The sequence below is a fragment of the Ceratotherium simum genome, chromosome 25 (genome assembly GCF_057802395.1).
Source record: "Ceratotherium simum simum isolate JZ-2026a chromosome 25, ASM5780239v1, whole genome shotgun sequence".
Lineage (NCBI taxonomy): Eukaryota > Metazoa > Chordata > Mammalia > Perissodactyla > Rhinocerotidae > Ceratotherium > Ceratotherium simum.
Genome location: NC_141924.1, coordinates 28,502,629 through 28,646,807, shown reverse-complemented (window position 1 = coordinate 28,646,807; position 144,179 = coordinate 28,502,629). Strand labels below are relative to the sequence as shown.

Here is a 144,179-nt window from a genome sequence, read left to right as displayed (position 1 = left end):
TATATAACTCTAAACTCTATATAACACACACACCCTCTCTCTATATATATATACATATAGATAGATATATACACACATATATAAAACTACATATATTCTATATGTATAGAATATGTATTACTAGAACTATACATTTATATAAATATATGTATATTTATTATATTTTTTTTTCACTGTCCTAACCTACATCATTTGGACTTGGACTGATGAGGTATGTAAGATATAGATGACTTACTATAGTTGCTCAGCTCCTCCCAACTAGATTTAATTGTTTTAATAGGGAACAATCCTTTGAGCCAAAAGAAACTTCAACATCAATGACAAGCTAGTGGTGACATCTGAAGCTCTTTTGCCACATTCCAAACAGACTCCGCCACCCACCTTCTCCCATGCCACAAAACAGTACCACTTGTCTGTGAAAGCTTCAGAGTTCCACCCATATACCCCTGAGGTGATGGGACACCTGGGGCAGAGCTCACCACCTGCCGGTCCTCTTTCTGGAGACGATGTAGTATGGCAGGAAGAGCACTGGTCTTTAGAGTCAGACACACCTGGAATCCAATCCACTTGCTAACATTGAGTCTTGTGCTAGTTGCTTTATATCTCTCTGAGCTTCAGGTGTCCTTATCTATAAAACAGGGAAAATAAAAGCAGCCTCCAAGGTTGTGGTGAAGATAACACGTGTACAGCTTCAGGCAGAACATGTGACAGAGAAAGGTAGGCAGAAGGGAACCCTCCCGGTGGGGGAAGTAGGACAGGTTCCAAAGTTTGAAGGTGTGAAAGGAAGTATTTGTGAGATCTCTGAGAACTTTGTCTTGGGCCAGTGCTGAACATCACTGTTAAGGATGGGAATTGTTTCATTCGTGCATTCATTTATCTGTCAGGTACACCTTTACCAAGCTTCTTATCCAGGCCAGCAAAGGAGACAGACTCACACATAACCAACCACAACTATAAGACACAGGTGCTATCGCTCTGGTGAAAGAGTGAAGGGAGGGCTGGAGATGACAGTCAGCCAAGTCCCAAAAACAAGAGGGAACATTTCAGGTTGAGTCACATATGGTCAGAGAGGGATTAGTAGAAGGACACTGCAGGGGCGTTTCAGGGCCACATCCGAGTGGTTCATACAGGTCTCTCTAGGAATATGTAGGGGGAAGCAGTTGCACCCCCTCTGGAGCCCTGCAGGGTGGTCTCTCCATGTCATTGTGGTAGGGATTCAGAAGGGGAGTGGTCTGGTAAGTGGGTGCATTCAGGCCACAAAAGATTCTAGGCCTTCTTCCAGACCAGCTGGACCATCACAATGCGAATGGCCCTAAATACCACCAACTTGAGCCAGCAGTTTAGTTAGAAAGGAGAATCTGGCAGGGAGTAGAGAAAGTTTTCTGTTAATATATCCTTCCAGACAGGATGAGGGAATCAGATTCCTTCTATATTTGATAAAATGAATAACCGGTTTAAAAGTTTCAAATATAAATTAGAGCAAATTGATGAATAATAAAGTGATGGCTTCTTCTGTTTGATTCTATAGATTCCTGATTGTGTTGGTGATAATAACAATAATAATAACAGCAGCTGCCATATCCTGTGTATTTCCTATGTGTCAGACAGTGACTCAAGTGCTTAATATTTGTCTTTTTATAACAACCCATGAGATAGACTGTATTATTACCCTCACCTTACAAATGAGCAAACTGAGAAACTGAGAAGTAACCAGCTGAAGGCTACACAGTAAGTGGTGAGCTGGGTTTCAGACCCAGAACCGCCTACTACTCTAGAACCTACATTCTCTCCTACTCCTTATGTGCTGATTGACTTTCTAAATGGCTCTGTGAACATTCCAAAAATAAGAATTTATCAAAGTGCTATTTATTTATTAATCTCATTATCATAAAAATATTACTGACATTATTACAAATTTCTATATCTTAAGAGTTTTAGGTCTCAAAAGGACCTTCGAGGTAAATTAAATCAACTCCTTCAATTCTACAAGTAAGAAACTGAGCTATAACAAGTTTAATTCAGCTATAATGAAAACACCAATGTTTCTCTTAAAAATGTTAGACAAAATGGACCTCTTCGTATACATTTGTTGATAATGATGATAATTACAGTTTAAAATAAAATGACAATGTACTAACAAAACAGTATCAGCCTACCCTGGGATTTGACATAAAAGGTTGTAATGTTTTCAAACAGACACACAGATCAATGGAACAGAATTGAAAGCCCAGAAATAAACCCACACATCTACAGACAGCTAATTTTAGACAAAGGAGCCAAGAATACACAATGGAGAAAGTGAAGTCTCTTCAATAAATGGTGTTGGGAACACTGGACAGCCACATGCAAAAGAATGAAAGTAGACCAGTATCTTATACCATACACAAAAATTAACTCAAAATGGGTTAAAGATTTGAATGTAAGACCTGAAACCATAAAACTCCTAGAAGAAAACACAGGCAGTATGCTCTTTGACATGGGTCTTAGCAGTATCTTTTTGAATATGCCTCCTCAGGCAAGGGAAATAAAGGAAAAAATAAACAAATGGGACTACAACAAACTAAAAAGCTTCTTCATGGCAAAGGAAGCCATCAGCAAAACAAAAAGACAACCTACCAATTGGGACAAGATATTTCCAAATAGTACATCTAACAAGGGGTTAATATCCACAATATATAAAGAACTCATATAACTCAACAATAAAAAACCAAAAACCCAATCAAAAAATGGGCAGAGGATCCAAACAGACATTTTTCTGAGGAAGATATACAGATGGCCAAGAGACACATGAAAAGAGGTTCAGTATCACTAATCATTAGTGAAATGCAAACCAGAACTACAGTGAGATATCACCTCATGCCCTTCAGAATGGCTATTATTAAAAAGGCAAGAAATAAGTGTTTGGAGAGAATGTAGAGAAAAAGGAACCCTCCTACACTATGTGGGATTGTAAAGTGGTACAGCCACTATGGAAAACAGTATGGAGATTCCTCAAAAAAATTAAAATAGAACTACCATATGATCCAGCTATTCCACTCCTGGATATTTATCCAAAGAACATGAAAACACTAATTTGAAAAGATACATGCACCCCTGTGTTCATTGCAGCATTATTCATAATAGCCAAGACGTGGAAGCAACGTAAGTGCCCATCAATGGATGAATGGATAAAGAAGATGTGGCATGTGTATATATATACATATACATACATATATATATATACACACACACAATGGAATACTACTCAGCCATAAATAAAGATGAAATCTTGCCATTTGCAACAACATGAACAGTCCTTGAGAGTATTATGCTAAGCAAAATAAGTCAGATGGAGAAAAACAATTACCATATGATTTCACTAACATGTAGAAGATAAACAAAAACATAGATACAGAGAACAGATTGGTGGTTACCAGAGGGGAAGGGGATGGGGGGAGGGTGAAAGGGGTAAAGGGGAACACTTGTACGGTGATGGATGGCAACTAGACTTTTGGTGGTGAAGATGATGCAGTCTATACAGAAGTTGAAATATAATGATGTACACTTGAAATTTATATAATGTTATAAACCAATGTTACCTCAAAAAAAAGGGGGGATGTAATGTTTTCAAACCTCACTAACTTTGTTGCTGGACAATAAGGCAAAAAGCAAGTGGCTTCCTGGACACTGGCTATTTGGCTCTCCTTTAATCATTCTTAAAATATCAAAGGTATGTCCTGGTTTAAATGTATCCTTAGTGGATTAATTTTTATTTAAAAACCTGGTCATCCAAAACTGAACTTATTTTTCTCCTTAAGCAGAAGCAAAACCTTTCTAAAAGTAATTGAAAATAAAAGCATTGCCCAAAAAGCAAGAACTAGTCAAAACCAATTACAGAATAAAGCTAATGTCAATCATTATAAAATAAGGCCATTGGCTAAAAGTAACAGACAGAAAGTTTGGCTTGTGGCTTTTTTCATTGGTTTACTTTTATCCTCTCATCCTTAGTAGGATCATTTCTTCCATAACCTGTTTATTGATCATTTAGAAAATTTATTTTATTTTAGAAAGACTATTTATTTCCACTGTAAAATGATAAAATGAAGTCTTCCTCAGAAGAAAAAGTCCTCAACCTCATGAATAATAAAAAATACAAGGGCCGGTCTGGTGGTATAGTGGTTAAGTTCGTGCGCTCCCCTTTGGTGGCCCGGGGTTCACAGGTTCGGATCCTGGGCGCGGACATACGCACCGCTCATCAAGCCATGCTATGGCGGTATCCCATATACAAAATAGAGGAAGATGGGCACAGATGTTAGCTCAGGGCTAATCTTCCTCAGCAAACAGAGGAAGATTGGCAACAGATGTTAGCTCAGGGCCAATCTTTCTCACACCCACACACACAAAATACAGATTAAAATGAGATACCATGTTGATACTATGAAACTGACTAAGATCAAAGACTTTTTCCCCCAATTCTCAGTGTTGGTGGGGATGTGAGAAAAAAAAGCTTATATGATATTTTGACAATACTAAGAAATAAACCAAGCTAGGCTTTCTGGAGTCCATTTGGCAATAGCCCTTACAACGAGCATTTTTTTAAATGTGCGTTTATTGGACACAGCAATTCCACTTGTAGGAATGTAATCTCATGTTGCCTCATAAGCAAAGACTTAACTATAATGCTAATTGGTAACAGGGATGTTTTATCACAGCAAGGAAGGAAGGAAAGAAGGAAGGAAGAGAGGAAGGGAGGGAATTAAAGAAATCAAAATATCCACCAATAGGAACTGATTAAATAAATAAATATAGTGCAGTGCATTCATAAAAAGCAATATTATTTTTCCATTAAAAGTGATGGTCTGGATAAATATTACTGAAATGAAAATCATTCACATATGTACTAAGTTGTCTAAAAAGTAACAATACAAAACTCTTTGTAACTGTGCTTCCATTTATACGAAGTTCAAGAACAGGCAAAACCAATCTGTAGTGATAGAAATTAGAACAGTGGTTGCCTGGGAGGGTGGAGAGCAGACAAAGAGAGTAGAGACTGATTTGAAAGAGATAAGGGAACTTTCTGGAGTGATGGAACCATTGCAATCTTGGGAGGTTTTTTGGGTTTTTTTGTTTTCTTTTTTGGGGAGGAAGATTAGCCCTGAACTAACATCTGCTGCCAATCCTCCTCTTTTTTGCTGAGGAAGATTGGCCCTCTTCTCACATCCATGCCCGTCTTCCTGTATTTTATATGTGGGACGCTGCCACAGCATGGCTTGATAAGCAGTGCATAGGTCCCCGCCTGGGATCCTAACCGTGAACCCCTGGGCCACTGAAGCAGAGCAAGCAAACTTAACCTCTATGCCACCAGGCTGGCCCCTCTAATCTTGGAATATGGCTTGAGGGGGAGGAGGAGAAACAGGGTGGGTATACATTTATCAAAACTCATCAAGGGCCGGCCCCGTGGCTTAGCGGTTAAGTGCGCGCGCTCCGCTGCTGGCAGCCCAGGTTCAGATCCTGGGCCGCACCGACGCGCCACTTCTCTGGCCATGCTGAGACCGCGTCCCACATACAGCAACTAGAAGGTTGTGCAACTATGACATGCAACTATCTACTGGGGCTTTGGGGGGAAAATAAATAAATAAATATTTAAAAAAAAAAAACATCAAAATGAACACCTAACACCTATACATTCCACTTTCTGTAGATTATACCTCAATTTAAATAAGGAACAAAACCCCTAAATGGTACAAGATGATCTCAATTTTATAATAAAAATAGTGTTTGCATATTTACATGAAGAAAAGGATTTGGAGAGGATGGGTGGTGGGATTATGGGTTTTTGTTTTTTTTTTTTACTTTTTTTTATGTTGTCAACTAGCATTGTAACAATTCAAATAAACACAAATATACAAATGTATCCAAATATGCTTCAGTGAGCCTCGCTTGCCCTTAATCTGGATATTCCCTCCCACTACCTCAAAAGGTAGCGCGCAGATTGCCCGCAACGTCACAGAGCCACTCTGGGGTTCAGAGTGCCCTACATTCCGATGGAGAGACACCACTGGGGTCCCACACCTTGTGGAGGTCCTTATGGTATGCACCCACTGGTCCTTTGTTTCAACTTTCAGACAGCTTCAAATGCCCAAGTTACACCAAGAATTTGGTCATTTGAGGCATGATTTAAGTCGATTTTATTTTTAGAATGCAAACTCCTCTCAGGTCTAGAGGAGAAAGCTTCAAATTACTGCAGGCAATGCAAATGCTTTATGGCCCGAGAAGTGGCTGTTCTTTTGCAGGTGTCCTGCCAAGCTTCTAAGAATGGTTTTGCCATTAGTTCCAACCCCATAAGCAGCCCAGCCTGAGCCCCACTCCCTACAGCAGGCCTACTACAGAGAAGTCAGCCGGATTTCATGGGACGGGGAAGCCTTCTGTGCCAGGTGTGCTCACGGCCAAGGCCTGGTGTCTGCCACCTCTTCCTGATGGCAGCTCACGTTCACACGCAGCCCACGAATTTCAGCATGGGCTGCTAGGTGGTTAACCATGCGGGCACAATTATCTAATAACAATAACAATACAACCAACAATGCAGTTAGTTGATGGGTGGGAGAGGAAGGGAATAGTCACTACAAGATGAAACATAATTACATTCCTCCTCCTTAAAACCTCTGCAAAACAGATACAAATTGAGAACTGAGGTAGATGGGAACAAGTGAAAAGAGAGATCCAGCTTCTCCTTGGGATACAGCCAAAGGAGCTGGCGAACAACAGTGCTAAGAGAAACTCAGACCCAACAACTTGACTTGGATCTGGAGCAGGGGTGAAGCCAAATGGCCACGGGATCCGTATCTCTAGCCCACTGGACAGCTTGCCAAAAACGTCCAGTCTCAAATTGAATATCCCAACCCTGCTACTTCTCAGCAAAGCCCCCACTGTGAACGACACCCCAATCTACTCCTTTACCAGAGCAAGAACCCAGAAGCCATTTTAGACCTCTTCCTTCTTCATCCTCCATATACGATCAGTTTCCAGGTCCTGTAGATTCTATCATCTAAATATCTTTCTGATATTTAGCCCTTTCCTCCATCCAGTTCATGCTGCCAACTGTCACAAAACCTGTCCTCCACTTTACTGCCTGAACAAACTTCCTAAATTGCAAATCTGATCATGCCATTGACCTATTGCGGTCCTTCCATGGCTCTCCATCGTCCACCCAGAGGTTTCTTCAAACAATCTCAAATGCCTTCACTACTAGGCATTTAAATATGTGAAGTCACGGGGTTTAATATAGCAGTCGGAGGCAGTATGGACCCAGAAAAGACTTGTCCCACTTAAAGACATTCAAATCTAAAACTATCTGAAAACAGCTGTGCCAGCCTGGTGAAACCCTGTCTGAGGTCACTTTGATACTCCTGGTCCACACAATAGAGTCCAAACTCTGCAGCCTGCATCTAAGTCTGCGATGTAGCTGATGTCTGCTTCTCTGCCCTCGTCTTCACTGTTCTCAGGAAGTAGCTCTCACTTTCCCACAGACTCTCTTTCACACAGCAGTGCCTTTGAATATGATCTTCCTTTAGCCTGGGGCCCTCTTCTTGTTTCCCTTTCTTGCCTGGAAACTCTCATTTCAAGCTCTCCGCTGCCAGCCTTCCCGGAGCCCCCGGGAGAGTTGTATCCTGGACTTACATCTGTTATTGTTCTTCTTTCCCAGCTTGCAGATATTTATTTTTCTTCCCCACTAGATAGTACTTAGGAGACTTGTCTTGTAATTGCACAAATTATATGTTACAAAATAAACAGCAACGGCAAAATTTCCTAGAGATGGTTTGCCTCCTCAACATTTTAAATGAGATTGAGAAAATACTGTTTGCATCCCAGAATACAATTTTTTTTAAGTTTTGGGTGTCCTTGGGGAGTTAATGGAGACCTTCGGGGGCCTCCAAATATGCACTACTTACTCTATGTCCGTAGAGAGTCTTTGCCCAGTAAACCTTCACTGAATATGATATTGCAGCAATCTTATGCCAGAAAAGCTGCTTTAGGCCTTGATCAATTTCACAAAAGCTAATGGTGTAATATTAATCATTATCATGAATTTTCAGTGTTCAGAAGAAAGAAAGGAAAAAAGAAACTGTTACATGCTCCAGTGCCTTTTAAAAAGTCACTCTAAGAAATAAAAGGGAACTCAACTCCACTCTCACAACTGGGTCACAAGCTCCATTGGCTGAAGTAGTTGAGTGCTTAGTCACATGAAATAGTTCTATTTCTCAGAACTTGCCCAAAGGGACCTCTCCTGCCTGCAGAGATAGAAGTAAGGAAAAAAGAATCTTTCCTGTACCTTTAAGTTTGACCTGCCCATTTTTTCCTCCCTTCCTGTCCATTGATTTAAGCCTTCAGGGAGATATGGAAATAAAATGGGAAGTTGGAAAGGGAAGAGCTAGTGAAGGATGAAGGGGAGGACAGTAATGGGAACTTTCGAGGTATCTAAGCCTGTAGCAGCTGAGGTTAAATGAAGTTAACCACAAAGCTACAGTGACTTCATCACTTCCTACTTTGCACACTAACAGGCTGAGCTCTAGGCTGGACTTAAAATTGGGTGGTCTGGAGTGAATTCACTTGTTATATAGCAGTTCCTCCTAGAATATTATATTTTTTAACCATTATTGTTGGGATTATAAGTGCTTTTATTCTTATTAACCAATGTGAAAGCAATTTACTTAATATTTGGCTGGGGAAAAAACACAAAGAGACTCTATTCTAATATAAAAATGAACACGCTCATGACAAAAAATTGGAAAAATACAGGAAACTGTAAAAAAACAAAGACACCCCATCTATACTCAAGGGTCTTTATATAATTGTGACTGTACTGTATTTCTTTTTTTCCTGAGGAAGACTGGCCCTGAGCTAACATCGTTGCCAATCTTCCTCCTTTCTTTGCTTGAGGAAGATTAGCCCTGAGCTAACATCCATGCCAATCTTCCTCTATTTTTTGTATGTGGGTCACCGCCACAGCATAGCTGACAAGTGGTGTAGGTCTGTGCCTGAGATCTGAACCCGTGAACCTAGGCCAGCGAAGCAAAGCATGCCAAACTTTAACCACTATGCCACGAGGCCGGCCCCTGTATTTATTTTTTATACTTAAAAAACTAACTTTGTAACACACTCTTGCCTTGTTTTTAGTAACCACTTAGGCATTGAAGTGGATATATTGTAATTTCTATAATCATTTCTCTACCACTAGGCATTTAGTTTTTATCAAACATACTTTAGAATAATAATACAGATTTAAACCTTTTAAAAGCTCTCAGTAGCAGCAATGAATAAATGAGAACTCTCCAAAGAAGGTGTAGGCAGCAGGAGAAAAGTTTAGGATGCATTTTAGTCATTGGTTTCCTTTAGCCAAGAAAAACAGGTACAATACCACTGAATTATGGACAAAAGAAGGAAATACTCTAAAATTTCCTCAAGAATAATGTATTTCTTAAGTTTCTGTTGCCTTGGAGGTGGGACCAGTTCTAGGAAGGCTTTGGGGGAAGAGAAGAGTGTTGAATAAGGACCACAAATATATGAGAGGTGGTATAAAAACACGACCTTGGAAAAAGAAAACCTAAGTTCTTAATGTGACAACAGCAGAGTTTTCTACCCATCACAGCCTTTGCTGATGACTAGACTCTGTCTGATAAGCTTGCTACAAGTCCTTAAATCTCAGAGTAACACTTTCTTAAACAAAGAACTTTAACAACCATTTGTTAACAGTAATCTCCTACCTCCCCTAAGTGTCTTTTCACCAAATCATTCATCTTTTCCCAGGGTCTTCAGACTTTACCAGCAACAGAGTAAGTGGCCAGATGTTCTTTCACAGAATCCACATGGCTGGACTCACCACTGTGGGAATGCTTTTAAAGTGATATAGAATTTAGAGTCTTCCTAAAACCCAGTTTCCCTGGACTTTCGGGCAATCTGGGGATAACAAAATGCAATGTACTGTTATACTTTCATTTGATTTTCACTTAAATGAATTTTTTTCTTAGAAAGTTAGGTTTAAAATTTTTATTTGTTCTACATGCTTTGCCCAAAGTGTTTCCAATCATTTATTAACACAGCTTGTCTTCACAAAACCCTGAGAGATAGGCAGGGCAGGTGTTTTTACTTTCATTTCAGAGACGAGAAAACAGATGAAGAGAGTTAAGGTGTTGCCACTAGAACCCAGAGGTCTCATCTGTTGGCCCAGTGGGTCTTCTCCTACCAGACTAGACTGTCACAGTGGATTTGGCAGATGACATTGTGAGAGTCTGTGGAGACATGGCTTGTGCTTCCATGATCAGATATCTCAAAACAATTTTGTGCTTGTTTCAAACATGACATATAAACCTGAATACTTTCCTCAAGCATATATAGACATCTTCTGTCTTAAAGCATCTCCAATTTTCTTCAAATATGCATTTAAAAAATTTCTTATCTAATTAACCCACATAGAAGTAGGGAACAAAAATAATTTTAGCATTCATTTTTCTAAATTGTTAAAGGGATAAAGATGTATCTTTGCACATAGTAACATATTTGAAAAACTATGAGTGAGATTTAAATGGCAAACAAAACTAGGAAATGCAGTGTATCTCTTAAACGCAGAAATATCTACACTATGCGTGGTTTAAATTAAATAAGTGAAATATTTATCTTAAACATTACCAAACTCGGCCAAATAAGGTAGAACAGTACTTTTTAATGACTAGATATATAAAAGCTCAGCCTGAAAAATTCATCAATAGAAAAATGCATCTGTGTATGGATGTTTGCCTTTTTATATAATGTGACTTTCCCATAAAGCTGGAATGTAGAAGACTCTTGGAGAACCTACAACTGAAATAGGATACTGTCTTCCATATATCATAGTTTAACGCGTTATTGGTTTTCTTTTTAAAAATGGAAGGAGGGGCCAGCCCAGTGGCATAGTGGTTAAGTTCCCACACTCGGCTTCAGGAGCCCAGTGTTCGTGGGTTCAGATCCCGGGTGCAGACCTACACACTGCTTATCAAGCCATGCTGTGGAGGCATCCCACATACAAAATAGAGGGATATTGGCACAGATGTTAGCTCAGCAACAATCTTCCTCAAGCAAAAAGAGGAAGATTGGCAACAGATGTTAGCTCAGGGCCAATCGTCCTCATCAAAAAAATTTTTAAAAAGGAAAAAAAAGAAAGGAAAAGTGATATTGAAAGCTACTTTCATTAGGGATGAGGGGTGGTCTGTGTGTGTATGTACGTATGCACATGTGTGTTATCGTTGTTGAAAAACAGCTTCCAAGAGTCCTCAGCTAGCCTCCAAACGTGGTTACACTTTGGCACTTGACCATATTGAGTTTAACATTTTACTCTACACTGCTATACTGCCTTGTATTGTTTCATGTTTACTGAAAAGACTGCCAATATCTTGTGGTTAAAAACCCTGTCTTCTATTTCTCTTGTATCCCCACAGTGCCTGCCACAATGTTTGTATTGAATTTAAAGAAATAAATTCATCCGATGTTCCACGAAAATCAGTCCCACTAACCATCCAATCTTTGAAATAGCTCTGACTGCAAATTCACCTGCCAGTATCTTCATCAATTCACAGCATGGACTCTAGCTGAAGGCAAGGCATCCATTGGAGATTGCTATTGTGTCTTCTGGTTGTTAGCTCTGCCATTAATACTTGTTACAGTGATGTGAATTATAGTTCTGGAATACAACTGCCTGAGTTCAACTCTTGCCTCCACTGCCACCTTCTAGTTTTGTGAACCAGACAAGTTACTCAACTCATCTGTGCCTCAATATTCTCATCTGTAAAATGGGAATGATGATGGAGAAAAAATAAGTACCTGTAAAGTATGTAGACAGGTAAGCACCTAAGAAGCACTGAATAGATACTAGCTATAATTATTATTGTTTATAATGTTGTTGTTATTATTCCCCATGATGTTTTCTGCTTTGCTAGTTCTGCTGTCACTGTTGGTGCCTGTCAGTCACCTAGTCCATTATATTCTAGCAAATTGTCCTTAGATTTAAATGATTCTGCTTCAGATCTTTTCAAGTGCATTCCTTTATCCTGTTTATATTTTTTGACAATGACTGTGCAGGCCCTACACTTGGGCCTGGAAACAGCAGAGCCCTCTGTCCTCAAGTATTTGAAGTCTCTTGGGAGCAATAGACAAAAAATAAAATGGAAAGATTATATGCAATACCGAACGATAAGTGTAACCATGGAGTAAGTACAGGGTACCTAAACAGGGGACCCAGACCCAGACTTTGCAGAAAGAGGGAGGTAAGGCCTCCTAGCGGAAAAGTCTCTAAATTGAATCCTGAAGCAGGAGTTAGCCAAAGAGGGATGAGAGCCAGAGAGAGATGTTATGTTTGTAAAACAACGGATTTGACTATGATCTCTAAGATCCCTTCCAGTTCACACGTTGTAGGACTCGGCTGTCTATCTGATTTGTGAAATCCACCTGACCCTTCCCGCCATGTCCATCCTTGGCCTAAGACCCTGCCAAATGTGATTTAGCAGGAGGCAGCAAAAGCAGTAGTTTTGGAGGGAGCATAAGCTGCCACTAATGCTCACTAAAGCAGCCACACTGCTTTCCTTCATATGCACAGTTATTTTCTCAATATTATGTAAAATGCTATAAAAACTGTGATTCTAAAAAGTCCCCTCTTCCAAGCAGATCACCAGCCCTAAGTCCCACCTAAAGAGAAATTCTAGAGTCCTTTCTGTAGCTACCTGCTATATAGACTGAATGTTTGTGTCCCCCTCAAATTCATATGTTGAAATCCTAACCCCCAATGTGATGGTATTAGGAGGTGGGCCTCTAGGAAGTGACTGGGTCACAAGGGCAGAACCCTCCTGAATCAGATTAGTGCCCTTATAAGAGACTGGAGGGAGCTCTCTGGCCCTTTCTACCACGTGAGGACACAGGGAACCAGGAAGTGTTTATGAACCAGCAAGCAAGTTCTCACCAGACACTGAATCTGCAGGCACCTTGATCTTGGACTTCCAACCTCCCAAACTGTGAGAAATAAACGTCTGTTGTTTATAAGCCATCTAGTTTACGGCATTCTGTTATAGTAGCCCAAACAGACTGACAGCTACATTTTCGTCATTGGTCCTCAAGAGGCCCCATTTATTTATGTCCCTTTGTCCACATAGTCCACTCCAAACTCCCTGCCCACCCAATAGCAGCCTTTCTTCTGAGTAAATGTATATATTTTTTTGTTCTTACATCTTATTGCAAACTATACATTGTTTTATGTGGATGTATTTTTAATTTATGCAAATAATTATATATCTTAGTCTCCTTCTTAGGTTTTTCAAAGGGATTCTGTCTTTCAGATCTATCCATGTTGCTTTTTATCTTTTTTATCCATGTTGCTTTGTGTACTTCTAATTGGTTGCTTCTAATGCTGCCTAGACCTCAGCAGTGAGCACCCACCTTGCTGACCTCTGTACAAGGGCCCATTTCACTTCTGAACGTAGAAGCAAAAGTCCCCCCAAGCCACATCTGAAAAAACCAAAGGTTGATGCAAATCCCTTTTCTAACTCTGAACAAGTGGTGCTTTGAGTAATGTCACACTGCTGCTGCAAAGAAGGTAGGTTGCTTGTAATATTTCAATGGCAACTTAAGCAATTAGGAACAGTTAAGTAATATTCCTTTTTTATTTGGATATGTATCGCTTTTTTTCCTTTTATTTAGGAATTCTTCACTCAGGAGACGGAAAGCCAATTTAATTAGCTAGGAAACAAAATCTACAGGAAATAGCCAAACTCCTTTTAGTCATTGGATGATGAGACTAAGATATATAATTGTCATTTTGCAAAATTAAAAATATATCCACATAAATATAAACCAACACATGGACAGAGAAAACTGTAGTGTGGTTAGCAGGGGCAATGGGGGTAGGGGGTGGGCACAAGGGGTGAAGGGAGACATGTATATGGTGATGGACAAACAAAAATGTACAACCAAAAATTTCACAATGTTATAAACTATTAAAACATCAATAAAAAAATATAAAATAATAAAATAAAATAAAAACTATATCCACATAAAACAATACATAGTTTGGGGCCAGCCCCAGTGGCCTAGTGGATAAGTTCAGCTCCACTTTGGCAGCCCGGGTTTGGTTCCTGGGCACGGACCTATACCACTTGTCAGTGGCCATGCTGTGGCAGTGGCCCACATACAAAATAGAGGAAGACTGGCAACAGATGTTAGCTCAGGGTGAATCTTCCTCAGCAAAACAAAATAAAAAAACAATACGCAGTTTGCAATAATACATACGAACAAAAAATTTATATGTTTGCACTGAAGAATAAGATCAACTCAATCCTTGCGACCTGAAGTCCCCAAACCGAAAACAAAACAATAAGCAAAAATGAAGGAGAAATTTATTTATTTATTTATTCATTTTTGTGAGGAAGATCAGCCCTGAGCTAACATCCATGCTAATCCTACTCTTTTTGCTGAGGAAGACCAGCTCTGAGCTAACATCTATTGCCAATCCTCCTCTTTTTTTCTCCCCCAAAGCCCCAGTAGACAGTGGTATGTCATAGTTGCACATCCTTCTAGTTGCTGTATGTGGGACGCGGCCTCAGCATGGCCGGAGAAGTGCTGCCTCGGTGCGCGCCCGGGATCCAAACCCAGGCCGCCAGTAGCGGAGCGCGCACACTTAACCGCTAAGCCACGAGGCCGGCCCAAGAAATTTAAAACTTAGCATAAATAGTAAAAAAAAAAGAAAGGGGAGAGAGAGAGTAATTGTGTTTGAATTGTGTTTGCATTTGCTTTAAAGGAATGTGATACATGATATAGTTACTATGTCAGGAGAAGAAATCAGCAACAAGTATCTACGGACTGCCTCACAGCCTGTAACTCAGTGGGCACAAAAAAGTCCCTGGACCACCCAGGCTCTCTGCCCTCTTGGGGCTCAAAGTCTAGTGACAAGAATGAAATTTTGCTTCACCAGGCAAGTGCGAATGCTGATAAGCAAATCAATTACCATTAAATTTTCACATAGAAATGACTGTTAAGAAATTTTCAAGGGCCGACCTGGTGGCGCAAGTGGTTAAGTGCCCGCGCTCCGCTTCAGCAGCCCAAGGCTCACAGGTTCAGATCCTGGGCACGCACGACACACCACTTGTCAAGCCATGCTGTGGGAGTGTTGCATATAAAGTACAGGAAGATGGGCACGGATGTTAGCTCAGGGCCAATCTTCCTCAGTAAAAAAAAAGGGGGGGGGGAAGAGGATGATTGCCATCAGATGTTAGCTCAGGGCGGATCTTTCTCACACACACAAAAAAAAAGGTGCCGCCTCATGCTGTAGCAGTTAAGTGCTCATGCTCCGCTGTTGGCGGCCCAGGTTCGGATCCCGGGCTCAACCCGACACACCGCTTGTCAAGCCATGCTGGGGTGGCGTCCCATGTAAAGTGGAGGAAGATAGGCACGGATAGCTAGCCCAGGGCCAGTCTTCCTCAGCAAAAAGAGGAGGATTGGCATGGATGTTAGCCCAGGGCTGATCTTCCTCACAAAAAAAAAAAATAGAAATTTTCAATTCTTGGAATATCAGTTAAAACTTTATGCATGGGAGAATAATTTTTACATGTCATATTTTTATATTTTATAAAGACATTGTCTAATTTGCAAACTGTAGTTTTGGTTATTCCAACCATTCTAGATTCTAATACTTATATCATGAGAGTGTACAACTTATATTCTAACAGTGGGGAGATTCATTTCCACGTCCCATGAAATATGGAACATTTCTCTTCTCCTTTCCCTCTCCTTCCTCTCTCTAAATTTCCTAACGGCTTACAACTTCAACAACAATCAACTCATGGCCTATCTAGCTTCCTCCACACTCCCACCCATCTTCCCTGTTCCAACAACTGAGGTTATTTTGCAAGAAATCTCAGATATATCACTTCAGCTCTGAATATTTTATTATATATCTCTCAGAGGCAAGGACTTCCCTTTTTAAACATCATCGCAGCTCCCCAAAGTAACAATAGTTGCTTAATATCATAAAATACACAGTGTTCTTCACATTCCCTAACTGACCTATAAATGCCCTTTGTGTGTGTGTGTGTGTGTGTGTGTGTGTGTTTGAATCTAGATCAAGACAAGGTACATAAATTGCAACTGATTAACATGACTCTCATGGGCAAATATTCTTTTTTTAGCTTTATCCTCAAACAAAAATGCAGAATTGTTATGTGGCAAAAACAACCATCTCTGAATAAAGTGGGAGTTCAAAATGCTATCCTGAAGAAGTCAGTAAAAGTGTCAAGTCATTGCCCTTGCTGAGGAGATAACCACTTGGCATGTATCTTTGCCTGAATGATAAAGAAGAAAAGGAGGGACTGTATCTCCTGGTAAACATTTTTATTAGCCACCAAGAACTGCATATAAACGTGAAGCTTATGAAACAAAGCGCTCTGCAGTAATTAGGAATTGAGGAAATAAAAAATGAGTTGTAATTCTGAAAATCATCTCTTTATTTCAATGAAGGAGAAGTTTATAAACAGCCAAACCAGTCTGCTTTGAAAGTTTTGCAAATGCTGATTGGATGGATTAATCCTTTTTAGTATTTTTAATCCTAAAGCTTTAATTTAATTTAAGGCTTTTTCATTTTCAAACTTTGCTTACTCCTGTGCCATAGGTAAAAGAAACAAAATTCACTGTAGATGACATGAAATTAATCGACTTCCACTTCCATTTCTCACCATAAGAGAGCCTCTCTTCCAGATCTCACCTTAAAGCTCCTTTTTCATTTTAAAATTGAAAGAAACCCCAGTGTCAGAATACAACACGTACGAAATAATAATTACCATGTAATAGAAGATGCAGGACAAGCACACAGTAACACGGTGCAGGAGTTAAGAATGTGGGTTGCAAAGACACACTGCTGTCCCCTGTTTCTTTGCCTGCAGAATGGGGACAATAAATAGTAGCTGCCTCATAGGGCTGCTGGTGGGATCATTCAAATGAGATCATGAAAAGCACCCAGCACTGGCTAACACTCAGTAAAGACTAGCTGTTACTATCATTAGAAAGACATAGGAAGGGATCCTTTGTCCCTGATCAGTTTTACCATGAGAGAAAGCACCAACTTCATGGTAACATTGTGAGTCAGTTGTAAGAGAAGGCAGCTAGCTCCCTGGCTTCACCCCTATCACACCACCTCCAAGATACTCTGCTACATTGTTAAAAGGACCCAGGGAAAAGAAGTACCTTACACAGGCAATGCTAAAATGTTTCCCTCTGTGATGGTTCCAAATTTTTGAAAATAGTACAAGAAATAGCTCTGTGTATAGTAAGTTCTAGGTAAGACAATACAGTGGTAAGTGAACTAAGAGATTAACCTGAAATTGGACTCTGATCCCCAAGGGAACCGGCCAGTGCAGCCCAGTCCTTACTGTCCCCGCAGAGGAAAAACAAGCTTCCGTCTATCTCAACCGTGATCTGGCTGGATATGATCTAAGCTTTGAACAGTGTTTAAGTGCATTTCAGATCAGACGCATAATACAGGTTAGACCATACTAAGCAGGGAGCTTTGGGCTGCGGTGTGCACCTGAATACTGAGGAACTGACACAGGAAAATGAAGACCTAGCATTTGTAATTCGGCCTTTCTCTATTCTCTCACTTTAGACAAGTTTCCTTTTCTGTTAGGTCCCCCTGAAATAATTCCAAAAACTAATAAATTAACAAAAAATTGCGGGTGGTGGTTATTCACAGTATCAAAACATTCTTCAGTTTAAATTATTTGTTGCAGAATTCCTTTTAAATTAAGACCCCTCCCTCACAGTGTGAAAATTCAAAGCACCTGGTCTTCTCCATTACTCTGCTACTCCCTTAGAAAAGGGAGGAGAAAGAGGAGAGATCGCCAATGAAAATTTCCTTGTTAATAACATCCTATGTTTCTTTAAATGCTTTATAGTTTTAAAGCACTTTCAAACACACTGTGGTCTCCTTGTATGAGATGGTATAAATCATATTATACCTACTTGATAGGTGAGAAAAGCTACATATAGTAATTGGTACATGTGAGAACTGAACTCAAGAGTAATCAACCAAATCCAATGGTCTGGAACCCGAAGCAAGTGGCCCCATGCTCACTGGTTTTCTGCTGCTGTTTTTTCTCCCTTCAGTGAGTTGATTCCAGGCACCTTCCTTTTTCCTCCTCAGTTAATTCTGATCCATGCCTCACCTCATATAATTACTCAAGACTTGAGTGAACCAACATTCAATCAACCAGTAATTATTGAACACCAACTAGAAGTCAGACCTTTGAAGAGTTTTAAGCAGAGGGAAGCTTAATCTTCGTCATTTAAAAAGACTACAGTGAGATTACTCACTTTATCAATTTAAACCAATTATTTAAAAATAATACTGGCATATTAGCCATACTAGAGTTCCTAGCTAGATGTGTTCCAGCCCTGTTTGTGAATCTGGAAATAAACTTCAAGTGGCTTCTATGAGAAAGCTAAGGCTTAGAAAATATCTCTGCACAGACTTGATAAGACTTCCCATTGTGGCGTGGTAAAGCCTCATTTCTTAAATCACTTACTCAACATTAACTCATTGTACAAACTTGCCTCTGCTAGGCTCTGGGGTGAGAAGATGAGTTAGATGCAGCAGTCCTGAACCTAAAGGAGGTCAGGGTTAGAAGAGGAAAACAAGTGCCTGGCTCTGAGCTCTCCAAGGGTCCCCAGGCTGTGAAAGCTCAGGCCCCATAGCCCTCCCAGCGAGGGGGGAACCCGGCTCCCCCACACCCGGTCTGAAGCCACACTGACCTCTTTCTTTCATTTCTTGGAACTCTTCTGGCTCCCTCCCCTCACTAGACTTTGCATAAGTCCCAGTTCCCTCAGCCTTGAAAGTTCAGAGCTCTTGGTCTACTTAGCTCCTCCTCCTCCTTCAGCCCTCAGCTCCACCCTGCTGCCTCAGAAAGCCTTTTCCGACTTGCAGATCTGGTCAAGTCTCCCTGTGAAACCCTCTACCACCTTAGACCTTATGTCATTTGTAGTTTTACGTATACTTGTGTGGTGGTTTAATATTTGACTGTCTGCTCTCAGGTGCCTAAGATGCCGGAAGGGCAGGGGCTGGTTTTAGATGCCAGTGCCTGGCACACAGTAGGCCCTCCAGAAATGAAGCACAAACAGTCAGGTGTGCCGAGATCTAAGCAGCCTGGGCCTCTGCGGAGGGGGCAGGATGGAGGGTTAGCTTCCTTAACACCAGGCCTCCTGGCTCCTATCTTAGCCCTTGTATGACACTCTGCAACATAAAGGTTGTTCGCCCCAAGTCCCCAGGAGACGGTAAGCTCCCAGGTAGCAGAAATTCCATTTTATTTAGTGTTGTGGCCCCAGCATCCAGCTGGGCCTGTTACTTAGCGTGAGACACACAAGGAAAACAGTAAATATTAGCCATTGCCAGTACTAATCAATGCATTCTGGAGGGTGGGAGAAAGTGGGAGATGTTATCCACAGCCTCAAAGAAATATTTAACCTTGAACTGACTCTTGAAAGAATGCAAGCGACCCCCCAACCTAAAGATTTGAAATTAAAAATAAAAGGAAATTTTGTCTTCTCCCTTTCCTCTGGAACACAAACAAAAATAATAAAACCTCTTAACCAACGTCTTCACCTTTCTAGGCCTTCACTTTCCTCTCTCCTTGTACTTCACGAGCGACTTCTGGACGTGTCTACACAGTCACTGCGGAGACTGCAATGGCTGCGAAGCCTGCCGGCATTTCCTGACCAGGGAGCAACTTTGCGGAGGCTGTACAGCGTAGTCAGATCCCCTCTCGTGGAGATGCTATTTAAGGTCCTGATGGGGAAAGTCACGGGATTCATAACCCAGGAGGGAGGGCTCTTTGCTTCTTTCCATTCACCCGCACTTCAGCGGGGCAGAGTCACGGGGCGCTCGACTGCCGCGCGAGCCCTCGAGCCCCGCCAAACCCGAGCCGCCCTGCTGGAGGCCCCGCCCCCGCTCCCCTCCCCCGCCGCAACTGCCGGGGCACGCAGGCGCGGTGGCGCGCGCACCCGGCGCGCGCGGGGGCGGGGCTTGCGCGGCCAGCTTAAATAGGGGCGGATGGGGGCGGTGCGAAGCCGCCGCGGCGCTGCTGGCTAGTCGGCGTGTGTGCTCGCAACTGTCTGCGCGTGGCGCGAGCCTCGAGCCGCGAGCCTCGCTTTTCCCCCGGCGGCGGCGGCGGCGGCGGCGGCGGCGGCGGCGGCGGGGGCGGCGGCGGCGGCAGGAGGCAGCCGAGGCGAGCGGGCGGCGGGCTCCATGGAGAGCGGCGGACGCCCGGGCAGAGGCGGCGCTTCCTCCCCGGCTCCCGGGCTCCAGTGACCCGCGCTCGCGCCCTGCCCCGCGTCGGAGCAGCCGCCGGCTCCGGGACTGACCGGCCTCGCTGCTCCTCCCCGCGCCGCCGCCTCACCTCCCTGCGCCCCGACTCGCTCTTGCCCCCTCTCTCCGGGGTGGCGGCGGCCAGGCCCTCGCGGCGGTGGCCGGAGCAGCAGCGGCAGCAAGAGCGCGCCTCTATGATGAAGTTCAAGCCCAACCAGACGCGGACCTACGACCGCGAGGGCTTCAAGAAGCGGGCGGCGTGCCTGTGCTTCCGGAGCGAGCAGGAGGACGAGGTGAGGGCGGCGGGGGCGCCGTTCCGGCGGGGTGCGGGCCGGGGGCCGGGGAGGGGGTCTCCCCCTTCCCCGCCCGACCCTGCATCTGGGCCCGGGGCTGGGAGGGATGAGCCCCCTCCCTGCCTCCTTCCCCCCGCCCTCTCTCCCTCCTTCCTTCCTTTCTCTGGGCTGATAGAGGAGACAAAGGGGCTCGCCCAGCCCGGCGCTCTCCGCTCGGCCGGCGTGAGCGCGGGAGGCCGAGACGCCTCCTGGCCCCGGGGCGGATAGGTCGCGCCTAGCGGGAGTCACCATCTTAACATGCGAATTGAGCGCAAAGCCAGATAAACCTTGAGTGTTATCAGAGGAGATAGAAATGGCGTGAGTGTTGCAGCCCAAGCCCTTCTGCCTCTGTTCCAGTTTCCTTCCATGTTACAGCAGTTTGCGGTTTCGGATTAAATCGGGCGTGTTTATGAAATGGCCAAACAGCCCCCGTGCTTTAAAATAAAAACCCATTTAGTGTAGTTCGGTCAGTTCCACTTAAGCCATAAGCGCTTGGCATAATTATACGCGATTTTTACTTTAAAAAAAAGGCCTCTTCTTTTAAAGTTTTCTGACTGCAGAAAGATGGTTAGTAAAAAATGTGGAATAACGCCAGAAAGGAGGAGATGGACTGGAGGTGGGCGAAGTTGCCATTTTCAGACAGTAATCTCTAGCTCTCAGCATATTTATCAAAGCTTCTTTACTTTGCTGTTTGGCTTGACATCTGGAGAGCAGTCTTTCTTGTTCTAAGAGTAAGCAATCTTCTGTAATTTACCCATCTGCGTTGGGTTGATATTGAGGCCCTTGAGGTTTCCTTGGAGAGCAATTTTTACTTATTTCAGTTACATTTATTTAATTTGAAAAGGGCTCACTCGTTTAAATTTGCTTAGGGCAATAACGATTGGTAGCCGATGAAAATCTTTTAGCATCGCCACTCCTAAAATGATTAGACAGGGAGAAAATTAAGATTCTGAGTTCTGCTTCTCTCACCGTGTCCAATAAAATACCGACCTAAAGCTGGAGGTGGCAGTTGAATGGCTTCCTTACTGCTGGTCCCTGTAGTTAGCATGTGTAGGACATAGTGTACACTCAGTGGCTTAGTTGTTCTTACTGTGCTAACAGAAATCAAAGTGTTTCAAAATGGTGCTCTTCAAACTCTTGTTTATTTTTTAAAAAGAAACCAAGCTCTTTAGTGCCAGTCAGTGCTCAGTTGGGGGCCTTTAAGTGTTAAACCTAAATTCTTGAGGAGTTTTCAGAGGAAATTGGTCTCTATCTGTGAGCTGGGCCTACTTAGGAGACCTAAAAAGTAGAAGGGGAAAGGTTTTTAACAGTCTACAAGCATTAAGTGCATTCTATGAAACAGAGATTAGAAGGTCCTTGAGGGAAGGGCCACGGTAGGACAAAGCAAACTTTGAATATAAAAGAATATAATAGCCCAAAGTGATCAAGAGAGGTCAAGGATCTTGTCTGATCTGCTCACTATTGTGGAATCATATTCTTAGTTGAGTGGTAACAGTGTACTGGGCACTCACTGCCTGAAGACCTTTATGTTACATTTAATCCTCTTAGTGCTGGTTTATAGGTGAGGAGACAGTTGCAGAGCATAAGTACTTTGCCCAAATGACATACTTTGGGATTGATAGAGTCGGAATTCAGGATCTGGTCTCTGCTTCTGATGCTGGGCTCTTGGCACAGGGCCCAGCCCATAGCAATTAGGTGTACACTGTTTGCTGAATGAGGGAGATTTTGTGAGGCTGAGCTTGAAAGCCTTTCTGAAAGTGGTGACTTTGAAGTCTTGCCATAACGTGAACTTGGAATTCAGGCTTTGTGAAAACATAAGTTCCCAGGGGAAAATATGGGAAATGGGAGGAAATCAAAATGATCCGTATTGTGTGAATGGTAAAGCAGTCTGAGGAGAACTTCAGGAATTACTTTAGCAGATAAATGAGTTATTTTTTTCCCTGGAAATTGTTCCTATTGTAATAAATGCTCAATTCCTAGCCTCTAGTTCAGTCAAGAGACTGGTGCCGTTAGATAAAATGAAATGAGGAGCAAGATTTGGAGAGTTTACTAGAGAAATCCGTTACATAAAACTTTGTAAATCTGATAACCTGTAGGTTGAGAAATGAAGTTAATCAGTTTGTTAGAGAATATGCTCTTAGGGAAGACGCTGGAATTCTCCAAGTAAAATGCACGGCCAACTTTGTTAGTTCTTCAGGATCATCATTTCTTTAATTGTAGTTGGGGCTCTTTCTGTTATACGATAATTACAGAATGAAGCCTATTAGTTAGCTTTCCTGGACATTTTGCTGTTTTGCTATGAATTTGTTCCCACGCTGTTGAAATTAACATTGCTAGCCTTCCAAGGATAGGATACAAACCAGCCTGAACCCACCTTTCTTTAGCTAATAGGTAAGAAATATTTCTTCCTACTGGATTAGGAACACCTACATCCTGGTTGGGAGATTTAAATGTATGCTTTATTTTAGGGTGAAATGTTTATAGACTGTAAATTGAAGTAAAATAGTAATTGCTGTTTGACCCCAAAAAGCTACGCTGTGCTCTCATCTGGCTCTCTCTGTACTGAAGTAGCTCTTACTTTAGAACTGGTTGTTGTAGGGAAGAAGGTTGTTCTAACAGCACAGTCTGTATTCTTTTGGGGATGGTTTTATATATTTTCCCATTTTATCTTTTTCTGCCCTGTGAGGTAAATAATTAACATTAGCATTTGTATAGGAAGAAATTGGGCAGCAGAAGTAACTTGTCCCGAGGTCACGGAAGCTGCCAGATCGTTTTGAGCCCAAGTCCTTTATTTCGGAATCTCATGTTCATTTGATCCTCTCTCCAGCTAGTTATTTCTGTGGGGAACCACCCTTAGTTTTGGCAGTTGGGCTTCCAGACAGCCCACAAATAAGTGTCCTATAGAGTAGCTGGGATTCTGTGCTTGTGCAGTGAAAGAGGACAATACCTTCACAAAAGGTAACCAAAAACAGATTCCGTTGAACATATTTGCATATATGATACTTTGAACAGGGATGCAAAGATGAAAATTGTCAGCTCCTAAGGACCATATTCAAGTAGCAGAAGGTTGGACAAATGACTGATACAAAGGGAAATAAAGTAAGATAAAAGTGCTATCAGGTGCTCCAGGATTAAGATCCATTTTGAGTCATTTGGAGTTGGATTTCAGGGAGAGGGAAAGGAAGGACCAAGCATCAGAAACAGAGCAGGACTTGGGGCTGTTGTCTAGTTGGGCTGCAGCTTGGGATAGCATGGAACAAATAATGGCTGAAAAACATACAACAGCTTAAACGTAGGGTTAAGGAGTTGCTAGGCAAGAAAGGAACTCTTAGTTTTTAACAAGGAACAGTGAGATTTTAGATGTATTCAAGCTTGAGAAAGATCTGGCAGCAAAATAGGATGGAGTGCTAAAGGGAGAAATAGAAATGACTTGATCCTGGGTGCAATCCAGGCACACTTGCCAGTGAGAAACATTGACAAAACAGTCCTAAGGACTGACCACTACTCTTCCATTTGGACTTACTGCTCTAATTAGCTTTTAAGCTCCTGAGCCAGGGGCTGCATTCTACAGAGTGTCAGCTAAACGCCGAATGTATATTCCTCAAGTGTCTGAGTTCTACAAAATCATGCACTAAAACAAAGACTTGGTGAGAAAAATAGAGTCTTCATCTGTGCCTGCAGCTCTCCCAGACCTAAAGAAGGGCTTCTTAGAAGAAGCCACTCAACCAGCCACTGCCTTCAAGGGAGGGCTCTTCTGTTGAATCTGCATCTGTTTTTTTCTTAGAGTCTTAATATATCACCAAGGTTTTCTCTAATTATGTAAAAGCTTGCTCCATCACTTCAAAACTGATGTGCTAGGAGTACTCATCGTGATCAACCCAACTTACCATTATTGACATGCATCTGTCTACCAATCCCATGTCATCTAATTTGGGTTAAACACATTTTTGCAGAATGAGCTGTTATTTCTGTTCCTCCTATAGCTCTGTGCCTCTATAGTCCAAAAAGTAGTACAAATTTGTTTAATAATAGCAGTAGGTAGGTAGGTAGCTTGTTAGTGGATATAATAACCATTGTGGTAACTTAGGATCTTGAAGATGTTTGTGTGCATAGTGAGTGTTCTTAATATGCTGCTGGCCTAATTTGGGCTAAATGCCTATGAAACAGTTAACTGTGGTAGAGGTAGTTTTAACCATTTATGCTATCCTGGTTCGTGATAATGTGGAAAGAAAGAACAACAACCCTAAAACAGCTTCTACAGCGGCTGGCCCGTGGCGTAGCAGTTAAGTGCATGCACTCTGATGCTGGCGGCCTGAGTTCGGAGCCCGGGCACGTACCGACGCACTGCTTGTCAGGCCATGCTGTGGGAGCGTCCCACATAAAGTGGAGGAAGATGGGCACGGATGTTAGCCCAGGGCCAGTCTTCCTTGGCAAAAAAAAAAAAGAGGAAGATTGGCATGGACGTTAGCTCAGGGCTGATCTTCCTCACACACACAAAAAATCTAAAACAGCTTCTACATAACTACAATTCACAAAATAAAACTCTTCATTCTTAGATTTAGGGATCACTTAAGGGTTTCTCTGAATAGCTTTGATTTTTCTGGTAAAGAATGGTAATTCGTGGTGACTAGTTGTTCCCAGAGGCAGGTCATGACCAAGAGCAGTTATAGGGGGTAAAAGCTGAAACAAAAAGGCAATTTGGGGCCCCTGGTGAGGGAACTGACAGTCCCACGTGGGGCCCTCCAGCCTCTGAAGGTGTAACTGCATCACTTAGGCCTTGAACAGCATTGTTCAGTTCACACGCTCGCACACAGCCCCAGTGAGGAGGACTTGCTGGGCGATACAGGGTGTAGAGTCTACACTATAGATCATTCCAATTCACAGACAAACCTTTGTCCAGTGAGACTCAGGGCTAGTTCCAACTTGGCCACTATCACTACACTGTTGCTACTTAAAGTGAGAAATACTTCTATTCCAAATGCATAAAGCATTAGGTTTCTAAGAAAAAGACAAGTGTGAGAAATGACTTCTCAACAACCCCAGGTGAACAGTGTTTTATTCTGGTAATTGCCCAGTACATGGGAAGAGGGGTGCGGTCAGAAAGTGTAGTAGGAGGAATGTTTATGCGAAGGTGGTCAGGTTAAATCGAGGAAGGCATGTTTCCACTTTTCACCACTCTAACAGCACTGGCTTTGGGGTTTGCGTGTGATTGAAGTCTAATTCTGCAACCTGGTGGGTTGACTAGCTTCCCTCTTTACATCTTTCCTTTGGTCTCAGCTCTGGCTTATCTGGAAGGTTGAATGTCTACTTTCATCTCTGTCATCTTGTCACTAATGTGCAGGCTGTCATCTTGTTGGATACACAAAATCTAATATACCTAGAAAGGTAGTTGAAAAGGAATTTTTTTTTTTAATTTCTGCTTGGTTTTTTGTTTTTTTGTGTGAGGATTAGCCCTGAACTGACATCCGATGCCAGTCCTCCTTTTTGCTGAGGAAGATTGGCCCTGGTCTAACATCTGTGCCCATCTTCCTCTACTTTATGTGGGACACCACCACAGCATGGCCTGACAAGCAATGCATTGATCCGCGCCTGGGATCCGAACCTGCGAACCCCAGGCCGCTGAAGCGGAGTGCGCGCGCACTTAACCACCAGCAGGCTGGCCTGGAATTTTTTTTTTTATTATTCATTTTTTTATTGCGGTAACATTGGTTTATAACATTGAATACATTTCAGGTGTACATCATTATGAAAACGAATTTAAAACCTATGAATAACCATGTATATCTCTGTCAGCTGTTGGTATCTCCTCTTACTAAGCTTTTATAACCTGCCTTTGTTCTTCAATAATACCATTGTTAGAGCACTAGTTAGCATGCTAAAGCCAAATTATAGATCTAGTAGATGGGGGATGTTATCAAAATGTTTAGATAGCTTTGCCTGGGGGAGGGGGAATGTTGAATAATAATGCTTCCTGAAGTGGTCCAGTAGGTTTAGATTCTTCCAGTGTGCAGGAGGGATTTTAATTGTCGTTGTCTCACTTCTGCTATTCAGATCCATTTCTTCTACCATGGAGACCCCGGGCCATAGTTCTGTTTACTCTTGTCTGTGGAGTATACCCTCAGTGCTTGCCCTTTCTTAATCACCACCCTCCCCACACGCAAATGTGGCCTTGACCTCATTTAAACTCCCAATGAAGTACTCAAGATGAGTAGGCAAGTACTTAATGAAACACATTGGTTTTCAAATCTGTACCATCACTCAAAGGCTCATTGTCAAATCTCTTAAGCTGGTAGTTTAGATGCCAATTATTTCTATACCACACGTATTAATTGCTCATTTAAATTGATCATTTTTGGGGAAAGATAATTTGAAGTTAATGGTTTAATCAAATTTAATTCATTTTGGAATGTCACGGGACTCTTACATGATAAGTTTTTGATTTTGGCTAAATCATTTTTCCAAAGCTTATATAGATCTGTTTTCATAAGGCTTTCTAAAAAGTAATTTATGAAGGGAGATGTTGAACCATGCAGGGGTTCCATGTCACTGACTTTTGGAAGAGAAGTTTAGTCATATGTTAATGATGTCCTGTAGATAAAGATTTGGTTTTAAATAGGAAGCTTAAGTGTTAGTTCAAGAAAATCAGACACAGAGTACAGTAATGGGTTATTCAACATTATTAACCTTATGTACTTTAGCTCTTAAAGACTATTTTGAACAAATGGGAACATAACAGTCATTGCCCTGGATACATGACACTGAATTTTCATTTTTTAAGATTCTACATTATGAATATTGATGGTTTGGAAACTCCCTATTTACTAAATAAGGATGTACTTTTCCAGTGGCACCTACACTGTCCTGTCCCATTATGAAGGGAATCAAGAAAGTTGCTTAGAGAGTTGTGTAGTAAGAATTTCATCCAGGCAACAGAAACCAGATTATCCCTAACCCACACTTAGTGACCAGGAAAAGAGGCCTGCAACTTGTCAGTCAGAACCAATAGTTACTATTTCCTTTTCCCTTGATGCAAGATATAATGCTTTTATACCTTGAACACTTTTGCTTTTAACTTAAAAACTTAGATTCATTGCCAGCCTTTGAATACCATAGATCCCTCTGTAAGCCTCCTTTTTGAATAAAATACAAAGATGAAATCTGACTTGCAGTTTGACTTTGCTTCAAGTAGAATTTGAACTTAGAGACTCTTGCAGGCTCTTTCTGGATTTTTTTTTTTCCTTTTTCCAGTCTTTTGTAGCAGTTTTTAATAACCCACCTTTAATGAATCTTTGCAGAATCTTTTTGATAATCCCTTTCTGCCCTCATTTCATCATTAACTCTCAGTAATTATAAAACAAGTACAACTGGCAAAATTTGGGGAATAAGACTAATTCCTGGTAAGCTGATTCAACTCAATTGGTGGGAAAGCAGAAGAGCTAGTAATGGCCAACAGTGAGTGCTTAAGCCAGGATCTAAGATATTAAGATACTTAATACTCATTAACACTCAGCAATCCTACAAGGATAGTTACTTCTTTTTCCAGAGGAGGAAACTGGTGCACTGAAAGGTAGATCATTAGCCCATGCTATTAGCTCCCTGCATCAAGCAATAAAACACGTTAGTTATGCTCTGTACAGTTACAAACACCTTCAAGTTCAAACTTATGTTTTCCAGTTCTTGCTAGATTTGCTTATTCTGGCTCTTTAGTTTCTAATTTTGATACATAAGCCCTATTTGCTAATACTTAAGAAAGCTTAAATTAAAGGCTGTGTTACATTTCATTTTACCAAAATTGCTGTATTTGGAGGACCCCTCAGTGTCAGCCATTGGTATCTTAGCTAAGGCTTTGTCAGCATTGTGTAGATTTACAGTGCTTTCTCTGGATTTGCTGCTGCTCTGCCAGTCATTCACTTGAAGGAATGATGCTGGTGGAAGCAGTGGAGTCCTCTCCAGATCACAACGTGAGAAAGTGCTCAGATGCCCTGAGCATTAATTGAGCACCGCTCTGAGGTGAAGATGTGTCCATAGGAAAAAAGCGTGCTGCCTTTTTTCAAATTGAGGGGGTTATGTGCCTGAATAGGTGTTCCCTTATCTTCTTACTCAACGTTTTAGAGGTTTGGGGGAACGGTGGGAGTTGCTCAACTACTTACTGTCAGCCTGGAACATCCCAGTTGGGGAAGGTTGAGTTCCTGGTAGCTTACTCAAGTGGGAGGTGAATCCTGTGCTAGCTGCGAACTCTTTAAGGGCCTGCAGTTCCTCTGGCGGGAGGGAGGGAGCTGAGCAGGTAGAACTTCTGGCATGCATGTCAAAAACCAGCACCCACATTGGAGATTAAACTTTGCTCTAAATTGATTAATGTATCTGGTGAGAACTGTTTGCATTTACTTAAAGGCAATATGCTAAGGTAGTTTTGCAAACATTTTTGTTCAAGTTAGTTAAGACACCTGTTACCTTTATAAACGTCATTTGGTTATTTATCATAGCCTTTTTTTTTTTTATGGGTAAATTTTAACCTAACCTAGCTCACAAATTTTCATTCGTAAGATGGATATGTAATACTTGTTTCAGGTACTGTTAAAATAGTGAACCTCTAGGATACTCTGTGCTAATACAGTTAGTTTGTTTTGTTAAAAGTGTTTTCACATTTCAAGCTTAATACTATTCTTGATCAGGGTCTGCAGACTTTTCCTGTAGAGAGTCAGATAATATTTTAGGCTTTGCAGGCCCTACAGTCTCTGTTGCAACTACCCAACTCTGCTTGTTGTAGCACAAAAGCAGCCATAGACAACATATAAGAAATGAATGAGTGTGACTGGATTCTCATAAAATTTTGTTTATGAACACTGAAATTTGAATTTCATATCATGTAAAAATATAAAAAGCATTTTTAGCTCACAGACTGTACAAAAACAGGCAGTGGGCTAGAGCTTGCCAGCCCTCTTCTAGATCACAAGTTATAGCTGCCTGTTACCAAAATGGAGCAACTTTTGTTCATTCATACAGGTTTGGAGTATGAAAGGTGCCTCTCTCCACCTAATCGTAATTATAAAAATAAGAAGAACTCTCCATGTTCCCAGCATTGGCTTTACATGAACTTCCCTATTCCTTTCTCACAGCATCTGTTATCTTCTAAGTATTCTTACATTTTATAGGTGAGGGAACAACAGTCACCTTCCTGAAGTCACATATCCTTAAATTTGGAAGAATAATAAGATTCTGTAACTAAAGAATAATGGATGTGACCACAAACCTCAGTGCATACAGCTCTGTGGCTGGTCAGCCAAGTCTCTGCTTTTATCCTTTGTTAGTATCCACGAATTGGAGAGTTGCACTAATTTAATCTGGTAGTTTAAATGACTTCATGAGGTACGGAATCATTTAGTAATGTGATCATGTTATTGAACTCTGAACTCAGACAGACAGTGTTTACAAAGGCTGTCAACTGCTTTTTTGTGGTATAATGTGTACCCCTAATAATTTTAATGGGTTAATCTAGAAGAGATTTACAGTCTTGTAAAGATTTGAGAATGTAGCTTATATCCCCCCCCCTTTTTTTTTTTGAGAAGACTGGCCCTTGAACATCTGTTGCCAGTTTTCCTCTTTTCTCCCCAAAGCCCAAGTACATAGTTGTATATCCTAGTTGCAGGTCCTTCTAGTTCTTCTGTGTGGGGCACCGCCACAGCATAGCTTGATGAGCGGTGAGTAGGTCCGTGCCCAGGATCTGAACCGGTGAACCCTGGGCTAACTTAACTGCTGTGCCACCCGGCGGGCCCCTGTAGCTTATATCCGTAGTGCTCCTTAGGCTGGGAGTATATGGTCATGGTCCGTCTTGCAGGTGCTGTTGGTGAGCAGCAGTCGGTACCCAGACCAATGGATTGTCCCAGGAGGAGGAATGGAGCCCGAGGAGGAGCCTGGCGGTGCTGCTGTGAGGGAGGTTTATGAAGAGGTGAGATGAAAAGTAGTTTGTTTGTTCTCCTTTCACACAGACTGTATTTTGGGATTTTACAGGACAGTCTTCCAGGTGAGGTTCACAAACAAGGCACTTTGCTACATATACAGAGGAGAAGGCAAGAAGACAGGCGGGTCACATGGGTGCTTTTTTGTTATCTAATCCAACATTTTTAAGCATGTGATTATAGCTAGCATTTTCTAAACAGATATTTTTTCTACCTGGTAAATAGAGCTAAAATCAATGTGGAAGTCCCCCAGAATTGGATAACATGTATAACAGACAATAAGTCTGATCGGTGATCAATATATAACAACACAATGGTCTTGCCCCAGAGCAAGGGTAGTATTACACTGAGCAAGAATGCACAGAGGCATTACTCATGTGCTGTAATTCTTTTTCAAAGGACTAAGAAGCAGCTTGCTTTTATTTTACTTGTTTTGTCTGAAAGTTCAGTAAAGTGTGCATCACACACATGCACAGAAGCACACATGGCCTGCTTGCCTTCTTACAGCTGATGATACAGAACTTGCTTTTACTCACAGGCAAAACAGCATAGATTAAGTTCCATAAAAAGTTACTGAACAGCAATTATGGGATAAGTGAAGCAAACACTAAAGCTCTTGATGGGCCTTGGTGTGTAGTGGGAAGGGTTTCACAGAGATGAGTCTTGAAGGTTGAGTGGCTTACTGAGGGAAGACGACATTCTAGATAGAGGAGACAGCACATACCAATCTAGTTGTTCACAGTATGGATTTGAATGGGGCCACTGGACACCGAAGGTCTGGTCGGTCTGTTACAGTGCTCAGTAAAAGTAATGCGGACTCTCATAGAAGGGTAGCATGGAGAGAGAATTGTACTTCCCGGGCCATGTAAAAACAGGAGAGAGACGGGCCTTTAAGTAAGAAGGGGGAAGAGTATTTACTTTATCAGTTCATAGAGAAAAGTACATTTGCGTTCATGAAGTTTGTCCCAAATAGGTAGAGAGTCTAATTTTTGGTTAGTCCTTGCCATTTCTTATAAAATAAATGACAATAAATCTGACGAACAGGAAGTTGCAAGTGGAACAAAGGAAGCCACGTTTTATAGCAAACCACAGGTCGCAAATATTGGCATAGCCAAAAACACTTCACAGAAGCAGGCTTGGTGTGGGACGGCCTAGGCCTATTGTGTTTAGATTCAAAAATTGAAATAGCTAGAAAATAACTTTAATATAAATTTTGTTATGAAAAAGTAAAAATTTTACACTTCATCTTTTTTTAATAGGCTGGAGTCAAAGGAAAATTAGGCAGACTCCTGGGCATATTTGAGGTGAGTTATAACAGTAATTTTGAGCTTGCTGATAATAGAATTAATGATTGATTCCTTCCTAACCAGCTAGATTATTTGGCAGCACCCTGAACTAGATATTAGTTTAAAACTATCAGTAGGCAAGTAAGTTATAAGGATTAGGAGGGAGAGAAGGAAAAGCTAGTTAACTTTCCTATACCATCAATTTTATACAGCATTATTACAGTAGTAATCACTTCTATATGACAATACAGTGGAGTTGATATAGAAAGACTTATCTCTTGGTTCACTGTATATACTGTGTAGGTAGACTTTTTAGGAGGTAGAGTAGCCTCAATATCACCTAAGGGCTTAGGTCTCTTGTGGATACTGTCTGGAAATGTACCCTTTGCCTTCAGCACATAATATCTGACGATATACATAATGATTATCCTTAAAGGACTCTGAGGATACAAAACTCAGATACATAGAATAAATGCTAAAAGCATAGACTTCTCTTCTGTATAATCCCTTATTACTAAACGCAGAAAGGAATTTGTGGGGAGGGAATTTGGAAGTGATATATATTCTGTGGAAGGTAGGGAGAAATGAAGTCAGGTCATGAGACCCGAGCTATTCTCAAATAGATGTTCATCTAAGATTCAGACCTAGATACATGGTATACCAGACACATGGTGACATTTTTTTCAAGATACTATTTAAGGGTTATTTTTAAGCTTCTTTACAAGAATTCAGAAAAAATTCTGATTGTACAGCACTTGGTAGAATTGATGAGTCCCAGAATACTACAGTAATTATAAGAGTAACGTTCTTAAGGTACTGTTCAAACTTTTCCAGAATTCAGCACTTGCTTTACCCAGTTAAATAGCACCATCTCCTGGTTAAACTGAAAAACATATTGAGAGTTTTCTGTAAAGAGTAACCGTGGGACAAATAGCACATTTGTCAGTGTGCTGGCAAGATTTTTGAAGAAAACTTTTCACATTGCAAATAAAGCTTATATAACGAGAAGGTAACAGTATTAAGTGCTTTACACAAGTACTATTTAAATTTCATAGAATCCGAACAGAAAATCGTAATGTAACTTTCCCCTTAGAAAATATAAGAGAAAATTAGAATTATCCTGCTCACTCACCCTGCTGATTTCAATAAATTTGTGAATATAGCATAATAAATATATTGATTTTCCAGGCATAGAGATAAGACAATTGATTCTTAAAAATAATGAACAATAATGTTTTAAGTGAGAGATACCTCTAATTTGTTGCTGTTCTTATTCCTTAATGAGTGCATTACTCAGGTTATTTGTGGTGGAAAAAATTAAGGCGATTATCTGTAGTCTTAGACTACAGCAAACAAGTCTAACTTTGAGATGAAGGTTAGCCTCTTCATCTCAGGGCCAACTTGTGTTTAATTTTGAACACACAGACAAGACGAGGTGGCAGTTTTAATATGGGTAAAAACTGAATTTGAACATAATAGGACTAAAATATATCTAGAAATGGACTAACCGAGGTATTCTCAACCTTGGCTGCGCCTAGTTCACCTGGAAGCTTTTAAAATATCAATACTTAGGCCTCATCTCAGACTAACTGAATTGGTGTCTCTTAAAAAAACCATTCATCTGAGTGATGGAATGGACGGCCAAAGTTGAGAAGCCCTAGTCTAGGTTATAGGCTGTGCTTTGTGCGCATCTTGTAAACCTCTAAAAGGCGTGTTCTTAAGGAACGGGAGATAAGGTTCTTCAGAGGTCCTGAGGAAAGCAAGGTGTTGAAAGGCTGTCAGGATTAGCCCTAGGGAATAGGACGTAGACTAAAAACGACAGGAATGCAGTTCTTTTAATAAAGATTCCATTCTAATCTTAAGATTTTCTTTATGAAAATTACTTGTCTAATGGACAGAAATCAAGGAGCTAAAAGTTTAGTATTGGGATTTAAATGTTTTGTCTTATATAAACTCACTTCTGTGCTGGATTATACAACTGAGGACACTTGCCTGTGTTGGCAGATACACTGCTAATCCAGCAGTATGCCACAAATGAGTTTTTTCCCTCAAAAATGTGTACATGGCTAGCTCCTGTAGATTAAAATGCTTTTCTTTTCATATTCAAGCAGAACCAAGACCGAAAGCATAGAACATATGTTTATGTTCTTACTGTCACTGAAATATTAGAAGATTGGGAAGATTCAGTTAATATAGGTACGTTCTCTTTCCTTTTTCTATCTGAATTCTCTTAATTCAAATACTACATACTTGTGTCCAATTTTCATCTTCAAGGGAAGATCAGTATATACCCCCACATTTGAATTATCTTAAAATTTTTTCCCAACATATTGTCATCTAAGCCATTCCAAAAAAATAAACTCATTATTTGTGGGGGAGGAGTGAGGGGCATTGTTAACAGGATATGGCTTACTTTTTAAAGTTGACTTTATTGTATAGTGACCAACATCATTACTATTTTCTAGGAAGGAAGAGAGAGTGGTTCAAAGTAGAAGATGCCATCAAAGTTCTCCAGTGTCATAAGCCTGTACATGCAGAGTATCTGGAAAAACTAAAGCTGGGTTGTTCTCCATCCAATGGAAATTCCACAGTCCCTTCCCTTCCAGATAATAACACCTTGTTTGTAACTGCTGCACAGACCCCTGGGTTGCCCTCTAGTATAAGATAGAGGGAACTGGGAGGATCTCTCCCACCATGTGCAATCTCATGGGGAGAGGCTTCTTTATTTTCCTTGGCAAACATCTGAATGACGCTTGCAAACTGTCTGAATTTGCCGTGCAGGGTTTTCAAACAATTTGCATGTTTTTCAGATGCTTTCAAATCTTCTTTTAAAAAAAAAAAAAAGTGTATAATATTTTAATAAGCCAAAGCCATGTGGAATTTTTTTTAGATGCCTTAACTGTGCCCCCTGCCCCACCCCACCCCCATGTTATTTTCTTTGTCATTTTTTTCAGTTTTTTGTCCATTCAACATCAGTCTGTGGTTTTTGTCAGATCAACTTACTTGTGGGTACATTTTCCCCCAAATTGTTTTCTCATTCACAGCATTAACGTATTTAACAAATCCTGTTGTGGGTATTTATGAAAATCCTGATATTAAAGAAATCCACCCATCTGAAAACTCATTTCATAGGATCACAATTTTAATTCATAAATTCCAGATTTGGACTCTTTCTGTGTAGTTCAATAACTATTTTGACAAAGGACTTAATTTGCTATTTCAAGAATTTGTCAACTCATTTGTCTCAATTTTCACAACTGGTATTATGTCACTAGTTACCTGATATGGCCAATTCTCCTGTACTTAATAGTCCTTTAACCTGAAGTTCAACTCTGTAGAGTTGGCAATTTTTAGGGAGGTACTATAAGCAAAATGCATGTAGCAAATACATCTTATCATGAAAACTGTACTCATAAGATTTAAGTTAGCATGCTCAGTTGCCAATTCCCTTTATCAGTAATCTCTCTTTACACAGAATACCTGAGAACCATATTTCCCTCAATGTAAATTGCTTCTAAAAATGTATTTTCAGTTTTAGAATTTAGTGACACCTCTTCAGTTAAACTTGCTGTTTACCGATAACCACAGGATTATAGTCTAACCTCAAATGCCAGTCAGGGTGACTGCATCACAACTGAGTAAAATGGTCTTTTTGCTGTTCAGCTGTTACAGACCTAGATTATTAGGGCACCTTAGAATGTCTTATCTTTTATAGGTTGTCAATAGGTACTAGTTGTCATATAACTTTTGGGGCACTGGAACATACCTGTACTAAGAATTATTTTGTCTTATGCTTGTTTTATACTCACTAAAAATCAAGACTCCCATCTAAAATACATAGATACCTTGTCTGAAACTCCTGTACTTCCCCAACCAGATCAGAAATGAGGTGGGGGGAAAACTGTTTGAAAAAGATGTAGGGTGGGGGACGAAGGAAAGCTCATTCTATCTGTAGACGTTAGCCTTCTGTAAATATTGTACCTGGTGAGTATAAAGTAGACAATAAGTATAGGTATACATCTTTTCTACAAATTGTTAACCTTTAAAAATATAATTGCTGCTAAAAATAGAGTGCTGTTACAGTTAAGGAAAATGGGTGCCACTGTTTTGAAAATGACATCTTGTGCCATAAATGCAGCTGAACTAAATATAAACATTAGTTCACAAATTAATGCTGTCAAAGGAATGAGTAAAGTAGAAAAACTTTTAAACCAATGACATTTCATTCTGAATTATGTAGTATGATCAAACATGATCATCCAGAACTTTTCTATTTTTCTTTGTACAGAGGTTATGTATTCTGGGTGTTTTTTAAAAAGGAAACATTTTAAATCCCACAGATTGACACTTTCTATCAATCTTCAATGGACTAAGATTTTTTTTTCTCAGTAATCTCTGAAGTTTCTTTAAATTATATACTTAACACAGCAGAGAAACTGGATTTTTTTGTATATAAGACTGTGTCCACCTAAAATGCTGTCACAATTATGGGGGGGCTATCTTGTACATGATATTCTTAGAGATAATAATGCATGGACTTATTTTATAAACTCTTGGACTATGTACTTGACATGTAAAATATGTACAGTATTAATGTCAGCCATCTCTTAAAAGTGAGCCTATAAATATTGTTGTATAATTTTCTTTGGTCAGAAACATTTGGACAAAGTAGTGCCACTGGGGTCAGGATTTTCTTCAGTGCCATTTAGGAAACCACCTGTCTTTAGTCTATGCAACTACCAAAAATTTGTATACTACAAGAGGATACTTTACAGTTGTCACACTTTAAATTTCACACGAGGAGTTCTTCACTATTCTTCTGGAACCTAGTCTAGCAAAATTAGAAGAAAGGCCCTAAAGAGATTTCTGTTAAGAGAAAAAGCCTACATTTTCAGGCTCAACAGTTGAATCTACTACAGATAACAAATAGTGTCTACTATCTCAACCCTCCAAAGTTTACAGGGTTTTGGGACTGTCAGTTGTGTGGGGTAGTCGGATAACATTGGGCAGCTAAATTTTCCAGTCCCATGTGCCTCCTAAATAAAAACTAGTTTGTCAGTTGACTTGCAGACACAAAGCAGCAACTATCGTGCATGTTTGTTGTTGGGTTTTGTTTTTTGTAAACAGGTGAAACTTTCCAATCAGGCACATGCCATTCAATTTTCATCGATCACACAGTTGTATAAAGCAGCAAAACTGCAAGCGGGATGATTGTTGTATACACTTTAAATTGCTTTGCATGGTCTTGTTTGAGATAATTGGTGTAAGAATTTTGACTTTTTTTTTATATTTGGAAATATCAAATAAAAATGGAAATACATTATCTTTTTTTTTTTCCTCCCCACAACACCGCCAAGTGAAAATTTGTCTGGATTCCACAGTAACAACTTGACTATTCTCCCATTGTTGGTCATAGGCAATTCTTAGTAGTAGTACATTTTTACACTTTTCCACTTATGTGGAGTTAACTGGGTTAAAAAGAACTGTTCGCCAGTAAGGTGTCGCCATTACTTTCCCAATGAATGTTTTCCATCTTACTAGACACCAGGCTAATAGTGTACTGCTGTGCTTGTCGTATTTATTGCTGTTCCCCCTCCCTAATGGGGTTTTGTGTTTTAGTAATTTTCAAGAGCTCTTGACTTAAACTCTATAAGCACTTTAATATGTTGCAGATACCTTGTACACTACCATCACTTTAATTATTGTAGCTCTGTTGAAGAATTACTGGTGAGGCACCCTGCCCGCCACTAATATTTCCCCAAAATAGTGTTTACCCAAGACCAACTTTAGAATCCTCATGTAAAAGTTCTATTCAAATCTGATTTGGTTTTTGATTAGGATTGTTAAATGGGAGGAAAAGAGCTTGGCATTTTCCAGTGTTTTCTTCACATTGCAATACAAGAATTCTCTTTAAGCAGATTTTTGTAGACAATGACACACGACTAAACACTAGTTGAGTTTATTAAAGTATAATTTTTAATGAATTGGTTATAGCTGGAATGTTGCTGTATAGTTAATTCTGTCTCAAGTTTCCAACAACACTTTGTTTCATAAACTCTTAATACAACGGTACTGGTAGCTGCACAATGAAGGGCATCTGCTTTATGCCCAGTATCAGTGCTACAGCACAGCAAGTTTCCACCCTCAAGGAGCTTATGTTCTAGTGGAATAGAGATAAATGGCTTATCTGGGTGTTTTATACATAAGAAGTTCCTACAATGTCTTTCAAGGTGCTACAGCTATTTTTTTTTACAGACCAACATGCACCATCTGTAAAAGTAAAATTTTATTTAAAAATATCCCCCACCAAATACTTAGAGCGGCATTCTATATGGAGCTGTAGAGCAAGTCAGGTTGAAAGTGATCTCATTCCTGGTGCTACTTGCTTATTTTTAATACCTTCCCAACTAGTGCCATTGGCTAAATTCTAGCAGTAAGATGAAAAAGCCCATCATTATAGCAAAGACCCAAATTTACACAGACTCCATGTCTTTTTCCAGAAACTAGTCTTAAATTGCTCTACTTTGATATGATTGATTTCAACTAATTATGATCCCAAAAGTTGCTCTTCCCAACGTGGAATACTGCCTTCTGGATATCACATTTGCTGGTTATTAAACACCAGTGCCAGACATTAATACAAGTATTATAAATCTTCCTGCCTTTCTCAATTTTTACTCAAATTCATTACTTAGTGAAATAAAAATATTTGGCCATCAATGTATATCAAGAACCTTAAAAATAAACATACCTTTTGATCAAGTAATTAGACCAGGAATCCAACTAATCTCCAGGAATGTGGACAAAGATTTATGTACTCAGATAAGGCAACTGAAAAAGGGAGATATGGAAATAAAATGCCAGGCTTAAAGGAGTAATGGTTGACTAGCAATATATCCATATAATGGAATATTATACAGACATGAAAAATTACATTCAGGTAAGGATCTGGGCATGTAAACTGGCATAACCTTGTGGAGAGCAACTGAGTAGTACCCCCCAAAACGTAACAATGCATATAACCCTTTCACCCAAGAATTCCACTGCTGGGAAATCCAGTCAACAAATACTTTGACAAGTTGCACAATCAAAATATGGTCAGAGATGCATATTGTAGAGTTTATAAAACTGGCATCAATTTAAATGGAGAAATGGGGGAATTAAATTATGGTCATCTATTCAACAGCTACTCTGTGGCTACCAAAGAGATGTGCTGCCACAGGTGGGGTCCTTTCAATAACGCTGCCTGAAAAAAGCAGAACACTACACAGCATTACCTGTTAAAGATCACTTTTTAAAAGAGCCTGTACAGATTTTAGATTTTCTTTAAAAACCTGTATAATTTTAATTTTAAAATGAACATTGAGAAATTTTCAATGTGAAAATGTTCAATAATCTCTTACATGAAAAAACTGGGCTTGATAAATGCTCGATCTGTACATAACTTTTATTAAAATATGCATATATTAACATCAAAGGGGAAAAAGCGAACCTGCACCACAATTCTCTAATTGTTATTGGGACAACAGTAATCTATTATTTTTTAGAAGTGGGGAAGGAGGAGAGACACAACATTTGGTTCTATCACTAGAGCAGTAAGTGAGCAATCACTGTGGGGCGGGGGTGGGGGGGCGGGGGGTGACACCCAACAGGCCAAACCTAGCCCCCAGCCTGTTTCTGTACAGACCACAAGCTTAGGATGTTTTTCACATTTTTAGTGGTTGAAAAAAGGCACTCTGTGACATGTGAAAATTAAAGTTTTGTCAGAACACAGTATGCCCATTCATTTAAAATTGTCTATGGATGCTTTCTGATTACCATGGCAGAGTTGAGTAACTGAGATAGACCCATGCCCCGCAAAGTCCAAAATATTTACTGTTAGAAGGAAAAAACACAGATTGCAAAAATTTGGCCCTATTCCCTTGGTTACTCAGTCCTAATGCTTCCTGCCAAAACTTAAGGGAAACAGCACCAAGGTCAAAACTAGTGCAACCACCCTATCATATCTAAGCTGCTTGACAAGTCTGTCTTGAGTAGTCTATTCCTGAACTTAAGCCAGAATACTTTGTAAACTTGCTAGGTTATAGTGAAACTTAAGAATTATTGGGATTTATTAGTCTAGAACATAGAACTCAAGAGTCATGTGGTGGGTGAGAATGGATCAGGAGTATGTAAAAAGGAAATACACTAGTTACTGTACATGGTAGGAACATGAGGTTATCAATCTTTTCTAATTTCTAAAACACTTTTTGTCTCACAGATACAAATGATTAGCAGAGGAGAAATGTTAAAGCTCCTTAATAAGCACCATAAAATGTACTTTTACAAGATAATGAGATTTCAGTTGTGGCTCTGCTACAACAGACAATAAACATGGTCTTAAATATTCAGGCAATTACTGTATGCTTCTACAATGAACCAGAAACTCAAACAAGGTCATCAAGTTGGTAGAGGCTGAGCTCGGAGGCAAGTCTACATTCATCCACTTGAAATGCCACACCAACGGGCACTTATGAAATGAGATTAGCTGAAGGGTGGCAAAGGTGAGATCAGGGAACAGAGGGAGGACCCAAACTCTTCATGCTGAGTTTTACACTTAACAGGAAAAACTTTAGTCCAACTTACTTGCCCAATTTGTAACAAAGCCAACCCCAGGAACAAATCCTCCCACTTTTCAACCTCAATGATAAAATGGAAATTAACGCAGGGGATAAGTTAAGGAAACAGACAAAGTATCACCAGTCTGGGTGGTGGATTACAGATTTTTATTCGTTATATTTCTTTCAAGTTATTACATTCAGCATGTTTTGCTTTTGTGATCATTAAGTCATTTAAAAAATAAACCCCTGATATAATTCCTTAAACTAAGCAGCATGCTAAATAGCTAAATGAAATGTTGCCCCGGCCCCAAAATACATTATTTCAATGAAATATTACATTTTTCTTAAATAAACTGATGAATTAGCTACCCTATAATCATGGCATTTTATCTTTTTTTTTTTTTGGCCAACTTTTCTAGATAAGGCTATTTTTTAAACCATTGCTACTGCAACTAACAAAAACTGATGTGGCTAAAGTAGGCAAAAAAGATTCCTGAACCATCAAGTAGAAAAATAAAGCCAATTCCTAGCATTCCCATGACACCATTTAGTTTCATTTAGCTGAAATTGTGTTTACAATATCCTGTAGGATACCAGATTTCCTTCCCCACACTCCAAATAACAGTGCTAAACCATAGCACCTGTGGCTTTTATATATTGATTTGAATTTAATTTTATTTTAAAATGCTCAAATTTTCTATGAAAAGTATGTTCTTGGTCTAGAGCAGAGTTTAAGTTCTACATACTTCGGATCTAAGATCTTATTAGGCAGCTTCTGAGAGGACCAAGAATAACTAATGTGGAAGCAAACTACAGCAAAGTAGACTACAACAAAATTTAAAAATCAAATAAAAACCATAAAGCTCCTATCAACACCTTAGGATTTCAGAAAAGCTCCTGGACAGGCAGAGTTGACTTTCAAGAAGCCACTTATCAAACTATTCAGATTCTTTTCGTCTCTCCCAATGCTTTGCACATGCTGTTCCCCCTGCCTGGAGGTACTCATCTGGCTTGAATCCAGAAGAGCAGCCCCTCCCTTCTCCATGACAGAGTTGCCACTGCTGTTTGTCCATGCCCCCTCCCTCAGAAGATTAGAAGGTCCACAAGGGAAAGCCCAAAGCCATCTCATTCACCTAATCATCCCCAACAAGTAGTAGGGTGTTGGGCACATATTCAACACTTTTATTTGTCAACTAAATTAACTGTTTCCTTAAGCTGAGGAGTTACACAGTCAAAGGCTTACAAGGGAACAGGACTACACAAAGGAGCAGGGGGGCTGGGAGGGGACTCTAGCCACCTGGAGAGTCAGTGGATAAGAGGAGAATGACAAGCTCTTGTTAGGGTGGCTGCTATTCAGCTCCTCCCACAGGTGCCATGCACAAAGGTGGCTCATGTCCACTGTTGCCACATCTTCAGATCATTCATGTTACCAGAATTCTGGATTTTCACATGAATCTCTCAATTTTTAAAAACACTGGTATTGAATTTAAAATGTTTAACCAACCACACTGTGGGCCAAGGAAAACAGGCCCAAAAGCCAGATGGAGCTGTCAGTTTCCAAACTCTACCTTGGCCTCTCCCAGAGCACCCTAACTCCTAAGCAAGCTCAGTCAACACACTGGCTCTTGTTTCATCTCGTTGGTTGAGAAAACAAGTCTCATCAAAACAATGGGGACTCTTATCAAAACTACAAAGGAAAAAAAATGATGCCATGAAATTAGGAATTCATACATTCAAAATTAAAACAGTGAATTATTCCATTTCAGTACTTCTGTAACTCTCAGACTCAGTAGATATCAAGAGTCCTATTTTATACAGATTTTTGTAGTGCAACAGACTTAAATCTGGAATTTTATAACTTATAAATCACTATGTGATACCAGCTATCATCATGAGCAGTGCTACCTGCAATAAATAAAATCAATCTCTACTTAACTGCTTGAGTCTTCATTCATTTTGGCCCCAGAATAAGATTCAGTTTCCTTAGCTGCAACATACCCTCTAAAGAGCCCAAGAATTGTTATAAATGACAACTGCTGTCAATAGTTTTAAAATTTACAATATTAGGGTTATGAGCAATTTTATTCTGAATTAAACTAACATTTGTTTCTAAGCAATGCAATGCATTTATTTGTCTATCAGGATACCAGTTACCAGTCATCAAAAACTTTTGTATGTTGAAAATGTAATTTTAATAGATAACTCTTCATCTTACATAGGAGCACAATAAAATACACCACATTCCGAAGAAACTCCAGAAGTTACGAGGATAAGAGTGGGGAAGATTCAGATGGACTACAATATCCATTACCTTAAACTGCAAGAGACAAAGGTTCCAACCCGCAGGTTAACATTTACATACTTATGACTGGCTACATTGATGACTTGAAAATAACAAGAATCAGGAAGTGGATATGGAGAGGGGTGGGAAAGAACAGTTTTGTGGGGGAGGAACTCTGTCAATGCAGAAGAAATTACTGAATATCAAATTAAAGAATAAAAGGAGCTTCCATAGCAAATACTAGAGGGATTAAAGTAAAAATTATTAACCAAGGATTTGATGCTCTCCAAGGAAAAAACCTTTCTGATGACACTTATGCAAGCTGGTTGCTCGAGATTTGCTCATCGGGTCTATAAGGAAGACTCATAAATGCCTCAGCAAACCCCAAATGATTATCAGATTGGTGTTTCCTAATAACGCACACCATGGTCACACATGAAGTTTTCAGACAAGAACTAAGGAAAAGGTCAACACCCAAATGCCAGACACAAATGTGGCACAATATGTGAAAGTCCTACACAAAGTCAGTCACAACTGCTGCTTTGCTGTGATTCTCCTGTACAGTAATTTTCAAACATTGTGGCAAGACACCAATGATAGTCTAACTAATCAGACAACACAAACACATTTATTTCAAATTTCTAGGAGGTAAAAAAATGTCAGATACCAATGCTTTATGCATGCTCAGGGCCAGCTTATAAATACTCCATTCAGTGATATCTTCATATCAGTGAAAAGAAACTGGCAAAATCCACCTCTTGCCAGTCAATTTGTCAGATGGTGAAGACCAAAACAGAATGTTCCATCAGTATTAATTTTTAAATACGATTGTCACATTGGGAAAATGAAATAAACACAGTAAAATAAACTGTACAAAGGCAAAGTAGAATAACAAAAAAATATTTTACTAAAACATAAGATTTACAGAAGTTTCCAGACAAGCCATACAAAATGGTCACAAGCTTTTTCTTGAAGGGAGAATTCTACACTTGACAGCAAAGTCACAATGTTATTAGTGAGGGCTGTGATGTTTGTTTAATGTTCCCATTTTGGTTCAAACAATCAAGCTTGTCCATCTACAGCGTCTAAATAAAGTTAGACTTGGCTAGAGAGCATATTCTAAAGAACCGGTTAGCTGCTTTTAACCAATGCAATTAGATCACCATAAAAAGGGGGAAAGAAGCCCATTAAATTAAAATAAAACTACTTCCCCCCTCAAAAAAAAATAATAAAATAAAGAAAAACACCCACACCCCTGCAGCTAACCCTGACGACTACCTTCATTCACAGTGCTTTATACTTAAACCATGATGTGGAAAATGAATAAAAGCAGAGAGGGGGACACTGCTTTTAAACGTTTTGCAACAATCCAGATGATACTTCTAGCCTCTGCTCATGCTTTACAACAGTGAATCAGGACAAGACATAGATTTGCTAATGTGCATTTAATCACCAAAGGACTGAAGATGTCTGGGCTTTTATTCTGTAATGTTTCTAAGACTGTGTCCATTAAATGCAAACAAAAAAGGAAGAAGTCTTGGCAGAACAGGAGAAGTGATGCACACTTGATGATCAGATTGATTTAAATATTATTCATGGCATATAGCCTAGTCCATGCTCTAGCTGTAGACAAAAACAAACATGCAATTATTATTTTACTTAGTTCAATATGTTACTTTCCAAACTCTATAAAAAGTAAACAAACACTATTAAGTTAATTATGGAAATATCATGCTGTAATCTCTTAATGCCATTTTCTATAATCTGGATCAGGACAGAAAGACTGTCTACACTGTGTCTAATTACCAAAACACTACAATGGAATTCAGAAGTTCTACAAAATTCAACAGGACAAAGAGTTGTCTCCATTTGTCTCCTTCATTTCTAGATACATAATGCTCCCTAATTTTGTTAAAATCTGTAGCAGGAAGAAGCTTATTGATTTCCAACTCCCTAGCTATAAACTGATACATAGTTTAATTTAATCAAACAGACTATAAAAACAGCTCAAAGGAGTTCCACAGTTCTCCATTATCTTTAGATACTGCTAGATGAATGACAGACACACTCAGTATTTGTAAAATCAGGTGCAGTTATACAAGATTATTATACAAGATACAATATACAAGATATATTATACAATATAACCCAATTATAGGCTGCCTTTAAATTTGGTGGTCACGTAGCAGGCCATAAGATGGAGATTGAACATCTTTTGTTAAGAGGTGTTGATATACTATAAGCAGGATCTGATTTATTCCTTTTAATATTTTTTTATTTTTCTTAAGACCCCAGAAGTTTTTTAAAAGGTAATACGAGTTTGTTTTTAAAGTGGAAGTGCTGTAAAGGAGAATGAATATTAAATATTAAATACCTGTTTCTATGGCTTGGGCTTCGTTGGTCTTCCACTGCTCCGCTACATCATTTGCTAATGGATCATCTGGATTGGGAGCACTTAACAAAGCCTGGATCGATAGCAGAACTGTGCGGATCTGCAGTGCTGGGGACCACTTATCTATGAAGGCAACAGGCCCAGAACCATCAAGCATGAAAAAACAGCCCCAGAACTGCAACATTTCCCTCCCACAGATCTCTGTGGTCATTATATAAGGCAAGATCACAGTGTTCAGATTCTCAATATAGAATGCTTAAGAGAAAAAGCAGAAATCTTAATAGCATATAATGATTAAGATAACACTTACCTTTCAAAATATCTAAACATATTCTTCCCAACTTGTCTACATTAGGATGATAAATTTTGGTCATGAAACGTACTTTAGGGGCTGCCATCGGGTACTCTTCTGGAAGGAATAGTTCAAGTTTAAAAGTCCCTCCCTCAAAGGGGGAATCCTGGGGGCCAGCAATGACCACATGAAAATAACGGGCGTTGCTCTCATCTGGTTCTGCCTTAATGCCGGGAACTGGTTCTGCCAGCAAACGCTGGGTTTCCTACAACAGAAAAACATAATGCATTTGTGAAACAAATGTCATTTGCTAAACACCAAAATACAAATTAGAAAGTTCATCTCTTGGAATGGACGTAAAAGAACCTCTCCAATCCTCCAATAGGTTTTTATTTAATAGGTTTTATTTTTATTTATTTATTTTATTTATTTATTTTTGTGTGTGTGAGGAAGATCAGCCCTGAGCTAACAGCCATGCTAATCCTCCTCTTTTTGCTGAGGAAGACTGGCTCTGAGCTAACATCTATTCCCAATCCTCCTCCCTTCCCACCCCCCTCAAAGCCCCAGTAGATAGTTGTATGTCATAGTTGCACATCCTTCTAGTTGCTGTGTGTGGGACACGGCCTCAGCGTGGCCGGAGAAGCAGTGCGTCGGTGCGCGCCCGGGATCCGAACCCGGGCTGCCAGTAGCTGAGCGCGCGCACTTAACCGCTAAGCCACGGGCCGGCCCTATTTAATAGGTTTTCAAATGCAAAGTTCAAAGAAAAGACCATTTAAAAATAATCACAATCAGCTGAATGGAGCTGCAAGCAAATGCTGATGACCTATAATATACATTCTAGTGACAAATGTCTACAATATGTTGATAACAAAATTAGGTTAATGAAACTGATTTTATACTCAAAGAAAAGAAAAGAAAAAAGAAAAAGAAAGCACTAGGATTACTACACAAGTAAGGCAACTTGCTCTGTTCAAACTCTAACAAATCCCAGCTGTTTAAAAAGTAAAATTAGTTTTTAAAGCCACTGAAAGTCTCCCCTCTAAAAAATATAATGGAATGAAGGACAGGTGCCTAGGCACCTAAACAGGGCTAGAGAAACATATACAACCATGCTGTTTAGTTTCTAAAATTGATGATGAACTTCAAAGTGACTCTTATTGCCTCCCAACAATCATATCATTAGTTATCTCTTCCATCTTTCTCCCTCTCTACTAAATAACTAATTCTTCCTCCTCTCTCTTCAAACCTCCAACATCTCCATTCTCATCCTCACTTTTGGCTGATGACTCTGCTTTCTATTTCACAAGAAAACAGAAATTTCCTTAAGTTCCCACTGTAGCATTTGTACACCTTCCTGCCTCTGTGCGCCCATGTGCTCTGCCTTTTCTCTGTCACTATAAACGAAACGGCTGTCACTCTTGGCTAAAGCTAACCTCTCCTTTTGAGCACTAGACGTTATCTCCTCCTCACCTACTCAAGGACATTGCTCTAGCGTCTCTCTCATCTCCTGAATAATCAGCTGCCCCCCCTCTAGTGGATCTTTCCCTGAACTGTACAAATTGCTATAATTTCTCCCAATAAGAGAAGAAAACAACCTTGACCTGACTCTCCCCCACCAGCTACTGCCCCATTGCTTTGCTCCTCTTTGAAAGTTATCTATACTTCCTTGTCTCCAATTTCTCTCCTCCCCTATCTTAAACACAACTCTCCAATCAGGCTCTAGCCACTAATCTGCTTGTTGATGTCATCAGTGATTTCTACACAGTTAAATCAAATGGCCAATGCTTCATCTTCATCTTATTTGATCTAAACGGAACATCTTACCCAGCTGGTCTGCACTCCTCCTTGCAAGGCTTCATCCAGCTTCCTGTAGCCACACTCTCCTGGCTCTCTTCCTACTTGTCTGGCAGCAGCCTCCTTGCTGGTTCCTCCCTATGTCCTCAACACTGAAGCGTGCCAGGGCTCTGTCCTGGGGCTTCTTTCTCTGTCTACACACTTCCATAGTGATCTCATCTAGTCCAATGAATTTAAATACTAAATACACTCTGTGTATACTGAAGCCTCCTCAAATTCACATCTAGCACAGATCTCTCCACTGTCCACAACTGCCTGCTCAACAGCTCCTCTTGACTGTCTAATAAGCATCCAAACTTAGCAGGACCTTCCCCACTCTCAACCCACTCCTCCCCCAAGCGTTCCTCATGTGAGTTAACCATAAATCCATCCTTCCAATTGATTCACCACCTTTTCCTCCTTATCCCACACATCAAACCTGATTAGCAAATTTTGTTGGCTTGAACTTCCAAATCTACCCATGATTGGACTGCATCTGCTTCTCACCACTCCACTGCTACACTTGTGACCCAAGCCACCATCAGCTCTTACTTGGCACACCACAATAGCCCAACTTGTTCTCCCTTCTTCTGACCTTGCTTCCCTGTCCCCCTGGGTCTGTATTCCACTGACCTTTTAAAAGTCAAAGTCCGTAGAATGTCTCCCCAAAAAGAGGCTTTACATGATCCTCTCCTTCCCCCTACCTCTTATTCATCTTCAGCCATGCTTTGTTTCAGCCAGACTAGCTTCTTTGTAGTTCTTTAACCTGCCAGGCACACTCATCCCCCAGGGGCTGTGCACTTGCCCTTCTTCTCCCAAACTTCTATATGGCTGGTTCTCTCAGCTCCTAAGATCATGATTCAAATGGGTTTTCTCAGTGAAGCCTCCATAATTGAAACTGCAAACCCCATTCTACCCTCTCCCACACCCTCCCTATCCCTTGCTCCCCTACTTTATCTCCACGGCACTACTAACATACTACAGGTTTCACTTATTTTGTTCAGAACGGAAGCCCCATAAAAGGAGAGATTTGAGTCTGTTTTATTTACTGCTATATCCTCAGCATCTGGAACAGTGTCTGGCGCCACAGATATTCAATAAATACTTGATGAATTATGAATCTATCTGATGTTACAAAGAACAAACTATCAGAATTTCATCTCTACCATTAAAGCAGTGTTATTCAAAGCAGGATGTGCACATCACAGGAAGAAAACAAAAGGATCCATTCAGGTATGGGAAGAAACAATCTAACTTCTATTTATAAATACTTTATTTTAAAAAAATAATTTATTTTTAGCCAGAAAAATGTTAATATTCAATATACAAACTGACAATAGTATGTGTAATTTTACATAATAATACATTTTCAACATTCTGAATAGGCATGTATAGTTAAAAACGTTTAGAATACTGCTATATCTAAGCTTCTAGGTATGAAAAACAATGAATGAGAATGTTGTATTTACACTGCCTTCACTTAAGAAAAAGTACACACCTTACCATTTCATTCTACAGCCTACAGTGCATATTCTAAAAAAAGATTTCTCTGTCGGCACAGTCAGATACTGAAGCAGTCATAAGATGCAGACACTAAATCAAATCCTTCCCCCAAATGTGTTAAACCCATAGCCATTTAAGTAATGCCTATAGGACTTTAAATAGAGACTAGTTTTTCTGATTTAGTTTTAATTGTGACAAGGCGAGGGCAAATGAGAAACTGAAATGCTGTAAAGGACTTTCAGCAAAATGTTCTTTAGGTTCAAAGTAAAACATTTTGAGAGCAATAAAAGTCTCAAGAGGCAATAATGAAGCCTCCCACCTTGAGAAGTCCTCCAACATGTAACTAGAACAAAAGAGGCTGGTCTTCATTTTTAGAAAAAGGTAAAGATATTAAGGATGAACTGTAGTAGTAAAGGAATGTGAAAAGAACTGGATGGTAAAATTCCTTGAATTGTGACCTTTCCTCCTCACCTCCATCCTCCTTTTGTTTTGCCCCAGGTGTTCATATTTTTAGAAAGTCATAAAGAGGGAGACTGGAAAAAAGACAAAGCTGGGGTCCAAGAGCCCCCAAACACCACTCCCTGATTACACAAAATAGTAGCTGCTCTATTCAAAGCTATAAAAAGCGACCAGAAGGGCCTCCAAGATCATATCCCAAAATAACTTCAAAATCACTCTCAGTACACACTGTCAGAGAGACAGATAGGGCATTCACATCCTCATCTTCAGCTCACCCTCAAAATCAGATAGTCTTTCTAAAGAATGTACATATTACATATATCATGTGGCCTGATCAATTATAAGATTTAATTGGAACACATCCTAGAATAAGCTTTTAGGCATACATAACTTTTTGAAATAGTTTTTATATGCTCTCAAGTTCTAATGAATTTTGTTCAGTTCTAATGATACAATGAACAGATGCATAATTATTTGACTACACGGCACTGATTTCCCAAACAACCCACGCATAAATTATGGGAGGAAAAAAGAATAAAATCCAAACCAAATGGAATGGAATAAGTCTCACCCACAGATGTTGGTGTCAATTTTTTTCCCTAAAAAGGCAAAAACTGGGTAGGAAATAAAATCCTTCCTGCTACTACTCACACATGGTTAATTGTGAAACACGTTCTAGTTTATACTATTCTTTGGTAGAAAGACAGTCAAGTACAGTGTGATTTGTTCAAGTCTAGAAATAACAGGTTCAAATTCCTACTGCACTGCTTTCTTCATCATATTTTTGAGCAAGTACTTTACATTGCTCTGAGTCTCTGCTTCCTCATCTATCTAGTTAACATTACCTCTCAGGCAGAGCTGCTATGAAGATCAAACGAGATAATGTAAAAGAACTTGACAAATGAGATCACTTAAGAAAGCCATAGTCACATATAACCAACTCAAAAAGAAAGTAGGATAAGAACAAAGCACAATAACAAATTTCAAGATTTATTAAATAATCATGTTTGTTTTTAAAGAAAACAGAATAACCTTTAGTTGTATTTTGTGATCCTACTTATTTAAAAGCAATCCTAGGACTGAATCCCAGGTAGAACTGAGCTTAGGCCATGCAGAACAGAAAGTACTGTAGACTATGATTAGGAAATTAGTTACTAAAAAGTAGAAAAGGAAATACTTAAAAATGGAGTATGGATTTAAATGGCAACAAGATTAAGTCTCAAGGAAACTATCTCATCTTACACAATGCTTACAACAGTTCAGGCTACAAATACTTTTTAAAAGGAACTAAATTTAAACACATCAAATTGATCTCATTATCAACAGACCTATTGAGACCGAAGACCAAATCCAAGAATTACACCATAGTTAACCACAACATTTGACATTCTATCAACTAAACTCCATTAACTAGCACTTTTCCCATTTTTAACAATAATTTGTGCTCACTATGAAGCAATGTAAGGTCTTATTATACATCTTGTAAGGCAATGATTGAATTATGTATAGTAAAATTTTAAAGAAATTAAACAGTATTCTTAGAAAAATAGTTGTAATCTGTGTGTGAGAAAAGTTGGTCCAGTTAGTAACTATCTATATATACCCCCAACACATCATATCTACAGCAATTAGGTTTTTACCCACTTAGAATATTCTCTGAAACACAAAACTGCAATCTATGACTAATAATGCCAATTGTGGATCATTTAGGCTCATCTCACCCAAGAGCTCTCCGACTATACTCGATAATGCTATCAATTTTGTCATCACAAAAATAAGTCTTATAAGATTGAGATGCTTCAATGATGCCTACTCTGTCTACTCCAACCCCTGTCACTACATCTTTAAGTGATTCTAAAATATTAACAAACAGGAGTTCCTTTTTTAGAATTACTAATAAAGCAAAAGTCAATTTTTCATTATATACAAAAGTGTGAACTATTTGAGTGCATCTACAAGTTCACCCCCTGTAAGTAGGCATTTTTTAAATGTTACCAACAATGTTTGTGAGTATCAAGCTCCCAACATTTTTTAATCCATGAGCCCTGTGGTTTTTACCACACAATTCTGTTTATTAACACAGTGAATTCTAGGAACACATATGTCTCATTACAGTAAAACTGACTGTATGTATTCTAGCTGGGATTAGAAACAGAGCAGGGCTGGCCCCGTGGCTTAACGGTTAAGTGCGCGCGCTCCGCTACTGGCGGCCCAGGTTTGGATCCCAGGCACGCACCAACACACCACTTCTCTGGCCATGCTGAGGCCGTGTCCCACATACAGCAACTAGAAGGATGTGCAGCTATGACATACAACTATCTACTGGGACTTTGGGGGAAAATAAATAAATAAATAAAATTATAAAAAGAAAAAAAAACAGAACAAAAGTTGTGCTCAATCTCTTCACTGCACTACCTCCTTACAAATCATAAGGCCAGCTAGAGGTATGTCACAATAAAAATGGTCAATGAATGCTTTTCTATACAGCAGTGCTGTCCAACAGAAATATAATGCGAGCTGCATATGCAATTTTAAATTTTCTTGTAGCCACGTTAAAAAGTAAAAAGAGAGGACAGCCCCATGGCCTAGTGGTTAAGTTCAGCATGCTCCACTTTGGTGGCCCAGGTTCGGTTCCCGGGCACAGACCTACACCACTTGTCAGCGGCAATGCTGTGGCGGCAACCCAAATACAAAAAATAGAGGAAGACTGGCACAAATGTTATTAGCTCAGGGCAAATCTTTCTCAGCAAAAAAAAAAAAAAAAAAAAAAAAAAAAAAAAGAAAGAGATGATTGATGAAAGTGAGATAGTACTGAAAATAAAAAGTAATTTAATAAAAAAGTAAAAAGAAACAGGTAAAATTAATTTCAATATTTTATTTAACCCAATATAGTCAAAACAGTATCATTTCAACATGTAATCAACATAAAGATTATTAATGATATATTTTACAATCTTTTTTCATACTAAGTCTTCAAAATCCAATGTGTAATTTATATTTATAGCACATATCAACTAGAACTAGCCACATTTCAACTGCTCAATAGCCACATGGGGTTAGTAACTACCATAAAGAACAGTGAAACATAAGATGATCCTGTTATAAGGATGTTACTTACAGATCATTAAGAATAATTTAACTTATTTCATATAGTGAGTAAAATTTGGTAGAGAAACTTTAAAGCATCAGTATTTTCCCCTCAAAAATTCTATATAAAAAGTAATGTCAGAACATCTGAATCACTATTAACAGGAATGTGTATACATGTTATTGTTTGCAACAGTCACAAGATTGTCTTTGAAAATGATTTGTAGCAATTTCAAAAAAACATTGCATGGACAAAAATTAATTCAAACAAGGCAACTTGCATGATGAAATACGAATAATTTTAAATTCTACAGTCCACACTACCCCCTAGTGGACATAAGACATCATCTACGTATTTCAATCCCTTTTCCTCTGCAAACGAAAAAACTGATACTCATAAAAGTTAATTATTTTACCCTAATTTGCTAAGTTTTTTTAGATTGCTTATCCAAAAGTGAGATGAGAATAATGATTCTCAAGGCACAGCCACCTCCTCCTTCCTCTTTTTCTCCGTCTACTCCCACAGACTCAAACCTCACAATTTCTTAGGCGGCAGATTCAGAGAAGGAAAAACGGAGGAAGCTGTATCAAAGACTCTGGGTACCAAGGACTAAATGTTGGAAGATTTGATCTCTTTGTTGAAAAGCTTTATTTCCAGTCGGATTCATGAGTAACGGTTAGGAAAGTACTCTGTATTTCTACTTGGAGTAACAGCCAAGAGATGGGGTTGGATGACTTGGGCTAGAAATCTACGTTCTAATTTTTTCCCTCAACCCAAGACCAGATCAATACTTCTGTGAAGTTCATGAAAAGGAAAGGAGACTTGGGAGCCAGAAAGGGACTCCTGAAAGGCTAAGTTATATCCGACCAACTTGTTTCTCAGGTCTGAATTAGTCTGGAAACGTCTCCTCTGTACTTCATTTCCTGTAAATTACCACCACTCCTCTTACCATAACTAGCACATAACTGTTGGTTTACTTGTCAGACCCTAAACTATTTGAAGATGGGAACTCCAGGTAGCAAATGATGGTGGTGATGTGCTAAATAAATGCCTGTTCAATAAAATGCATGCATGCTTAGGTACCACACAGAGCCGGTGAGGATTACTAGACCTTAAATGCCAGGAATGGCATTTAAGATTATTCCAACCCCTGACAGTGGATGAAAATCTGAAGATCCTACTAACAAACTGTGCCTCTAACAAGAAAAACTGTTAGGCTGAATTCCTTGATTTCCTTGTCTACCACCTCCCAATTCTTTTGCCCCACTAAACATATCAGGTTATATTGTAGTCTGTGTTTCTTTTCCTCCCCCCACCACTACTCTGTAAATTCTATGAGGGACTCTATGCCATTATCAAGCATTGTTCCCAGATATGCAGAGAATCAACAAAAGTTGAAATAATAAAAACTAACTGCCAAATACTGATTTAAGTACTCTACATGTATTATTATTAACTCATTTACTCCACATACCCATTTTACAAATGAGGATCTACAAGTAACCACTTCACAATATAACTAAAGCTATCAAGTGGCAGAGCCAAGAGTGACATACAGGCTTTTCGGCTCTAATCAGTCTGGCTTCAGAGCCTGTTTTCTTAATCTCAATGGTATATAGAAAGATAATTAACAATATGAAAAGTAAATGTCAAATGTTCAGCAGGACAGTAAACAGCACAGAAGTTAAAGAAGGGCTATTTTCAGTCCTTCATAATCATGAAGAAGTGCTTCATGAAAGAGGTAAATTAAGCCATAATGTCACTTCTTTTCTTTTTTCTTTTGGGACTGGCAACTGAAGAAGTATACAGTCTTATAGAGATAAATGAAGTAGGGGCTGGCCTGGCGGCATGGTGGTTAAGTTTGCACACTCTGCTTCTGGCAGCCAGGGTTCACAGGTTCGGATCCCAGGTGCAGACCTACACCACTTAAGCCATATTGTGGCAGCAACCCACATACAAAATAGAGGAAGATGGGCACAGATGTTAGCTCAGGGCCAATCTTCCTCACCAAAAAAAAAAAAAGTCAGTTTTTGAAAGATGCATTTTAGAATGGGTATGTCAAGATCTTAGAGAAGGTACAGGTGTGAGTTAGGGATACTATACGAACAATAGGACTAGAGTGGGGGCATATTATGTTTTTGTTTATTTCTAAAGACATTTTAAGTTTTCTGGAAAGATAACAACTTTACATCTCCACCTTTTCCTGTTTCTGTTTTGAAAGATTCCTTTGAATACCTAGCACTGTAATTAGTAGACGAAGCTAAGCTTCTCCATTTTCTCTTGGTTTCTGATTTGATGGATGATATAAGACTTCATTGCCTGGACTTTCTTTAGCAACAGCACAAAAAATAAAAATAAGCCTTTAGTGATTTGAATAATGTAACTGTCTGTCTGTCTTAATGAACTTTATGTGTTAGGAATGATGTCTTAGAACTCTGAATGAAGAGAGGACCTAGCTAGTAACACTATTGAGATTGTTGTGCCAAGGTCCTTAAGGTACTGTTAACGCATCAAAAAGCATTTAAAAAAATTTGCATATTTTAGATTCTGGGAGAGAGTATATAACTTAGTGGGTGGGGGAGGAAAGGTCTTCTGTATTCATCCTGAATGAAAATTAGGGAAAATTTTTTAAATGCCTGTTTCTGTATAGTAAACACTAAAATTATGAGTGATGAATTAGCAGAAACCAGTCAACTGGTATTTTTTAAAAATTCAGCTTTTACATTAGAAATGATCTAGACTAGGGGTTTCTTTCTTTCTTAAAATTTTAACTGGTTATTTGAAGTTGATAATTCATTTTAAGGCCATTATGTGTAATTTTAGCCATTTATCTACAAATTTGTCTACTATTAAGCAACGGTAAAAATTCCCCCATTCATTCATATGTTCCCTCCCCTTCCTTAGTGTAATGTTGGGGCTGGGAACTTAAAAAGAATGTGAAAATTTGAAGTAACTGTTGTAGAAAATAGAAAAACTCATCTATGGTCACACAAAACGACTGCCTGGCAGCATAAGACAAAAAGAGGTTTGTAGTGGACACCCATCATTCCTTTTGGCCACCCTACAGCTAGAACACCCTTGTCTGGGAATAACACCCCTCCAACCTTTATGGATCCTCACCTCCCTCAACAGAAGCTTTAATCTTACTTCCTAACTTTCTTGCAACTAAGTATGTGAGACCTAGGCTCAGTCAAAACCTGTGCATCAGAAGCTAAGATACAAAAGAAGGATTCAGTCTGGAGAGAACAGCAGTAGTCACCTCTGGAGAGCAACGGAAGAGGTTATAGCACAGCATCCTATACTTGGAACAGCAATCACACTGCACAGTGTGTTGCACACAGTGATAGCAGTGAAGTTTCCACTGTGATGTGATTCTGAGCCTTGCTCCCCACTGCCTTTTTCTTTGGCGCTCCCAAAGATTGTGTGAGGTATCTAATAACTCAACAAATACTATTTCTACTTAAACTAGCCCAAGTTGACTTCCGTTGCTTGCTAAAAGTACAGAGACTAAACTAGATAGAGAAAAAGTGAAGAAAAGCTAAGAGTTAATAAAATGAAGAGGTTAAGAAGCTAAGTATTTCTTTGGGATCAAATGGGGTGGAAGGAGGAGAGCACTGAAGTCAGCTAACCTCTTTATCAAAGAACTTCTATCTAGCTTAAGAGCCTTTGCAGAGGGAGCAAATTGCACATTAAAGAGCTAACTTCAACTAGGCAGCCTGGCATACCTAGCAGGGAAAAAACTCGGAGCTAGGACATCTGAATTTAATCCCAATTCTAATTGTACTAATTTGTTATGCAACTATATACAACTCATTTACCTCCCCAGCCTTCTAAAATTTAGTCCCTTGAACATTTCAAAGGTTCTCTCTAACACTAAATTTGACTATTTTATTACTGGAATGGGTTAAATCTTACTGCTACATGCCTCCTTCTACTGGAAGGTCCCCTTTTGTAATACTCTTGAATCTTGTAATTTTGTTGTTAGAGCCATCCAGTCAATTCCGACTCCTAGCAACCATGTGAACAGCAGAGTGGAATCCTGCCCGGTCTTTTTGTGCCATCCTCTCACCTTCCAGAACTATATCCGACAATGCTCCGCTGCTATTCATAGAGTTTTTCATGGCTAATTTTTTCTAAAGTGGGTGGCCAGGTCTTCTTCCTAGTCTGTCTAGTCTGGGAGCTCCACTGAAACCTGTCCACCATAGGTGACCCTGCTGGTATTTGAAATACTGGTGACATAGCTTTCAGCATCACAGCAACACGCAGCCGCCACAGTATGACGACCTGACAGAGAAACGAACCCAGGAGGCAGTGGTGAGAGCGCTGAATCTTAACCACTAGACCATTTATTTCATCTTCCCTGTTGAGAGGAGGAATGTTATGGACTGTACTCCCAGCATCTATGCCAACGCTTATTATCTAAATAAGGAAGAAATTTGTTGCTAACAGTACCTGCTTTTTTCCCAAGTTTTTTTCCCCTGCTCATTAATGAAAAATATGAAATCAACTTAAAATTAGCCCTACGCCTAACAACCAAAATCTGGTTAACATTCTAGTATGTTTATATTTTGTTCTGATGAAGACAAAAACCCTTAAAAACAGTTTAATCTGTTTTTAAGAAGTTTACATTTTTTCATTTACTGTGTCACTGCACCTTGCTTTTCTGGTTGCTTTAACAGGTAAATCAATCAATATTGTTTGCAAAAAACAGACACTTTTCCTGGCCTACAAGCTAGTGGCTACACTTTTACAGCTACCACATACTACTTACTCAATCCTTTTCACTGGTCACTAGTTACTTCAGGTTTTCCAAATGTAGTAATCACAAAAAAATTTAAGTGCCAAATGCCTGAGGACTCCACTAAAAGGAAAGGCCTATGCTTATATCAACAGGCAAGAAGACAGATGGAAGCAGAGCAATTGAAATAAAGACAAGTCACAGTTGGTTCAGATTTGCATTCCCAATCCAATTGTGCCACTGACATAATTTTGTCCAAAATCCATACCACCAGGAAGGAAAAATTAGTTTTTTCACACTCTGTATACTAACTCAGATATTACAGTTTCTGTCTCCCCCAAAATAAGCATCCTTTAACAAGTCTGCCACACTGCATAGCTCCAAGAGAAGACCATTCACATCACAGTCTGCGTGAATGGCACCTCCTGAAGTCGTGCAGTGCAAGATCCTAAATACTTTGAATTAAAGAATAAAACTTTAGGGCCGGTCCCGTGGCTTAGTGGTTAAGTGCTCACACTCCACTGCTGGCGGCCCGGGTTCGGATCCCGGGCTCGCTCTGATGCACCACTTCTCCGGCCATGCTGAGGCCGCGTCCCACATACAGCAACTAGAAGGACGTGCATCTATGACATACAACTATCTACTGGGGCTTTGGGGGGAAAAAAAAAAATTTAAAGAATAAAACTTTAGAAGCTGTAAAAATTCACTTGATTATTGTCTAACTCATGGAAAATTGATTATATATATGATAATTCTAATAAAATCAAAATATATTATTTACCCCAAACATCTCATTTTCCTAGCCACTGTTGATAAATGGGCATTCACCTTGCTTTAAAAATCTATGCCCCACTTCAGAGGGTTATGTTTAGTGTTATCTATTTTGTGGGACTAATACATAAATGACTAACACAGTTTTCCCACACTGGGAAGATGCCCATTCTTTTAGATTTACGGTGAAGCAGCATCTTTGCAAAATCAGAAAACACTAATAACCAACATTAAATAAGGCTCAGTATTACATCAGGCTCTGTTCTCTGCTCTCTAATCCTCCCAACCTCCCTAGAGCTAGATTAGAATATTAAGCAGATAAAGAAGCAGAGGGGTCAAATGAGGATGTCCAAGCTAGTATCTGGCAGAGCTAGAAGTCAAGCCCCGTGAGCCTGGCCCAGATGCTGTGCTCCTACCACACATAACCACCCATCTCCATATACCCCAAATCCTTTTGCTCTTGAGAATCAGGAAGTGGACCTAAGTCATTTAAGCCATATATCATTATTTTGCCCACAAAGCAGCATTTCTACCATTGTGAAAGTCATTTGTCAGTTAAGAGGTAAGCAACTGACTAAATGCTACTGAGTATTGTTGGCAAGTAGGTGTGTGCCTTCTGTAGAAAGCCAACCCTTGCACACTTCGCCACCCTTCTGTCTCCCCAACTACACTAGTTCTTAAAGGTCAAGACCCTGTCTAATGTTTGCAGCCCCAATGCTGAGCACCATAGTGTCTCTCACATTCCATAGAGGTTGAATGAAAAGATCTAACCACTACTGAGATCAACCCCAGAGAGGACAGAAAAATACTGAGTGGGTAAAGGAGGATTCAAGAACTTGCAAAAACTGTAGGCCTAAGGCTTTAAGGAGCCAGGTGGTGGCTGTAAATGGCAGGCGTATGCAAGAAAAAAGGACTTGTTAAAATTCCAAACCCAATATTCACAAGCTATTTCATACTTTTGCTCAAAAGCTTTGGCCTTGATACCTTCCCTAAAGGTTGTGCACTTAAAGGATCAAATACTAAGCACCAGAGATATCAGGCTTAAGTTTCTTTTGCCCCCTTACCAGCTTTCCTGATCTAATAGTCATTTTCCTCAATTTTAATAACGATTGTTTGCTCCATACTGACCAGCTGACGTATTAAAGATTCAGTCCTCTACCTCAAGGTTTTTGGAAGAATTGGAAATGAAACTGCTCAAGAAACCAAATTAGCACAAGATTAGAGACTTTACTATTTATTATCAATCTGGTTTGAAAGTTCAATAATCTTAAAAGATTATTGGAGTATGTAGCTCAGCTGGAGTATGTAACTCAGCAGATTTTTTTATTCTTCTGTGATTTCATATGACTAGTTTGTCCTGTGCTACTGAGCCAGAGGAGATAATCCAAACAACTCAGATTTTAATATAACGAAATAAGCACAGATTCACATAGTGAGGCAGACATACTACATGATAGAGCACCTGTGTACAATAACACTGGGTCAAATTCATCCACTTCATGTGGATAGCCTGAGTCTCTGAAATAATGCAACAACACATTTAAAGAACATGAATGTTGGACTTAGGGCTTACTAGCAATGGGGGTTATATGGTATTATGTAAAACTGCAACTAAATGAAAATAACAGGCTACAAAATCATAAAATAACTGATTTAAATGGTCCAAATAAGCAGTGGTTTCCTTGAGGAAAGGAATTAGGTGACTAGGACATAAAGGTGGGAAACATTTTTCAATGAGTACCGTTTTGGTGAATTTTGTTAACGTGCAAATATCACTTACCCAAAAAAAGAAAGAAAAAATGTTTTTAAATAAAATCACCTAGTGCAAATGAATAAGTAATTTGAGTAACCCTATTTTGAAAGTGAGAATGTCTCATTATCAAGACATTCTTTGTGTGTGTGTGTGTGTGTGAGGAAGATCAGCCCTGAGCTAACATCCAGTCGCCAGTCCTCTTTGTGCTGAGGGAGATTGGCCCTGGGCTAACATCTGTGCCCATTTCCTCTACTTTATATAGGACAACGCAACAACATGGCTTGACAAGCGGTGCATCAGTGTGTGCCCGGGGTTCCGAACCTGCGAACCCCAGGCCACCACAGCGGAGCGCACGCCCTTAACCGCTGAGCCACCAGGCTGGCCCCAAGACAATCTTTAAAGCTCAGAATAAACAAAGATAAAAAACAATGCTATTTAATATGGAGAAAACTGGCTCTCATAAACATGGCTGATGGGACTACAAGCTGACCCAACAGTTAACAACTCCACCTCTCGGTATTTATCCCAAGAAAAAACTGTGGATGTTTTGTAGATGCTCCAAAGTACACCTCCAGAAATAACGATCACAGCAAAGACGACAGGAGAAAGATGATGTAGAGGTAATGTGTAACACCAGAGAAAAATATTCCTTCTACATAAAGTGAAAACACACTTCAAAACAGTATAACCTTTTAATTAAGTGTTGTGCTGAGGTGATGGAATGTTCTACATCTTAACTGAAATGGTGGTTTCACAGCTGTACACATTTGCTGAAACTTAAATTGTACACTTAAAATGAGTGCATTTAATTGTATGCAAATTAGACCTTAATAAAGTTGACTTAAAAGGAAAAAAAGTGTAATGTGCGTCTTGAGCTTACTGAGGGCAGGAACTGGGTCTTAATTTGGGGAGACAAGGCTCTTTATTCACCTGAGTACTTGAGATTTGGGGGCAGGAGCTACATTGTTTGACCAGGCATTCAAGAATTTGAGCAATGGAGCAATGCAGGAGGAAAAAAATAAGAAGAAAGGAAAAACACCAAGAGCCAACGAGGTGGCTTATGGTCATTGGATGCTAAACTCTTAACCCTTCAATAAAAAATCACTAAACCTTCAAAATGCTTGCCCTTAGTGGATTCTTTTGTGGAAACTGTTAAAGCTGTGAGTCAGGGTTAACAGCATGTACAATCCCAGAACCACAGACAACAGGAAATCTCAAGACCTTAAACTACTTGATAAATGGCCAAACCCTGGGCAGGACATTGGACCTTCAGAGGCTAACGAATTGGAAAGCTAGATAAATTAAGTTAGAATTCCAAAGTGTAGGGACTGACACCTGGATTAATCCTTAAAACTAACTTGGATGTTCACATATGTTGTTTCTTTTAATCCTCAGAACCACCTCTGAAAACATTTCATATAAATGTGCACAGAAATCTATCAAGTAGCAGAACATGGATTAGAAACCCAGGCTAGTGTCAAGGGCTCTTTTCACATTTCACAGCTGGAACTTGGACTCCTCAGCATCCAGCAGTGCTTTACACCTATGCATTCACGTTAGATGAATGACAAAGAGTTATAACTAAAAGGTGTATCAGAGCTAAAAGTAGAAAATATGTTTGTTAATTTGTTCTGATAGTATATGAAGAAGTGTCCTTAGAGCTGATGCGGTGAAAGTCACCAAGGATGGGGAAAGGGTAAACTCTTGAGGCACCATTTGCCTATCTCCTCGGCATTTTCTCTCTCTAATCCTACTTTCTTTTCTAACGTCCTAGCTTGAAGGCATGCAGTTCTGTCTTTCCAGAGATTTGAGGGTTGGCCGAATAAAGTGAGGGAAAGATGTAACTGATTTGGAACAAAGGCATTTCTCTATAGTATATAATGCTTACTAAAACAACAACAACAACAAAAACCCTGACAGTCAAACAAGGGGGGGGGAGGGGGGAGCGCTACCCCTAAGCTTAATCAAAACAAAAATCCTTAGAAAATCCCTAATTCTGCAGGACTGAAGTCAAGCCAAGTATTGCCACATCTCAAGGGCTTCTTGTCCTTCCCTATCTATCATGGGCTGGACCAGAAGGTCAGGTAGCTTTCCATCTTTAAAACCTCTACATCAGGAAAATTCTCTCTGTGCCAGATGTAAAGTAACTGTCTCTCAATTACCGTTCTATACTTTGGGATCCTGAAGGTGGGACTCTACAAACCACATTTCTGCTCTTCCAGGGACTCCCTGTTACACTCTGCAGATGGAGGAAGCTAGAGGGTACTTGCCACTTCCTGGCTTCTTGTCTGCCTGAGGGGCCTGTGAGCATCACCCAACAACCCTGAGGTACATTCATCCAATTTGCAGTTTATCCCACACTGAGACAACCAGCTTAATCATCACCCTTCTCTCTAGAGGGCCAGACTCTCTTCAGAGGTCTGGATCCCAGCTAGGGCTCTTTCTCCCAAGTTTCTAAATTTTAATATTTGCAAACTTTTCCCTTTGTTTTTTCCCCAGACTTAGTAGTGACAGCTGCTTCCTAGAGTTGCTACCTCCACAATACCTTAAAGTTCTCTTTTCACCCTTTCTGTCACCTAAGTAACAACTTTATACAGTCATGCGCAGCATAACAATATTTCCATCAATGACGGACTGCATATACGACGATGGTCTCGTAAGATTAGTACCATGTAGCCTGGGTGTGTAGAGGCTATACCATCTAGGTTGCGTATGTACACTCTATGATGTTCACACAACAACGAAATCGCCTAATGACGAATTTCTCAGAATGTATCCCTGTCATTAAATAACACATGACTGTATATGTGATGGCTCCCACATGTTCACAGAACTGCCAGAGTAAGGATCAGCCCAGCTGCCTGCACACTACCTAGTACTACCCAACCCCTGTTGCCCTCCCCTCAGCAAAGGATACAAAGGACAGCTGGGAAGCAGAAGGGCAGTTATGCCAGTTAAAGAAATGCCAACCCTAAAGGGTGCCCATGCAGGCACCTCAGGTCCCCAGATGTCTGGGAGCCCTTCCACTCGACATGGGCAGAAGCCAAAATGTCCATACCCAACAATTATAAAATAATCAAATTCAGGATTCAAAAGATGGTTTACTGATATCAATATATGAGTTTCATAGAGGTCAGGACCAACCTTATATACCAACTAAGATCCATCTTTCCTCACCTTTCAAAGCAGCAAACCTCAGCTAGATGCTCTTCAGAGAACAATCTGATAATATGTTCAAAGTAAGCCATACTCAAGTGTGAATGACCCAAACAGAATTTAATAATCCGTGAGACTCCCAACCACCATGCAACCAACTTCTCTCTAACCATGCTTCTCTAGTACTCCTAATAGAAGATGTAGGGTCTAGCAATTGTGCACACAGCTTAGGTAATACTTCGAGGTAACACCTTCACATATATGGGAGACAAACAAATCTAAAGGAAAAGGTAAGCTGTAAAAATCAAGATTAAGGAAGGACACAATCTCTGGGATCTTCCTGTCAGAGGGTATAAATATCCTTTCTCAATCTTTCTCACTTCCATTATAAAGCTTTTTCAATAGAGATGTGATAACAATAAGACTTGAAATGGGCAACAGTTCTGTTGTTCACAATTAATCACATATTTTCAAGACACTTCTGTTTTCCAACAGAAGTTGTATGATCAACTCTATGACATAAACGACAGAATAAACAGCACAATAATGTAAAAGACCTACAATTTTATAATTGTAAAGTGAATCTTGGGACTTGGAATGCAACATTCTCTTGGGGCTTTAAAAAAATTGCAATCTTCTTTTTTCTTAAATGAATGTTAGTGTTTTTCTACACTATCCCTCCCCTCCTGTTCCAGCCATACATTTGCTTTCCTTTTACTAAAATCAAATATTGAATTAAATCATTCTCTGACTACATATGCCAGCTAATAGCAAAATGAAGTGCCTGATATATACCAAGCAGAAAGAATTTGAATATTTTTTGCAGTCTGCCATAAACAATACAGGGAACTGTCTACAATAAGTGTAAGGAACACAGCAGATATTCAACATACTAATACTCATAATGTTTAAAAGAGTAACACACTGATCATAATTTACATGATAAATACATAACCATAACTGACCAGATGATCCAACTCAAGAAATAAAGTGCACTTTGGAGTAAAGAAGTGTGTGTGTGCACTCTCAAAATATTAAAATTGCTGTAACTTGTTTACTCATAAGAGGTAATGCTAGTTTTACTTTTTCACTCATGGTAAACCTAAATATCTGCATTTTTTAAATATACACCTGTGGGGCATAAGGAGCATAAGCCTGCTCACTGATTAGGCCTGGGTTCTTGGCCATCAGGGTCCCGCTGCATCCTAATACAGGAAAACCTGCTTGGGCAACCCATACAATGAAGGGGGATGACACTGGAATTCTCCAATGCCTTTGTTTATGGCCCTGTTATGATTAATCCACTATCATCAATTAAGCAGTAGAAAACCAAAGGCTAGTGTGCATGTGTACGAACCATGAGGGCAAGGGTCTATAGGCTTTTCAAAAGGTATATACAGTGCTCAAAACCTCAACCCAGGGAGCATCAAGTATTTTATTTTTCCATCAGTTACAAAGAGCAAATTAAAATATCTTTTCATCAGCTTTAACGAAGAAAGAAATCCTGCCACTTGCAAAAACATGGATGAACCTGGAGGAAATTATGCTAAGTGAAATAAGCCAGACACAGAAAGACAAATATGCATGATCTCACTTGTGTGCAGAATCTAAAAAAAAAAAGTCGAACTCATAGGTACAGAGTAGAATGGTGGTTACCAGAGGCTGGGAGGTAGGGGAAAAGGAAAGATATTGATCAAAGGGCACAAACTTTCACTTATAAGATGAATAAGTTCTGGAGACCTAATGTACAGCAGGGTGACTACAATGTAGTGTATACTTGAAATTTGCTAAATTCGCTGAGGGTGCATCTCAAGTGTTCTGACCACCATCACAACAAAAAAGGTAACTACAGGAAGTGATAAATATGTTAGTTTGTGGTAATCATTTCACAATGTAGACATATATCAAAACATCACCTTGTACACCTTAAACATAGACAATTTTTACTTGTCAAAAATAAATTTTTTTAAAACAAGATTTTTTTCACTGTAATTAATGACAACAATAGGATCAACATTTGTTTCCCAGAGTGGCTGAACAGGATCCTAGAAAATAAAGCCAGTGACTTAAATTTTATCCCTGATTTTCTTTTCATGGTACCTGTAGAAATAACAGAAAATAGTATTTCAAAAAAAAAAAAAAAAGAAAGAAAGAAAATAGTATTTCTAGTTCCTAAACCACAATCTACTTGATAGTAGGGATAGAAACAAGATGACCACAGTCAAGTTCTCCCAGAAGAGCAGAGGAAACAGACCCAACCAACAGAGTGCTGGACAGTCACATTTCATATGAGAGATGTTCCCCTGCAAACATGGCGGAATTCAGAAGTTGGAAAATACATCATTTTGACTGGTAAACAGTATCACTATCAGAGGTTATATAGGAGAGAGGAGCCAAAGAAGATGTTAATGAAGTAACTAAGATGAAGATGAAAAGACCAGGTTGTGAAAAAGCCTTATATGCCAAGTTAAGGAGTTTGAACTTGATGCTAGACAACACACTGGAGAGGCACATGATCACATCTGTGTTTGTAGAATAACGTGGCAGGAAAATGGAGAGAGAGGGGGAGAGGGAGATAGGAAGGGAGGGAGGGAGGGAGGACGTGTCTGTGTGTGTGTCTAAGTGAAGACAGGGAGATGAGTTCTGAGATTATTGCAGAAAAATCTAGGAGAGAATAAGAGACTACATACAAAGATAATTGGGAGGAGGGGAGATAGGAATGCGTTAGCAGAGGCATTTCTGAGGTTGAATCAGTTGGGCTTAATAACTAACTGAATGTGGAAGAGAAGGGAGCGGGGAGGAGAGAGTAAATCTCAGGTAACCAGGTTAATGTCGAGATAATTAATAAAGAGAAGAAACACTAGAAGTGCTGATGCACATGAGAGGAGACAGCAAAATGAATACATCCCATTGTAAAATAAAAGTCGACTTTAAAATGTCTGCAAGATATCTAAGTGGAGATAAAAAGTAGACCAGAAACTCAGTGCTGGATTTTGGAATCACTGATCAATGTGGACTGAAGCCAAGGAAGTGAATAAATGTGTTCAGGAGAATATATAATGCAAAAAGGTCCAAGGTCTGAATCCCAAGAGAATACAAACATTCAAAGGCTTTAAAACTATCATAGCAGATAGGATACAGGCTATACATTTATTTCAGAATACTAATATCCAGTATTTGTAAAATTTTTTTTGGAATTGCCTAAGAGTCAGTTTAAAAGTCAAAAGGGAAAATCAGTTCAAGGATTATATGATCACAGCTTCTTCTCATTGTTTTAAATTATGCCCAAAGGGATCATATAATCATCAAGTTTTAAAATAGAAATTAGAAATAACTGGGGCCCAGGGAAAGTGACTCAGCCAAGGTCACAAAGTTTCCTAATCCTTGAGATGAATAAAAGTCAATGCTGATTCCTAACCATTATTCACCAGAATTGGCTCAAATTTCTCATAGTGTCCAGCAATCAAATCTAATCTTTAAAGATAAAGATTTACTACTGCTGACAAATATATTTTTTTAATAATGGCTCACAAGGCTGAAGGTTATTTCTTTTTTGTGTGTGCGAGGAAGACCAGCCCTGAGCTAACATCCAATGCCAGTCTTCCTCTACTTTATATGGGACGCCGCCACAGCATGGCTTGATGAGCAGTGAGTACGTCCACGCCCGGGATCTGAACCAACGAACCTTCGGGCCGCTGAAATGGAGCGCACGCACTTAACCACTGCGCGACAGGGCCAGACCCCTGAAGGATATTTCTTAAATGTTCTAAAGCAATGCAGGTTTCAAATGTGATTAGTTTTACGGAAACCAATACAGATTATCTGCCTGCTAAAACTTCTGCTTTGCTTCACTCAGCATTTTCATTTCTTAAAAGTATTCACAATTATCCCTCTGTATCCTCAGGGGACTGGTTCCAGGAACCCCCGAAGACACCAAAACCTGCGGATGCTCCAGTCCCTTATATAAAATGGTGTATGTAGTACAATGAATACAGTCAGCCCTCTGTATCCTTGGGTTTTGCTGGCTGTGGATATGGAGGGCCAACTGTACTTAGAAAACTTCAGCTAAAAAATTTAAAAGGAAATGAAGTACTGATACATGCTACAATATGGATGAACCTTGAAAACATGCTAAGTGAAAGAAGCCAGACACAAAAAGCCACGTATTATATGATTCCATTTATATGAAATGTCCAGCATAGGCAAATCCCTAGTGACAGAAAGCAGGTGATTGCCAGGAGTAGCGGTAGAGAGTGACTGCTAAGGGGTATAAGGTTTATTTTTGGGGTAATGAAAATATTCTGGAATCAGATAATGGTGATGGTTGCACAACTCTGTAAATATGTTAAAACAATGAACTGTACGTTTTAAAACGGTGAATTTTATGATACGTGAATTATACCTCAAAAAAATAAATGAAGCATTTAGGTGTTCCATTCACATTCAGAAAGATTTTAGCATTTTATCTACGAACTGGAGTTTGGAACAGCATAAGAAAGTGAAGGAGAAATAACTATCTGTATTGCTTGACTATTTTTAGTATATAACATTTAGTACATTGAGTTTTTAATAATGAATATATATTCATGAACTACACTTCTGAAGGAAAAAAAAAAACTTTTTCAAATTAAAAGATTGCATTTGAAGTGTCTGTGGTCCAAGCAAAGAAGTGTTGACTCATGTTACAATTTTAGCACCGCTCAAATATCTTCCTAGAGTTTGATATGTCTAACCTACAATGACACTCTACTCCCCCACCCCATTTTTCTACTTATCTTTCAAAATTCAGCTCAAATGTCACTCCTCTAAAAATCTTTCCCCTAAACCAATCTTGAGGGTTTCCCCACTCAGACAGTCACCTCCTTGGTTTTCCCACTGATGCCTTTGTTTTCTATATGAGAGAAGGTACTGGCTGTATGATTTCATTTGTATCCCACACATTCTACCCACCTTTGCATTGAAGCCAACCACACACAAGGCCATTGTTTCTGCAAGGTGCACACTAAAATCATCTGGAGATGTTAAAACAAAAACATAGCGAAAAAACATGCTAGGGCTGGCAACTGTTATTTATAAACGCCCCAGATAATTCTGATGCACAACCATGAACTAAGTACTCAGATTATTAAAAAAGTATTCACAGAAAATATCTTCCAGTTCCTATCCACTCAATACATCAGCAGCCCACCCAATTAAAGTGGGAGAAGATTCTGATAAGAAACAGTCAAGGTTTGGCCAAGTAGTCACTGATCTCTAATCACAGCCAGTGGCAGGAACCTGAAGGGAGCTTGCAGCACTTTTAGTTTAACTCTTATCTGAACCACATCAATCAAGACAGGATGCACAGAGTCCTTTATTTGGGCGGAAAAAAAAAGATACTTAATGGGAATAGCTCTTTTACAGCTAAAGGTAAGAAACTTCAAGCTTTATAGCTGTAAATCACTGTGCCTCCAACAGTGAAAAGAAATGACTTTTTTAAAAGCGAAAGCAAGAATTATAATACGTGCAGGTGTAGGGGGAGTTTTATCGGAAAAGCACTTTTCTTTATTCTCTCCAAATGGGAGGGAGGAAATTAAGCAGGTACAAATACTTCCTTGAGTGGAAAACACAAAATTCAATTTAATATATAAATGAGTGTAAGGTAATTCCTTTTTTTTTCTTATCATCACGATTGGCTTGATCAACTCAAGAGTTACCCACTGAGGCTAGGGATGGAGCCAGCCTTCCCTGGAGTACTGAAGCACCACATGGAGGAGCCATGTAGTCCTGTACTGTTTGAAAGGAGGAAGGGGGCAGGTCTCCTAAGGAGGCAACCCAAACTAGATGCTACAATCACTTTCTTGTAGAAATACCAGTGGTATTCAAAGAGTTCACACACACACATCATTGCCATTTAAGATAGTTCTGAATATGGGTGCTATGGTTACTCACTGCCAGAGAAGAGGAGAATATTCCAGGATGACTGGAGGGTGTGACAGAGTATTTGGTCCTGGGAGGAGTTGGAGAGAGAAACTGATGAAGAAATAAAAGATTATAAGAGAAAACACAACAAGAAGCAGGGACAGAAAGAGGCATGATATAAGAAACGAGTGTAAGGGCCTGCCCCGTGGCTTAGCGGTTAAGTGCGCACACTCCGCTACTGGCGGCCCGGGTTCGGATCCTGGGCGCACACCAACGCACCATTTCTCCGGCCATGCTGAGGCCGCGTCCCACATACAGCAACTAGAAGGATGTGCAACTATGACATACAACTATCTACTGGGGCTTTGGGGAAAAAAAAGGAGGAGGATTGGCAATAGATGTTAGCTCAGAGCCAGTCTTCCTCAGCAAAAAGAGGAGGATTAGCATGGCTGTTAGCTCAGGGCTGATCTTCCTCACAAAAAAAAAAAAAAGAAAGAAAGAAACGAGTATAAGACAATTCTAATCTATTTTTAGTCTTATTGAATGAAAAAATTCTTGTTTAAAATTCACATTAGGGCCGGCTCCGTGGTTTAGCGGTTAAGTGCGCGCGCTCTGATGCTGGCGGCCCGGGTTCGGATCCCGGGAGCGCCCCGAGGCACCACTTCTCCATCCAACGCAAGGCCGAGTCCCACGTACAGCAACTAGAAGGATGTGAACCTATGACATACAACTATCTACTGGGGCTTTGGGGGGAAAAAACTGAATAAATAAAATCTTTACAATTCACATTAGAGTGGTTATGGTCTGATGCAGTCATACCTCAAACGTATTTTGCTGGTAAGAAACAGCAGGAAAGAAAGGAATAGCTGCTCTTTAGTTCCTTCTCACTGGGGTCCCAAACTTCCCCAAATCCAGGGATCCAGAAGGGCAGGAGATGAATATGCCACCCCAGACCATCTTAAGGCAAACTATACTACAAACTATATTACTAAGCAGGAACTCACTTGTGCAAAAGCCTCTAATCAAACTACAATATAGAGACTTTTGATAAAAAACAAGAAAGTTAAGCACTTAGACTGTGCACATGAATATGTTTCCACTTCATTTGTCCAAATGATAAAATATAACAATACATGCATTCCCAGTTATTATCTAGGAGCAGATATCTTCTGGTGCATTCTATTTACAGTACCCACAGTCTATAATCACAGCTCCACCAATTACTTAACCCTTCTGTGCAGGTTTCCATATCTGTAATATAGGGATAATACTAATATCCACATGATAGGATTGCTATTAGAATTAAATAAACCAATGCGTGTAAAACGCTTAGAACAGTGCCTAGCACACAGTAAATACTCAACAAAAGATGTCTATTATTTACATAATAAAAACTGTATGACCAATCTCACTGCAAGAATAGCTGCCACACCACACTCCGGTGAATATGATTCATAGACTAAGTCTGAATTTAATAATTCAAAACCTCAACAATGCTTTGTTTGCCCAACAGTTCTTGAGGCCAACTCTCTGAACTTAGTAAAGAATAGTCGTTTTTGATGGGACCTTAATAATTACATAAGACACTATGTTCCACACATACTGGATTTCTGGAATATGCTACTCATTCTCTCTCTTCCAGCTTTCATATCTGCCATTCCATTTACCCAAATCTCACTCTCCCTCCTTCTCTTCAGGTTTAGAAAAACTTCCTCAACAGATACCTTTCCTTCATCCTTAGACTATGGTAATCCCATTCGTTTCTTCTTTCATCACACCTCACTGTGATTTCTTGTTTCATGACTGTGCTTTACACTAGACAGGGGTGCCTATCTTGTTCACTTGGCTTAGTGCTGAATACATGTTATGAATTCAATAAACGTCCATTTAACTGAACTAAAACACATTTGATGAATGGATAATAAAAAGGCAGACAAATCACAATGTTATGGAAGACTGAAATTTGGTCTTGGGCTTTTACTAGCTTACTAAAGCCACCTGTGCCCCTGCCCCACAGTAAGGGGGTGAAGGGGATGGTAATCCCAAGTGTCCTCAAGGGTCACTAAAAACACAGCGACTTTACAGGAATAAAATTTTCCTTTAGTATAAACTATAAAGAAATCTTACAAAGTTGCAAAGAAGTAAAAAGCACCCATAGTCTCAAGACACAAAGATAACATTTGTTATATATCTTTGTAGTATCTTCTGGACTACAATGCCTTCAATCACGAGATTGTAAAGACTTTGAAAATAACAGCTGATTTGCCCAAAACAGACCTAATCTCTCATAATGACATACTGTCGTGATATTGAAAACTAAAGGAGTTTGAAAATCTGAAGAGGAGATAGCCAATCAAAAAAAAAAAGGCAAAATATGTCAAAATTAGATTCTGAAATCAATGTCTAAAAAGTACTTTAAATTATAGCCGAATCCTAATTATTTAGAAACATCTGAATTACAGGCCAATTCAGAATTATAAAAATTTCTATGCCTAAGCATCCTTAGGGTATTTTAGAATAGCTACACCCAGGATTTTAAAAAATATACAATGCCCTGAATGGTGTGGTGCAGTTCTTGAAAGAATGAATGAAGAAAGAATTCTTTCAGTTGATTCTCTGAGGGATCTTAACCAGTTATCCAGTTTTTCCAACAACACATTAATGGTTTCTAACACCAGATACGCTAGGGCCACAGTTCTCACTACAGTGAGCCTACATCCTATCTAATCTACAAATTAAAGATGACTGTATTTAACATTAAAAGAAGAGAAAACTTCACTTGGGAAGCATTTTTACAAGTTGCTAAGATTTTAGCTGAAGTTAACTGAGTCCCTATTACTCCATCTCCTAATTTGTATATCTATACTGATGTCCTTCATACACTATATTTACAAAGAAAATTTCAACTGTATAATAAACTACCAGTTCAATTCATCCTTCATACAAAAAAAATTATTTCCTAATATAACATTACTACATATACTATGCCTTTCAGATCTATTTTGTCTTTAGAAAGTAAAATTATATAACATAGTAATTAGGCAACCACATCATTACAATTGTAATGCCAAAGCCCCTACTGGACGCTGTCCTCATTTCCTTGTTTCTGGTATTTACTTATTTCCATAGTACATATGTACCTGTAAGTCATGATTTAAATCTATGTTCAGAATGCATACTCCTTGAATCAGGAGCATAAGTTATATTTTTTCTTAAATTCATTTACACTCAGGTAAACCAAACTACGAGGTATAGGGAAAAAAGCAAAAGTACTGACTTCTGGGGCCAGCCCCATGGCTTAGCGGTTGAGTGCGCGCACTCCGCTGCTGGCGGCCCGGGGTTCGGATCCCGGGCGCACACCGACTCACCGCTTCTCCGGCCATGCTGAGGCCACGTCCCACATACAGCAACTAGAAGGAAGTGCAGCTATGACATACAACTATCTACTGGGGCTTTGGGGGGAAAAAAATAAATAAAATTATTTAAAAAAAAAAAAAAGTACTGACTTGCAAGTCAGAATCCTAGTCATCCAACTTCTTTGGCCTACAGACTCCTCATCAGAGTAGGAAAAGGATGGTGTTCTCTACTGTGTATAACTGTAAGGGGACACAAACGAGGAAAAAACTCAGAACTTTCGCAAAACAAATGCATAACATTTCTGATGTCATCATCATTTAGCATGGCGGATAATCAGGAACTGCTTGATAATTTGACAAAACTCAATTTTTATTGAGTGACAGGTGATCCATCTGGACTGAAGAAAGTGCTTGACACAGAGGAGCTTAAAAAATAACACTCAACTGACTGCTATTTTTAACTTACTTTCAAATATGCTCAAATTCATAATCAAAACATTATTTAGCATATTAAACAATATCCTTATAGCCTGAAAGTTTAATCACTACCAAAAGTAGTCCAAGGACTCTTAAGCTGGAACCCATGGAGATGGAGGCGATTCACAAATAGCCTGTCAAGAACCTGAATCCCCAGAAATCATATGCAAAAAATATGGTTTATTGTCCTAGAAAGAAGGTCAGAAAATTCTTAAAACGGGACAACAACAAAAAGAGCTAACAACCACATTGTTTCTAGTCAAATTTTTACTACATGAATATATGTTTCCTAAGGATGTTTTCATTACAACTTATAACAAGTCCATCTTCATCATGGTAAGTTTTTCATGCCTGCTTTTAAAATGGGAAAAAAACATTCTCAGCCAAAAATTTTCAGGGCTTAAAAAAAGGTCAGTTTTCTGAATCACTTTTCTTACTAAAAACTACCTTATGTACTAGAATACATATCAAATAAGTGGCTCTGAAATAGTGATAGGAAAAAGTGATATCTACATTTTTAAAAATCAAAATTATTGAAGTAAAAAATAAACAGAACTCAAGTCTCAATGGAAAGTCAGATCATACCAGGTTTTTTTGTTTTATGTTTTTTGTGAGGAAGACCAGCCCTGAGATAACATCCATGCCAATCCTCCTCTTTTTGCTGAGGAAGACCAGCCCTGAGCTAACATCTATTGCCAATCCTCTGCCTTTTTTTCCCTTTTTCTCCCCAAAGCCCCAGTAGATAGCTGTATGTCATAGCTGCACATCCTTCTTAGTTGCTGTATGTGGGACGCGGCCTCAGTATGGCCAGAGAAGCGGTGCGCGCGCACTTAACCACTAAGCCATGGGGCCGGCCCCCATACCAGGTTTTTAAGAATTTGAAACTAAACCTCACTAACCAGAAAAGTAAACTTTAGGAAAGACTGGTGAAATTCTAATCGCAGAAAGTTGGTTTGCTAGTTGTTAATCAAATAAGTCAAGTCCTTGAGTAAGTTAACTACTGTTTCCTAAGGCTCTATTTTATTGTTTTCATGATTAATTTTGAGAAGACAAAAGAATGTCACTCTGTCAACGTAACATGTAAAGCTGAAATAAACCTATTTTTTGACCAAGCCCACAACTATAGATCTTCATTTATTTGTTCCCAAAATAACTCTGGCTCTTCCTTATGATGGATGGATTAGGGAGGACCTCTTATTTTAGATACCTTTTAACCTATGTGACTTTAAGCTTTAATTGTGCAGTCACTTTTAGCGAGCGACTAAAAGAGCTTTGGCCCAGGGGAGAAGAGAAGAAAAAGAAAATTCTAAAAGTTCTAGCTAAACACAGAACTTCCAAGATTCAGTATAACTCACACATGAGCAAAATACCTCTATATATAAGACTATTCACTACAGCAGTTTGTATAGCAAAAATTTGGGAACAATCTAAGTTATCAATAAGCAGTTAGTTAAATTAAGGTCTAACCACAAGTTTCCACAAAGCAGCCCTTTAAAAAATGAGTCACCCCGAACATATTATTGGTGGTAGTAGTGGGGGGTGGGAGGATCAAGGTATTCTCATGAGGAGCAGGGGAATAGGCCTAACATATATGTGCTGAGCCTCTCTGATCTTTCTGGAAGGATACACAATACAAATAGTGGTTGTCTGGGGAGGAGAACTGGAAAGTGCTATACAGAAGAGAGGGGAATATGAGGATAAAGAGAAACTATGGGGGAGAGGGAAAGGCAACCTGTATTTTAGGACAGTTAGGTGCATCTCTGAGGATACAACATGTGAGCCAAGAACTGACCAATACGACAAAGCAAGCAACGCAATAAACAGGAGGAAAGCCCCATGACTGGAACAAGCTTAGCCTTCCACTGTTCAGGGTACAGCAAAGCAACAGTGTGGCTGCAGTGCAGCAACCCAAGCACAGAAGTGCAGGAGATGATGGTAGAGGTCAGCAGATCCCGGATAGATGTAAGCCTTTGTAGCTAAGGGGAAAAGGCCAAGATTTTATTCTAAGTGTTTTGAAAACCTTTGCAGAGTTCAGAGCAGGGGAGTAACATGATCTATATTTTAAAAAGTAACACTAGCTGCTGCTTAAAAGGAGACTAATACAGTAGGCCAGGCAACAAATGATGGAACTCAACAGTGGTTTCAGAGAGAGAGGGAAATGTGTCAGATTCAGCATACACTTCGAAAGTAGAGCCTAGAGAATTTGCTACTGGACTGGAAATAAAAATCTGAGTGGGACAGCAACGGGGTGAATTCAAAAAAATCACCTTATATTTGAATAGTCATTTACAATTGTCAAGGTACTTTTACATACATTATGTCATTTCATAATAACAAGAGGCAGGAGAAGGTCACTCTGAGTTAACATCCAAGTTCTGCCTCTTGCCAGCTTCAAGACCCTAGGAAAGTTGTTTGAATGTATTTCCAGACTGTAAATGTATTGTCTACTTCACAAGATTTCTGCAGGTATCAAGTGGCTCAAGAACTCTGCAAATGTAAATAGTAACCATTGTGAGGTGGCCAGCATCATGTTAATAGCTGTCCATTGATGGTATGGTGTATTCCCATCATTCTGGACAGTAGAGCTACCATACCACCACCACCACCACTATATTCCACATAGGACCCTGTAATTGTGGCTGACAGAGAAGACGCAAACTTTTTAAAAAAATTCTGACACAAAAAATAAACATTTTCACTGATTATGGAAAAACCTACATAATATAAGCATGGGCACTAGGAAAAACAGTATAATCTTTTAATCCTTCCTAGGAATTGGAGAAAACAGTTCTATAAATGGTATTACAGTAAAACCACCTAACTTTTACAAGATAAAACCCAAATCAAGGCATCTTTCATTAGAGAGATGCTATCAACAAAATACTGTAAAATTAAGATTATATATGAGTTATCACTGTTTTGGTTTAAATAGTAAGATGCAAATGCCTAGTGTAAACTAAACTATTGTGTGCCAAATGAACTGAATTATAAGAACAACTTATTGCCTTAATTTCTGTAAGTTTATAAAAACAAGATCCCACAGAATTTATTTTTCTATTCAAGGCTTTCATATTACTGCAGAATATCTCCAAAATCAAGCAAAAATGGAAAAATTCATCTTAAATCTTTAGTTCATTATGTATTTTGGAGAATTATCTTGAATGTCAATTTGTGTTATGTACTTAGTCAATCACCTGACTAGAAGTCAATAAAAATTAAGAGAATATCTGGCATACAGCTCTATCCTCCACCCCTCAGTTTCAACTGGGGCCTCGATAAACAAGACCATTAGGGCCACGTAACTGCATTATAACTAAAACCACATTTTAAGGATCTTCCAATGCATACAGCAATTAAACTGCCTTGGCCAGAGTCCGAGATAAATCCACTAATATAACAAATTTGGCACTATGAAGAATCACATTAGACTCCAGCACCCAATGACAATCTGTTCTACTTCTCTAATTTCTAAGAACATCCATCTTACAAATGGTCTTATTTCTCTAAATCAAGGACCTTAAGGCAGAGACACCTCCATCTCACACATATTTACCTACAACTGCACGAAACAACACACAATACATCAGCCTTCAACAGGTTTACACTTAGTATGCACCTCCCCCCAAACTTTAGAACAACAAACTAGATTAAATATACGCTCAACACATTATATCCAGCAAAATGATGCTGCAATTTAGTCACTTGAACTCGCATATTGAGCGACACAGAGTTCAACTGATTTCCTTCACTAAAATTGACAAAAAACTTCAAAGCTTTGTTTTTGAGTATTGCAAGAAACATTTCACATCGGAGGACTCGATATTATGTAAAGAATTCGCAAAATAAAGATGTCAAATTTTTCATGGTTCTATATGTAATGGTTAAAGCGCACAAAATCGAGAGGCAAAAGATTTCACAGGGTCTCCCATACCTGCGCCCTCACCCCCACCCCCGGTCTCGTGTTAAACTATTTCCTCTGAACAGGAGCTCTGAACCAGTCTGCCAACCAGAGTAAAATCACTTCGCGGAGATAACGAGCGGAAACGTATCTAAGGAAACGAGCTCGCGGAAGCGAGGGCAGCGGGGCGCGGAGCCCCCACATCCCCGGACCCCGGGGCCCGCATGTGTCGACGGCGGCAGGACGCGCGGCCCTCCCGGAGCCGCCTCCCGGGGCACAGGGCCCCGCCCGGCCTCACCCGCCCGGTTCATTCATTCCGAACGCGGGGCTGCCGCATCCCCGCGCTCCCGCTCGGGCCGAGAGGGGGCTCCGGGGCCGAGGGGCCGTGCCGGGGCACAACCCCCACCCCGAGTCGGGGCCCCGCCACGATTCCCGCGCGCCCGCGGCCTCCGCCCGGGGGTGGTCTGAGAGGCCGCCGAGGCCCGCGCCGGCCCGCGCCCAAAACCGGAGCCCCGCAACCCCGGCCCCACCCTCCGCCAGAGCGCAGGCCAGGCCTTCCCTGCTCGCGGGGCAGCCGCCTGGAAGCCCCGGGTCCCCGCCGCCGGGCTGCCCCACCGCGGCCGGAAGTCTCCCCGGCGCCCCCTCCCCAGCGCCCGACTTCCCTCGCCGCCGCGGCCAGACCCTCTCCGCGCTGCCTCGGGCCTCCCAGCGCGGGCCGCGGGCCGCAGGCAGCGAGGGGCTGCGCCGCCCGGTCTGCCGAGAGCGCACGAGCAGAGCGGGCAGCCGGAGGCCGGCCTGGGCGGTTACCTTGATAATCCTGCGGGGCAGCCCGGCCATCTTGTCAGATCCCGAGTTCGGCCTCTGGTCTTGTCTCCGCTCCGCTCGCCTCACGCACGAGTGGAAGTCCCGGGCTCCACTTCCGGGGGACGTTGCCGCGCCCGCCGCCGCCGCCGCCGCCGCCGCAGCCCAGGCCCCTCGGGAAATGTAGTCCCGGCTCGGGCGGGCTTCCCTCGGACCTGGCCCCCTCCCCCGCGCTCCCCGCCCCAGCCCCGGCCCGAGGGGGCGGAAGTGACGCGCCGCGGCGGGGCAGGGACTTGGAGGAGGTGGCGCGGAGCTCCGCCGGTCTTGGCCGAGCGGGCCGCGCGATGGTGGGACTGCGCTGGCGGCGCCCCTCAGACTTCTTATCCACGGCCACGCCCGCGCCGGTGGGCGACGTAACAGAGGCCCGGCCGCCGACGTAGCCCATTCCTTCGTTAGTGCGATCGTTCATTCATTCAACGTTCCTGCATTGCGCGCGGTCGGAGCTGGTGCTGCAGGGAACGACTGCGGTCAAGTTGATCCGCTGGCTCCTGACTCAAAGAGAGAAGACCGAAACTCGGTAGCAAAGCTCCTGTGGGTCTCGAAAGTTAGCCAGGGAAAACCCTAGCCAGAGAGTTTTGATCTTCATATTTCGGAAAAATCAAGCCTCTGACACACCCCTTAGGCCCGGGAAAGGCTAAAAGAAAAGAGCTTGGAGAGTTGGGGGCGGGGAAGAAGAATGGCTTCTGGACTCAGTGGTTGAAACGGCAGAGTCGTTAGCTGGAGGAATGACCAAGGAGAGGATTGGAGAGCCCGGAGTAATCCGGGAAAGAGGGATACCCACAGAGCGCGGGGCCCTAAAGGAAGATTAGAGTGGGGATGCCCGAAAATAGGATTTGGGGAAGCATTTCGTGACATCCTGGTGATTGATTGCTTGCTGTGTGATGGGCTCACTGCAGTTACTATTTTACTTCATCTTCACAGCAATCTTAAGAAGGTGTTGCCTCCGCCTTTACAAATGAGGCTCAGAGACGCTAACTTGTTTCAAGGTTATGCAGGAGGTGGAGCTGTTTTGTCCTCGGGCAGGTCTCCCAAAACATGGACCCCTTAACTACTTAAGCACAGTGTTTCCAAACACAGTAGCACAGACAGTAGATGGTGAATGAAGATGTGCCAGATGCTGTATTAGGGGATGAGAATACAAAGAGGCTGACCCTGCTTTCCAGGAACTTAGAGTCCAGTGGAGAAGAGAGACAAGTAAACAATTACAACCCAATGTGTTAAGGGCTATAATAGAGGCTCCTCCAAGGTGCTATTTGAGCACAGGGAGGCATTAATTGCTTGAGAAGTCAGAGAAGGCTTCCCAAAGAAGTTGAGGCCTAAAACATGGGTAAGAGTCTAAGTGACCTGGTAGGGAAGAGCATGCCAGGCATAGAAAATAGCCTGTGAAATGGCATTAAGCTATAAGAAAAAAAAAAAATAGAGCATTAAAGAAATGGAGAATATGAATGCAAGAAACTTAATAAGAATAATAAAAGATAACATGTGCTGGGCACCATGCTAAATGGTGACATGGATTATCTCATTTAATTATAAAGCATATAAGGTAGGCTTTCTTATTACCAGTGTTTTTTAGATGTGAAACACAGCCTCAGAGGTAATAATGGGAACTTGAAATAACCAGAAGTCCTAAATGAGTGGTTCTGTGATTAGAAGAATCTGAGAAAGTAAATGACATTGGACAAGGATACTTTCAGAATATTTTAGAGAAGACCCAGGAGAATTCACCTTATTAGGAAGAAAGGCAGAGTGAATATTGAATTAGAAGGGGACTACGCCAGTTGTCTATTGCATAACAAACCAGCTCAAACTTAGTGCTTAAAAGGACAGCAATCATTTATTTAGTTCTTGAATCTGCAATTTGGGCAGGGCTTGGCAGACAAGGCACGTCACTGCTCCATGCTGCGGCAGCCTAGGCAGCTTGACCGGGACCAGATCCATTTGTGAGATGACTCACATAGCTGGCAAGTTGGTGCTGGCTGTTAGTTCCCCTCAAGGTGGGCCTCTCCCTGGGACAGCTTGGGCTTCCTCACTGTATGGTGGCTGGGTTTCAAGAGTGAGTGTTCTAGCAAGTGCAAGTGGCAGCTGAATCCACTTTTTTGCCCCAGCCTTGGAAGTCACATAGGATTACTCCCGCCATAATGTATTGGTCAACTAGTCACAAAAGCCCACCCAAGATATGGACTCTACCTCTTGAAAGAGGAGTGACAAGATTCTAGAAAGTAGCAGAGTATGTGTGGTAGAAGCTGTGGGTGTGACCAACTTTGGAAAACACAAAGTCCCACAGGTATGACGTTTGTCACAATATGCTTAGGAACCACCTGCCTTGGCATCACCGGCAGTGCTGGCTGAAATAAGCATTCCTGGAGCCCTTCCCCCGGAGATTCTAAGTCTCCAGGTCAATGCTGAGGTCTGGGACTCTGCATTTAAACATCATGAGTAATTTTGATCCTAAAATTTGAGAACAAAAGATTTTGAATAAACAAGAACAAAAATGTATAAACAAAAAACGTCACGTGCCCTCTTTTGGCTATTCTGTATCAGAATGGATGGTGAGTATCATGCAGATTACGAGTGAGGGCCCTGGAGTCCCACCTAGATTTGAAAACTTGCAGTTTGCTTAACTTGTTTGTCCTTCATTTTCTTCACCTATAAAATGAACCTACTTCATGTGATTGTTGGGAAGTTTCAATGATACATTTATATATAAAGTACTTAGAACACTATGTACCACTTAGCAAGGGCTATTATTTTTGAACCAGGTATAGTTTTCCTCAGGAAACCAGATTTTTAAAACTTGACAGTAAAACCTTGTTTGGCAGAGATTTTTTTTTTTATCACTTTTTTTGTTTATTGCAGTAACATTGGTTTATAACATTGTATAAATTTCAGGTGTACATCATTATACTTCTATTTCTGCATAGATTACATCATGTTCACCACCCAAATACTAATTACAACCCATCACCACACACATGTGCCTAATTATCCCTTTCGCCCTCCTCCCTCCCCCCTTCCCCTCTGGTAACCACCAACCCAATCAACAGAGATTGTTTTGATGGCATGAAATTCTCTTAGAGTATTAACCCTTAAAATATATTTTTTCATGTCTCTTCTAGTTGTTTTTCCTGTTGTCCCCCTTGAGAACAGCTCACACTATACTCATCTGGAAAATAAAATCTAAACTTCTGATTCATATAAGTCCTGCAGAACAGGAAATATTCTAGAAGGACAGGTTGCCACAGGGCTGACATGAGGTTTATTCTCAAGTTAGAAAACTGGTTAAGAATCCTACTTACCATATCTATAAAATATGGATAAAATAAGGATATCTACAAAACTAATTGAATCGATTCCTTCAGGGGAGGGGTCTTGGGCAGCTGGAGAACAGAGGTAAAAGGAGGACTTTTTCTTCTACTCTTGTATCTTACAGATTTTTGAACTACTTGAATGTGTTACCTATTAAAAACATAAAACAAGAAGCCAATTCACTAATTTCAACAGTCTAATCTAAGGGGTATTCAAAGCTCCTTAAACACTGATCAGGCATGATATTATAAACTCAAACCTCAGCAAAAAGATGCTGGTCTATGGCATTGAATAAATGGTTACAGTGACCAGATAGATTCACTAAGCTGAACAGTGCTAGGCAGAACTCAGCTAATTACGCTTTTTTGGCTCTATGTCAGGTCTTGCTCTCTTCCATGTTTTTTTCAGTCTCTCCTTCTGGGACTCAAACCACGAGTGCCTTTGCATTATGATATAGGGAAAGAGCAAGCAATAATGCTATGTTGGAGGAATTAGAGGAATCCTGTTCTATGCAAATCTCTTACTCCCCAGAAAACTATTTCACTGCCTCCTGTTCCTTCCACACCCCCCACCCCCAAACATTCTAGGTTTGCTAATTTGGTCCTATAATGGGAGATGCCTAAGTACTATTTACCTTGCAGGTAATATCGGAGGACATTTATACCTGAGCTCCTCAGAGTGAGGGATCTCCTCCATCTTGGTCAACACTGTATCCTTGTGGCCTAATGCAGGGTCTGCTACATGAGAGGTCTCAAAAAATATTTGTGAGAGGAATGAATCGATGACCACAGGCTGCAAATAAACTCCTGTTTGAGAATGGCTGACATAGATTCATGATCCATAAGTGAATGCTTACGGAAAGCATAGGATGTTTATGTTCATCCCTAAACTCTTCAACTTGACTTCCTGGAGGGCAACAGAGCTTTTCTACAAACTGTCTCATGTTTGCAGAGACAAAATAGAATAGATCAGTTTGGAAAATGGTAGGTCAGTCACCTTTAATAGAGGCCCTGTTTCAAGTCATAAGCAATACTCATTTTTCTGCAATACCCTTATGGTTTCTTGCACGTAGAAACACTCTTCCGTGGGTGGTCAGGACAGAAGTATCTGTGAGAAGAGGGTTCATGAACACTGACTCAGGGAGGAAGTGGGTGGGGGAGGAAGAAAAGGCTGCACACTGATTTAAAAAAAGAAAGAAAAAAACGCCTGCTGCCTCATGTTCATGACTTCCATGTAAATGGCTGAGCACTTATAAACTGTTAACACAAGGCCAGCCTGTAAGGAGGCTCTGAGTGGGGTCTTCCAGGGTCATAGGAGCTCTATCTCCAGGAGGAAGGCCTTGGGAAAGATGAAACCCAGGAGAATTAGAGCAATAGGCTTCCTTTTGTTTAGTGCTTCATGCTTTACAAAGCATTCTTGAATGTCATCTCACCCACGGAGAGCCTGTAAGTGTATGGACCACTGGAGCAATTCTGTAGAGCCCATCATTGATTCCATGATGTTTCTATAAAGGTAGATGGAGGGAGGATTCCTCTCTCTGGGCCAGTTCCCAGTGGAAACAGGATTCCAGAGGATGGTGACTCAAGACATTTGGCCAGAAGCCCTGCTGGAACAGGAACTCTGAAAGCAAGGCTCTTTTCCCTGCCTCTGTGTGCCACCCTTTCAGGTTTCCGAGAGAACATTTGCATACCACATCCTTGGGCTTTAGTCACTGCATAACTCTGCCTGCGATTGCATACTCAGCCTACCCAGCCTAAACTGTTCCCCTACTTCTTCCTACCTGCTGTGCCCCACTCAAGTTTTTTTTCAGTACACTCCCATTGCCTTTCTTCTCCCACCACCACCTAGGACTTTCTCAAGTCCTATTGATTTCTCATATGCTTCTCAGTCGTGTCACTTGCCTTCTGCAGAAAACTGCCCACCTGATTCCAGAGTGATTAGAAATACTTTGAAAACTTTGTTTTGCTTCTGAGTACAATGATTTGGGATCTGATATACTCTGGAGCAGAGGTTTTCAAACTTTGGAGTGCTAATCACCTCAGAGGCTGGTTAAACATACCAGTGCAGGGGCCTCACCCAAGATCTTCTGAGTGCAAGTCGGAAGCCCCATGCGTCTGTGTTTTCAGCAAGCTCCCCAGGCACCACTGAAGGGTCCAAAGCTTGAGAGTCACTGTCCCATACTATCTGATTTGCTCAAGAAAACAGAACGGTTGCAACAGCAGCCTTGACTTATACTTTTCTTGTTCCTGTTTTTCTAGACCCTTTTGACTCAATACCCATATTTTTTCTCCTGCCTATTCTAATTATCTTGGTCCAAGTGTTACATATTCCAGATTGTTGGGGTTTAAGTTGGCCCAAGTGTTCAGTATTCCAGATCGTTGGGTTTTGAGGAGGCCAATAAATAACCCTCCTTTCCCTTCCTGAAACTATAACCAACTGAAAGAGATGGAGATCGAAACATTGCCTTCCTTTCTAATAAAGCTGATTGGACAACACAGCCCTAAGTCTGTGGTCATTTGGGCTTACTAATATTCCCCCGCCAACTCCCCAGTTGCAGGCATAGCCCCCCAGTCACTTAGCACAGCCAGACAACTGCAGGCACCTTAACCCGAGACAGAGCAGATGGGAATGCATGAGAGCAGAAGACAGGCCACTAAAAAAAAAAGTAAGAAGGAGAGAAAGAAAGGAGGAAGAAGAAAGATAAATAGAGAGAGGGAGAAAGTAAAAGAGAGGGAAAAGGGAGGGAGAGAAAGAAAGAGAGGAGGGAAAGAAAGACAAGGCAGAGCAGACTCAGCTCATTGTTTTAAATTCACCAATCAGAAAACTTACTCCTCTTACCTTCTAATCATAAAACCACTTGACATTTTCTTAACCTACTGCTTACTTTCCATCTCAAGTCCCCAAAGGCAACCTCAGACCACAGTCTGGACAATCTCATCATTGCTTTAAATATCCTGTAATCCATTATACCTACACTCTCTCTAACACCACCATTTTTACATCATGGTGCCTTTTCACGCGTGTTTCCCTACTCCATCTGCTCACTGGTCTCTCACCCTCCTCTGAGAAGTCTTCTCCACCCTCTTCAAAACATCTTGCACACTATGTTCTGACAAATGTTCCTTATAATAACCTGTTTACCTACTTCCCTCACAACACTGTGCATCCTTCTAAGGCAGGGAGCACTATATTCTTCTTTGCTGAGTGTCCAGCAGTAACATAATGCCTGCCACATATTCCCTCCTTCCTGCCTTCCTGTTTTTCTTCATTCTCTACCTATAATGTACCAGACCTTCCCTAGGAACTGGATTTCAAAAATGAGCATATACTTTCTAATAGGGGAAACAGACATTTAAACAAATTAATGTATTTGATGTGATAAGTTCTGTAATTGAGATATATAAGACACAGTGGAGAGTATACATATATATATAAGATACAGGGAAGGCTTCATTCATTCAATTATTCAACAAACATTTAGTGAGTGCCTACTAAGTGCCAGGCACAATACTAGCTTCTGCAGGTAAAATGATGAGCCAAATCGGACATACAGTTACCCTCATGCAGAATGGATGCAGACATACATGAATGAAACTAATACGAGATAAGTGTGAAATGTTATTTTAGTCAGGCTTCCTGGTTGCAGGCATAGAAACTGACTCAGAATAACTTAAACAGAAAAGGAATTCATTGGGAGGATATGGGGTGGTTCATATCATCACAGAGAAGGCAGCAGACCAGGCTCAGACAACAGAAGGTGCCGGCATTCTTGAGCTGGGCAAGGAAGGGAGACACGGGACTCACCTCACCGGCTTTCTGTTGGACACTTCTCCCCTGCCCTCCCCAGGTGTTCCCGAGTCCAGAGCCTCTCGGATTCAGATTCCCATTGCTGACTAGAGTGGGCTGATAGGTATAGGCGTCTGGAGTCTAACTTCACCTTATGCTGACTTTCAAACATTCCATCAGTTTTCAGCCCCCTCCTCAATCCCTCTTCCGAAATACCTGGTGCCACCGATCATTTGAGCCTTGGTACAATTTGCTTGCTTAATGGCACCTGACTCTGCTAAGTCAGGTGCCATGCAGTGACTGCTAAGTCAGGTGCCTCTGCTAAGTCAGCTGCCATTCCTGCACCTGCTGGCTTCTCTCCTTGTTCTTATTGTTATTTGGGTGTGATTTTTGAGAGAAGAGGGCAAAAACATCTTTATGCTGACATGAGTATTTTGGTGTCTATGAGGCAGTTTTCCTGCACAAGGAGATTATTCACAGATTAGTTTGTAATTAACATTCACTTTATTGAAGCACCAGTAAAGTCTAGTTTTTCCTTAAGCTTTCAAGTTCAATTTACAAATCTTACTATTCTATTTGCAAGACTAGCAGCTAAAATAAAACTCTTTTAAGGGAATCTTTCATAAAAGGAAATTAAATACATTTAAACATTGTAAATTGCACTTATAAATTTAACATATTCAATTTTCTTTTCCGCTCCTTCAATTCACTGACAGATAAGTATTCCCAAGTACCTAAATAATTCTTATAAATTAAAAAAAATAAATTTAAATATAGTGAGTCTTCTATTAAACATTCTAACACTTTTTCCAAACCAAATACAATTCTTTTACACCCTTCAACATAGAATCACAAGCCTAAATGAGTTATCTAATGACAAGTTCAAATTGGACTCACATTTTACAGAAAACACAAGAGACTAGGGAACATGTTAAAGTTTCCTCTAAGGATGCACTCAGCAAAGTCTAGATTGTGAGAATCTCTACAGGACAAACAATCTGGTTTCTTTAACAAATAAATGCAAGGAAAAAAAGAGAGACAAATGGAGGAGGAACTTATAAATTAAAGAGACAGACTTAAAAGTGATATTAAGCAACTGAAAGGTGTGGATCCTGATTCAAATAAGCAAGCTAAATAGAAAATATGACATTTATGAGCCATTTGGAAAGTTGTATGTTTACTGGATATTTAATGATGTTAAATAATTATTGTCGGGCCGGCCCCGTGTCTTAGCGGTTAAGTGCGCGCGCTCCACTGCTGGCGGCCCAGGTTCGGATCCCGGGTGCGCACTGATGCGCCGTTTCTCTGGCCAGGCTGAGGCTGCGTCCCACATACAGCAACTAGAAGGATGTGCAACTATGATGTACAACTATCTACTGGGGCTTTGGGGGAAAAAAATAAATAAATAAAATTAAAAAAAATTATAATAAAAAATAATTATTGTCATTTTTTTCCAGTTGTGTAATGATATTGTGGTTATGTTAGAAAAAAAAGAGACTTTATCTTTTAGCATTTCTTACTGAGATATTTATAGATGAAATTATAGGCTACTTGAGATTTTCTTAAAAATGATAGAGAAGAAGGTACACTGTGGGAGTATAGATGAAACAAAATTGGCCACGAGCCGATAATGGTTGAAGCTGATTGAGGGGTACATGGTGGTTTATTATACTATTCTTTTTAATTTTATATGTGTTTGAAATTTCCTGTAATAAAATTTTTTAAAAATTAGACTCCCAAAGTTAATCTAACAGGCCACAAAGCCAATCTAATAGTTCAAATTCTCTTATTTAGTCTTAATACTTAAATATAAACATAGAATACACATGTTTGTGAGTGTGTTTTCTCAAATCTAACTGGAAATTAATACTACTAGACAGGTTTGATTTATTTCATCATTTCTACACTTAATTTAAATCTTTGTGAAGCTAAAAGTCACTTCATTCGAAACAATAAGTAACCATCAAGTAATCTGGGGTTACCTACACAAGCAAGTGGGAGGTGCCTTCTACTTGGTTGTGAGGATGAGGTCTGGAAGTGTAGACTCCCAGGATCATCTTCTGCATGACCTGGAGGAAGAAGCAGAGCCCTCTTTTATGGTTGCTGTGCCAATAGGAATTCCAAGTCCATGCCCTCCAAATGGGGCGGACTTACCACCCATGTCACCTGAATCAGGTTATACGTATTACCTAATTCTTAAGTGTGAGTTGAGCTTCTAACCTACTCGGGTTGTTTCACTATTTGATTTACCAACATATTCAATAAAGCTCTTTACTGCTTGCTTGAACCTATTCAGAATTCTTTTCACATTCTATCAATATGAGAAGGTCACACTACTCATATTTAAGTACATCCAGTTGGATTCCACACCGGTCTCTGGCCTTACAGTCACAATGCCAAAGGCATGCTAATGACACTTATTCTGACATGGTGCCAGTTGTCTCTCTTTTGCTCCCCCAGATCCACTCTTTACCTTGTCCACTGTGCTCTCTGCCCAGGAAGTTGACCTGAATTGACTGCACTGCATGGAGGGGGTTCCTTGCCCTCTGGTTTCTGTTTGGTTTGGGCCAATGAGGAGCCCCTGCAGGAGACTGGAGAGCGGAAGGACAGGGAGGTCAGAGTAATTATTACCCTGGGTTGTTCCTGGCAAGGTTGCCTCAGGCTGGCCATGCCCTTCAACAGAAGATTACTGCTCCCCTCAAGGTAGCCAGCTACAGCATTCTCTCCTTGTGGGGTCCAGTAACTGCTCCCTCTCTTTGTCCTTTCTGGCCTAGAAGGAACAGCCAATGCTACCAAGCCCGGGTTATACTATTACTACACCTTGTGATTCCACTCACACCTCTGTAAAGAATCCTTGTGTAAATAAACTTTCCTGGAATTATACCAATTTGAGTATGTCATCTGTTTTCTGCTGAGACCCTAAGTGATATACCAACTTAAAGCTATAAATCATTACTGTCCATTTGGGACTAAATTCATTTTTAATTACATTCATTAGATTATTCCTGTTGGGGAATTTTGGAAATTATAGCTTTAAACTTGCTGGCACTGAACTCTAAAGTTAGGAAACACTTCACGACCTGCCTCTCTTAGCTACTGTCACATCATGGCCTCTCGGTTTTCCTACTGTCCCTCTCCCTGACTCTTCTGAGAGGCCCTTGCTGGCTGTTTTTTCCCACCTGACCTTGAAATGTTAGACTTCCCTGGGGCCAGGTTCTATGTCCTTTTTCTTTTTTTTCACACTCTCTCCTATATGCACTCAACATTCCTGTTGCTTTAAATCTATATCTAGCCCAGCCTGAATTCTCCAGATGCATCTGTTCAGCCACCTGCCTCATTTTGTATCTCTAGTTGGATAGCTCAGAGGTATCTTAAACTCGACAACTCCTAAATGGAATTACTTATTTCCACCCTCATCAAACCCCTCAAACCTGCTCCTCTTTCAGTCTTCCCGTCTCATGAACCACACCACCTTCAAGCTAGTCCTCAAAGCCTCACCTGAAGTGTCTCCTCTCTCTCAACACCCCCATCCAATCAATCCATCAGCAAGTTGAGTCATCATCTCTACTTTCAAAATTTATCTGGACTCTTTTCCCTTCTCTCCATCTCGTTATCACCATCACCTCTTAACCTGACTGCAGTGCAGCAATAATCTCATTAGACTTGCTTGCAGTCTTGCCACCATCCAAACTACTTCTCGCAGTGCAGCCAGAATAATTTTTTAAAAACAGAAATCATATCATGTCACTTCTTTTGTGTTAAAACCCTTCAGTGATCCCTACTGTGTTTAGAATAACATCTACACATATGGCCTGTGTCCTAATTCTGTGTTATCACCACCAAGGCTTACAACGTTCAACACGACCCAGCTCTTACTCACCTCATCTCCTGCCACTCTCCTCCACACCATACACTCAGCATATGGTAAACTATTTCCATCTCCTTTATTTTTTTATTTGGTGAGGAAGATTTATCCTGAGCTAACGTCTGTTGCCAATCTTCCTCTTTTTGCTTGAGGAAGAGTGGCCCTAAGCTAACAGCTGTGCCAATCTCCCCCTAGTTTGTATGTGGGACGCCACCACAGCATGGCTTGATGAGCAGTGTGTAGGTCTGCGCCAGGGATCTGAACCCATCAACCCTGGGCTGCCAAAGCTGAGCATGCAGACTTAACCACTATGCCACTGGGCCGGCCCCTCCACCGCCTTTAGACTTTTAAGTTGTTCCCTCAGCCTGGAGCTGTCTCTCCTCTCTTTCCCATGCACATGGTTGGTTTCTTTTCTGGTGTCAGCTTTGTGAACCTTTCCTGGCCCCACTAAGTCAGACTCCCTGGTGGTCAGTGGTCCCCACTTGCACAGCCATCAAGATGTGCCCTCTGGAATCATCTTTGATCCATCTCTTTTCTGCTTTGCACAGTGAATGTTTGACAAGTCCAGTTGATTGTTCATTCAAATCTGTTTCTCCTCTCTCTCTCTCTTACAACATAGTCCAGAAAGACATTATGGGGGGCTTTGAAGGATAGACAAGATTAGAAAAGACAGAGATGGGTCTACAATGTGGGCTTCCACAGGACCAAGATTAGCAGCAGAACAAGCCTGATATTCTGTGGGAAATGAGGAGAGACACCACAGCAGCCCACATTTATTTTTCTTTATTGTGAACTTATGTTAACTTATTTTCAATATAAGTCACTTCAGGACTATGACCCTTAACTTTTTGAGGGGGTTATTGACCCTCCTCCATACATGATAAAAGCTATGAATCCTTTTTAGAAAAATGAAAATAAATACAAAATCTTGCAAATCACGAGGGAAAGGAATTCCCAGGTTAGACTGCCACTTTAGCGGTCAGTCATTTACTATCTTGGATACCGGTAGTGTTATTTAATTGTTTCATTCATTTAACAAATACTGGAGGCCTACAATCAGGCCAAGCACAGTTCTAGATGTTGGGTTTGTACACAGTGTAGAGCAAGACAGGTACTTGTCCCTGCCTTCATGGAGCTTGCATTCTAGCACAAGAGACAGACATTACACAAGGAAACAAATGATAATTTAATGTCATATAATGGTAAATGTTGTGAAAAAACTAAAGGAGGGCAATAGCATAAGGGTGAGTGAGGCTATTCTAATGACGTGGTCCTCTCCGAGATTTTTGAGCAAGACCTGTATAAAGTAAGGCAGTGGTCATGACAAGAGGTGAGAGAAGAGCACCGCCGGCAATGAGAACAGAAAGTGCAAAGGCCCAGGGGCCTCTTCTTCCCCCGCTAATATACAAGGCAAGGTCCAAGATTCTGCACATTTTCTTCCTCCCATAATGAATAGCTAGCACAGTTCTCAGAACCCAGTGCTGAGTTTTCTGGTTGGAGGGCCTCTCCACCTCCCCATTTCAAACGTCAAATCCAACCCCACCCCCTCTTCAGTCCTCTGAAATGCCTCTTGCCCTAGAAAACCTTAATTCATCCACCAAAAAGTGATCTTGAGTTCCTCTGATTATTAGTATACACTTCTAAAAACAATAGCGCTCACTACTTTCTAAGGACGTGTGCGTGGCGCAGTGATTTTGTTTTTTTGGGTAAAGCTGCAGGAAGCCTGCGGCAACTAAATGCTGGAGCGCGTTGGGCCGCCTCTCCGCTCCCGCCCTCTCGGGGCACTGGCGGCTCTTTCCTGAGGAGACTACATTTCCCAGAGTGCGCCGCGGGCCAGGAAGGCGCGTGGAGCGGAGTCTCCTAGGACCCGGATTGAGGCAAGATGGCGGGCTCGCGGTGAGCGGCTGTCAAGGTAACCGCTGCCCTCTCCTCCGGTCAAGGAGTCCCTAGAAGCTGGGCAGGTCCAGAAGGTTTATCGGCACGTGTCAGGGTCCCTTACCTGTCGTTCGCGGCAGGATAAAGCCTCTGGCATCACCAGACTCGGTCCGTCCTGCAGAAGGGCCGGCGTGTGGCCGCGCGCTTCCTGTGGGGCCCCCCTCGTGCCTCGGCCGATCGCCCGGGGACTGCTCCAGGCCCAGCTCTTTCGGATATGTCCCTGGGTGCTAGATCTCCTGCTCCTGGTAATCAGTTCCTCAAACCTCGGGCCTTCCGAGGCTCTCCACAGCTTTTGCTTTGGGGTTAAATTCCAGGCCAAGGGCTTACCCCCTGAATTTCTGTCCCTGGGGCGCTCTCCCTGATCCCCGGCTGGGTGTGCTTGCCCCTGGGCCTCGGACAGAGGGGACCTGATGTCCCCCAAAATGCTTTGTTCCTCGGTTTGTGGTCAGAAGACATGAGTTTGCGTTCCACCCATGCCACATATTAAGCAGCAGTATAGTGGGCAGGTGAATCGTTTGATCTCTCTGAGCCTCGGTTCTTAAGATGGAGATGCCTACTTCACAGACTTGTGAAAGAGCACATAATGTTCGTTTAGGGAAGCGGGTTGTAAACTGTAAAAAGCACACTCTATGAATTCAGGGAAAGCAGTGCTAATGTACTGACAGTTTAGTCTAGCAAGTAAGACTGCGATCTGTGTCCTAATTCCATTTTTTCACTCTCTGGGTGAAGGGAACGAATAGTCATCGAGGCCCATTACAACCAAGGGATATAATAACAGTTATATGTCATTTATTCACAACAGCATGGAGGTTGTGGTGGTTTTCCCCATTTACCATGGAAGAAACTGAGGGTCGTTTAGTTAATGCCTTGCTCAAAGTTTCCCAGTTTGTAAGTGACTGACTCCAAAGTTCCTGGAAGCAACTCGTTTAAATTTTGTACTTTAGTTTCTTCATGAATCAAAATAAAGATAGCTCTCATGATTACTATGAAAGTAAAATGAAATGGTAGTGAAAGCGCTTCGGACTTTAAGGTATTTATATGTGTTCCTCTAAATCAGTATTTAGTAGGCCAAGGATAGGCCTTCTTGTTTAATATTGGATTTAATCGGAAACAGAATACTACTTTAAGAGATGTAATAAGATCTCATGTATGGTACCTGGGAGTTTGTACACAGACACATTATCAGTAGGGAGGAGGACGCTGTGTGTAGCATGTGTGTGACTTTTCTAGGGTAATTACACATTTGCTGAGCATTCATTAAATGGAAAGAACTACTACACTAGGTGCTGAGAAGTTTGCATTTGAGAGAAATGGTAATGGGTATAGTTTTGGGGTTTCTGATCTTATATTTGATGATGTTGCTCTTTGTCCTATATAGCATAGAAATGGAAAGTTGCTTGAAAGTTTTGCTTTAGGTGTCTGTAGTTCTAGGTAGTGATTTCTGTCTTGTTCTTGTAGTGTTCAGTATATCGTTTCACTTTAGTTAACCATAGGCAGCACTGATTTTTCTTTATCTCTTACGCAGGGATGAAAATAGGTGTGCCTAGACGCAGATTTTAAAAGCAGTTTCTCTCCAAATCATCTTCTTTCGTACCACCTGATAAGCATCTTGATTCACCATGGCATTAGCAGCAGTAAAATGGGCGATATCAAACAGAACTGTCTTGAAACATTTATTTCCAATTCAAAGTAAGTGAGTTTTTTAATGTTTAAAAAGAGTTTTAAACTTTTTAAATTATAGAAATACGTGTTTGTTGTAGAAGATTTAAAGCGTTTAGTTATTGTATATGTCTGTTAATAGCAGGAGAGTTTGCAATAATGGAAAAGGGGGAAAAGCCTAAAAGTCTGTCAAAAGGGGGATGGATAAATTATGGTATGTCTTTACTATGAATATCATACAACTGTTACCAACACGGAAAGATCTCTAGAAGGGAAAAAAAAGTATGTCACAGAACAATATCTATTATATGATCTCGTTTGTGCATTTAAAAGATGATCTACCAGGGTTGGCCGGGTGGCGCAAGCAGTTAAGTGCACGTGCTCCGCTGCGGCCAACCGTTTCAGATCCCAGGTGCGCCCCGACGCACTGCTTGGCAAGCCATGCTGTGGCGGCATCCCATATAAAGTGGAGGAAAATGGGCACGGGTGTTAGCCCAGGGCCAGTCTTCCTCAGCAAAAAAAAGAGGAGGGTTGGCAGATGTTAGCATAGGGCTGATCTCCTCACCAAAAAAAAAAACAAAAGATGATCTACCATATACTTGTGTATATATGTATGTATAAATGCAGAGTAAAAGGTAATGGACCGAGTAGGTTATCTGTGTAGACCACAAGTGGGATTTAGCCGAGGGTGAGTGAAGGGTTGATAAAGAGGAACTTTGTCTGGTTTGAATCACTTACATTTACTATGTTTTCACATATTACTTTTTTAGTAGTTCTTAAAATTAGCAAATAAAGGGCATATTTACAACTCCATCTTACAAAGATAATCGTTGTTAATATTTTGGTGTATTCTCTTAGTGTTTTTTCTATATACCTAGCCATTTTTTAAAAAATGTAATTTCTACGTTTCTTTTCTAAAGAAATGGATATAGTCCAACATTTTCTTCAAAGCCTATTAATACATGTTTGATAATCAAAACCTTGAACCATATAAATAAATACACTATTCCTTTTCCTCTGTCTGTGAACTCTATTCTCCCATTTCTAAAGCAGACATGGGTAGAGGGCTACAGTAGTTTTGCCTTTTCATGTTTAGCTATGTCAGTCAGTTGTTTTACACATTTGTCTCTGACCTTAAACTCTACCTTCATGTTTCCTGTTTACTGCCATTTGTAATTGAACATTTGTTTATTGAGTAAGGGGAAAAGAGCTGTTTGAAGACGAGGGTAAAAAGTATAAGTAAAAGTATAATTAACTAAGTAAATGGAGGAGGAGATTGCTAAGAGGGTTTAGATATAGTCAGCTCCTGATTACCTAGAAGCATTTCTGTTGTTGAGAATTGGGAGAGAGACCTCTGCTACTTAGCCTTCCCTTTGTCCTGACAGGAACCCAGCCCCAAGGCTGATGGGAATTCAGACCTAATCAGTTTTTACCTAGTCCATGTCCTGAAACAGCAATTAATCTTCACTAGGTTAATCTGAAAACCAGGTAATCTGCCTCTGGATAAGTGAAGATTGTCTATGTGTACTTTATCCACTAGATTGTAAATTTGTACAGTATCTAATTTATTTTGGTTTCCTCAGTGCCTCTCATGCATGATACGTAATAAATGTTTCTTAAACTGATCTGAATGGATTGGCGTCGTCAAAATATCTAGTTAACTAAGAATTAATTTAGGTTACCTCAGAAAATTATTCCATTATCATTCAGTCATCCTAATACTTAGTGACTACCTAATTTCTTGCATCCTGAAGCCCTTATTCTGAACAATTTCTATTATTACTATTATTGACGGTAAAGTAAGTATTGTTATTTCTATTATTATTGATATTTTATGTGAAAAGGAAGGGCATTAAGATTAGAAGCAAAGCAAAACCAAGATTAAGGGAGAAAGTTCAATGAGCAAAAAATAACAAGGCCTCCCTGTATTCAAGAAGGAACATTTAAAACCTTCCAAAATATACAGTCAACATGGGAATATAGAACATTTTACACTTTTTTAAGCTTATTAAGCCATTTGATTTTTCCCCCCCGCAAAGCCCCAGTAGATAGTTGTACGTCATAGTTGCACATCCTTCTAGTTGCTGTATGTGGGATGCGGCCTCAGCATGGCCGGAGAAGCGGTGCGTCGGTGCACGCCCGGGATCCGACCCCGGGCTGCCAGTAGCGGAGCGCGCACACTTAACCACTAAGCCATGGGGCCGGCCCCATGCCGTTTGATTTTTACAATGTTGAATTTTACAACAACTTTGAATAATACCACGTGGTAGGCCATGTGGTATTATTGTCTTTCGGAAGATGAAGGAACTTGAGTTCTCTGGCCCTCAGAAACTTACCCAAGGTCGCTTATGTGGTAAAGGAGAGCTGTGATCAAAACCTAGCTCTCCCTGTGTTACTTAGTCCAATACACGTTCTGCTGTACCACCTTTCCTGTAACTTAAAATATTGAACATTTGAAAATTAAGTAAGACTGTCAGCTTTTATAGATCTTATCAAAATGCAGTTAAACATATATATGTAACAAGAATAGCCCATAAGTTATGGAGAGCTGACCCTCACTGAAGTTCTTTTTGGCACATTGAGCTGCTGTGGGGTTGATTCATATTAACTTTGGCATCAGTCTTACTTATATATTTAGAACCTCTGATACTTACTATATGTAGAATCTTTCTCTTGATAAAATATCAGATGAGTTTTTCAAGTATTAATTATGCAAAAATTAACATTTTAGAGGCAGTTTGGCATTCACTTTATTAGTAGCCAGTATAGGGGACACAGTAATGAACAAGGTGTGGTTCCCGGCCTTAAGGAACTTATTTAGACTTGTAAGTGAAACGGACATCTATGGAAACAAGAAATACTTGGAGTATGAGGTAGAATGTGATGTATGTTGTGAGGCTACAAGCAAATGTATATGTAAGTGCAGAGTAGAAATTTTACAGAGTTTCTTGTTGAACTGAAATACTGTTGTCTTGAGTTTTCCCTTCTGCCTATCTCAGAACACTTAATTCTGTCTGCCCTGCCTCTGCTACCCAACCCTGTTTCTTTCAGCAAATGTGTACATCACCTAGCTGGTTTGTATTCAGAGAATATAAACTTCTTTTAAAATCAATCCATGCATAATTAGGAAGATCCCCAATAGTGTCAAACAAGAAAATAAAATACGTGTAAATGATTTTTACATTATCTTCTGATTTATCTTATTGAATGCTCCTCTGTATTAGCACAGATAATTGAAAATTAATAAATCTTTTTGACAGATGAGGTTAAATTTCTAATTCTTTATATTTTGTTATCTTACATCAATAGAATTTTGGGGTTGACATTTTGCTGAGCAATCTTTTATAATAGTGAATTTTATTAAGGTACTTTTTATGCTTTGGGGTAAGAATTTATATTTAGACCTGTAAGTATATGCAGTCCTTGGGAAAAGGAGACATATACAAAGATGGAAAACACATCTTTGATACACATAAATAACTGTTGCAGAAAAAAAAAATAAATTCTACAAAGAAGGAATAGCAACGTCATATGAAGTGTTGGTTGTAGGACATGTAAAATAGACAACTCTTCCCTCTGTGATGGAGGTTGTGGGGCAGGGAGGGCAAAAAGGATTTCATGCAAGAGTAGCTTTTGACTTTGAAGGATGAGTGGTATTTGAACAAAGTGGGGATGGTGTTTCATTGAGGAGCAAGAGGCTCATTTGAGAGAAGTTGATCCTTGGCTTTAGCTAGGATATATTCAGAACTTGTTTTTAATTATACTGAGGTACATTTACATTTTTTTCTATATATTTAAAAGAACACTCTTTCTCTAAACGTAGAAGAACCTTTCACAACTTTTTAAAAAGTAATTATTGCTCTTGAATTTGTATGTGTTCTAAAAAAGGAAAATAGGCTTTGAAATATGAGCATTTTGATTAAGGAAAGTTAAATTTGAACAATTTATTTTGCATTTCATCACTTAATACTCCCCATTTATGAACTATGCACTCCAGTCACACCAGAGTTTTTAGAATACCCAAATAGTTCATGTTCTTTCCTTCCTCTGGTACTTGGCACTTGTTACTCCCTCTGCAAGGCTTGTACTCGCCCCCCCACCAACTCCTACGTATTCTGTCATCCTTCAGAGCACCTTAGACGTCATCTCCACTAGAAAGGCATTCCTGAACCTGCACAGCTGTGTTTGTAATTTGTCCATGTGCCCTTCCCTCTCCCAGTGCTTACCCATCTTAACAGAGCTTATCTTTTATATTGGCATTGTTTGTTTACTCATGTCTCTCACCAGACTTGTACCCTTTTTGATGGTAGGGACTGGATCTCACTTGTTGAATCCCTGGCTCCTAGTACAGCCCTGTTTCTTAGTCAACACAGTAAATATTGGTTGAATGAGTGAAACTAGTTTTACATTTATTGTGAGAACATATGCTCAAATTGACTAAATCCATTTTACTGTTTGGGGTTTTTGCAGACGGAGCTTTATATTGTGTTTGTCATAAATCTACGTATTCTTCTCTTCCAGATGACTATAATTGGTATGTATTAAAATTCAATTGAAAAAAATAACAGTCTGTTAGCTGTATCTGAAATGATTTAATTTTATTTCTTGTTTTGTTGTTTTCTCCTTTCTTTTCTGATTATTCTTTCTTTAATTTTGTTTGTAAAGATGATTTCAATGATCTTATTTACCCAGTATCTGGGCTTATAAACGTTTTAAACAAAAATCATTATCATTGTGTTTCAGTGAATACTTAATTTGTCGTTAGACAGACATGCTGTTAGAAAGCTATCTTTTCTTCCTAAAGCATTCTTTAGCTTTCTGGAAAAGTTATTTAGTTTTTATAGTTTTCTCTTAGGATTCATATGTATTAGTTTAAGCAGTTATTTATTTTATCTTTTGTTTGACGTTGAATAATCCTAAATTACAAATATTTAATTCAACCACAATTTATTTGGTACTTATTCAATTCTAGTCACGATGCTAAGAACTAGGAATAACATATGAATAAGATATTGTCTTTTTTCTCAATAGCAGAGTCTGATGTGCAGAAACCGCAACATTTTTTTAAGCTACGTTGTTTTTATTGCAAATTTTAGTAAAAATATATTTTCTTCCCTCTTGACACTAGTTTTAATTTGAATTTTAATTGTACATTTAGTAGGTACTAAAATAGTGATGAGATTAGGTTAAATAATAGGCAACACTTTTTGAAGTTGAAAAGATTGAGTGTTATAAGTGTTTTGCGTTATGTAAAACTCCATCCTTTATGAAAAATCATTTGATGGATTAAATGTTCATTATAGTCATGTTATGGTATTCAATCTTAAATCATGGTGAAACAACCTAATACCTTATCCTGTGTTAGCTAAAACACTTTATAGTTTAATTGCTGGTCTAGCTCAAATCTGGTTGGTGTTGGGCCGGCCCGGTGGCAAGCGGTTAAGTGCGCGCGCTCCGCTGCCGCGGCGAGGGGTTTGCTGGTTCAGATCCCGGGCGTGCACCGACGCACTGCTTGTCGAGCCATCCTGTGGCGGTGTGCCATATAAAGTAGAGGAAGATGGGCATGGATGTTAGCTCAGGGCCAGTCTTCCTCAGAAAAAAAAAGAAAAAAAAAGTCTGGTTGGTGTTGAAATCCTAGAAACTTAAATTTATAGACATCTGGAGAACACATAAGTTTAATCAAACCTGACAGTCGTGCTCCTTAGAATGTATATGGATCTAAGTACAATAGTAGTTGCCAGGGTCTTTGAAAAACAAGCTTTGTTAGTTGGTACCTGAAGGAATGAGATCCAGCCAGAGCATTCCTGGAAGAAGTATTTAGAGGAGTATTGCCCAAAATGTGTTCTTCTGAGGGATATTCATGGAGGGAAGAGGTAATATTCAGTAATTACCAAGTTCGTTTGACCACAGAACCCTTCTTATAGTTGTATTGTTCTGCCAAAGGCACTTGGAGAAATACTGATCTAGAAAAAGTGCTCAGCCACAATCTTTATGGTTGGAAATTCAGGTGATCCTTTACCTGGAAGATTATGTACTTTGCTGATCTTGAACTTCAATAATGTAACCAAGTAACGTCCTTTTTACAACTTTTTGAAGGTAGTTTTTAGGTAAGGAAAAGAAGTTCTAGTAATAGTGACAAATAAACATGAAGGTTTCTTCCAAAGATTTGGATAGTCTAAAGACAAATATGTAATTTGAAGAATAGTTCACATAAAATGTGGATAATGCATTAAGGGTTTGTTGTGGTAGTTAAGCTGATATATTTTGTGAGATGGTCTGAGTTGTCCCCTATGGTATGAGTACCAGGTTTGCCAGTCTAGTGATGTGGCATGATTCTTCAGGGATTCATGATTAATTAATTTAGCTCTAAGAATAATCATTCTGCCTTGAATACAGTATAACTCTCTTTCTCAAACATTCTTTTTTAGCAAAGTGGAACTTGCTTTGACATCTGATGGCAGGACAATAGTATGCTACCACCCTTCTGTGGACATTCCATATGAACACACAAAAGTATGTATGAGAAAATCTCTTATAATTTTTAATGTGCTGTTGGAAATATTCACGCTTTCTTAGCGTATCCAAAGAGAAGGGAGTTGTTTTATTTCCTTTATTGGTTTAGATCTTCTTTTGGCTTTTTTATTTTACTGTTTCGATTTTTCTCTTGTTTCTTTTTCATCTTCTTTCTTTAAAGGCTATTTTCAGTACACAAAGTGAACTATTTAAACACAATTATGGCTTCAGTTTTCTGGTCTAAAATTTGGTAGATTTCTGAGTAGGGATCAAACACACCTGGTATAAACTTACAAAACACATTGTTCCATACTACCTTACATTATAATCTAATAAATTTTGAAAAACTTTTATTTTATTTTATTTTTTATAATTTTATTTATTTATTTATTTATTTTTTCCCCCAAAACCCCAGTAGATAGTTGTATATCATAGCTGCCCATCCTTCTAGTTGCTGTATGTGGGACGCGGCCTCAGCATGGCCGGACAAGCAGTGTGCCGGTGCGCGCCCGGGATCTGAACCCGGGCCACCAGCAGCAGAGCACGCGCACTTAACCGCCAAGCCACGGGGCTGGCCCAGAAAAACTTTTATTTTAGAGTGCTGTTTCATAACTCTCATATTGTATTGGTTCTGATAATCCTTTTAATATTTGGTAAATTTATTTTATTTTAGTTAGTTTTTTCTAATGGGCCAACATGGGCATATATTTTAAGTGGCCTAGTTTAATTTTTTCCATATGTCTTCAAAAGCCAGGCGCTTGATAGAGGAAATTTTGTGTTGTTTTTAATACAATTTATTTTAGCTTGGCCCAAGTCTTTTTATTATTTTATATTTGAAATGTTTCCTCCTATTTCTTTAAGCCTTCTTCTACTATATTTGGTAATGTTCAATTTGCTCTTTGAGGAGAAAATAATTAGATAATTCAAGTCATCACATGGTGCATCTAGTGGTGCCTATTTTTAAAAGTCATCATTAGGGCCAGGGTACTGGTTGATTTGACAAAACAGATTAATGTTATTTGCTAGTTTTTATTCCCTTTTTAACCTCACGATTTTGTCTGCCTGCTTTGTATACTAGCCAGATATCATAGGCAATAATGCAGTACCTCTTTTGTTTCATTTCATTGAGCCATGTGTAGAAAATAAGCCTAAGTCATTGACCTTTGGCCTGTAAACCCTCCAGCTCATACTAATTGTGCCTTCTTCTATTATTTTATGGTATATTTCTGGTTATGTGCTTTGTCCTGTTTTAGTGGTTATACCAAGAAGCCCAAGACTGTGAGGTCACTTCTCAGCTTCCAGATTTTCATCCACATACATCCTGAATCTGACCCTTTTTCTATCCCTCCCAACTTTGAAAACTTTTCCACTATACTTTAAGAACTTACTATCATCAGTAAAATCTCTTATAACCTTAACTTTTTCCAGAATGTTGCCTTCACCTTCTGGCTCTACCAGAAACCTGGCTGTACCCTAGGGCCATTGCTTCCCCAGCAGTCAGTAGTTGCTCTTTTCTCTCCTACAGCCTTTTACTCCTGGGCCTACAGGTGGAGTAGATGTCCCTGTAGCTCCTCGTTGTCATATTCAGACCATTTTTCCTTCTCCCTGACAATTTCTAGCTTTGTGGTTCGTATCATTAAACTATACCATCTACTGTCTTTTTTTGTTGCTGTCATCTACCAACCTGCAATTTACTTCTCCTCCCTTTCAACCCTCCCCTCTTCCTTGAGGATTTTAGATGTACTGTCTCACTCTCCAATACTGTTTCTGTCCTAATTCTTGGTTATTTCACTGTCCATATAGAGTATCTGTCTAATACCCTGGGCTCTCACTTCTTGATCTTCTCTCCCTACCTCAGCCCCTACTCCCATGGTTGTACCCTAGAGATGTTCTAATCACAAATAACTTGTCCTCCTTCCTCCCAATCTAGATTTCAAGAATTCCACTAGCTTACTATCAACTCCCCCAAGTCTTCCAGCTCCAAGAATTATTCATTCCCTCATTGAGACCTGCATTCATTGATGAACCACTTTTTCACAGTCCCTCATGTATCTCACACATTCTCACTGCCCTTCTACCCAGCATAGATGCCACAGTCCATCATTGTAATCAGTCCCTCGCGTACATGCCCAACTCCCTGCCTCCTTTTTTTTTGTTGCACTCCCTTTGTTGCAGCAGTTGTCTGCTCTCCCACATCATCAGTATTCCTCTCTCTAGTCTAGAAGATTGCTTCTATTGGTTTACACATAATCCCTCCACTGCTACCTCGCTCTGTTGCTACCTCCCCGCTGTTCTTCACGTACATTAGACAAGCTCCTGCCTCAGGGCCTTTGTAGTTCCTGCTTCCTCAGCCTGGACTATTTTCCCCCTAGAAATCCTCATAGTTTATACCCTTTCCTTTAGATCTTTCCTGATTCGTTACCTAGTGAGGCCTTTCTTGGTCACTGCATTTAGAGTAGTACCCCTGCCCTTGGACTCCCTGTTGTCCTTCTTTGCTTTACTTTTCTCAGCAGCATTTATCATTTCTGTCACACTGGATAGTTTCTTGTTTTTCTATCTCCCACCACTAAAATGTGAGCTCCATGAGGACAGGGCCTTGTCTCTTGTTCCCTGCTATGTCCTTAGCACCTGGAATAACATCTTTTGCTTGGTAGGCACACAATAAATATTTGTTGATTAAATGAATAAATTTGTTCCTCCCTCTTCATGCTTAAGAGTTTTCTGTTTTAGGGCTAAGAGACATTCACCTGGGGAAGCATGGGATTTTTTTGTTTCTCAAGTAATAAATTATAGATTGGGCTGCACAATAAGAAACATTCTTGAAAACATGTTATTGTTAGAATAAAGTATGTTATTTTTGAATCCAGATTTACAAATCTCGTGAACATAGTATATAACATTGAATAAATATCCTCAAATAGGGCTTAAAATTTAGACTCGACTTTCCTCTTTTCTCAAGCAAATAGGGCTGCAACTCCAGTGGGCCCTTTGATTCTCTGAGCCCTGGAAAGCATATTGCATACAAAGATCCTGGTCATAGGTACAAATACCAACTGAGACTGGCTTTAAGAAAGTGGAGATGATTTGTATCTTTGGTTTTCTGGTAATTCACATTTGAATCTAGAACATGTTGATTATTTTCCATAGATCCAGGTAAAAAGATTCTTTTCTCTGCTTCTGCCAGGTATATGTTTTATTAAAAGTACTGATATTCTAAAAATGTTTTTCTTGACTTTAGGATTTCTAGTTCAGGAAAAATAAAGATATTATACCAGAGGCAAAAACATAATGACTTGGAAAAATAAAATAAAAATTTAAGTACTAAGCAATTCTTTTTAGTGGTTGATTTAGTGGAAAATTTCAAAAGTCAAATTTTGAAAATTCTTCAGAAAAACAAGGGAAATTTAGGATGACAGTTCTGAATGTTTTATAAAGTTGACATTGTTTTATTTTAGTTTTCCTTTTAACTGAAATATTCATGTACCCTTTCTTTGAAGTTTGATCAAGGAGATCAAATACTACCAAAAAATCAATTCTGAGTCTGTCAGAGGCTCTTGGTATAGACTCCAAAGAATCCATTAATTCCAGTGTCTTTTATCTATGTGCCTGGAAAAAAAATGTTTTTAATTATATAAAGCAGAGGCAATTTGTGATATATTAGAATTGAGCCCACTTGGGAATAGGAAGAGAGACAATTAACATTTATTAACACTTGAAAATAACTTTTTGATCATATTTAAAATATTTGATCTTTAGCAACAAGTATAATAACCTAAAAGAGAGAGAACTGTTTATAGGATCTAATCCCATGTTTGCTAGTACCCCTCAGGGTCTAATAGAAACTTGCAGATACACTTATTAGTATTGCACTTTACGTAGAAGAGATGGTCTTTTAAAATTACTTTAAGCATCTAAGGAGCACTTTTTCTTTAAAATAAATTTAGATCACTTTTTTCCTGTTTGAGGCCTTAATAGAAATATTAATAGCTACCTACCATTATTGAACTCTTAGCATGTGAGGGACAGCTAATCATAATATGTATTATTATTTCTCTTAATCCTTCTCACACCCTTATTAGGTAGATATTACTTCTCTGATTTTACAGAAAGGGAAATTAAGACCTTAAATAACTTGCCCCAGGTCACAGAGCCAGAGCTAGTAAGTTGGCAGAATCAGAGTCCAAAGCCCAAGTTCTTAACCTCTTCATTATACTTTCTCCTTATTCCCTTCCACACTAGGTAAGTGGTTCCTTTTTCTACTTATGTCAAGTTGTTACTTCTAAGTCTAACTTTGAAGGCCTTTCATAATCTGGTCTCGTGAGATCCATTTTTTAATATTATCTATTGTGTGTTCTTTCCTATGTTCCTTTACTTGTAATGTTTGGTATCCCTTGTAGAATACATTCTGCACACTGTGATGAGTCTCTGGCTTGGCTCCCATTCTACTTCTCACTGATATCTTTGTTACTTTGCATTTGTGATGTACTTAGTCAATTATGTCACCTTCGTGCACTTTATATATATTGCCTTTTAAAGAGGTCTTATTGTTTCATGTACATTATCTATATAAATATATGTTGTAACATTTAATACAGTTGGTAGAATATAGTAGTTGTCATTTAGTGTATGGATGTAAAGAGGACATCTGTGTTTGAATTGTTTCCCATCTGGTTGTAAATTTAGATTTTCATTGTATTGTTATATATATATATATATATATATATATATATATATGGTATTTATGAAACAAGGCAATGCTACAATCTTGTGTTACATACATTATCATGTAATATTTAAAATATAGGTAACCTGACCCTCCAAGATGGGGATTCTTTTTCTTTTTTTTTGTGTGAGGAAGATCAGCCCTGAGCTCACATCCATGCCAATCCTCCTCTTTTTGCTGAGGAAGACTGGCCCTGGGCTAAAATCTGTGCCTATCTTCCTCCACTTTATATGGGATGCCACCACAGCATGGCCTGACAAGCAGTGCCTTGGTGCGCACCTGGGATCCGAACCCCGGGCCGCCAGCAGCGGAGCATGAGCACTTAACTGCTATGCCATGGGGCCGGCCCCAACGTGGTGATTCTTAAAGGCTTTAATGAGCCACTGTTATTGATGGGAAAATGTTATATAACTTGCGTGTTGGGGAGATGAGATTTTTAGTAATTAATGTCTTTGGGGGAGAGTACTACTCAGATTACCATAAAGCATCATTTTTGGCATTTCAGTTACCTAAAATGAACACATTGAAGTTTTTCCTGCTTCTGTTGGATGTAAGAAATATCTTCAATGAAACATTTGTCATTGTATCTCACTTTAATGATATACAAGGTAGAGACTGTAAACTTGTAAGTTAAAAAATAATGGTATGATTTATAGTTTTGAGAAATAGAAACTAAAGTGATAACTACTTTATTGTTGTGGGTAAAAAAAGAACTCTAAGTAAGGCTTTTATTATTGGAAAAGAAACCCAAAACTTGATGTGAGAAGAAAAATATTTTTGATTCTTCAATGAATAATGCAACTAAGTGAAACTGTTCTGATAACTTATTTACCCACTTTGAGGTACTGTAATGAATTATTGAGAATGGTAGTTGTTTCATTGTAAACTCAATCAAATGCTGGCTGCCATTCCTGTGTATTTGTGCTGTTCATTCCTGATTATTTTGTAGCCTATCCCTCGGCCAGATCCTGTGCACAATCATGAAGAAACACATGATCAGGTGCTGAAAACCAGATTAGAAGAAAAAGGTGAACACTTTGAGCAAGGACCCATGATAGAGCAACTGAGCAAAATGTTCTTTACTACTAAGCACCGCTGGTATCCTCGCGGACAGTAAGTTCTATTTTCTTTTCTTTAACTCCCGTTAGACACAATAAAGGAACACATAACTTTCCTTACATTAACAAACTTCTGAAGTTGTATTCTGTGTGGGGAAGTTAACACCCAATGTGATCATCTACTATATTTTATTGAGGTATAATTGACATATAACATTATATTAGTTTCAGTTGTACAACATAATGATTCGATATTTGTATATATTGAGAAATGATCACCATGCTCTCTAGTTAACATCTGTCACCATACCTAGTTACAAAATTTTTTTTTTTTGTGAGGAAGATCAGCCGTGAGCTAACATCTGTCACCAATCCTCCTCTTTTTGCTGAGGAAGACTGGCCCTGGGCTAACATCCGTGTCCATCTTCCTCCACTTTATATGGGACGCCGCCACAGCATGGCTTGACAAGTGGTGCGTTGGTGCACAGGTGGGATCTGAACCCTGGGCCACTGAAGCAGAGCGCGCGCACTTAACTGCTACACCACTGGGCCAGCCCCCCCAATTTTTTTTTTTTGGTGAGAACTTTTAAGATTTGCTGTCTTCGCAACTTATATGTATGCAATACAGTATTATTAACTATAGTCACCATGCTGTACATTATATCCCCATGACTTATTTATTTTATAACTGGAAATTTGTACCTTTTGACCCCCTTCACCCATTTTGCCCATCCCCCACTCCTTGCATCTAGCAGCCACCAATCTATTCCATTTGCTTTGTTTGTTTTTTAGATTCCACATATAAGTGAGATCATATAGTATTTGCCTTTCTCTGTCTGACTTATTTTACTTAGCATAATGCCCTCAAGATCCATTCATGTTGTCACAGATGACAAGATTTCATTCTCTTTTATGGTTGAATAATATGCCATTGTATATATATACCACATTTTCTTTATTCAGTTATCCGTCGGTGGACACTTACGCTGTTTCCATGTCTTGGCTATTGTAAATAATGCTACATTGAACATGGGGGTGCATATATCTTTTCAAGTTAGTGTTTTCACTTTCTTCTGATAAGTACCCAGAAGTGGAATTGCTAGATCATATGGTAGTTCTATTTTTAGTTTTTTGAGGAACCTCTATACTGTTTTCCATAGTAGTTGCAGCAGTTTGCATTCCCATCAGATTACCTACTATATTGTATTTTTAATCTATATATACTTTAGCTAAAATGAAATAGTACTTCTTTTTTTCTTTATTTTAATGGGAGAATTTAACCAAAGCTTTCAGTGTTTTGCAAGAGTTCTTGAAAATTTTTCCTTTTGGTGATATACAATCATGTATCACTTAACGATGGGGTTACGTTCTGAGGAACGTCATTAGGTGATTTCATCGTTGTGCGAATGTCATAGAGTGTACTTATACAAACCTTGATGGGATAGCCTCTACACACCTAGCCTATATGGTACTAATCTTATGGGACCACCATCATATATGCAGTCTGTCGTTGACTGAAACATCGTTATACAGTGCATGATTGTAGTCATTTAGTGTATTGTTTTTATTCATCTTCCTGATAAATAATTGATCTTGTCCTCATCCCTTTATCCATTTCTTTAACAGATTTTGAGTTATTGCAAAAAAACAAATGGGGTACAAAAATGATTGGGCAGTGTATATTGTTCTCAGATCCTTTGGAAACTACAATTGCCCCTCTGTTTGCAAGTACTCACGTTTTATTACATTGATTCTTCCTATCTGACTCTGGCTTTGATTAGTTTTCTTGTTTTGATTCTTCTTTTCTGTCATATCTACCTTCTTCCCTACGAAAACTATGCTGCAGTGGCTTTTTTTTTTTTAAAGATTTTATTTATTTATTTTTCCCCCCAAAGCCCCAGTAGATAGTTGTATGTCATAGCTGCACATCCTTCTAGTTGCTGTATGTGGGACGCGGCCTCAGCATGGCCAGAGAAGCAGTGCGTCGGTGCGCGCCCGGGATCCGGGCGATCGGGATCCGAACCCGGGCTGCCAGCAGCAGAGCGTGCGCACTTAACCGCCAAGCCACGGGGCCGGCCCATGCAGTGGCTTTTTTATTGTTTATGTTTGTTTGAGCAAACTTTTTTCTTATTCACTTGTGTCACCCAGTAACTAGCCCTGGGCTGGCACATTTATGGCAGGACATGCTTATGGAATTAATGAATATACAATTCATCAAGCTGCTTTACTAAGTGCTGGGTGATCAAAACACAATCTTTGTTTGCAAGTTGTTTATAGTCAAGGAGGGAAGATAGTAGAATAAATAAAATCGAGTGATTGAGCCTTGAAGGATGATTAGGAGTTACCCATGGGAATGGGGAAAAGGCTTCACAGGCAGAGAGAACAGTGTGTCATAGAGTATGCTGGGGAAATTGCAAGTAGTTCAGCTTGGATGGGACCCAGAATATGAGGAGGGAATGTAGGAAGTATCTTATGAAGGATTTTATGTTGTGCTGAGGAGTTTAGATTTTATTTTCATTGCCAAATTTAAGGAAGAAAACTGACATGCCCAACTTTTATGCATTAGAAAATCATTAAGTAGGCTCTGTATTTGGGATAAGGTGATATATAGAAATATTGGAGTCAGTGAGACCTGTTAGGAAACTATTACAATAGTCCAGGTGAAAAATGTTGAAGATCTAAATGGAAGGACCAGTAATGGGAATAGAAAGAGGAAAATAAAACAGAGGACTATGTTTAAGTGACCTGACTAGGTGTGAGTAGGGGGAGAGAGGGAAGAGATAGGAGGCCTCTCAAGTTTCTGACAGAGGTGTTTGGGTGGATGGTGCTGCCGTTCATACAAGTGGGGAAACAGAGTTGGCAGTGAGGAAGATGAACCCATTGTTGTTTACGTTGTCTGACGGGTCTGTGGATCATCTGGTGGGAAGCAATTCTGAAAGTGGGTGGATGTATGGATCTAGAGCTCAGTTTACTTTTTTTAATTTCTCTTTAGAAGGTACTTCTCTCCCTTATCCTTAGTTCTAATAGGTATTCCTCAGGGCTCTTCCTCATACTCTACGTCTTGCTGAAATTCATTCCGAGTTTCAATTACATTCATTGTATAGATGACGTGCAACCTGCTCTGTTACATATTTTTTTATTTCCTTGGTCTTATTCCCAATCCTTAGAATATTTCAAACTAGATATCTGTCCAAAGTTTTAAATTCATTATAACAAACCACAGCTTTTCTTTTCCTGTCTTAAAAAAGCCGCTCCCTTAATAATCTTTCTGTAATAAAGGTGATATTTCAGTATCTATTTCCCAAGAAAAAAATCTGAGACTTTTTTGGCCACTGGTGTCTTTCAATTCCTGCTTCTATTTTATTTCCCCTTCCTTGATTTTTCTTTCTTGTTTAGTACCCACTTTGTTTATGCATGCTATCTGGGTTTTCCCCTATTTTTATAATTGTAAGTTAGAGTGTGTGAAAACAAATTAGCAAGCCATTGCATTGCCCCATATCTAAGGCATTACTGTATTCTAAGATTTCTGTCCATGATTCATAACACCTCTCTTGTTTGTCTTTTATTTCTGTCCTATTATCCAGATATTTTAATTCATCCCCATCTTGAAATTCTTCTATAATGGCTTTCAGTACCTGTTTCCTTCCTGCATGTTCCATATTGCTGCAGTCTTTGGTCATCTTTTGTTCATAACCCAATCACTGAAGTTATAAAAGTCCTCTAAAGGTGTGTAACTTGAAGGGGACAAGGTTGAAGGCAAGAAGACCATTACAGAGCCTTAAAACCAAGCATGTTATCTTCAGACTTTTGTATCTAGTACCACACTTATATTTAATCTTATTTACTTATTTAATCTTATTACTGCTAATTAACTTTTGACTGCTAATTAATTTAATCTCCTAGCATGTCTTGTCCCATCAGGATTACTAAGCATTTTCAATTGTAAGCAGACTTTAATTAGATGCAATTAATTCTCCCAATATCTATCCTAATAAAGAGCTCAGCAGAAAAACTCCAGATACTAGCTTACGTATATAAAGAAAATTTTTACCTGTAGGTGTTGCCCTTGAGATCATCCTGCAGGATTTTAAATAAGGCAATGTGTGATCATTGATCATTCAACAGGTATTTATTTGGCATCTACATATATATTTTGGATTAATGTAAGCCATTTTCAAGTGTTGGTTTCTAGATGTCAAGAGACCACTTCTCCTAAAACATCAGGCAGTATATAGAAGGATGTTTTACCAAATATTTCACAATTTTTAACTTATAGCAATCAACAAAATGAGATGCAGGGGCCGGCCCAGTGGCGCAAGCGGTTAAGTGTACGAGCTCTGCTGCAGCAGCCCGGGGTTCACCGGTTTGGATCCCAGGCGCACACTGACGCACCACTTGACAAGCCATGCTGTGGTGGCGTCCCGTATAAAGTGGAGGAAGATGGGCATGGATGTTAGCCCAGGGCCAGTCTTCCTCAGCAAAAAAAAAAAAAAAAAAAGAGGAGGATTGGCAGATGTTAGCACAGGGCTGATCTTCCTCACAGAAAAAAAAAATGAGATGCATTATGAATTTAATAATTGGGGTTATATAACATCTTTTTATAATGGGTTTTTTTTTTTTTTTTTTTGAGAAAGATTGGCCCTGAGCTAACATCTGTTGCCAATCTTCCTCCTTTTTTCTCCCCAAAGCCCCAGTAGATAGTTGTATGTCATGGTTGTACATCCTTCTAGTTGCTCTATGTGGGACGCCACCTCAGCATGGCTTGATGAGCTGTGCATAGGTCCGCACCCAGGATCCGAACCGGCGAACCTTGGGCCGCCGAAGCGGAGGTCACGAACTTAACTGCTACGCCACTGGGCCAGCCCCTATGACATCTTTTTAATAAGTATTTATTAAAAGGTATAAAATTCTTGTTTAAGAAACAAGTATTTTTAAACAATGCAGAAGTATTTAAAGTATAAAATAGAACTCTTCTTTCTACCTACTCATACTCTATTCCTCATAGATAAACTGTTAAATTCTACCAATATGAATAGCCCTACCTCATATTATACTCAGTTTTGTGCTTTTTTTTTTTTTTTGGTGAGGAAGATTGTCCCTGAGCTAACATCTGTGCCAATCTTCCTCTATTTTGTATGTGGGACACCGCCATAGCATGGCTTGATGAGTGGTGTGTAGGTCTGTGCCCGAGATCTGAACCCATGAACCCCGGACTGCCAAAGCAGAGCGCATGAACTCAACCACTGCACCACCAGGCCGGCCCTCAGTTTTGTGCTTTTTGAACTCCAATAAAGTGAAACTCTTTTTTGAGAGTGCAACTTTGTGTTAAAGAGTGCTAGGCTGACTCAAATCATCTTGCATCTGCTACTTACTAGCTAGTTACTCAATCTTGTTATCTATTAAAGAAAATAGAAATAATAATGACTAATTTGCATGGTGGTTTTGAGATAAAATATAATCATATAGGTTAAGCACCTGGCATATGGTATATGCTCAATAATAATATAGTCATATTATTAATATTGTCTCCTACTCATAGTTTCCTCTTAACTCACTCTTTTTGGAGAATCTTTTCTTAAATAGGCTCTTTTGAGGTATAATGTATATACAGAAAAATTCACCAGTTTGAAGTATACAATTCCATGAGTTTTGACAACTGTATACAGTTGTATGATAATATCACAATCATAATATAGACTATTTCATCACTCCAAAAAGTTCTCTTGTGCCCTTTTGCAGTTAGTTCCCTCTCTTTAACGCCCACGCCTGGCAATTACTGATCTACTTCCTATCACTTTTTAGGATTTCATGAATTTCTGGAATTTTCTATTTTGCCCTTTCTAGAATTTCATGTAAATGGAATTATACGGTACGTGACCTTTTGTGTCTGGCGTATTTCACTTAGTGTAATGCTTGTGCAATTCATCCTCGTTGTGTGTACCAGTAGTTTGTCCCTTTTTATTTCTGAGTAGTGTTCTCTTGTATGGATAGACCACAATTTGTTTATTTATCAATTGATGACATTTTGGATTCTTTACAGTTTTCAGCTGTTATGAATAAAGCTGCATAAATGTTCAAATACAAGTCATTATATTGCCATGTTTTCATTTCTCTTGGGTGAATACCTAAGAGTATGATTACTCAGTCATATGAGAAGCGCATGTTTAAATTTGTAAGAAATTATCAAAGTGGCTGAACCATTTTGCATTCTCACCAGCATTGTGTGTGAATTCCACTTGCTCCACATCCTCCCCAACACTTGATATAATCAGTCTTTTTAGTTTTAGTCATTTTGTTGGGTGAGTGGTAGTATTTCATTGTGGTTTTAATTTATGTTTTTTCTAATAACTAATGATTTTGAACATCTTTTCATGTGCTTATTGGCCATTTGTACGTTTGGGGTTTTTTTTGTTTTTTGGTGAAGTCTATGTATAAATCTTTTGCCTATTTTTAAAAAGTAGATTGGTGGGCCGGCCCCATGGCTTAGCAGTTAAGTGCGCGCGCTCCACTGCTGGCGGCCCGGGTTCGGATCCCAGGCGCACACCGACGCACCGCTTCTCCGGCCATGCTGAGGCCGTGTCCCACATACAGCAACTAGAAGGATGTGCAGCTATGACATACAACTATCTACTGGGGCTTTGGGGATAAAAAACAAATAAATAAAATTTAAAAAAAGTAGATTGGTTGTCTTATTAAGGTGTAAAACTTGTGGATCAAAGTCTTTTATGAGATACATCTTTTGCAAATATTTTCTCCCGGTCTGTGGCTTGCCTTTTCATTTCCTTAATAGCATCTTTTGAAGATCAAAAGTCTTTTAATTTTGGTGAAATCCAATTTACAAATTTTTCCTTTTAGTTCAGGCTTTTTGTGTCCTATTTAAAAAATCTTTGCCTAATCTAAGGCCACTAAGACTTTTTCCTATGTTTTCTTCTAGAAGTTTTATAATTTTAGCTCTAACGTTTAGATTTATAATCCGCTTAGAGTTAATTTTTATATACAGTATGAGGCATAGATTGAGATTTTTTTTTTTTTGCATATGTATATCCGGTTGTTTCAACACCATTAGTTGAAAATATTAATCTTTCTCCATTCGATTGCCCTAGCACCTTGTTGAAAATCAGTTGGCCATGTATGTGGGTCCTGTAACTCTCTATTTTGTTCTACTAATATATATGTCCATCTTTGCTATGCACTGTTTTAGTGACTATCGCTTTAAATAAGTCTTGAAATCAGGGAGAGCAAGTCCTGTAACTCTGTTCTTTTTTTCAAAAGTGTCTTAGCAATCCTAGTTCTTTTGCATTCCCATGGAAATTTTGGAATCAGTTTATCAGTTTTTACAAAAAGACAGCTGAGATTTTGAAGGAGATTGCATTTAGTCTATATATCAATTTCAGGAGAATTGATGTCTTAACAATATCAAATTTTCCGATCTATGAAAATGGTATATTTCTCCATTTATTTAGGTCTTTTAAAATTTCACTTAACAGTGTTTATTATAGTTTGCAGTGTATAAATGTTGTGCATTTTTTTGTTAAATTTACCTCAAATATTTCATATTTTTCATGCTATTGTAAATGGTATTGGGTTTTTAATTTCAATTTCTGATGGCTTGTAGTTCATCTGTAGAAATGCAGTTGATTTTTTTATATTGACTTTGTATCCTATGATCTTGAGACTTGTTCTAGTAGCTTTTTTATATATTCCTTAGGATTTTCTACACAGATGATCATTGGATAAAGACAATTTTCTCCTTTTACAATTTGTATGCTTTTTATTTCTTTTTCTTGCCTTATTTAAGCACTGCTTAGGACCTTAAGTACAATGTTGAGTAGAGGTGTTGAGAGTGGACTTCACTGCCCTTTTTCCTAGTTTTAGTGAGGGAAAGCATTGAGTCTTTCAGTGTTTAAGTATGATGTTATTATGAGCCTTTTTGTAGATGCTCTTTTTCTAGTTGAGGAAGTGCCTTGTATTCCTGATGTTTTTATCATGAATGGGTATTGAATTTTGTTTGATGCTTTTCCTGTATTTATTAAGATGATCATATGGTTTTTCTTTTTTAGTCCTTAATATGATGAATTATATTGAATGATTTTAAATGTTAAACCAACCTTTTATTCCTGTGCTAAACCCCACTTGGTCATGATATATTATTCTTTTTATGGATTGTTGGATTCAATTTACTAAAATTTTGTGTAGAATTTTTATATCTTTGCATATTAGAGATATTGGTCTGTAGTCTTATAATATCTTTATCTGGTTTTGGTGTCAGATTAATGCTTACATCATAGAATGAGTTTGGAAGTATTCCGTCTTCAGTTTTTTGGAAGAGTTTATGTAGAATGGGTATTATTTCTTTCTTGAATGTTGGAATTCACCAGTGAAGCCATCTGGGTCTGGAGTTTTCTTTGTGGGAAGGTTTTTAACTACAAATTCAATTACTGTAGTTGATATATAGGGCTGTTCAGTGTATCTATTTCTTCTTGAGAGAGCTTTGGTATTTCATATCTTTCAAGGGATTTGTTCATTTCATCTAAACTCTTTAATTTATTTGCACACAGTTATTCATAATAGTCCCTTATTATCCTTTTCATATTTTTATATTCTGCAATGCGATCACCTCTCATCCATTCCTGGTATTGTTATTTTGTTGATCTTTTTGAGAAACAGCTTTTGGTTTCATTGATTCTCTCTGTTGTTTTCTATTTCACTGATTTTTGCTCTTTATTCGTTCTTTCTTTCTGCTCACTCTAGGTGTAATTTGTTTTTTTCTAGTTTCTTAAGGTGCATTGTTTGGAAACCTGTCTTTTTTGATTTAGGCATTTAATGCTATAAATTTCCCTTTCAGCCCTGCTTTAGCTGCATCCCACAAATTTTGATGTGTTTTGTTTTCATTTTCATTCAGTTTTAAATGTTTTCTAATTTGCTGTGTGATTTCTTCTTTGATTCATTAGCAATGTCTTAATTTCCAGATATTTTGAAATTTTCCAGATATCTTGCTGTTACTGATTTCTAGTTTAATTCTGTTGTGATCACAAAACATACTGTGTATGCTTTTTCAGTCTTTAATTAACTGAGATTTGTTTTATGGTCCAGATTATGGTCTGTCTTAGTGAATGTTTTGTGTGCATTTGAAAAGAAAGTATATATTCTGCCATTGGTGCTGGTGGTTTTCTAAAAGTATCGATTAGGTCTGGTTGGCTGGTAGTGTTGTTCAAGTTTTCTATACTATTATTAATTTTCTATTTAATTTGTTATTATGAGAGGAATGTTGAAATCTGCCACGGTAATTGTGGATTTTTCTATTTCTCCTCTCAATTCTATTTGTCTTCATATATTTTGAAGCTCTGTTATTAAGTGTATATACATTTATTATTATTATATCCTCTTGATGAATTGACAACTTTATCTTAATGAAGTGTTCTTTTCTATTGCTGCTGATATTTCTTATTCTGAAGTCTAATTTATCTGTGTCTTTATATTTAACGTCGATTTCATATAAGTGGCATATAGTTGGATTTCACTTTCCAATCTGACTTCATTTCAGTATCACGCCATCTTAAATACTTTTTCCTTTGATTTTCAGTACTTTCACTCTTCCTCTGCCATTTGCTATTAGCTCAATCCTTTCATGAAACTTCATTTGGTTGTAGTTACTTTGAATAGCTACTACCCCTATTAGCACAACTGTATGTAACTATAGTTTATTAGATATCTGTTAATGTTATATTTATATTTGTAGGTAATCTTTTGGTTACACCTGATCTAGCTTATTCTCTGTTCGTCAAGAATGCATCTTCTGTTTTGTAATTTTCCACAAGACCTCTAATACAATATCCTTTTTTTTTTTTGAATAATTTTTATTTATTTATTTTTTTCCTCCAAAGCCCCAGTAGATAGTTGTATGTCATAGTTGCACAGCCTTCTAGTTGCTGTATGTGGGATGCGGCCTCAGCATGGCCGGAGAAGCAGTGTGTCGGTGCGCGCCCAGGATCCGAACCCGGGCCGCCAGCAGCAGGGCACGTGCACTTAACTGCTAAGCCACAGGGCCGGCCCCTAATACAATATCCTTAATAAAACGTATGGGTGCTAAGTTACTGCCTGATGGAATATTGTCTTACCTAATTATCTTCACAGTTTCTTGAAGGTGTTCAGCTTCTCTTTGAAATGGTACTTATATTTATGGTAGTCTTTGGGATGGTCTGCTGGTAAATTTCCCAGTGATTCTTGGAAGTTTTAGTCCCACTGTTCAGCTATTAAGTTATGTGGGTTTATCTAATTTCCATTTTATCTAGGTAGGTCACAGGTGGATTAAGATACTCCTCATTATCAGATTCTTATTTAAGGTCCCCAAAGGCTTTATGATCCTAAGATGTTGCCCCATCTCATTCAGTCCTGAACTACCTGCGTCTAATTATTGGCCTCACCCAAGGTGAGTGGACTGGGATTGTAGGTAGTATGTAGGCAGTATGACTGTACAGAATGAAATAGCTGAAATAGCCTAGTGGCCAGTAAACATTGGTGACTACATTATCCGAAGTCTGCAAATCTAAAGTTAAAATTGTTACCACTAAGTTTGTAAATTGGATTTTGCCTTTTCCTAATCCTGGTGATACTCTTTCCTTTAGGATGGCAATTCAAAGTTTCTTAGGTTTGGGCTTTATACCAAGACTGAGTGATAGAACTATCTGAATTCTTAGTGTGGGAGATGGGTGATAAAGAAACCCAGGACATTGTTTTTGGGGTTAAATTGAACTTTTAGTTCCCTACCCTCTGCTTTTGCCTGAATGACTATTTTTATATTCAATATGCAAAGATTGATTTAAGAAAATTGCATATATAACCATGAAGCTCCTGCTATTCCTGTTTCATAATACCACAGGTGATGAAAACAAATTAAACTAGCTTAGCTATTATATTATATTTACCTAAAGTCGTGGGGCTTTGAACATATTCTTTGAAAGAATCTGCAAATCCATTTGTTTTGTACTTCCTACAGCAATTTACAGTTAATAGCCCCCTGTAAAAAGTTGAGACCCGATCCTGAGTTGCCCTCCACGGCTGCCCCTGAGGTGTCTCCTGTTGGCCTTTAGTGTTGCTGGTAGTCAGGAAGTAGGGCGTGTCAGTCCCCTCAGTTGCCACGATCTGTGTACAAGCTCTTCTTCCTTTCTTCAGTTTTCCTCAGTTGGCATGAAAAAAATCAAAAGTGGTGGAACATTCCTTCCAATATACTTCTTTCCAGAACACATCATTTTAGCAATATTACAGAATTCCTGATGGTTGCATTTGAATTTTCTGTTATTTTTCTTGTTAATTGAAACTTAATAACTTTGTTGAAACTCTTTTTACATATCTGAAGTTCGTATAGTGTCTTGGTTTCTCTTGCTGATTCCTTTTCTTCTCCCCTCTCTAAATTTTGGAGTGCCCCAAGGAGCAGTCCTTGGATCTCTCCTCTTTCCTGTCCCATTCTCTAAGACAGTGATCTCTTCTGGCCTCATGGCTTTAAATACCATCTGCATGCAGATGGCTCCCAAATCTATTTCTGGGCAAGACCTCTCTGACCTCCAGACTTGTATATCCAACTGCCTATTCAACGTGTCTAACAGGCATCTCTAACTTAATGTGTCTCTAACTGAGCTTCTGATGCTCCCCCACAAACCAACTTCTCCTGCAGCCTTCCCTGTCTCAGTTAATGCCTCCTCCATTCTTCTCGCTGCTTGAGCCAGAAACCTTGGTGCCTTTCTTGACTGTTCTCTGTCTAACACTCAACATCATGTCTATCAGCAAATTCTGTTAGCTCTGTCTCCAAAATGTATCCGAATTTGACCATTTATCACCATTTCCTCTGCCACCATCCTGTGCATGCCACCATCCTTTGCCTGGTTTATTGAAGTGGTTTCTTTACTGGTCTCCCTGCTTATGCCTTTACTTCCCTGCAGTCTGTTCTTAGCACACAGCATAACCCTGTTAAAATTTCTATTAATTCTTATAATTTTTCTGTTGAAAACCCTCCAGCAGCTTCCCATCTCACTCAAGAAAAGCTATAGGCCTTAACTATTACCTACAAGAACTTACGTGCTCTGACCTCATTACCTTTCCACCCTCATTCCCTACTGTTCTCTTTCTTGGTCACTCTCTTCCAGCCACATGGCCTCTTTGCTGTTCCTTGAACTTGCCCTTCCTTCCACCTCAGAGCCTTTGTACTTGCTGCGCTTGATCGCTCTACACAGAATGCTCTTCCCGCTGTTATTAGCAGAACTAGCTCTCTGACTTCCTTCAGGTATTTACTCACTGAAGCCTTCTCTGGCCAACTTATTTATCTTGTTTTTCTATCTCCTGCACTGGAATGTAAGCTTCATGAGGGCGGGGATCTTGTCTTGTTTTATGTACTAGAGAATCTTGAGCACATAGAAATAGTGCCTGGCACACAGTAGCTACTCACACATTTTAAAATGAGTGAATAAATGAATGAGTGATCCTAATTCTCATAATACCTCTTAAATAAGAAAATAGTAAGCAAACATAGCTCCACTAAATGTAAAATTATGTTGAAAGAAAGAAGCCTTGAAAGAAGGCTAGATGGAAAGTAATTCTAAATTATAGAGCAATCCTATAAATGTAAAAACAGCGGTACCACTTTATTCGAAGAACTATAATATTTTCCCATGGAGGCAACAAAAATTAACAACTACAATCAGTAGGAAACAGATTTGAAGACCTAGCTGCAGTGATAGCCAGAAGGTGAAGTTCTGTTCTGGATTAAGAACTGTAGACAAATATTCCAAATGTCACTGAGTCATTGTGTAATTTAAGAAGGGTGACCATCTATGTCTTGGTTTGCCAGGAACAGTCTCAGTTTAACTCTTTTGTTAATTATTAATAGGGAGGGTTTTTATTCTCTAAAGGGTCCTAGTCTGGGTGATAAGTTATATGGGCACCCTAAAATTAAGATGCTTGCTTCTGGCTAGTGATTGTAGCATACATTGAAATTCATGCATGATATGAAATCTGTAAATGCTATTTGACCTTCATTGAGCATATTTTAGGATTTGACTTTGTTAAGTTCAGGGTCTCAAGCATTTTTCAGTCATTCTTGAGTGGTGAAAATAGTTGAGCAGTGTAAGCTGAATCACATTTTTATAGGATAATTCTTAGCATTTTTAGGGCCACAGACTTTATTGAGAATCTGGTGAAATCCATTTCCCAGAAAAATGCATTTTCAAAATTTTTATAAATAATTTCAGAAAGTTGGTGACTTCCCAAACCCCTATCTGGTGACTAGCTGCTTTGAGAGAACACTTTTCAGGGTTACTCTTGCACTAGTAAAACCTTGATTATCTGGCACATAACTGGAACCCTTAAGAAAACTGTGCTTTTCTCTATGCGATTATAAGAACATGTAGAAATGTTTACATAAATGATATTATGCTATATGTATTATTCTACAAGTTAGTGTTCCATGTTAGTATATATAGATGTACTTCATTCTGTTCAACTTAATTTTTATATTTTGCAAATTTTCAAAAAATCAGTATCAGAAAAAACAATGTGTGGGAAAGTTGCCTATATGAAACATTAAGATAAGCGAACAATGCTTTAGATATCCTAATCATAACAATTAAAGAATGTAAGATACAGGGCCGGCCCTGTGGCTTGGTGGTTAAGTGCGCGCGCTGCGATGCTGGTGGCCCGGGTTCGGATCCCGGGTGCGCATCGAGGCACCACTTCTCCGTTCATCCTGGGGCCGAGTCCCACATGCAGCAACTAGAAGGATGTGCAGCTACGACACACAACTATCCACTGGGGCTTTGGGGGGAAAAAATAAAATAAATTAAAAAAAAAAAAAAAAAAAAAAAAAGAATGTAAGATACATATCTTTTCATTTATGGTATAGAAATCTTTACACTGAATTTCCATATTAGCAAAAAAGTAAAAAAAAAATTTAATTCAGACCAACTTGCCAAAATCTGGCCTTCAGGGAATTTTTTGAGGAGAACTCATCACCAAAAGCACATGTATGCTGTGTAGAAATTTTCTTAAATCAATAGAGAAAATAGGAAAATGCGAAGAAGTGAAAAGAAAAATTCTCCGTGGTGAAATCACTCAAAAATAATCACTGCTAACAATCACTGCTAACATCTCTCTCTTTATAGCTGTACATAAGTTTTGTTAGTTTGCTTATTTTTATGTGGTTTTAATCATATATATTTATATAATCATATATAAATCTGCAACCAGTATCTCCCCCTTCCCCCACTTAATATTTTAACTATTTTTATTTATTGCTTTAGGGTAGATTTCCAGAAGAAGAATTACTAGATCAAAAGTTATGACTTTTCAATAAAATTTTTTGATATGTATTGCCACACTGCTTTTTGAATATATTGTACCAATTAATACTTTAACCATTTGCGTCTGATATTGCTTATTTCACTACACCTGTGCTTGGATTGAGATTATGATTTTTAAAATATTTGTAATCACAAACCAAGTAAAAGCTTCCTTACTGTCTTAATTTGCATTCCTTCCATTTTTTATGACACTGCACATTTTTCCATAAACATATTACTAATTATATCCTATTGTATATTAAAACATGATTTTGCAGCTTGAGTGTCCCATTTAGAGGCAAACATCTCCTTTTAAATAAAACTTTAATAGAGCATGTTCAGTGTATTCACAATGTGCTGTTTCTTTACTATAAAGACAATCATTAGAAAAGATATCTGCACCCTCATGTTCATAGCAGCATTATTTACAATAGCAAAGACATGGAAACAACCTAAGTGTGCATCGATGGATGAATGGATAAAGAAGATGTGGCATGTGTGTGTATACACACACACACACACACACACACACACACACACACACAGTGGAATATTATTCAGCCATAAAAAATGAGGAAATCCTGCTGTTTGCAACAATATGGATGGACCTTGAAGGCATTATGCTAAGTGAAATAAGTCAGACAGAGAAAGACAAATACTGTATGATCTCACTTACAGTATTCCACATGTGGAATCTAAAAACAATAAAAAACAAACCAAACTCACAGAAAAAGAGATCAGACTTGTGGTTACCAGATGCAGGGAGGTCAGGGGAGGGGGAATTGGAGGAAGGTGGTCCAAAGGTACAAACTTCCAGTTATAAATAAGTACTAGGGATGTAATGTACAACATGATGACTATAGCTGACACTGCTGTATGATACATAGGAAAGTTGTTGATAGAGTAAATCCTAGGGGCCAGCCCGGTAGCATAGTGGTTAAGTTTGTGCGTTCTGCTTCGGTGGCCTGGGGTTCACCAGTTTGGATCCCAGGCGCGGACCTACTCACCGCTCGTCAAGCCATGCTGAGGTGGCATCCCATATAGAAGAGCTGTAACTCTACAACTATAATGCACAACTATGTATTAGGGCTTTGGGGAGAAAAAAGAAAAAAGAGGAAAATTGCAACAGATGTTCGCGCAGGGCTAATCTTCCTCAAAAAAAAAAAAGAGTAAATCCTGAGTTCTCATCACAAAGAGAAATTTTTTTTCCTTTTTTCCTCTTTCTTTTCTTTTTATTGTCTCTATATGAGAAGATGAATGTTAGCTGAACCTATTGTGCTAATGATTTCACAATATATGTAGATCAAACCACCACGCTGTATGCCTTAAACTTATACATTGATGTATGTCAATTATTTCTCTGTAAAACAGGAAAAAAAAAAGACAATCATTAGTTTTTAATTAAAGATCAATCCTTCAGGTTACCATATTGAAATCATCCTCGAGAGCTGAAAGAAGATATTCCAAAATGCTGAGTTAATAGAAAACAATTTTCACTGTAGGGAGATGTGGCTTATTAGTAAGAAATATCTATCTGAGATGTATCTGACAGTATATATATATATATATATATATATATATGCACATATATATAAGTTTTCATTGATTTCATAGCACTAATAAACAGCAAACTAATCATGGATATTTGATATTTCTATCAGGAACAGTTAACCTTTATTATAATAATTTTATCTTAAATATTTTCTTTTTAAGGTATCATAGACGTCGTAAGAAACTGGATCCTCCAAAAGACAGATGATATTGAAGTTTTCAGTAATCAAGGAGAAATGTTATCCTGTATCTCATTTGCCGTTTGAGAAAATGCAATTGAGTATATTCAGTAATATGTTATATAGTAAAATAATAATACAATGTCTTTTCATATATTAGAATGTGTATTTCCTTTTTTTGTTGCAGTATAATTGACATATGACATTATATTAAAGTTGTACAACATAGTGATTCAATATTTGTATATATTGTGAAATGATCACCACAATAAGTCTAGTTAACATCTGTCACCATACATAGTTACAGATCTTTTTTTTTCTTGTGATGATAATTTTTAAGATTTACTCTCTGAGCAACTTTGAAATATGCAATACAGTATCATTAACTAGAGTTGCCATGCTCTACATTACATCCTCATGACTTATTTATTTTATGACTGGAAGTTTGTACCTTTTGAACCCCCTTTGTCCATTTCACCCACTGCCACCCCAGGCAACCACCAGTCTATTTTCTCTGTCTAAGACATCATATGGTATTTGTCTTTTTCTGTCTGACTTAGTTCACTTAGCATGCCCTCAGGGTCCATTCGTGTTGTCACAAATGGCAAGATCTCATTCTTTTTTTACGGTTGAATAATATTCCATTGTATATATATACCACATTTTCTTTATCCGTTCATCTGTTGATGGACATTTAGGTTGTTTCCATATCTTGGCTATTGTAAATAATGCTTCGGTGAACACGGGGTGCAATATCTTTTTGAATTAGTGTTTTCATTTTCTTCCGATAAACACCCAGAAATGGAATTGCTGGATCCTATGGTAGTTCTGTTTTTAATTTTTTGAGGAACTTCCAGACTCTTTTCCGTAGTGGCTGCACCAACATGCATTCCCACCAGCAGTGTACAAGGATTCCCTTTTCTCTGCATTCTCACCAACACTTGTTATTTCTCATCTTTTTAGTATAGCCCACAGGTGTGAGGTGATATCTCACTGTGCTTTTGATTTGCATTTCTCTGATGATTAGTAATGTTGAACATCTTTTCATGTGCCTGTTGGCCATCTGTATGTCTTCTTTAGAAAAATATCTATTCAGATTCTCTGCCCATTTATTTAATCAGATTGTTTGCTTTTTTGCCATTGAGTTGTGTGAATTCTCTTTTTTTTTAAATTTTTTGTTTATTGCAGTAACATTGGTTTATAACATTGTAAAAATTTCAGGTGTACATCATGGAATTCTCGATATATTTTGGATATTAACTCCTTATCAGATATATGATTTGCAAATATTTTCTCTCAGTAGGTTGCCTTTTCATTTTGTTGATGGTTTCCTTTGCTGTGCAGAAGCTTTTTAGTTGGATGTAGTCCCACTTGTTTATTTTTGCTTTTTTGCCTTTGCTTTTAGTGTCAAATACAAAAAATTATCACCAAGACCAATGTCAAGGAGCTTACTGCCTATGTTTTCTTCTAGGAGTTTTATGAAGCTTCAGGTCTTACATTCAAGACTTTAACCCATGCTGAGTTAATTTTTGTGTATGACATAAGATGGTGATCCAGTTTCATTCTTTTACATATTGCTGTCCAGTTTTCCCAACAGCATTAAGACTGTCCTTTTCCCCATTACATATTCTTGGCTCCTTTGTCAAAAATTAATTGACCATATGTGCATGGGTTTATTTCTGGGCTCTCTATTCTGTTCCATTGATCTATGTGTCTGTTTTTATGCCAATACCATACTGGTTGGATTACTAAAGCTTTGTGATATAGTTTGAAATCAGGGAGTGTGATGCCTCCAGCTTTGTTCTTTCTCAAGATTGCTTTGGCTATTGGGGGTCTTTTGTGGTTCCATACAAATTTTAGAATTGTTTGTTCTAGTTCTGTGAAAAATGCCCTTGGAATTTTGATAGAGATTGCATTGAATCTGTGGATTGCTTTGGATAGTATGGACATTTTAACAATATTAATTCTTCCAATCCATGAGCACAGAATATCTTTCCATTTATTTGTGTCCTCTTCAGTTTCTTTCATCAATGTGTTACAGTTTTCAATGTACAGGTGTTTCAACTCCTTGGTTAAATTTATTCCTAGATATTTTATTCTTTTTGATGCAATTGTAAATGGGATTGTTTTCTTAATTTCTCTTTCTGATAGTTTGTTATTAGTGTATAAAAATGCAACAGATTTCTGTATATTGATTTTGTATCCTCCATCTTACTGAATTCATTTATTAGTTCTAATAGTTTTTTGGTGGAGTCTATAGGGTTTTCTATGTATAGTATCATATCATTTGCAAATAGTAACAGTTTTACTTCTTCCTTTCCAATTTGGATGCTTTTTATTTCTTTTTCTTGTCTAATTGCTCTGGCTAGGACTTCCAATACTAAGTTGAGTAAAAGTGGTGCGAGTGGGCATTCTTGTCTTGTTCCTGCTCTTAGGGGAAAAGCTTTCAGCTTGTCACTGTAGAGTATGATGTTGGCTGTGGGCTTGTCATATATGGCCTTTATTCTGTTGAGGTCTGTTCCTTCTGCACCCACTTTGTTGAGATTTTTTTTATCATAATTGGATGTTGAATTTTGTCACGTGCTTTTTCTGCATCTATTGAGATAATCATATGATTTTTATCCTTCATTTTATTAATGTGGTTTATTATGTTGATTGATTTGTCAATGTTGAACCATCCTTTCATCCCTGAAGTAAATCCCACTTGATGATGGTGTATGATCCTTTTAATGTATTGTTGAATTCAGTTTGCTAATATTTTGTTGAGGATTTTTGCATCTATGTTCATGAGGGTTATTGGCCTGTAATTGTCCTTTTTTGTGCTGTAATTGTCTGGTTTTATTGTGAGGGTAATGAGACCACCATTGTGGTCTCATAAAATGAGTTTGGAAGTGTTCCTTTTTCTTCTATTTTTTGGAAGAGTTTCTTCCAAATTCTTTGAATGTTTGGTAGAATTCATCAGCAAAGCCATCTGGTTCTGGACTTTTGTTTATAGGAAATTTTTATTTTATTTTATTGATTTATTTTTTTTAATTTTTTGTTTATTGCAGTAACATTGGTTTATAACATTGTACAAATTTCAGGTGTACATCATTGTACTTCTGTTTCTGCATGGACTACATCATGTTCACCACCAAAATACTAATTACAACCCATCACCACACACATGTGCCGAATTATAGGAAATTTTTAAATTGCTGATTCAATCTCCTTACTAGTAATTAGTCTGTTCATATTTTCTATTTCTTCATTTTTATTTCTTCTTCATACATGAAGAAATAGAATATATATATAAAGTATATATAGTATATAGTATATATATATAAAGTAATTCTGGATTTGACTTTCTTATTTAGAGAAACCTATTTTGTCTTATTTTCCTTCTGAGATATTAAAGTCTACCATTTATTTTTATGTAACTGGTATGATTAAGTATTTTTATGTTATCAGCCAAATATTGTTAGTAGTATAAATATGATTAATAAAAACGTGCATGGTTCTCCTTCTTCCAAAGGAGATTTTAAAATTGACTTTGAAACAAACTCATGAGGTCCACCCAGAAAATAAATGTTACAATGTTTCCTTTTTTGTGGCTTCTAGGAAATAATTAAATTAGTTACATTTTAATCAGTTTCTACTATCTGCTAGGTTCTTTACACATTATTATTAAATTCTCATAGCAATCCTTTGAAGCAAGAGCATCATCCGCATTTTACAGATGATGCTAAGTGACTTGAACCCTAACCTACCTAGCAAGTGGGAGAGCCAGAATCCAAACGGTCAGGCTCCAGAGCGTTTTTACAGTGCATCCCGATGTCAAAGGTGTTTTCTTTTGCCAAAGAATGTACTTTACTAGAAAGAATATTATATGTTATATAATTCATTTTGAGATTGTTTTTTCTGGCTGTCTTAAAATTATGCTAGCTTCAGTATACATTCAACTCTGTGAGTAAAATGTTAATATCACTAAACTAGTGTTAGGAGAACGTTAATAGATTATTCTGCTGTTGATTGTCACTGTCAGCTTATATACGATCCCTAATAGCATTGCTGCCCTGTGATTTCTATTTAGGAGGTTAGGAATCTTTTAAGAAGGTGGAAAGTGCTTTATTCAAACTTGTAAAATATTTGTGATATTTTAAAAATTGATGTGAAAAATGATTTCACGTTCAAAGTCTGCTGTTTAATCTGGTTCTTTTAATAAAGGAACTCTAGGTAAAGGTTCAAGTGTTCAGTAAAATGTAAAGAATAGTGAATAGGAAAGGAAAGAAAATAATGATAGCCACCCTCTGTTACTGAAAGGAAATGTATTATAAGTGGTTTACTTTTTTCATTAGTATATTAGTTTTTTGGGAAAGATCAAAGAGAAAATAGGTTTATAGAACTTGATAATCAGAAATATTTGCCAGCCGTATTTGATGACATATCTTTGAAAAATGGTTAGTTTTTTTTTCAGGTTGACATATCCAAATTTTTACAAAGATTGAGATATGCCACGTTATAAAAATAGGAAGAATAAAAAATAAGTTAATTAAATGACAAATTTTCTTTTTTTTAAGTACAAAGATCTACTAAAATAGAGATTGTTCAACTGAAAGATGCCCAAACCACACATTCACATGTCAATACTTTGGAGAATTAGCTTTGATTTTATTGTATTGGAACTGTAGATTAACACTGTAGTTCCTGGAGTTTGGGTTCTCATGGATTGCTGATTTTTAATTTTGCTAAATAAGTACATATTCCATCACCACCATCACTGTCCCTCTGCTCCTCTTATTCCCCACCCCAGGGGTAGTAGCTTATCCACCATCACTAACATTTTATGAAAGGTCCACTTGTCTGTGTTCTAAGACATTTAAAGATTACATAAAGTGGAATGGTCCTTTGAATGGGTTAAATTTAGCTTCATGAAAAACTCACCTTGTTCTCATATTTCCACTGTTGAGGTGGAATAACACACTTCAAGTGGATAAAAATCGCTGTCGGTGAAACCACCAGAGGGCACTCTCACATAGGTTCACTTCCAGCATCCACACCCAAAGGCAGTGACTTTTTTTTATTTTATTTTATTTTTATTTTTTTTATTTTTAGAAAAGCTTTATTGAAATATACTTGAGAAAACAAACTGCATTTATTTAAATGGTATGCTTTGATAAGTTATGACCTCCACCATAAGGTGTACCTCCATGAAACTTTCAGTCAGTGTCAAGATAGTGAACATATCCATTACCTTCAAAAGTTTTCTCATGCACCTTTATTTTTTATTTATTTATTTTTTATTGATGTTTTAATGGTTTCTAACATTGTGAAATTTTGGGTTGTACATTTTTGTTTGTCCATCACCACATATATGACTCCCTTCACCCCTTGTGCCCACCCCCCACCCCCCACCCCCACTGCCCGGGTAACCACAGTCCAGTTTTCTCTGTCCACGTGTTGGTTTATATTCCACATATGAGTGAGATCATACAGTGTTTGTCTTTCTCTTTCTGGCTTATTTCACTTAACATAATACGCTCCAGGCCCATCCATGTTGTTGCAAATGGGACGATTTTGTCTTTTTTTATGGCTGAGTAGTATTCCATTGTATATATATACCACATTTTCTTAATCCAATCGTCAGTGGAGGGACACTTAGGTTGCTTCCACTTCTTGGCTATGGTGAATAATGCTGCAATGAACATAGGGGTGCATAAGCCTCTTTGGATTGTTGATTTCAGGTGCGTTGGATAGATTCCCAGTAGTGGGATGGCTGGATCATAGGGCATCTCTATTTTTAATTCTTTGAGGAATCTCCATACCGCTTTTCCATAGAGGCTGCACCAATTTGCATTCCCACCAGCTGTGTATGAGGGTTCCTGTTTCTCCACATCCTCTCCAACATTTGTTGTTTTTGTCTTGGTGATTATAGCCATTCTAACGGGCGTGAGGTGGTATCTTAGTGTTGTTTTGATTTGCATTTCCCTGATGATTAGTGATGTTGAGCATCTTTTCATGTGCCTATTGGCCATCTGTATATCTTCCTTGGAGAAGTGTCTGTTCATTTCCTCTGCCCATTTTTTGATCGGGTTGTTTGTTTTTTTGTTGTTCAATTGTGTGAGTTCTTTATATATTATGGAGATCAACCCCTTGTCAGATGTATGTTTTGCAAATATTCTCTCCCAGCTGGTTGGTTGGTTGTTCATCTTGATTCTGGTTTCATTTGTCTTATAAAAGCTCTTTAATCTGATAAAGTCCCACTTGTTTATTTTTTCTTTAGTTTCCCTAGTCTGGGTAGGCATGTCATCCGAAAAGATTCCAAAGGCAGTGACTTTTAACATGCTTAATTAGCAGAGAATATTTGGGTGTTCTTTTGGTAAGAATAACTAGTAGAGTAAATGGCAGTAGTGAAATTAAATTCTGAAATAATCTGAGGCCATTATTTGTTCTGTTGATCTAGTCATCAAGCATTTATTGAACCTCTACTACATATGAGGAAGCATATTTTTTGCTAGGCCAATAGCAAAAAATGGTCCCTTCTTGAGGACCATAGTATTTATTTAACTAGGATCTACTGAGCCACTTAATTTTTTTAGTGACATTGTATTTTAACCATGAATGTAATACATCATTATTTTTAAAAATTGGAGACTGACTAAATAGAAAATAAAAATTACCCATAATTGTCTTATCTAAAGATAACAGTAACATTTTTGCTTATCTTTTTCACTTTTCTGCTGCTGCATAAAAGTATTTCAAAAAATAAAAATATTTGGGGCCAGCCCCGTGGCGTAGCAGTTAAGTGCATGCACTCTGCTGCTGGCGGCCCAGGTTCGGATCCCGGGTGCGCACGGATGCACTGCTTGTCAGGCCATGCTGTGGCGGCATCCCACATAAAGTGGAGGAAGATTGGCATGGATGTTAGCTCAGGGCTGATCTTCCTCACCAAAACAAAACAAAACAAATATTTATTATGCATGATGTTTTGTGACTTGATGTTTTCATTTAATATCATGAATTTTTTGCCATATCATTAAATACTCTTATTTAATAGGTGCATATTATTCTATAATCTGGATTGTTATAATTAACTCCCTTCTGTTAGACATAATCATTGTTTCTGTCTGTTCCCTATTATAAATAATGCTGTTATTAACATCCTGATGGATACTTTTTAAAAAATATTTTTTTAGAGCAGTTTTATGTTCACAGCAAAATTGAGTGGAAGGTACAGAGATTTCCCATGTCCCCACACATGTGTAGCCTCCCCCATTATCAACATCTCCCACTGGAGTGTTACATTTCTTATAATTGATATACCTACATTGACACATCATCACCCAGAGTCCATAGTTTACATTAGAGTTCACTCTTGGTGTTGTACATTCTATGAATTTTGACAAATGTAGAATGGTATGTATCTACCATTATACTATCATACAGAGTAGTTTCACTGCCCTAAAAATCCTGTGTGCTCTGCTTATTCATCCCCTTTTTCCTCCCTAACCCCTGATAACCACTGATCTTTCTTTCTCTCCATAGTCTTGCTTTTCCATAATGTTATATGTTGGAATCATACAGTATGTAGCCTTTTCAGATTGCCTTCTTTCACTTAGTAATAAGCATTTAAATTTCCTCCGTGTCTTTTCATGGCTTGATAGCTCATTTCTTTTTCGTGCTGAATAATATTCCATTATATGGTTATACCACAATTTATTTATCCATTCACCTATTGAAGGACATCTTGCTTGCTTCCAAATTTGGCAATTATGAATAAAGCTGCTATAAACATCCATGTTAAGGTTTTTTTGTAGATATAAATTTTCAACTCCTTTGAGTAAATACCAAGGAGCATGATTGCTGGATCATATGATAAAGAGTATGTTTACTTTTCTAAAAAACTGCTGAGTGGTCTTCCAAAGTGGCTGGAATATTTTGCCTTTCCACCAGCAGTGAATAAGAGTTCCTGTTGCTCCACATCCTCACCAGCATTTGGTGTGTCAGTGTTTTGGATTTTGGCTATTCTAATAGGTATATGTAGTGGTATCTCGTTTTAATTTGCATTTCTCTGATGACTTATGATGTGGAAGATCTTATCATATGCTTATTTGCCATCTGTATATCTTCTTGGGTGAAGTGTCTGTTAAGGCCTTTGGCACATTTTTTAATCGATTTGTTTGTTTTCTTATTGTTGAGTTTTAAGTGTTCTTTGTATATTTTGGATATCGGTTGTTTATCAGATATGTTTTTCGCAAATATTTTCTTTCAGTCTGTGGCTTGCCTTTTCATTTTCTTGACAGCATCTTTTCACAGAGCAGAAATTTTTAATTTTAATGAAGTCCAGCTTATCAATTATTTTTTTCATGGAATCGTGCCTTTGATATTGTATCTAAAAAGTTATCACCAAACCCAAGATCATCTAGATTTTCTCCTATGTTATCTTCCAAAATGTTTATAGTTTTGCATTTTACATTTAGGTCTATGATCTATTTTGAGTTAATTTTTGTGAAAAGTTTAAGGTCTATGTCTAGATTCATTTTATTGCATGTAGATGTCCAGTTGTTCCAGCACCATTTGTTGAAAAGACTTATTTTCTTTACTCCTTAGTTAAACTTCAGTTGACTATATTTATGTGGGTCTATTTCTGTGCTCTCTGTTCTGTTCCATTGATCTATTTGTCTGTTTGTTCACCAATACCACACAGTCTTGATGACTGTAGCTTCGTAATAAGTCTTGAAGTTGGTTAGTGTCAGTCTTCTGACTTTGTTCTTCTCCTTCAATATTGATGGATTACATTAATTGATTTTAAAGATTTTATTTCTTTTATTTTTTCCCCCCAAAGCCCCAGTGGATAGTTGTGTGTCGTAGCTGCACATCCTTCTAGTTGCTGTATGTGGGACTCGGCCTCAGGATGAACGGAGAAGTGGTGCCTCGATGCGCACCCGGGATCCGAACCCGGGCCGCCAGCATCGCAGCGCGCGCACTTAACCACCAAGCCACAGGGCCGGCCCGCATTAATTGATTTTAAAATGTTGAACCAGCCTTACATACCTGGGATAAATCCCACTTGGTCATGGTGTATAATTCTTTTTATACTTTTTTAAGATTTGATTTGCTAATGTTTTGTTGAGGATGTTTGCATCTGTGTTCATTTTAGACTCTGGCCTTGTAATGTCTTTATCTGTTTTTGATATTAGGATAATGCTGGCCTCGTAGAATGAGTTAGGAAGTATTCCCTCTGCGTCTGTCCTCTGAAAGAGATTACAGAGGATTGGTATTATTTCTTCCTTAAATGTTTGGTAGAATTCACCAGTGAACCCATCTGGGCCTGGTGCTTTATGTTTTGGAAGGTTAAATTATTGATGCAATTTCTTTAATAAATATTGGCCTATTCAGATAGTCTATTTCTTCTTGTGTGAGTTTTGCCAGATTGTGTCTTTCAAAGAATTGCTCCATTTCATCTAAGTTATCAAATTTGTGGGTATAGGGGCCGGTCTGGTGGCGCAGTGGTTAAGTGCATGAGCTCCGCTACAGCGGCCCGGGGTTCGCAGGTTTGGATCCCGGGCATGCACTGATGCACCACTGTCAAGCCATGCTGGGGCAGTGTCCCATATAAAGTAGAGGAAGATGGGCACGGATGTTAGCCCAGGGCCAGTCTACCTCAGCAAAAAGAGGAGGATTGGCGACAGATGTTAGCTCAGGGCTGATCTTCCTCACAAAAAAAAAAAAAGAAAATTTGTGGGTATAGAGTTGTGCATATATTCTTTTATTATCCTTTTAATGTCCGTGGTATCTATAGTGATGTCCCCTTGTTCATTTCTGATATTAGCAATTTGTATCTTTTCTCTTTTTTTCTTAGTTAGCCTAGCTAGTGGCTTATTGATTTTTATTGATCTTGACGATGAACCAGCTTTTGGCTTTGTTTATTTTTTCTGTTGATTTCCTGTTTTCAATTTATTTATTTCTTCTTTGGTTCTTATTATTTCTTTTCTTTTACTCACTTTGGATTTAATTTGCTCTTTTTTTCCCTAGTTTCCTAAGGTGGAATCTTAAGATGGTTGATTTTAGATCTTTCTTTTTTCTAACTTATGCATTTAATGCTAAAATTTCCCTATAAGCACTACTTTCACTGCATCCCACAAATTTTGGTAAGTTGTGTTTTCGTTTTCATTTAGGTCAAAATATTGCTTAATTTCTCATGATATTTCTTCTTTGACCCATGTGTTATTTTAACAGTGTGTTGTTTAATCTCCAAGTATTTTGGGATTTTCCAGCTGTCTTTCTTTTATTGATTTCTGGTTTAATTCCATTGTGGCCTGAGAGCAGACATTGTATGATTTCTATTCTTTTAAATTTGCTAAGGTGTGTTTTATGGCCAAGAATGTGGTCTGTCTTGGTGAATGTTCCACATGAGCTTGGGCAGAATGTGTATCCTGCTGTTATTGGATAAAATAGTCTATACATGTCCATTATATTTAGTTGATTGATGGCGTTGAGTTCAAATGTGTTCTTACTGATTTCCTGCCGGCTGGGTCTGTCCGTTTCTAATAGAGGTGTGTTAAAATCTCCAATTATAGTATTGGATTCATCTATTTCTCCTTGCAGTTCTATCAGGTTTTGCCTCAGGTATTTTGACATTCTGTGGTTAGTTGTATACATGTTAAGGATTGTTATTTCTTCTTGGAGAATTGATCCTTTTATCATTATGTAATGCTCCTTTTTTCCCTGATAACTTTCCTTTCTCAGAAGTCCATTCTGTCTGAAATTAATATAGCTACTCTTGCTTTCTTTTGAATAGTCTTAGTATGGTATATCTTTCTCTATCCCTTTTTATTCATCTATATATGCCTTTATATTTAAAGTGAATTTCTTGCAGACAACATATAGTTGGGTCTTGTTTTTTGATTAACTCTGACAATCTCTGTCTTTTAATTGGTGCATTTAGACCATTGGCATTCAAAGTGATTATTGATACAGTTGGGTTACTACCTACCATATTTATTACTGTTTTCTATTTGTTGCCTTTGTTCTTTTTTCCTATTTTTGTTTTCTACTCTTCTTCTGCCTTTTGTGATTTTAATTAATCATTTTATATGATTCTGTTTTCTCTCCTTTCTTAGCATATTTTGTACTTCTGTTTTTAAAAAATCTTTTTCAGTGGTTACCATAGAGTTTGCAATATACATTTGCAACTAAGCCAAGTCTACTTCCAAATAACATAATACTGCTTCATGGATAGTGCAAGTACCTAATAATAACAAAATAATTCTAATTGCTCCCACTAGTCCCTTGTATCATTGGTGTCATCCATTTCTCTTATACATAAGCATATAAGCATATATACATATATGTCATTGAATATATTGTTGCTATTATTTTTTGAACAAATTGTTATCTGTTAGATCAATGAAGAATAAGAAAAATAAAAGTTTTTATTTTACCTTCACTTATTCCTTCTCCACTGCTCTTCCTTTCTTTATGTAGATCCGAGTTTCTGACCTATATCATTTTCCTTCTCTCTGAAGAACTTCTTTTAACATTTCTTGCAAGGCAGGTCTACCAGCAACAAATTCCCTCAATTTTTATTTGAGAAAGTCTTTATTTCTCCTTCACTTGTGAAGGATAATATTGCAGGGTACAGAATTCTAGGTTGGTGTTTTTTTTGCTCTCAACACTTTAAATATTTCACTCCATTCTTTTCTTTCTTGCATGATGTCTGAAGAGAGTAATTCTTAAATCCATAGCACTTGATCAAAGTTTGTAATAGGCTTTTTTTTTTTTCTTTGGTGAGGAAGATTAGCCCTGAGCTAACATCTGTTGCCAATCCTCCTCTTTTTGCTGAGGAAGACTGGCCCTGGGCTAACATCCATGCCCATCTTCCTCTACTTTATATGTGGGACGCCTGCCACAGCATGGCTTGATAAGCAGTGCATAGGTCTGTGCCTGGGATCTGAACCTGCAAACCCCAGGCAGCTGAAGCGGAGCACGCAAACTTAACCACTATGCAACCAGGCCAGCCCCTGTAATAGGCATTTTTTTGCATGTGATTATTTGATAAATGTTCATCTCCCCTACTAGACTGTAAACTCCATGACTTGCAAGGACCCCGACTGGCTATGTGTACCGCTATGACCCTAGCACCTAATATGACCTGGTACATTCGTTGTAACACAAGCATCTAAATATGATTTTGTAAAAGAAATTGCTCTAGTGCAGAGGGGTTCCGTGAATTGGATTTGGGGTTGCGGGATCTATGAAACTCTTGAAATTGTGTAGAATTTTGAGAATATTTGTGTATTTCCCTGGGGATAGAATCTGTAGGTTTTCAGCAGTCCGTTAAAGGCTGTGTCACTTCACGCCCTAGTTCTCACTTGCCTGCAGCTAAGCACATAATGACATTAGTACTGGAATGATATGATATGTAAGATAGAAAGTGTGGTTTCCACGTATTCTAAGAAGCAACCTTAATTAGATTTCAAGCAGTTCTTGAGAAAACAAGACATCATGTGCCTTCATTTTGGATGGCTCTAGCATTTTAGGCAAAACCCCTACTCTAGGAATATTTTTCCAGTTTCAGATTTGTATTTTTTGATTTTCAGAAATAAGTCAATTAGAATATCAGTGCATAAACAAAAAGTTAGCAAACTATTTTATTTGCTGAAGGCATAAATAAATGTCTTCATTGTTTATAGGCAAAGGGAATGATTTCTTAAGATTTTTTTTCTCAGAAGTACAAATGACTTGCTAATATTCATAGCAAAATTTGCAAATGTTCTAATGCTAAAGAAATATTTTCCCAATTATAGATCAGCCATTAGCCCCCTACTATTTTCTAATGTGCAGTTTAACTTTCTGAAAGTACAAATATTTTTAATACAGTGGGAAGAAATGCTCAGGAGGAATATGTAATGTGCTTTCTAGTTTTGCACAAAGCCATCCACTTTGATTTAGTAATATCACCTGAGTTATGTAGCATCTTCCTGCAAGAAGCTTAAAATGCTTCACAGTTGTGATTGCTTGAATTCTTGTAATGTTGCTTATAAGTTAATGCCTGTTTTTTTAAATGGAGGAAAGGTTGCAGTTTTTAATTACTTGCTCTTATACTCCTCAGAATTAACACACTCAAGATTAAGCATTTTATTCTATTTTTTTATTGATGTCGTAATAGTTTATAACATTGTGAAATTTCACTTGTATGTTGTTGTTTGTCAGTCATCATATAAATACGCCCCTTCACCCCTTGTGCGCACCCCCAACCCCCTTGCCCTTGGTAACCACCAAACTGTTCTGTCTGTGTGTTAGTTTATCTTCCACATGTGAGTGAAATCATATGGTGTTTGTCTTTCTCTGTCTGACTTATTTTGCTTAACATTATACCCTCCAGGTCCATCCATGTTGTTGCAAATGGGACGATTTTGTCTTTTTTTTATGGCTGAGTAGTATTCCATTGTATATATATACATATATACCAAATCTTCTTTATCCAATGATCAGTCGATGGACACGGTTGCTTCCACTTCTTGGCTATAGTGAATAATACAGCAATGAAAATAGGGGTGCATAAGCCTCTTTGGATTGTTGATTTCAAGTTCTTTGGATAAATATCCAGAAGTGGGATAGCTGGATCATAAGGTATTTCTATTTTTAATTTTTTGAAGAATCTCCATACTGTTTTCCATAGAGGCTGCACCAGTTTGCATTCCCACCAGCAGTGAATGAGTGTTCCCTTTTCTCCACATCCTCTCCAACATTTGTTATTTTTAGTCTTGGTGATTATAGCTATTCTAACGGGTGTAAGGTGATAGCTTAGTGTAGTTTTGATTTGCATTTCCCTAATGATTAGTGATGTTGACCATCATTTCATGTGCCAATTGGCCATCTGTATATCTTCCTTGGAAAGATGTTTGTTGATATCATCTGCCCATTTTTTGATTGGGTTGTTTTTGTTGTTGTTGTTCAGTTGTGTGAGTTCTTTATATATATTATGGAGATTAACCCCTTGTGGGATATGTGATTTGCAAATATTTTCTCCCAGCTGGTAGGTTGTCTTTTCATTTTGATCCTAGTTTCCTTTGCCTTGCAGAAGCTCTTTAGTCTGATGAAGTCCCACTTGTTTATTTTTTCTTTTGTTTCACTTGTCTGAGTAAACATGGAATTCGAAAAGATCCCTCTAAGACTGATGTCAAAGAGTGTACTGCCTATATTTTCTTCTGGGAGTTTTATAGTTTCAGCTCTTACCTTCAAGTCTTTGATCCATTTTGAGTTAATTTTTGTGTATGGCGAAAGATAATGGTCTACTTTTATTCTTTTGCATGTGGCTGTCCAATTTTCCCAGCACCATTTATTGAAGAGACTTTCCTTTCTCCATTGTATGTTCTTAGCTCCTTTGTCAAAGATTAGCTGTCCGTAGATGTGTGGTTTTATTTCTGGGCTGTCAATTCTGTTCCATTGATCTGTGTGTCTGTTTTTGTACCAGTACCATGCTATTATGATTATAGCTTTGTAGTATATTTTGAAGTCTGGGATTGTGATGCCTCCAGCTTTGTTCTTTTTTCTCAGGATTGCTTTAGCTATTCGGGGTCTTTTGTTGCCTCATATGAATTTTAGGATTCTTTGTTCTATTTCTGTGAAGAATGTCATTGGGATTCTGATTGGGACTGCATTGAATCTGTAGATTGCTTTAGATAGTATTGACATTTTAACTATGTTTATTCTTCCAATCCATGTGCATGGGATATCTCTCCATTTTTTTATATCATCATCGATTTCTTTCAATAATGTCTTATAGTTTTCATTGTATAGGTCTTTCACCTCCTTGGTTAAATTTATTCCTAGATATTTTATTCTTTTTGTTGCACTTGTAAATGGGATTGTATTCTTGAGTTCTCTTTCTGTTGGTTCGTTATTAGAGAATAGAAATGCAACTGGTTTTTCTAAGTTGATTTTGTACCCTGCAACTTTGCTGTGCTTGTTGATTATTTCTAATAGTTTTCCAATTGATTCTTCAGGGTTTTCTGTATATAGAATCATGTTGTCTGCAAGCAGCAAGAGTTTCACTTCTTCATTACCTATTTGGATTCCTTTTTTTCCTTTTTCTTGACTAATTGCTCTGGCCAAAACCTCCAGTACTATATTGAATAAGAGTGGCGAGAGTGGGCACCATTGTCTTGGTCCTGTTCTCAGAGGGATGGCTGTCAGTTTTTCCCTGTTGAGTATGATGTTGGCTGTGGGTTTGTCATATATGGCCTTTATTACGTTGAGATACTTTCCTTCTATACCCATTTTGTTGAGAGTTTTTATCATAAATGGATGTTGGATCTTGTCAAATGCTTTCTCTGCATCTGTTGAGATGATCATGTGGTTTTTATTCCTCATTTTGTTAATGTGGTGTATCACACTGATTGATTTGCAGATGTTGAACCATCCCTGTGTCCCTGGTATAAATCCCACTTGATCATGGTGTATGATCTTTTTATGTATTGCTGTATTTGGTTTGCCAATATTTTGTTGAGGATTTTTGCATCTATGTTCATCAGTGATATTGGCCTGTAATTTTCCTTCTTTGTATTGTCCTTGTCTGGCTTTGGTATCAGGGTGATGTTGGCCTCACAGAATATGTTAAGAAGTGTTCCATCTTCCTCAATTTTTTGGAATAGTTTAAGAATGATAGGTATTAAATCTGCTTTGAATGTTTGGTAAAATTCTCCAGAGAAGCCGTCTGGTCCTGGACTTTTATTTTTTGGGAGGTTTTTGATGACTGTTTCAATCTCTTTACTTGTAATTGGTCTATTCAGATTCTCTATTTCTTCTTGATTCAGTTTTGGGAGGTTGTATGAGTCTAAGAATTTATCCATTTCTTGTAGATTGTCAAATTTGTTGGCGTATAGTTTTTCATAGTATTCTTTTATAATCCTTTGTATTTCTGTGGTATCTGTTGTAATTTCTTCTCTTGCATTTATAATTTTATTTATTTGAGGCTTCTCTCTTTTTTTCTTAGTGAGTCTGGCTAAGGATTTGTCAATTTTGTTTATCTTCTCAAAGAATCAGCTCTTTGTTTCATTGATTGTTTCTACCATTTTTTTTGGTTTCAATTTCATTTATTTATGCTCTAATTTATATTATTTCCCTCCTTCTCCTGTCTTTGGGCTTTGTTCTTCTTTTTCTAATTCTGTTAGGTGTAGTTTAAGATTGCTTATTTGAGATTTTTCTTATTTGTTAAAGTGGGCCTGTATTGCTATGACTTTCCCTCTCAGGGCTGTTTTTGCTGCATCCCATATGAGTTGGTATGGTGTATTTTCATTTGTCACCAGATATTCTTTGATTTCTCCTTTAATTTCTTCAAAATCCATTTGTTGTTCAGTAGCATGTTGTTTAGTCTCTACATCTTTCTCACTTTCCCAGTTTTTTTCTTGTAGTTTATTTTTAGTTTCATAGCATTATGGTCAGAAAAGATGCTTTTTATGATTTCAGTCTTCTTAAATTTATAGAGGCTTGCCTTGTTTCCCAACATATGGTCTATCCTTGGGAATGCTCCATGTGCACTTGAGAAGAATGTGTATTCTGCTGATTTTGAATGGAGTGTTCTATATATATCTATTAAGTCCATCTGGTTTAGTTTTTCATTTAAGTCTACTATTTCCTTATTGACTTTCTGTCTGGATGATCTATCCATTGATGTAAGTGGGGTGTTAAGGTCCCCTACTATTATTGTGTTGTTGTTAATATCTCCCTTTAGGTTTGTTAATAGTTGCTTTGTGTACTTTGGTGCTCCTGTGTTGGGTGCATATATATTTATAAGTGTATGTCTTCTTGGTGGAGTGTCCCTTTTATCATTATATATTGCCCTTCTTTTTCTGTCTTTACCTATTTTATCTTGAAGTCATCTTTGTCTGATATAAGTATGGCAACAGCTGCTTTCTTTTGTTTGCCATTAGCTTGGAGTATCATCTTCCATCCTTTCACTCTGAGCCTGTGTTTGTCTTTAGAGCTGAGATGTGTTTCCTGGAGCAGTATATTGTTGGGTCTTGTTTTTTAATCCATCCGCCACTCTGTCTTTTAATTGGGGAATTAAATCCATTTACATTTAGAGTGATTATTGATATATAAGGGCTTAATTGTGCTATTTTATAGCTCATTTTCCAGTTCTGCATTTCATTTGTTTCTCATCCTGCATGTTTCGCACTACCAATTCAGTTTGATAGTTCTTTATGATGGTTTTCTTAGTTTTCTCTTTATTTATCATATTTGTCTCTGTTCTGATTATTTGTTTAGTGGTTACCAAGAGATTTGTATAAATAATCTAGTAGGTGAGATAGTCCATTTTCTGATAGCTTCTTATTTCCTTAGACTAAATCAATTCCATCCTTTTACTCTTCCCCTTCTAAGTTATTGTTGTCACAACTTATTCCATCTTGTGTTGTGAGTTTGTGGTTAAAGTGACAAGGTTATATTTATTTTTGGTGTTTTTCCTTCCCTTTATCTTTGGTGTATTTATAGTTAAGTGTTTGCTAACCTGTTCTGATAGAGAGCTGCAATTTTTCTGATTTTGTCTACCTATTTTTCTCCTTTCTCAAGGCTTTGTATCCCCTTTCTCTTTTTTTTCAGGTATGAGGGCCTTCTTGAGCATTTCTTGTAGTGAGGGTCTTGTTGCAATGAACTCCCTTAGCTTTTGTTTATCTGGGAAAGTTTTTATTTCTCCATCATGTCTGAAGGATATTTTTGCTGGATAGAGTATTCTTGGCTGTAAGTTTTTGTTTTTAAGAATTTCGAATATATCATTCCACTCTCTCCTAACCTGTAAAGTTTCTGCTGAGAAATCTGCTGAGAGCCTGATAGGAGTTCCTTTATACTTTTTTTTTTTTTGGTCTTGCTGTCTTTAATATTTTTTCTTTGTCATTGACTTTTGCCAGCTTTACTACTATATGCCTTGGAGAGGGTCTTTTTATGTTGATATAGTTAGCAGATCTATTGACTTCATTCACTTGTAATTCCAGCTCCTTCCCCAAATTTGGAAAGTTCTCAGCTACTATTTCTTTGAACAAGCTCTCTACTCCTTTTTCTCTCTTTTCTTCATCTGGAATACCTATAATCCTTATGTTGTATTTCCTAATTGAGTCAGATATTTCTCGGAAAGTTTCTTCATTTCTTTTTAGTCTTGGTTCTCTCTCCTTCTCCATCTGGAGCATTTATGCATTCCTATCCTCTAGGTTGCTAATTCTTTCCTCTGTATTGTCAGCTCTGTTCTTTAAAGATTCCAGATCTTGCTTTATCTCTTCCATTGTCTTTTTCATCTCCAACATTTCTGATTGGTTTTTCTTTACAGTTTCAATCTCTTTTGTGTAGAAGTTCCTGATTTCATTGAACTATCCGTATTTTCTTTTAACTCATTGAGTTTTTTTATGATAGCTATTTTGAATTCTCTGTCGTTTAGATTATAAATTTTGGTGCCTTCAGGATTGATTTCTGGATGCTTGTCATTTTCCTTCTGGTCTGGAGATTTAGTATATTTTTACATACTATTTGACGGTGGGGATTTATTTCTTCTCATAGTGATAAGATCTGGTCGCAGCTTCCACCTGCTGCCACAGGGTGGGAGTCAAGAGCTGTGTATTCTGAGCCTGCCACAATCCGTGGGTGCTCTGGCTGACGGGCTGTGCTGGAGCAGAGAGCGGGGGGAGGGGTGCTTTCTTTTGCCTGCCCAATCCCAGGGGCTTCTTGCTCTTCCCTTGCTATCTGCTCTCCTGGGGTGCTAGCTTGATGATGACACCCCTGCAACAGTTCAGTCACCTCCGTGTGGGAGGTTCCCACAGGCTGTGAGGGAACTTGGAGAGCAACGGTTTTCCTGCAGAGGGCCACCCCTCCCCCTGTCTCTCTGAGAGCTGCGTGGACCCAGAGTCGCTGCTGTTGGGGATGGAGAAGAGTTCTCCTTACCTGCTTCCACTTCCTCTGGAGGGTACAGCACCTCCACCTTCAGAGATATGGCTGCATGGGTCTCTCAGATGTCTTTTGTTTTGTATGCATGTCCTCTGTTGGTATATGAATATCCTTTTTGTTGTATCTTAGTGGGGAGAGTCTAAGGGGAGAGCTCATTCTGCCATGATGCTGACATCACTCAATGCCTATTGTTAAATGGAGAAATTGAAGCAGTGTCTCACAATTACATCTGGAACTCACAGGTAAAATCCTTCTGAGTCAGTCTTCAATCCTTCAGCAGGATTGTATCTTCTTTCTAGTGTTCTCTCTAGGCATATAATCATTTCAGCAAATTTTATTAAGCACCTATAGAGTCAAAGCCACTGTGGATTCAAAGATGAGAGCTCATTCCTGGTTGACAGAATATCTTTCTCAGACCTTCCTTTCTTTCTTCTCTAGTCAGAATTCACTTCTTCCTCCTCCATAATACAAAGCACATTGAATTACTATTATACCACCTACTTCAGTTTGTCTGGAATTAGAGCAAAGTTTGTGGTTAGTAACATCCTCAGTGTCACAATTTGAATTGATCTCATTGGCCTTCCCATCACTGCCATCCAGGTATAACTACCACCAGTAGGATCATAGAAGATAGAGTAGTAGGCCTGAAAGACACCGTAATGATAATTTATCAGCACAGACTTTGATTTTACCAGTATGGGAACTGAGATTCAGCAAGGCTAATTGACTCGCCCAAGATCACATATCATGGCAGAAGCAATGTCTTCTTTGAACATTAAGGATATTTTTATATGCATATTTATGCATACAAATATACTGGTGAAATTTGCCTCCAACAACAGATGTTCCCAGTGGTATACTACTAAAGGCCTAACAACTGGCTCTGATTGATAATGTTTGCCAATTTCCATGGTGTAAATACTCATGGCTGATTTAATCTACCAATGGTTTACAACTGGGTCACAAAATTTCTGAAAATTTAATAATTGGATCTCACAGATTGGTGTGAACCAGGTCTAACATTCTGCTGGATGTGCCCCTGAAATCATACATTTACTATTAAAGCATTAGATCATTTCCTCACTCATTCTAGCTATCCATTCAGAGACACTTTACCTTATTTTCTGATTAATATTTCCAGGGAGAAATAAATTATTCCTTATATGTCAGCTTCAGCCATCACTTTCTGTTTCTTTTAAGAATTTAATGACTTGTTAATATGTGTTTAAAACTACTTGGAGGGTCTGCCTTTTAAGAGAACTTGGGATAAATCCTTGAGTATCAGTTATCTATTGCTAAGTTACAAATAAGCCCAAAACTTATTGGCTTAAAACAACAACGCTTTATTTATTTCACAGTTTTTCTGGTCTAGGTTGGGCTCAGCTGATCCTGACTGGGTTTTCCCATGCATCTGAGGTCATTAATTGGGTTGATGAGGCTGGCTGGTCTTGGATGGCATCACCCATATGTCTGGTGATTGAGTGACTGTCAGCTGGGGCAATAAGGGGAACTATGTGTTTCTCATTATCCAGGAAGTCAGGTCTGACTTATTTATACGGCTTCAGTCTTTCAAGAGTACAAGACTGGAATGTGCAAGGTCTCTTAAGCCCTAGTCTCTGAACTGGCACATCATCACTTCCACAAGGCCATCCTCGGTTCAGAGAGTGGGGAAATAGACTCTATCTTTTGAAGGGAAAAGCAGCAAATACTGTGGCCATTCTGTCACAGTAGGAATTGCTAAGCTTAACTGATTTGTTTTTGAGTTTAGATTGTCATCTCTTTGTAGGACAGAGCTGAATGCACATGGTGTGATTGGCTGTCAGTCAGAAATTGATTGGAGTTTTCTTTCCCAATATCCAAAAGAAATTCATAACTTTTACTTATAACCCATCTCTACTTGAATGATCACTCATTAATATGCTCAATAGCTGATAATTTCCTTATCAATTTAAACCATATATTTTAACACTGTCTCTTTTCCACACACACAAGTTAGCTAAGGGTGGTGTGGGGGTGAGGGAACAAGAGGCAGTATGGCCTGCTTAACAACTGGAGACCAAAATAAGACATTAAGTAATCAAGTGATAAATTGTGTAACATCATCCAAATTCAGGAAAAGAAGCAGTCACTCGGGATTAGGTTAGTTGGAGAAGTTTGCTTCATGGAGAACTATCTTTTAAATCCACCTTATTGAGGTTTAATTTACATACAATAAAATGCACACATTTTAAATGTATGGTTTGATGACCTTTGACAAATGTACACTCTCATGTAACCGCCACCACAATCAAGACATAGAACATTTTTATCACCTCCCAAAATGATCCCGTGCCCCTATGGCTGTCCATCCTCCTCAACACTCAGGCCTATACGATCATAGAGATAAGTCCAAAACCAAAAGGCCTCTTTGAAAGAAAGATGAATGAATTAAAAAAGCTGAAAAAAGCAGATGTTCAGCATTTCACAAATAAACATTAACTATTTCTAGGCTTCTTATAAAGTGAGCAACTTTAGGTTGCTAAAACTAAAATATATATACATCTACGTAGATATATATACGTGTATATATATATATACACAATTGTGAGAACATTAGTGAAAAACTGCATCAAAAATTTCTGTCTTAGAAATCTTGGGAGAGGGGCCGGCCCCGTGGCTTAGCGGTTAAGTGCGCACGCTCCGCTGCTGGCAGCCGGGGTTTGGATCCCGGGACCGCACTGATGCACCGCTGCTGAGGCCGCGTCTCACATGCAGCGGCTAGAAGGATGTGCAGCTATGACAGACAACTATCTACTGGGGCTTTGGGGGGAAAATAAATAAATAAAATCTTTAAAAAAAAAAAAAAAAGAAATCTTGGGAGAATCTGTGGCAAAGAAGGTAGCTCAGTTATCATTTACCAACAACATGAGTTGAAATATTCAAGTAGATTAACTCGTAGAACAAATACGGCTAATAAACTGTTTTTCTCTGCAACCTGATTGATAGACCTGAATATCTAGATATTGGTAATATGGCAATTCATTTAGTTTATGTGCTATTTGAATATGATAGTAACATGACAGAAGAATTCTCTTTTCTTCAGCTTCATTGCTGCCAAACATGACTAACTCTAAACAACAGAAAGCTATGAAAAATTACATCGTCAGTGAATGTGGTTTGAAGTTTTGTGTAGGAATACAATTGGATGCATAGCTGCAATGACAGGAAAACATTTTGTAATAGTTACTTAAATTACAGACCTTGACCCAGAGTGTAAGTCACATACCACTTCTTTCTTTGAGAAAGTCTTTGTATAGAAAGCGGATCAACTGAACTAAACAGTGCGCTTAGTGACTTAGTGACGATTATAAATTATGTAAAGGCTAATGCAGAAAATTCGAGATTATTCTTTTTATTATGTGATAATATGGAAGACAATCATAGACAACTGTGATTACGTGCTGAGATGTGGTAGTTATCTAGGGGGAAAGTTCTACCAAGCGTATTTGAACATTTAACATTGCTGCAAGAAACCAGTTTGGCCCTTACTTTTTAAAGATATAAATTGGCCAGCTAGAGTTGTTCATTTGTTTGATATCTTCAGAATTCTTCCATGCAAGGCAGGAATGCACCATGTTTTTCAACGGCAGATAAAATTGAAGGGCAAAAGCAAAAGGTAGAAGCTTGGAAGAACAAGGTTTCTACAGGTTGTTATTACATGTTTTATAATATAACAGTTGTCAATGCAGTAGGTGATTATCTTGATGTTGCACATCTACAAAAAGTTATCATCAAACCATTATGAATTTAATAGAATGCTTTGAATTTTAGTTCCATTAAAAGAATGTCTAGATACAGCACATTCATAGATCTAGAATCCATTTATTTCATCAAAAGATGACTTAAATTTAATTATAAACTTACAGGATACATTGTTCTAACTGGCAACTATGGAAGAATTAAAAACAAATTTTGAAATTACAGCATCACTTGCTTCATTCTGGACAAAAGTTAAAAATGAATATCCTGGGCATGCTGAAATTATTTTAAAACCTCTTTTTCCATTTCCATCATCATGCCTGTGTAAACCTGGTTCTTTCTTATGAATGATATTTAAACAACACATAGAAGCGGTTTGGATATACATCATTCCCTGAAAGTAGCATTGTTGTCAATCCGACCTGGATTAGATATTTTAACAAGAAAGAAACAAGCTCATTTGCCACATTAAAAACTTTAAAATATTAATATGCATAGTGTTTATTCAAAGTATGCATATAATGGTCTAATCAAGAGAATTACTAATTCACTCATAATTTTCTTCAGTGACAATGGAAGAACAATAACACGTTAAGGGTTATAGAAATTCTCAATATTAATCTTAAATGTACATTTTCAACAAACAACAGTTTTTTAAATCATTCTTTTCTCTTTCCCTTTTATGTTTGTTCTAACTCTATTTATTGAAATTCATTGAATCAGATAATAAAAAATTTGAGCTTGTACTTTTTATGTTTTTTTTCTCTTTTCATTTCTACTAATTTAGTTTTATTGTAATTTATAAAGTGTTGGACCACAATGGCTTCAAGAACTGTCCCTTCATCATAGATGGTTTGACACTCCTGTTTCGTAGTTCATATACTTTCCAGACAATTATTCAGCTTTAGCTTGAAACCGTCTAGTAACTAGGAGTTCATTACCTTTCCAGGAAGCTAACTCCATTATTGGACAGTTCTGATTATTAGAAAGTGTTTCCTTACATTGAGTAGAAGTCAGTCTTCCTATGATTTGTAATCCTCAAATTTGATGCCGCCCCTGGAACTATACAAAATAAATGTACTCCATCTTACATATGACAGCTCTTTGGATATTTGAAAACATTTGTCATATCCCTTCTTATTTTTCTTTAAGTTCTACTTTTCTTATTATCCATATGACATGATTTCCAGAACCTCCCTGTCCTGGTTGCCCTCTTCTGGGCATATTCTTTTAATGATGTCCTTCTTAAAATATATTACCCAGAACTGAACTGAACATAATTATCTTGTTCTGGACCATATACTTCTGCTAATGGTGCCAATAATGCAATGTTTTTTAGTAGTTGTGTCA

General features: G+C 38.8%; 3 protein-coding genes across 5 annotated transcripts; 2 read left to right on the top strand and 1 right to left on the bottom strand.

The window, feature by feature from the left end:
* The first annotated feature begins 20,175 nt into the window (after window positions 1-20,175).
* On the top strand, window positions 20,176-37,235 carry NUDT4 (nudix hydrolase 4). 2 transcript variants are annotated; one of them, XM_014779773.2, is made up of 5 exons: window positions 20,176-20,634; window positions 30,509-30,619; window positions 31,889-31,933; window positions 34,027-34,111; window positions 34,381-37,235. In XM_014779773.2, the coding sequence occupies exons 1-5, from the start codon at window positions 20,536-20,538 to the stop codon at window positions 34,581-34,583; spliced, it is 543 nt and encodes a 180-aa protein (XP_014635259.1). In that variant the 5' UTR covers window positions 20,176-20,535; the 3' UTR covers window positions 34,584-37,235. The 2 variants fall into 2 exon arrangements, with proteins under 2 accessions (XP_014635259.1, XP_004418009.1); XM_004417952.3 differs by having other exon boundaries at window positions 20,177-20,634; window positions 34,024-34,111.
* A 6,445-nt stretch (window positions 37,236-43,680) lies between these two features.
* UBE2N (ubiquitin conjugating enzyme E2 N) lies at window positions 43,681-77,364 on the bottom strand. The gene is made up of 4 exons (XM_004417953.3): window positions 77,221-77,364; window positions 45,499-45,745; window positions 45,171-45,311; window positions 43,681-44,419 (listed from the first exon to the last, which is right to left on the bottom strand). The coding sequence occupies exons 1-4, from the start codon at window positions 77,248-77,250 to the stop codon at window positions 44,379-44,381; spliced, it is 459 nt and encodes a 152-aa protein (XP_004418010.1). The 5' UTR covers window positions 77,251-77,364; the 3' UTR covers window positions 43,681-44,378.
* A 12,716-nt stretch (window positions 77,365-90,080) lies between these two features.
* MRPL42 (mitochondrial ribosomal protein L42) lies at window positions 90,081-120,408 on the top strand. Of its 2 annotated transcripts, none has more exons than XM_004417954.3 (6): window positions 90,081-90,143; window positions 91,692-91,855; window positions 96,296-96,359; window positions 98,254-98,338; window positions 104,011-104,174; window positions 120,160-120,408. In XM_004417954.3, exons 2-6 carry the CDS (start codon window positions 91,786-91,788, stop codon window positions 120,203-120,205), a joined length of 429 nt encoding a protein of 142 aa, XP_004418011.1. In that variant the 5' UTR covers window positions 90,081-90,143; window positions 91,692-91,785; the 3' UTR covers window positions 120,206-120,408. The 2 variants fall into 2 exon arrangements, with proteins under 2 accessions (XP_004418011.1, XP_087305236.1); XM_087449110.1 differs by lacking the exon at window positions 90,081-90,143 and adding an exon at window positions 90,165-90,411.
* Window positions 120,409-144,179: the final 23,771 nt, after the last annotated feature.

Bases quoted from the DNA above. Each gene is read 5' to 3' on its own strand.
- UBE2N (XM_004417953.3), bottom strand. From the start codon at position 77,250: ATGGCCGGGCTGCCCCGCAGGATTATCAAG. The intron at 45,312-45,498 runs GTAAGTGTTATC...TTGCCTTCATAG, and splicing joins ATGTTTAGATATTTTGAAAG to ATAAGTGGTCCCCAGCACTG. The intron at 44,420-45,170 runs GTATTTAATATT...TTTTGTCTACAG, and splicing joins AGCCCAAGCCATAGAAACAG to CTAGAGCATGGACTAGGCTA.
- MRPL42 (XM_004417954.3), top strand. From the start codon at position 91,786: ATGGCATTAGCAGCAGTAAAATGGGCGATATCAAACAGAACTGTCTTG. The intron at 98,339-104,010 runs GTATGTATGAGA...ATTATTTTGTAG, and splicing joins TTCCATATGAACACACAAAA to CCTATCCCTCGGCCAGATCC. The intron at 104,175-120,159 runs GTAAGTTCTATT...TTTCTTTTTAAG, and splicing joins CGCTGGTATCCTCGCGGACA to GTATCATAGACGTCGTAAGA.
- NUDT4 (XM_004417952.3), top strand. From the start codon at position 20,536: ATGATGAAGTTCAAGCCCAACCAGACGCGGACCTACGACCGCGAGGGC. The intron at 20,635-30,508 runs GTGAGGGCGGCG...TCCGTCTTGCAG, and splicing joins GGAGCGAGCAGGAGGACGAG to GTGCTGTTGGTGAGCAGCAG. The intron at 34,112-34,380 runs GTACGTTCTCTT...ACTATTTTCTAG, and splicing joins GGAAGATTCAGTTAATATAG to GAAGGAAGAGAGAGTGGTTC.